Consider the following 144,179-nt stretch of genomic DNA (forward strand, 5'->3'; position numbering starts at 1 on the left):
CATCAACATGCCAAAAACAGCTTAACTAAAGGCCTTTAGTTTTGCAATATCACTTAGTAGTTTGAAACAATGACATTTATTTTCTCATAATTCTGTAAATCAGGAATTTAGGTAAGGTTCCTCTGGGGAGTTCTTCAGTTCCACATAGTATTAACTGAGGCCACTTACGAGGTTACAGTCAGTTGATAGCTGGGGATAAGATCTCCCAAGATGGATTCATTACATGTCTGGTACTTTGAAATGTATGGAAAACTGACATCTCTCACCCTTTTTCTCTCTTTCTCTTTGTCTTTTTCCATGTGACTTTCTGTAAGGCTAGTTTAGATCTTTTTACATGCCTCTAAATCCCATTATAATGTAGTAGATCTGACAGTGTATCTGGGCCAGATAGTGATAAGGTATTCAGCCATCAGCACGCCCCTACAGGTGATCACAGTTCCAAAATTTAGGATTTTGCAGCAAAGTTATGCTATGCACATACTTATTTTCCTTTGAGAAACAGCTTCTGATTTCTACTAAGATTTAGTAAAAACTCAGCACTTGGCTGTGGGCTACCAAGGAGCATTGCAATCTGTTTCCCCTTTCAAATTCAACATTGTCTCTAGTTTGTTGTCTTACAAATTCAGCATTGTGAGTTTCCCCTTACAAACTCAGCTATCTGAGAAAGCACCCCATCACCGAATAGAAGTGTTGTATAGAAGACTGAGCTTTGAGAAAAAGCCCCAAAGTACAAAAAATACATGAGCAAGTGGCTTGGATTTTCACAGTCCCTACCTACTACATGGCTTCTTCTATTTCAACTCTTAGCTATGACTTTATGGAGAAGTATGTATAACCAAGTCACAAAAGACAGAAATATCAGGCCTAGTTTACAGATGACTCTGCAGGATACGCTGGTACTACCTTAAAGTGGATGATCACAGCACCATACTTTGTAGGAGAATGGTGAAAGAAAATTTGCCAATCAGCAGAACTTCAAGCAGTATGCCTGGTTGTTTGTTTGAAAGGAGAGATGGCAAAAGGTGTGGATCTACACTGATTCTTGAGCAATAGCTGAGTGTTCCTAAACTTAGAGGAAACCCATCTGGAAAATTATATGACAAGAACTCTAAGGGAAAGATATGATCATAGATTTCTCTGATTGGTCTCAGTGTATAAAGATATTTATGTCCCACCTGAAGGCTTATCAAAAGCAACCTTAGCAGAGGAAAGGCTGTTTGACTAGCAGTCATCTTTCTTTTCCATCTGACCTTGTTTTTGCCAAAAGGGTTATGAACAAAGAACCCACGGTGACAACGGTGGATGATAGGCGACACATAGGCTCAGATACATGACCTTCCAATTACCAAGGCTATCACCACTGCCAGGCATCTACCTGGCCAACAGCAGAGACCAACCCTAAGACCCTATATGGCAGCAGTCCCCACATGGTAGACATCCTCAAGCTGCTTACCTAATGTTGGCTGATTACATTTGAACACGTCCCTCCTAGAAGGGATAGAACTTTGTTCTCACTGGAATAGATACTTTCTGTGGATACAGATTTGCCTTCTCTGCCTACAATGCTTTTGCCAAGATCACCACTGTGGACTTACAGAATGCTTTATTCACCATCTGGGTATTCCACTCAGCACTGATTCTCCACAGGGAACTCATTTTATAGCAAATGAAGTGTGGCAATGGGCTTGTGTTCAAGGAATCTACTGGTCTTGCCACATTTCCCATTGCCCTGGAGCAGCTAACCTGACAGAATGATAAAATAGCCACTTGAATAATTAGTTACAGCACCAAACAGATGACAACACCTTGCAGAGCTAGGATAATGTTCTCCAGGATGTGGTCTACACTCGGTATCGGTAGCCAAAGGATGAATTTCTCTCATACCTGAGATTCACATGTCCGGAATCAAAGAATAAATATTGGGAGTAAGTCTTTCCACTATTAATCTTAATTACCTACTAATGAATTCTGTACTTTTCATTCTTGCAATTTACAGCTCTATTTGGTTTATAAGTCTTAGTTCCCATGAGTAGTATATTTCCACTAGGAAATACAATTGCAGTTCCATTAAACAGGAAACTTTAGGCTCTTGGTATTAGTGAACCAAGGGCAAAAAGGTCATTAGTGTACTGAATTTTATTATTGGTTCTGACTATTAACAGTAAATTGTGTTGCTTCTACGTAATGAAGACAGGGAGAACTATATCTGAATACAAATCATTTTGGGCACCTCTAAGCACTCCAATGTCCCATGATAAAAGTTAATGTAAAACATCAATAACAGGTAGAAATACAGGTAGGGATACTTATAGCACAGATTTTTCAAAGATGAAGTTTTGAGTCAACAAGCAGTAAAGGGACCGTGACCAGCTGAGTTGCTTGCTAAGGTCAAAAGATTTATGAGGAGTGGAAAAAAGAAGTTTACAAATACCAAAAATGAGAACGGTACTGGTAATGAGTATTTCCTCCTTACTTTCATAGACATTTTTTTAGTATATGGTAAATTCTTCCTTTGCATTCTTTTGTCTCTCCCCTTTCCATTCTTTTTTTCTCTATAGCTTGCTGCTATAGTTTAATATAAAAGAAATTCCTCAGTCTGAAGTAATTTAGGGTGAGATATTATGATAGTAAATAAGGCATTTCAACACTCAATAGATGATGGAATATCAGCAAAATTGTGGGCAGGAAAAGCAAATCCTCACCCAGAACAAGTTTTTATTCAAGTTACATTCAAAGTGTGGCCATTTCCAGGATGTAAAGAGAGCTAATGAAACAACTTCTATCAGGCAAACTGATCCCTCTGGGATTGGGGCTACACAGAGGGCTCTATGTTGACTTTTAGTGTTGGGCTAGTCAGTCTTTGAACAGGGACCATAACCAAATCAGTAGTAGAAAGTCTATGTTAACATCCCTATGTACAACCTGAATTCCTGCCATCATGGCCACTTTATACAAGAGCATCTTGAGCATGAGGCCAGAGAAGAGAAGACACTGCCTCAAAAATTAAGATTATGAAACTCAACAACTTACAAAAACACTGGCAGAATAAAGTGGGGGGGGGGGGAGGAAGGGAGGAAAACAGAGGAAGAACAATGGTTTCTCCTTTCTTTCTGCCTTTTGCTCCTCCACTTTTCTGTCTCTTAATAATAGAACTGAAGAAATGCAGTTTGCAAACACTTGGCCCCAGCATCACATAGCAGTATTGAAGGATAGGTAAGGGGTGGAAAGATAGTAGGAAAATAATTGGCACATTAACCCCATGATATCCTACTGTGAAACCCCCAACAGTAAAGCAGAAATACAAATAAATTGAAATATGGCATAGGAGTCAAGAGAAATTGGCAGTCTTTTAGGATTTAATAATAATATTACTGAAAATTACCAGCTAGCTATATGTGGCCTTTATTGGCATAATCAATATTTTTACCCACCCAATTGTGTATTTTTAGTTCTTTAAAATTAATATTCAAACATTTCACAATACATTTAATGAAGAACAGGATACATTGCCACCAAAGGGCCATAAATCTGAGGTGATATAAACATGTAGGGAATTCTCCTGACAGAAGAAAGGAAAGCATAGTTGCCAATTAGATTGCGACCCATTTTAACCTGAAATTACAAAGAATATCTTGGAGGTAGAGTGGGTGCATTTCAGCCCTACAAAACTACTTTCCTGTCTCTACTTTTCTGTCCACCTAAATAATACTAGGTCTGTAGTCCTCTGAGATATAGCTTGATTCAAGCTTTAACTGTTTCACACATATGTTACAGCTGTGGTTCCAACAGATGTAAACAGAACAGCTTTGCACTGGCAACCAAACAATTCTTGTGAATGAATACTGATTATATGTGCACAGCAGTTTATCTAACACAATGGGCCATTTTGCCCTATTAAGTATAGTACATGAAATTCAAGCTTATCATAACGATAGCAATGTCTTGTGTTTGGACCTAACTCAACAAATTTCCAGACATTCTTGATACTTCAGCTGACTGTCACTGACTCTCTGATCTTGGGCAAGTCATTTAAACTTTAAAAGTTTGATTCTCCATCTGTAAAATGGGATAATTAGATTGCCTTTAAGATGTTCAGATGAAAGGAATGATGTAAGTGCATAATAATCTTCTCATCATTAGGAAGGCAAGATTATCTACTTAGGAAAGTGTGTAGCACTAGAAAACTAGGGTCAAAGGAAAAAGACACTTAAGAAGATTTTTATAATTACACAAAGCTAATTTGACTAACATTCATTAAGACAGGTATCTATTTTATTCCACACATTATCTCTTCTGCAAGATAGAAGATTCTATCTTTGCAGTTCTTTAATGATACTAATGTCCCCCAAAATGAATTCACTGTGATTTATTGTTCCCATGAGAATTTTAAAAGCACTGCTCAATATTTTTTCTAAATGCTTAAAATGCTGTCTACAAAATTAACATTATTTTGTTGCTTTGAGATTAACTATAGATAAAAATTCACATCTAGTTCTTTTAGGTTATAATACAATTGAGTTTCTGAACTTATCAAGTCAAAGAATAGTAGATACTCTATACAAGATTTAGACTCTTGTCTTCCTTTTGGCAAATAGTACCAGTGAGGTTATAATTTCAAAAAAAGCAAAGTGCACCCAATTTTGGTATTATTTTAAGACATTCTCTGAAAGTAAGTTCCAAAGGTTTCCTTTTTTCAAGCTATTCCCCAAAATTAGGCACTGATTTTAGGATTGACTAGAATATATTATGAAAGTGGTATTTTAGATACATAAATACAATAAAATCATTAAATTTCTTTCCACTATCTTTTTTCCTGAGAAATATATTTAAGATTTTTGTTAAATCTATGTATTAGTCAATAACATGCACCTACTTACAAAAGAATAAAAGATACGAGAGAGAGAGAAAGAGTGGGAAAAGGGAGGAAGATGTCGTCTTCAGGGGAAGCTTAAGTTTTACTCTGCTTCTCCAATGCAGCTGATTCAATTGTCTTGTCTCCAAAGACTGAAGCATCTTGCAGGAGTTCTAATTTTTAACTGAAATGTTTATGTATAAATGCTACATCTGTATAGTCATCAATTACTTTTCTACAGATTAATCACAATAAGTTTTGCATGTAAGTAATAATGACATAATTTTTAAACAGTTCCAACCTTAAAACCACGAAGAGATAATGATTTGGGAAAACCAGGTATAAAAAGGAAGCATCTGAGGAGTGGTTTTCTGGGGCAGCTTTTTGGTTTCTTGCTGGAATGAATGGAAGTGTATGACTAAAGAAATCTTAGATTTTTGAAACAAAGTGATTAGCTAGATAATTGCCTTAAGTCTCTTACCCAAAGGGATAAACTTACCAATAGGTTCTCTTTACACTGTCAGAGAAGATCTCCATTCTCAAATGTATTAATATATGGGCATAATTTTAAAATTTTATGGATTAATGCAAACAGGGACAATAAATTAAGCAAACTTAAAAGTGAAATACTTCCTTTTATCCCTCTCCTGAATATCTTCTGAATATCTGGCTATTCTTATGCCTCCTTTAGGTTACATCTATGTGGCATGCTGGCCTTCACTGGCTGTCATGAAAGAACTTGATATATGACCTTTTCCCTGTGGCTGGGGGAAAGGTGGGGAATATTTAAAAACACAAAGTTCAAGCGATATAGCTAACTTCAGAATGAACTGAGTGAACAATGACATATGAGTTCAACACTGTGAAAGGAGTCAAAAGTAGGGATTTAAGGACAGAGAAAAGTCTTGCTAAGTAATGAGGCAGCCCAGGATGATTGAATTAAAAAAGGAGCCAAAGAGTTGGCTGGAGATATATGAGCAAAGTCTAACTTCCTGGGAAGAAGAATGGTAAGGGTCCAATAAGTTATCTGGGGAGGTTTCCCAGGGGATCAAAATGAAAATGAGAAAAAGGGCAGAGCATAGACATATGGGGTGAAAGCTAAAGTTTGACGATCATGTTGGTACTATATATAAATTTTCTTATTCAACTCTTAAACTGAAATGGCCATTAGCATACTTATAAAACTAAGTATTTGTAGTCATACAGCTAGAAAGAGGCAGAAACTGCATCAAAACCTAAATCTTTTTGACTCCACAGCCCATAACCTTTACAAATATCTTTCATTTTGCAGATAAGAAAACTGAAATTAAGTCATCTGCCCAAAGTCACATATACTTAGAAACAGCAATAAAGACAGTCACCCTGATACCAGTGTAAGGTAGCAGACTAATTCCAGAATACACATGCTGTTGGATTAAAGAATCTAATAAAATACCATAGTTTATGCGCAGCAATGCAAAGATTGGTTAAAAGAGAGAATTCAGGCAAAAAGAGACTTCAGGTAGGAAGCAATTAAAGACTGTTACTTTTATCCACCTCTTAGAAAGACATTTAAAAAAACTTCCCTAATCAAGAAAAAGAATAAGACTAAGATTTATTGGACCACCTCTGTACAAGAAGTCAAATAATTAGCAATTCACGATATGCAGAAGGCCAGGAAATTCTAGCAGTTGCTGCCTGTGAGAGCAATCAATACTCCAGGTAGGAGGTCTGGGGCTACATCCAATAAAGAGGTTTCTATCAGCCATATTGATGCCACAGACAAATGACCAGATAGCAAAGGAAACTAGAAAAAAGAGCTAGAGACTAGAATGATAGTCAATCCATAAGTAGAACTCAGAATCACTGATCAGAAATGAGTACAGAATATATAAAAGTAAGCAAAATAATGCTTTTGGGTGTATGAAACAGCACTTTTTCCTAGACAACCTATAAGCTATGCAATCACCAGGGGCAAAATACATTAAACTATCATACTAAGTCTTACAAGAAATTGATATATTAATAAATTAACAAATATATACTAACTATGTTCTAGCTGGTATACAACAATGAATAAGACAATGTTTCTTCCCTCAGAAGGCTTATTTTCTGATGCAGGAGACAGATAATAGAAAAATAAACATGTATAATAATGTTCAGTGGTTGTTAGTGCTAAGAACAAAACTTGAAGATAATGGATGGGAAGTTTAGTGCCTCTGAGAAAGTGAGAGTTTCAGGGTGAAGTTCTCTGAGGCAGTGACATTTGAGCATACACAGAAATGAAATTAAGAAACTAGCCCTGAGAATCTTGAGTGAAAGAAAACAAAAGGTGACAATCCATAAAAGATAAACAAACTTGATGTCTGAGCAAAACCAAGATCAATGTGGCCAGAGCAGAGTGAGCAAGGCAAGGAGTTATAGGTGAGGTCTGTAGGTAAGGAGTCTAGTCAAATATGAGCAAAAAACTGACCCTCGTTTGTCATTTTCAAAAGATCAGTAGTCATGATAGAAAGACTAAAGAAATGAGTAGCCTAGATGCAAGAGGATGGTGACTTGGACAAGAATGGTAATACTGGAGATGGTGGTTTTTGAACACAATGTGTACATTCAAGGTAAGTTAAAGTACCCAGGGATAAGGGAAAGGGAGAAGACAAAAATGAGTTTCTAAATATTTTGGTCTAAACAACTGAATAGATAGAAGTACCATTTATTAAATGGTGAAGACTGGGGAAGGAATAGGTATAGATGGTGAGAGGGAGGAGCAATAAGTGATGAATAAGGTGGATTTGATCAACAGCTCGGTATTAGAAGTGTTCAATTTGAGGTGACCAGTAGACACCCAAACAGAGGTGCTGAGTTGCTACTTTAGATATGTTTAGATAGGTCCAGGCAAAAATTATACACTAAGATTCAGGAATACACACATGGTATTTGATGTTATGGGACCAGAAAAACAAAATAGAGGGAAATATATAAAAAGTAAACACTATCACTAGAAAAAATGAGACCTCAAAGGTTTGACTAGATACTTCACTATCCAAGGTCACCCAACTAGAAAGAAGGGGTGCCAAGATTGGAACCAAGTTGTATCCAAGTCCACATTCTTACTCTGTACTTTTCAAAATCATTTAATGTATCAGTGTTGATTTAATAATTTTCAAATCACCCTTGGAAAACATATTGTATAACTGTGCATATGTGATAAAACACTTCAAAATTACATATAACTAGTAAATTTAAAACTTTCATACCACATGAAGAGTTGAAGCAATTAATATTTAAGAACACAGGCTATAAAGTAAATGGATCCAATTCTGGTCCAGTTCTTGCTATTTGACCTTGAGCAGGTTAGTAAAACTCCGTGCCTCAGTTTATTTGCAGGTCAGAGAGAATAGTCCCTCCTTGTATGTTTGTTGTCATGATCAAGTATGGTGATATTTGTAAAACATTTTGAAGACTACCTGATACATAGCAAGAGTTATAATGCTGCAGCTTTTAAAGGGTTGTCATCTATGTAAGAGGCAGCAGAGTGGAATGGTTAAGAGTGGGGGCACAGACTTCCCTGGTGGTTCAGTGGTTAGGAATCCCTTACCAATGCAGAAGACATGAGTTAGATGCCTGGTTTGGAAAGATTCTACATGCTGCAGGGCAGCTGAGCCTGTTGCCTGCAGCTACTGAAGCCCACACACCCTAAAGTCTGTGCTTCGCAATAAGAAAAGCCACTGCAATGAGAAGGTTGCACATCATAACTAGAGAGTAGCCTCCTCTCACCACAACCAGAGAAAGCCCTCTCACAGCAACAAAGGCCCAGTACAGCCAAAAATAAAAATAAATAGGTAACTAATTAAAAAAAAAAAAAAGTGAAGGCTATACTACCAGATTTCTTGACAGTGCATCCAGGCCCTTGATTTATTGACTACAATCCTGTGGAAGTTAATCTACCTGGGTCTCAATTTCCTGATTTATATATTGGAAATAAGAAAATTATATACCTCATAGGATTACTGTGATGGCCCAAATATACTAAGAGGCCTATAGCATTTAGAACAATGCATGGCATATATTAAGTTCTCAATGAATGCTGAGTACTGATATCCACTTCAGATCCATTCTAACATCCAATGTACCCCAGCTGCACTCTGGGCATCAAACAATAGCTGTTATGAAAAACATAACTATCACACTTACAAGAGCTCAAATTTCACAAAACCCACACTTTGGATACTTTCATGAATCAGATCTATAAATATGTAGAGGCTTCCCTGGCACTAATCACCATCAATGCTTTCATTGCAAGGCAATACTCACCAGGAATTTTCATGAGAGGTATTGTGAAGAGGACAGATGCCTTTGTTCATAAATCAGGTAATGACCTCAGTCATTAATAAACAAATCAGAGCCAGAGCAGCAAGAGTAATTTGGTAAGGAATTCAATAAATTTATTCAACACAAATAATCAAAACAAAGAATTTATCCTTAATCCTGCCATGCTAATGGCTTCTGTTAAAATGAAAATGATTAAATCAAATTTGGCCTTAATTTGTTGTGGCTAGATTCAGTTTTTCCCAATGTGATAAATTACTGTGAGAGCAAGTCAAATAATGTGAAATTTACTATGAGTCTGCTGTTGCATGAAAGTGGAATGAAACAAGAAACAATTGAAGTTATTTAGCATATAGTTCACTGAATTCAAGAAGGAAAAAATATTTTTAAAACCTCACATACCTTTACTACTGTTTCTCTGTTGTTAAAGAAAGAATTACTTTTACATCAAGATGGGTAATCTTCCATGCCATGGCTTGCTGGGAGCTTCTTGGAGCAAACCATATCTGTGATCTGGACAATCTCTCAACTTCACAGCATCACAGATTACTTCTTCTGTGAGACACGCCAAAAATAGCTTGTGCCAACCTTCTCAGTTTGTAAACCAGGAAAATGAGGCCCTGAAAGATCTAATAACCTCTCCAAGTTCCACTTGGGTCAGAGCCAGAAGTTGCTTTATGTTCTCTCTGGTCCACATGGGAAAACTGTGTGTCAGTCACTTAGTTATGTCCAATTCTTTGTGACCCCGTAGACTACAGCCCGCCAGGCTCCTCTGTTCATGGTATTCTCCACGCAAGAATACTGGAATGGGTAGCCATTCCTTTCTCCAGGGGGTCTGCCTGACCCATGGATCGAACCTAGTCTCCTGCATTGCAGGCAGATTCCTTACTGTCTGAGCCACCAGCAGGGAAGCCGCAAATGGGAAAGAGAGATGGAAAGGAGGTGGAGAAACTGAGTAGAGAGGAGCTGGATTATCTAAAGCTCTCTTTTCTCCAATTAAGCAGGTATTAACTTACTCTTCAGCTACCTAAAGACTCTGTCCTAACTTCTATTTCTTTATTACTTTAAAAGTTGTACTAGGATAGAATAATTTGGACTTATGAACTTTATATATTTTTTGAAGAAATTATTTCAGTAAGTTCATCTATTTTTACCCTTTCAAACTTTCAAAGAAATCAGTGGGCAACATCTGTCTCTTTCCATCAGGAACAGCAACAAAAAAGTGGGAGTGTAATTGAAAATTGTGGGAAAAGAACGCTGAAGTACCTATGAACATAGCAGAAGGAAAGGCCACAGGGGGTGATGAAGGGTCGGAGCAGAAAGAAGGAGAAAGATAATCAGAATGACTCAGAAATTTTCACTTGGTATCAAAACAGAATGTGGTAAATTTCATCTGTCATGAGGAAGCTGGCCTACTAGACACTGGCAAAAGGTAATTAAGGAGTCACTCTCCAAAGAAAACTATTTTTATAAGTAGAAATCAATGGGTGCATTCCCCCCACCAATACCGTCTGCCACTGAGTTTGTGGTTTTGCATTTCACCTGAAGCGGCTGATTAAATCACTGACACTTGGAGCAGAATAGGGACTTGTAATCTTTACAGTGTGCTGCCCTAATCAAGTCAGCAACTGCGCAAGGGACAGCAAGGCCTGAATGTCTGTGCTGACAGCACTAAGTGGAGTAGAAAGAGATGTATTCTATATCTGAAGTTACTCTGGTGCCAGGTAAGGGTTATGTCAGCCTAAGAGTTAAGTCAATATGAGAAGACTTGCTGAAGGTCAGGGCTTTAATCGTGAGAAGAAAAGATGATTTGCTCATACTCACCGTGCCAACCCTTGCCAAGAGCCCTTTTTTCCCAGCTCCTACTCAAAATGTGAACTAAAAAGAACTGAAGGAAAGGCTAGAAGAGGAAATAAAGAGTCTAGATTGACAGCTTAGTGTCCTAGATAGTGTAAGCTTTGCTCAAATGTATGAGCTGGTGATACAGGAAAAGCCAATAACAGGTCCTGTGTCTTCATCGGGGTCCCTTTTGATTATGGCAGAAGCTCTAATATTTGCATTGGACATGTAAGCTTAGGTCATAAATGCATCTTTCTTGAACTCATCCAGAAAATCTGTGTTAGGTTAAGTTAACAGTTAAGATCTCCAGACACTAGTTTGTAGAAACTGGGTGAGCAGGCTTATCAACAGCATGCGCACAGCTTTCTTCATCCGAAATAGTTTAGCTCCTCAGATATTCTCAGTTCTTGAAACCTGCTCAAAACTCACTGTCCATCACATTCATTTTGACAGTAACTTGTCTTTACATTATTCAGTGTCAAGCAACATGAATACATCTTTCCTTCCCTATCTTTCTTTCTTTCTACTGTTGTTTACAAGAAACTATAAAAAATACTTTCTTAGTCTGTTCAGACTGCTATAACAAATTATCCCAGACTAGGTGGCTTATAAACAACAGACATTTATTTCTTACACTTCTAGAGGCTGGAAAGTGAAAGATCAAGCGGCCGATAGATGTGACTTCTGGTAAGAACCTACTTCTTGACCCCTAGAGGGCTGTGTAGCTGTATTCTTACTGGGTTCTCACATCGCAGTAAGGGCATTAAATATATTCTTGAGGACTCATGACCTAATTGCCTTTCAAAGGTTCCACCACATTGGGCATTAGGCTTCAGGACATGAATTTGGTGGGACACAAACATTCAGTCTAGTCCATTTGATAGCATTTTATTTTAATTTTCTTTCTATGAACAAATTTCAGACGGATTAGTCTAGATTCTGCTCGCTGTTTTTTAAATGCATTATCAAATTAACTTGGCATGTAGGTTTCTGACAAGTTTTACATTTTATAGAAAGCAAACCAAAACCTTAAATTTTAAATCTCTGGATGACCCATAACAAGTCAGTTCAAAATGTAAGATTTGCAAAGAGTTTATAGTATTTGGTCTCCACATTTGTAACGAGGTAAAGAAGCAGCACATGACTGGGACACCCCTGACCTTGTCCCAAGAGATGCAATTTTCTTATTCATGTTAGTCTTTACAGTGTCAGAATCAGTGTCATGACTACACAAAATAAAGGAGCAATGCTGCTTGCAAGGGCTAACTGCAGATAGCTCAGATGCCTCACTTTTTAACAAATCAGAGGAAATAATAAAATCTCAAGTTGTTGAACTGTGACTTTGAATCATGGTAGAGCTACCATTAAAATCTAGGTTGAGACTTTCAGTAGCACTTTTAATGGATAATACAACTAAAGAAGCAGATTCAGAGCAAATCCTTTTTACACCTTTTCCAGGAGGCTGGCATCTAGTTAATAGTATTAAATAGAATTAAGGAGATGGGACTTGGAAGGCAGAGGAGGTGCAGAAGATGCAAAATATTGCAAGCATGATCTTTCTAAATTGCAAATCTGAAACATGCCACACCTATCTACCTTCACTTAAAGCCCTTTAGAGACTCCTGCTACCCCTTAGATACATATGAAGCTCCTTAACCCTCAGTGTGATCCCTGTTACTTCTCCATCTCATCCCATACCATTTCATTGTCTCCTCTCTTATCTGAGGTTAGCCAGCTCTCAGTCACACTGTGCTCCTTTACGTTTTGCCTTTTCACATTTTCACAGATGCAGCTGCCTGGCTTGTTCAGCTCTGTTGCATCCTCATTTTGATACGTCTTCCTTACTGAGCCAACTAAAATCATGTTTCAGATAGTATTCTAGATGTGCCATAGGTTCTATCAATCCAATGCACTAGTTAATGAAGAGAAGAAACATAGAGGATATAATTTATTCAAATGGATAACATAGTATCCAGTGAAAGTGAAAGTTGCTCAGTTGTGTCTGACTCTTTGCAACCCCATGGACTATACAGTCCATGGAATTCTCCAGGCCAGAATACTGGAGTGGGTAGCCATTCCCTTCTTTAGGAGATGTTCCCAACCCAGGGATCGAACCCAGATCTCCCACATTGCAGGTGGATTTTTACCAACTGAGCCACAAAGGAAGCCCAAGAATACTGGAATGGGTAACCTATCCCTTCCCCAGCAGATCTTCCTGAACCAGGAATCAAATCGGGGTCTCCTGCATTATAGGCAGATTCTTTACTAACTGAGCTATCAGGGAAGGCATGTAGCATCAAATGTTACCCTAAAAACTGACAGACAGGTCAACTCCCATCTTTCTCTAAGGAAGACTTGCTATCTAAAAGAAATATTCTCTTTACAAAATCCTATAATTCTTATAGCAAAAAGTGAAAGTGAAAGTCGCTCAGTCATGTCCAACTCTTTACGACACCATGGACTATACAGTCCATGGAATTCTTCAGGCCAGAATACTGGAGTGGGTACCCTTTCCCTTCTCCAGGGGATCTTCCAAGCCCAGGGATTGAACCCAGGTTTCCCACATTGCAGGCGGATTCCTTATCACCTGAGCCACAAGGAAGCCCAAGATTACTGGAACAAATAATTTATCCCTTCTCCAGTGGATCTTCCTGACTCAGGAATCGAACCAGGGTCTCCTGTGTAGTTCCACATAAAAATATCAAATGCTTTAGTTAAAGTAAATGTTAGAGCAGCTGTGTGTCATCATTCTTTTTTTCTTTCAAATAGGTATTTGTTCCCTTCTGTATATTCAATGAAAGAGCTGTAATCAATTGTATACATATCAGTAACCCAATATCTACCAGGGATTATAGGATGTTATGCTACAGTATCAAACAATGTCTCAGTCAGTGCATTAAAAAAAACAAAGTTTTATTTTACATTTGTACTATAATTCCACCATGACTGAGAACTCTGCTCTATATTTCTTTACCCTGAGATGCAAACTGACAAAATAGAGACCATCTTTAACATTCCTCTTCATTGAGTCAGAGGGCAAAAATGTGTTCAGAAGCATCTCCACTCTATTGGAGTGATATATGACGTATGACTCTGTCATTCACAACTGATTGGCCAGGATTAGTCACATGGCCCAATGCAACCACAAGGGAGCCAGGATGGATTCAGAAGGAAAGAGAATCTGAAATATTTAACAACTATTACCAATGTCTACTACAATCTGCCTTTTTGTATCACCAAATGTTTGGTTTATCCTACTTTCCGCATGAAAAATACTCTCATGTTTATCCTAAGGGAGAAAATTCCATAAGTCCATACAGTTCTAACATCAAGCTCTGGACTCTACATGGCAGTTTCTACATTGTTTCATGCAATAGTTTGTACATATCCTGGTGTTTTTTTTTTTTTCCTTTATCCAGAGAATTATAAAGTCAAAAGAACACAAGTTATCTGCTTCTTACACAACCAATATGAAATGGTGAAATAGGAACAAGATAGCAATAAATGCTCCCATTCAGAAAAGGAGAGTAAGAAAGACACAGAGTTGACAGTGATCCATAGTCCCCTGCCCTGGATTAGGAGCATGTTTCTTGGTTAGGCTTCAATTCTATTTCCTGGGAAGGTTCTCTAGTTTAGTGTTCTCTGTGGCCCTTAGATCTGATCTTTTTTCATTTTATTCTCTTGCTGTTTTAAAGTAAGCATTGATAAACAGGACACCTTTGCAGGCTGAGCAACTTCCTCAGTCCATTTCCTGATATGTAAACCCAGGTTCTGGTTTCTTCTTAATAGATCTTTTCATTTTTGTTCAATAGCTCAATGTGCCAACAGTTGCACAAAAAAAAAAACAAATAAATAAATCTCTTCAAGACATTTCTCTCATTCTCTCTTGACTCAGTGGAACACATCTGGAATCTATATGGTTTCAGTGATAGAACCATATTCTTATTCTCCTTTCCTGCAGCCATTTTTATTCAAACAAAAAAATTTATTGGGCGTATCTTAATCCAGGTAGAAGTTTTAGCAATAGGTATGACAACAATGCTCTTGATTTTATCTTTGTTTGTAGGCTGAATTTTAATAAGTCTACAAAGACTTAAAACATATCTCAATTTCAGCTTTTACTGTTTGGGGTTTAGAAAGAGTTGCCTTTTAAAGTCTGCACTCCATATGTACTCTTTCACTACTACTTGCAAACTGACCAATTATTTTCTAAGATTGTCTCTTTTATATTTTGCCTTGTCACATGCTACCATAAGCAATCAATATATTCTATTTACATTCTAATAACTGTTTTTTCCTCTTTATGCTACAAACTCATTAGGTATGTTTTCCTTCTTCCCTGCTATCCCAAACAAGTCTTAGCAAAATTCTGTCACCACCCAAATGGATTGCTTTTCTTCTAGACCTAATATGTTTCCTTGAAACCTGAGAATTGTCTCCCCCATCAAGCTAATCCCATATATTTTAACTTTTCAAATTGCTTCTGTAGCCTCATACATCTATTAACAATTTCTGAAAACTTCAAGTTTTGCTAGTTTAAACTGAGTAACAAGTTACCATTAAAATCTCACTAACTGAGAACATAGAGACCTTTATGTTCTTTATAGGAAAGGGGGAAATCTAGCATCTCCTCTTTATATTTTGTCACTGCCTTAGTGCACAAGACTCACATGATGTTTCCCTTAGATTGTTTCCAAAGTCTCACCTTCTCTAGTCTTGAATTCATGTACCACAAACTGCCATGAGACACACCTCAATATGATGCAAATCTGATTACAATTCTTGAATTCACATTTCTCAATCCTTCATAAGAATACTGAGAATAAAAACCCTTGTTTTTAAGTACATAAATTCTTTCATGATATAACCACTGACTACCTTTCTAGTTCATCTTTGGCCATCATAAACATATACCTAGGTTCCAGTTACACAAAAATACTGCGGTCATTCTTGTTTCCATTAGGAAGACTTTTCCCCTTTTTCTTTCTTTTCATTAACTCTTATACATTATTTTAAGATTCAACTCAAACACTCAGAAATTCTTTCAAACACTCCCTTTAAGTTGGGTTACTTGAATTTCCTCTTCTATAGTATCTTGTGAATAACTTCATCAAATTGCTTATTGCATTACGTCTTATTGTTTATTTTTGTTCCTTAGAATGGACTATTAGCTCTTTGAAGTCAATGACTTTCTCATTTGTTTCAGTTCTTACAATAGTGACAGACCTGTGATTGGTGTTCATTATTCATGAATTAAATTAGTCCATATTTATGGAGTACTTACTCTGTCAGAGGGCACTGAATCAGACTCAGAAAAGAGAGAATAATTTGAACAGCTTTTTATTTCATTAGCTCAAGACCCCTGGATACTGATCATAGTTGATGCCATTTCCTGAGAGTGCCATGAAATTCTGATCCCCAAAGGCATAGATGAAAATGTCTGATTATGAGAAAGAAATCTGATTTAGGCATGTGGACTGTTGCTTCATAATTTTATGCTGTCAAAATCCTGACCTTGATCTCCAAACACATCAAAGCTAGCCTGATTCCATTATACAGAATTTCATAATTTGTCTTACTAAATCCAGTGTAAGTCACAGGACAGTTTCAATTCTTTCTCCCCATCACTATTATTAAAAAATTAATGTAATAAATGTAAAGGTATTTATTTAAGGAAGTTTCAATATCCTATGCATAATGATCATACAGATTTAGGTTTTGAATATCTGGAATCAAGATCATAGACTTTTAAGTCTAGTTATCCTTATTTAATATATGGGTATTTTAATTTCCTGTGGATTACTCCAATACCTATTATCTTTTCATTTTCTTTATATGGGAAATTTAAAAATGTTTGCTACATGATTTTATGCTACTTTCAGGGCTGTACCTTTTTATTCATAATTTTACAAAAAAATTTATTTTTTAGAAAATAACTTCTCATAGCCTGGGGAAGCTTTCCCTTGCCATATGCTCACCAAATCAGTTCAAATTCCAAATTCCCTGTCTACAAAATTTGTTATTAATTTGGAACTGTTAAATACTTTAAAAAGAAAGGAGAGAAAGTCCAAATAAGTGAGAAAGAAGTCTTAATCGTTTGTGTTTGTTAATGGTAATGGTACAAACAGTAGGAAAAATCATACATAGTCAACATGTCCATAATCCAGAGCTCAACTTGTAGGGGTCAGTACTGCTGAAGTCTTTTCCATAACATGAGCTATGTGGAGGCTGTATGCCATAATGAAGAGAGAACAAAATTTGGAGTTAGGCATAGCTGAGAATAAATTGAGATTCTGGCAGATGACAGCTCTATTCCTTAACCCCTTGCAAACCATTAAGCTCTCAGTCTGAGTTCCTTTTCTCTCTGTTGCAAGGATTAGGTGACAAACGGTAGACACCGACAGGTATTATTATTTTTGTATTGTCTTTTGAGAAACAAAGAAATTATTCTATCCATATTCTTATTTTCTACTTGGGCACTTTCTCTTATTTTTCTTTCATAGATTATTATTTCTTTGTAAACTGAAAGAAGAGAAATTATAATTATATTATTTTGCAACCATCCATATTTATGGGTAATATTACTATAAAAATAATTTCCATGGGAATATTGAGGGTTAAATTTTAAATAGCAAATAAAGGGAAATATAGTATGCCAAATATTTAGGGAACATAAACTGAACAGTTAGAGTGCTCATATGATCTAGCAACATGGAGTGGAAAGGATAGTGCCCTCCTGCTATACATTGTACCCTAAACATAAGTCTCAGATAATCAGAGAATTTTGGAAAATATGAATCATGGAGTAACACACGCTAGTAACCTGACAATTCAGCCTAGCAGGGAAGGTAACAGTGATGGCAGTTGATCAGTGCATACTGAGACTTGGCATACAAATAAGACACAATAAAACTGACATACATGCACACACTGTACTTAACTTCTGTCACAGGAGAGAGATTTTTAATGAACAATCAAAAATCCAATAAAGTGAATTCTTGATTAACTGCAAATGCAGAGCAAGAAATACGTGGATATTTTAAATAAAATAAACAACATTAAAACATGCCACATGACTTTGAAACCCAGACATCTGTAATAGCATTACACATCCTCAAATTCTTAAACACACAGCTCTGGGATTTGAAACCTGAGGCAATCATATTACTAGTTGCTCAGATTGTATATACATATGAGAAAAATAGCCTAAAATTATCATCCACAGAATATGATTTCCATTTGTATCATTCTTCTCTCTGGTTTTCAATCTAGCAATTCATGGATTCATCAATGTTCAATTCATATTTCCTCTGTGAAATGAATTACCAATTTCAAGTTTAGTTGTCACCAATTACCAATAACTGAAGCTCTTTGGGCCCCCCAAAGTTAAAGACATTGGTCAGAAGACAAGGTATGACCCTCATCCTGCCTCAACATACCCTCTTTGGACTTCACTTTTATCATTAGTGAAATGAAAATGTTAAGACTTTTCATACAGTTCAAAAATTTTTGATTTAATAACAAGTATTATGAGAGGTAATATTAAAAGGTATTAATAATGATGTCTAACATACAAGCATTGTCTATCACATTCAAAGCCTTGTTCAGTTCACTTCACCTTACTAAGTCATTTAATCTGCACATGTCTCTGTGGTATTTACCATTAGCTGTTTTATTGGTATGGAAATTGAAGCACTTGTAGGTTCAGTAACCTATTCAAGTCACTCGGTTAATAAGACATACAGTTAGAATTTGAATCCACATCTCTCTCTACAAAGGCCATTTCTAAATATAATTACACCGCCCAAGGAGCAGGACAGAAGTCACAGAATAGATGGCCTTGAATGCCAGAGAAAAGAACTTACATGAATTTGTGAAGAAATAAGAAGCTATTGAAAGGTGTTAAATAACAGAATATATTTTTATCTAATCTGGATCTCAGGAAACAGTCTGCAAAGAATATGCCAAATGCAAAAATGTAGAAAAACAAGGGCAGAAAAAACAGGAGCCAGATGAGTAAAAACTGTAATCCAACCAAAATAAAGAACATGGAGATGAAAATAAGGAGTAAAACTTGCCAGGCATTGAAGATGTAGCATATTCATCTAAATCATAGTAGTAGTCTAAATCATAGTCCACGTTTTCTAGCCTAGGTAGTGGGAAAACAGCCGTATCGTTAAGAGATATAAAGTCATTTTAAAGAGAAATAAGATTGAAGAAGAAGGTGTCGAGGCAGCTTTAGTAAGAAGTTGGGAGTTAGTTGAGTGAAATATATTAGCAAAGAAGATGAAAGGAACTGAGGGGTCAGAATGTAGCAATATAGGAATAAGTAGGAATGATGGTGGTAATGTGACATCGTCCTGCTTCCAAGAGGCTGTGACGTCATGTAGTTGGCCTGGGTTAATCACAGTTTCACAGCTTCAACAGGATGGTTGGTACCAGAATTGAGGAAAACATGAACACAATAAAAATGTCTATGTTTTGCTCTGCCTTCACTATATTGTAGTCCTCTGGTCTGAAAAGAACATGTCAGATACCTAACAAAACAACATATCAGATGGACCTCAGTTTACATTTATAAAACACAAAAGCAAGCTCTATAGGCATTTGTAGTTTATAGGTAATCCACAAGTCTATTTACCAAGTGGGCAGAATTAAGGTACTTGGTTAGCCTTCTCTATGAGTTTCCTAACCTTTAGAATTTCAGAAGTTTAAAATTACAGCATTCCAGTAATAGAAATGTTAATATAACATTCCCATATTTAAGAAAATCCTGAATGTGTCATGCTCTTTCAATATGCCAGTCCCAGTAACTTAAATTTCTGCGTAACTTTTAAATTTCCTGTACTGAAAAATCAAAAGCTCTATGTAAAAATACACAGAACAGGATTCTGATCTGCCCTTTTAAGGGGAAAAAAAAATTCCATCAAAAACGTCTACCTTTCTTTGTATGAAGTTTGTTTATAATTTCACAATTTTGTTTGAGTGACATAGTGTCCCTGGAAAGGTCAGTTTTTTCAAGGTTTCCTCAGTTTAGGGGACTAGCAGGAAAAACCAAACCTGGGAACAAGAACTAATACACTCAGTCTAGGGTTCTTTTATTCACTCAATTAATATTTATCACATATAGAACATCTACTAAGTGTACTCTACTGTGCTGAGAAGAAAAACATGTACAATGACATAATCCCTGTATTTTATGAGAGTTAGACAGAAACAGACAAAGCCAAAAATGCAAGGAACACATTAAAAATGTTTTCTGTGTAGTATGAATAATATTTTGGAGAGAGAAAAGATTATTTCTACCTAGAGCAAACTTCTTAATATACTCTCAGAATTCTGGTCTTCTTTATACAACTCATGTGTTCTGTTAGACCTGCTCTCTCTTCGAATGGAAAAGTCTCCAACCCCCAGTTACTATTTTTCTTTCTTAACCTGGTAGACTTTTCCTTCTCCTGCAGTAAACAGCTTATGATTAACCCTTGCAGAGAGCCTGCCCCAGGCTGGATTAGGATGTGTGTTACTAGAGGTCTTAATCAAAATATAAAACATATTATAGTGTATAATTATATATACTACACATTACAGAGTATACTTCTATTTTAGTAAGAGAGATGACATTTGTTCGTTTTCTGAGATTGTTTCACAAAGTCTGAAACATGTTTCACATAAAAAGTTTGTGGAATGAATGTGAAATCTGTTTTAACTGGATCTTCAGAAAGAGTAGGACTTCTACAACCAGAGATGTAGACAGAAGACTCCAAGGAAACGGAATGTGTATTAAAATATAAGACATATTAGAGGAATGAATAAAGGAGATAACATTTCTAAAACAGGAGATAGTAAAGGACAATAGGAGATAAAATTTAAAGGTAGGTAAAGAAAGATGTTGAAAGTCTTTAAATTCAAAAGTGAGATACTGGATATTTTTGGCCATAGTCAATGAGAGACTTCAAAATATTTCTGAGGGGATGAGCACAGTGACCAAGCTGTTATAAACTAGCAATGTGAGTTGTGAGGTATGCTTGATGGACTATCTAGAGTGGGGGACCCAATATACAGAACACAGATGATTTAGATGATTTATCTACTGAAAAGGTATTCAAGTTTTTAAAAATAAGGTGGTCAGTACCTAAACAAGGAACACAGCAGAAAAAAGTGAATTGAGAGAACTGGTGAAGAAAGACTCAACTGGATATAAACATAAAAAGTAAACGAGAAGAAAAAATGAAATATAAGTTTTACAGTGATCAATTCCACTATCAATACTTATAGGGAACTCCAATGAGTGAAAACACATAGAATAAACAGAAATTAAAGCCAACCAGAACAGTACATAAGTTGGCAGAACTTTGGATTTGTGGGTATAGCTTTTGTGTGTGTGTGTGTGTGTGTTTAAATTCTAGGCTTTATCTACACTTCTTGACTTTATGATTCTCCTAGTTTTATTCTACTTTATTTACTTGTTTTGTATTCCATTCTTCGGTTATTCATCTTTGACTTTCTTATGTCTAGTTCTAGTTTTACTTCTTTAAAGGAACCATATAACACAAATTTGATGAGCTCCAACATTCACTTGCTATTGATTTTGAACTTCTTAGATCTACAAACTTTACTTAGTCTGTGGATCACAATTAGAGGACTAGGAAATGAAAGAAACTACTGAGAGAAATTTATAAACCTAGAAGAGAAACATTTGAGAGGTGAACAGAAAATAATAATTTTAGATTTATACATGTAACTTAGATGTCAGTTAAGCCTCTTTGGTCATTTATACCTGGATAGGTTTTACTCTGCATTCAAATGGGAATATCTTTCCTTTTCTCCTTTGCTTTTCACTTCTCTTCTTTTCACAGCTATTTGTAAGGCCTTCTCAGACAACCATTTTGCCTTTTGCATCTCTTTTCCATGGGGATGGTCTTGATCCCTGTCTCCTGTACAATGCCACTAACTTCTGTCCATAGTTCATCAGGCTTTCTGTCTATCAGATCTAGTCCCTTAAATTTATTTCTCACTTTCACTGTATAGTCATAAGGGATTTGATTTAGGTCATACCTGAATGGTCTAGTGGTTTTCCCTACTTTCTTCAGTTTAAGTCTGAATTTGGCAATAAAGAGTTCATGATCTGAGCCACAGTCAGCTCCTGGTCTTGTGTTGACTGCCTGTATAGAGCTTCTCCATTTTTGGCTGCAAAGAATATAATCAATCTGATTTTGGTGTTGGCCATCTGGTGATGCCCATGTGTAGAGTCTTCTCTTGTGTTGTTGGAAGAGGGTGTTGCTATGACCAGTGCATTCTCTTGGCAAAACTCTATTAGCCTTTGCCCTGCTTCATTCCATACTCCAGGGCCAAATTTGCTGTTACTCTATGTGTTTTTCGACTTCCTCCTTTTGCATTCCAGTCCCCTATAATGAAAAGGATATCTGTTTTGGGTGTTAGTTCTAAAAGGTCTTGTAGGTCTTCACAGAACCATTCAACTTCAGCTTCTTCAGCACTACTGGTTGGGGCATAGGCTTGGATTACCATGATATTGAATGATTTGCCTTGGAAATGAACAGAGATCATTCTGTCATTTTTGAGATTGCATCCAAGTACTGCATTTTAGACTCTTTTGTTGACTATGATGGCTACTCCATTTCTTCTAAGGGATTCCTGCCCACAGTAGTAGATATAATGGTCATCTGAGTTAAATTCACCCATTCCAGTCCATTTTAGTTCGCTGATTCCTAGAATGTCGACATTTACTCTTGCCATCTCCTGTTTGACCACTTCCAATTTGCCTTGATTCATGGACCTAACATTCCAGGTTCCTATGCAATATTGCTCTTTACAGCATTGGACCTTCCTTTTATCACCAGTCCCATCCACAACTGGGTATTGTTTTTGCTTTGGCCCCATCCCTTCATTCTTTCTGGAGTTATTTCTCCACTGATTTCCAGTAGCATATTGGGCACCTACCAACCTGGGGAGTTCCTCTTTCAGTATCCTATCATTTTGCCTTCTCATACTGTTCATGGTTTTCTCAAGGCAAGAACACTGAAGTGGTTTGCCTTTCCCTTCTCCAGTGGACCACATTCTGTCAGACCTCTCCACCATAACCCGACCATCTTGGGTGGCCCCACACGGCATAGCTTAGTTTCATTGAGTTAGACAAGACTGTGGTCCTGTGATCAGATTGGCTAGTTTTCTGTGGTTATGGTTTTAGTGTGTCTGCCCTCTGATGCCCTCTCGCAACACCTACCGTCTTACTTGGGTTTCTCTTAACCTTGGACATGGGGTATCTCTTCACAGCTGCTCCAGCAAAGCGCAGCTGCTGCTCCTTACCTTGGACGAGGCGTATCTTCTCACCGCCGCCCCTCCTGACCTTGAACGTGGAGTAGTTCCTCTTGGCACCCCCGCGAGCGCTGCGGAGCTGCCGCTACTTGGAGGTGGGGTTGCTCCTCTCGGCCGCCTCCCTTAACCTCAGGCATGGGGTAGCTCCTCTCAACCGCTGCCCCTGACCTCCGACATGGGGAAGCTCCTCTGCGCCACTCCTGTGCTGTCGCAACCTGGCGCTCTCGGTCACGACCCCTGACCTTGGGCGAGGGGTAGCTCCTCACGGCCACGTTTCTGCGCGGTCCGTCACAGCCGGCGTGCTGGTTTTAGAAAAGGCAGAGGAACCAGAGATCAAATTGCCAACATCCGCTGGATCATCGAGAGAGCAAGAGAGTTCCAGAAAAACATCTATTTCTGCTTTATTGACTATGCCAAAGCATTCGACTGTGTGGATCACAATAAACTGTGGAAAATTCTGAAAGAGATGGGAATACCAGACCACCTGACCTGCCTCTTGAGAAACCTATATGCAGGCCAGGAAGCAACAGTTAGAACTGGACATGAAACAACAGACTGGTTCCAAATAGGAAAAGGAGCATGTCAAGGCTGTATGTTGTCACCCTGCTTATTTAACTTATATGCGGAGTACATCATGAGAAATGCTGGGCTGGAAGAAGCATGTCAATGGACATGGATTTGAGTAAACTCTGGGAGTTGGTGATGGACACGGAGGCCTGTTGTGCTGGGATTCATGGGGTCGCAAAGAGTTGGACACGACTGAGCGACTGAACTGAACTGAGGTTTTACTCAAACAACAAATATCTTTGTATTTCCTGGGGAAGTCAAAAGCCTCTAAAAAGATGTGTGAAAATTCTCTGGAGACTTAATATATTAACAGGCACTCTTTCTGTGGTTATTGGCCTCCATATTTACTATCAGAACTATACAGTATTTACCTAAATATTGAAAGGTAAGTTTTGTTCAATTTTATTAAAAAACAAAATAAATTAAAACAACCTACACACAAAAAAGATTCATGTAATATGGACTATTGAACAATATTTAATTTTATTAATTTACCTCAGTTATACCATATCAAACAACTTACAAACAGGTTAAACATTCTGCCTCTAAAATCTCTTTCACTTTTCCCTTGCACCTCCAGTCTCCTCCACATTTCACTGAATGATAATTTAAGATAAATCACAGAAGTTGATGAAACAATAAAAGACTTTAATAGAGAGGGGGAAAGAACAAGGGAAAACTTTTAGGGGTAGACATATTTAAGAGGAGACAAGAGGAAGAAGAATCAATAAAAACAGAAAAGACGAGTAGTCAGGATTAATTGGATAATGAAATTGCAATGAGGTATAAAGTGGGATAAAACAGTTCTAAAAAGGAAAAGTTGCAAATCTACCCAGACAGCAAAAGTGGTGGGTAGAATGTGATCTTCAGAAATGTTACTAAATATGGTAATTCACATATTTATCACTGATTGAAAAAACAAGATAATTTAGTAGAATAGTCAAAGCAAAAGTCAGATAGGAAGGGCCTCAGGCAGAGGAAGGGAAAGGAAACTAGACAGAGACGTACCCCACTGGGAAATTATCTCTGTATGCAAGAAAAGGGAATTTTATGGTATGTGGTATGTATTATGTAAGGAATTTTATGCTGTTACAGCCCCACATATATGATGATGAGTATGTATCTTATATGTTCTCAGGAGCCTAGTTTTGGAGATGGGAACTTTTCACTCCTTTGACAATCTCTTTGTTCTCTACCTTTTATAAATAAAAATGAGAAAAGCTCCTGTATTCACATTCCTTCATTCTATACGCATATCATGAGCCAGGGTGGAAAAAGAATTAAAGAAGAAAGGAAAGCAGGGAAAGATGGAGCCAGATAGACTGATTTATTTCAGTTCATTCTATTTCTTCAAGGAGCAAAAAGCCCAAATCAATTTACAGTTAACCTTTCAATTTTCCTGCTATCTGGAAGAAGAAATGTTGTTTTGGCACAGTTCTGATTCTGGAAGCTCTCCAGGCAGATTCTCAATACAAACCCACTGTCTGCTTACATAATCAGTTTACTACTTGATTTGATAATGAGAAACCCACAAAGTAAAACTGCCACTTTGGGGACCTCCTGATTGACTTCCGTACGTAGTTTTGGACTGTGAAATAGTGCTTCCACTTTAAGACTTGGACATTCACCCTGTGTGAACTGGTTTATTCTCTCCTCAAGCAACCATATTCATATTTACATTTTCTAGAATATTACTTCTTATACTCACTTTACTTTGTGTTTGGAGACATAGCTTAGAATCATAATATTTTTAGAGTTAGAACAAACCGGAGAGAACATATATCCTTCTGTTAGGTAGTTAGAATAGAAAATGGAGTCCAAAATCAGTTCAGTTCAGTTCAGTCACTCAGTCATGTCTGACTCTTTGCGATTCCACGGACTGGAGCATGCCAGGCTTCCCTGTCCATCACCAACTCCTGGAGCTTACTCAAACTCATGTCCATTGAGTCAGTGATGCCATCAAACCATCTCATCCTCCGTCATCCCCTTCTCCTCCTGCCTTCAGTCACTCCCAGAATCAGAGAGTTCAAAATGGTGCCAGCTAAAATACAGACAAAGGGAAAAAAAGCCCTCAAAAAGGGAACAAATGAAAAATCTGTAGACTGGAGTAGGAACCTCAGGTGAAAAAAATATTCACACTTCCTGATGTTAGCCCCAATTTGCATAGTGCAGCCTGGCAGTCAAGGGGGACAAAAAGTATAAGAAGAGGGAGACAACACGGATTAAGTCTTCTCCTTTGGGATTGGCCTGTCCTCACACCTTACTATTCTTTGTGTACGAAATAAAACTCTGAACTGTAACAAAGCTGTAACCCTGATCCTCTGTTTCAAATCTTTGTTGTAGCAAGACTGAACTGAGGAAATTACACACTCTCCTGACACTTCCTCATTAACAAAAACAAAAGTCTACAGAAACATACTCCAGGTTGCACACCTAGTAAGTCTCTAAGAAAGGGCTAGTGTTTCCCTCTTCTGACCAGTTGCAGGGCTCTGCCCCAATGATGCTTTTCAGTGTATGCTGGAGATTGCCAGTGCTTCTTACCACTCATCTGTACTTTAGTCTTAGTTTTGCCATTAATTATTTTTTTCAACCATAAGTACATTACTCTACTCATTGGCCCCAGTTCTCTCATGTGTAAAATGAATTAGTTGAATTAGATATCTGTAGTTCAGTCTAGCCAAGAGATAGCATGATTCCATGACCACCATGAAACCAGCTATCTCATTCATAGGTCTTCCATTTCACAAAACAGAAACCCAATCAAGCAAGTATAATCAAAAAAGGTAGATTTATTGTAGGGACACAGGGCTTTCACACAGATCCCAAGATAAAGAAGCAAAGGGGGCTTCACCAGGAACTAAGATGATAAACTGGAACTATAAGAAAGTTATAATTGATTTCTTCTGTGTCTCTCAGGAGCCGCTAGACTTTTATGACTGCTGGTCTCTGAATATTAGCCTTATTTTTCTATCCCTTCAGATCAATTCTCTGTTTTGCTACACTCAGAACATGGCTGTCCAGAGGGGCAGCCTTCACACTCAGTGCAATTAATACTAGAGCCTGACTAGTACCCCTCAGTCCCAATTCCAAGTGTCTTTGCAATCAAATATGATTGGTCAGCCTGGGTCAGATGAATACCAAGCTCAATAAATGGAGGCCAGGATGGCAAGGCCAGAATCCACCTCACTTCAGAGTGGGGCCGTTTGGTCTAGGCAGAGTTTCAAAAGGAATATTCAGAGCTCCTTGAATCATTTGCTACTTTATAGACACTGAGATGACTACAATTCTATAGATAAAATAAATAATACCAGTAGGAAGGTCTTAATCTCTCTGGGACTGATGACAATCTACACAGATAATATAGATATTTATCCTACTTAGCTCTCTCACGTGTTCCACATCTGAAAGAGTCCATGTTTGGGTCTTAAAAAAGCCCACATAAGAAATTCAAGCTAACAGTTTAGAATGAAAATAAAACATAGAGCCAGGAAGCAAGTAAGCAACCAAACCATCTCTAGAGAGACGAGTAAACCTATAGCAACAATTAAAAGAATCCCACTAAAGAAAGTAGTCTCCAGATACAGAAAGAAGCGCAGCTATTCCTTGGAGAGAACCTTGGTTTAAAGGGATTAAGGTAAACATTTAGGATAAAAAAAAAAGAATCAACTAGGACAAGACAACAAGGAATTCAGTGTGATTTCTCTTTGAACAGGAGCTGGTTTGTTATTATAATGAAACAAGCCCCCCGCTGGCACCTTTTCCGTGACTTGTTTCCAATCCTATTGAGATTTCTACCCTTCAAAAGAAAGGATGTGGATTATTAGACTCTTGGCAGGGGGTACAGAAAAATCTATCCTGCTATAGGTCCAACCCAGCAGTGATGGATTAAGGTGTGATTGAACGGATTGGCAATCATATGCCTCACACTTGGAGGAGAACCTTCAGATTCTCTGTCCGGATTCTCAACAAGGCAGTTTTCCCAGTATAATTCCTTTTGCTGCCCCTATTTCCTCTTTAAATTTTTTTTATTCACCTCCTTGAATGTCACTGGTGAGTTCTATATATCTGCCACCAGGCTATGAGTCTTCAAATATCATTTTTCAAAAGTTATTGAGATGGGGAAAATAGTACCAGTCGTTATTACTTCTTAAGAAAACAAAATGTCAGGGCACCTTTTTTTAATCATTATATATCTTGAATTGTCTGAGTCAATCTGCCTAAATCAGTTTGAATCAGGCTGTGCCAGAGAGCTTTTCTTAGGACAATTTAATTTGATATTCCTTAAAATAGGAAGATATCATGTTTCCATTCTGTTGCTTTACCCTAGAGACTTGTCAAATATTATTTTATAAATAAAGAAAACACAAAATCTTGAATTCTATCTTCAGTTGGGAAAGATTAAGAACACATCTTCAATATTATCTATATTCATATGCAAATGTATCTGTCAGAGAGGAAGAAATTTCCTTTACCCTTCTATAGACTCTCTTGGCTGGTCCGAGTATTAAATTGATATGAGATGGATTAGTGGTAGAAAATCAAATAAAAGTTGAGTAGCATGTACACAGGGAAGAGACCCAGAAAAACTGATTAACTTGCCAAAAGGCAAGAAGTCCTTACCTTAAATGCCTTCTTTAGCTAAAGACAAAAGAAAAGGATGAGGTTGGGGAGAGCCCCTTGTATGATTTTACCAGGAAAAGCACAGTAAAGAAGGGTGACTACAAATCTAAGTCAAAGCCTTCTCCATTGTGAAGAGTTTCTAAAGATTTGGTCGTTCCTTTCCAACTATAGACATTCTTACAAACGGAGATTTCTCTCACAAATGTAAATGTCTCTTACAAAAGTGCAACTGCTACTTGGTTTTTGGAGTTTCTCCCTCTGTTGTTTCTAAGGGAAATTTCCTTTAAAAAGTTTAGAATAATTAACATACTAAAGGGATATATTTTAGGATGGAAAATTCCATTCCCTACATATCATAATAATATATGCTGTCTATTACTATATCTGTGCTATATCAGACATAATATAAATTTATGCTGTATCAGAGATGAAGTCAAATGATTTGAATAATTATTAAATTCACGAACCATAACTAATTTAACTTTCATATACATGTATATACTAAGTATATTCAAGGCAAAGTCTCTCATGTAAACTTCTGAGGGCTTCTTAACTTATAAAGGCTTTGTCTGCCTTTTTTATATCGTTTTTTGCATATTTTTACTAAAGGAGATCAGTCCTGGGTGTTCATTTGGAAGGACTGATGCTGAAGCTGAAACTCCAATACTTTGGCCACCTCATGCGAAGAGTTGATTCATTGGAAAAGACCCTGACGCTGGGAGGGATAGGGGGCAGGATGAGAAGGGGACGACAGAGGATGAGATGGCTGGATGGTATCACCGACTCGATGGACATGAGTTTGAGTAAACTCCGGGATTTGGTAATGGACAGGGAGGCCTGGCGTGCTGTGATTCATGGGGTCGCAAAGAGTTGGACACGACTGAGCGAAAAAACTGGACTGAACTAAGCCATCAATAAGTAAATGTTGTTTTGTTTGTAAATGGGTACTTTCACTTGTGAAAGGCACTTTTGAAAAAGTGAAGACCCTTCTTAAATACTTTAACTTTAGAAATGCAAGTAAAAGTATAACTCTGGTTTGTCACTTTAATGATAGTATCTCCTTAATATGATAGACATTAACCATTTTTACTCTTCCATGTCGGGGATATTATGTAGAATTGAACCCACTTGTTAATTAGCACATTAATCAGTGCAATAACTTGGAAATGCTTACCAAAATGTGGATTATTCTAAAACTCTTAGGATCAGTTACTTAAGCATTAGCTAAGAAGGACCAGGAACCCATGTTTGAATTGTCAGGGGACTCTGTAATATCCTCGGTTCTGTCTCACCACAGAAAAAATTTGAAGCTACGGATGGACCAGTGTTAGAGCTCAGTTTATGTCTGGGGAGTGTGTAATTTCCCTAGTTCTGTCTCGCCACAGCAAAAATTTGAAGTGATGGATGGACCAGTGTTACAACTCAGTTTTATTTGGCAAGCAAAGGGAAAGACATCCTCAAGGCGTGAGGGTGGGCTGACCCAAAAGATAGGAAGAGAGACCCACAGCTCAATTTTGGCACCTCTTTCAATATTTTATTTCTCCTCCCCCTGAGGCTGACCTGTGTAAATTTGGCTGGCCAGGAGAGCTGTTTGTTTCACCTGAGGTTCTCACTCTGGTCCTCAGACCTTCAGTTGTTCTATTTTCACAGGCCTTTCCCTTCTTTGTCTTTTAGCCACCACCATTCTGGACTCTTTTTTCCTATGCTAACTCTCTAAAATTCCCCCCTCAAGAGATGGGAGGCCCAATTCTTTGAGAATAGGGACATCAAGGTCTCTATGGCTACTTTCTGCTGAACTGGGATGGCGAGGGGCATTGGGCCTCACCCTCTTGCTAGTCTCAAGACTCAGAGTCCTTATAGTGGTGTGAATGGTATTTTCCATGGTCAGCTGTAGTTTTATAGATCCTTGTTGGGCTGGCACTGCATGTTGTAGCTTGTTGACCTTGGCAGAGACAAAACAAGTTAGTCAATTGATAATACATGGAGCAGTCATAAGCAGCATCAATATGATAACAAGGATTAGTAGGGGAATTAGCCAACTCCAAATTCCCCATAGCCAGGAGAAGGATCCCCCAAAAAGAGATTGTAATCACCCTGAGAATACTTCAGTTCATTCTTTAAGATCCTCTAGGATCTAAACACTTCTTGAAGACTGTGAAACGTTCTTAGCTGGAGGTATTTACCCAGAAACAATACGTCTCATTCAAGATGGCTCAAGTCCCTCCTTGTTCAGGGATCAGGAGATCTATCTCCTGTTTATTTTTGAGTACAACACCTGCCAAGCTGTATTGACTCTTTAGAACTATCCTAAGAAATCTGAGCCCCGGAAACTTGATTTTGGGGTGTTCATTAGAATGGCACTCATTTGTAGCCCTGAATAGGTATCTCAGATTTCCCAGGGGCTCACAGGTGTATTGAGTGTGCTCTTCTGTTTTCTTCCATGGTTTGACTTGTGAATAGTGAATCCAGTCGTGTCCTGGTATCTTGACTGCTGTGGAGGTAGAAAGTATTACAGGGTAGGGGCCCTTCCATGTGGGCTAGAGTTGAGGCTTTGGGAACCCATCTTTCCAGACTTTAATTAAGACTTGAGTCTATGGACCATATAGTGGTGGCTCTTTAGAATCTTTTGGGTCCTGGTTGACACCCCACAAGTGTATATCCTGTCAGAATTGCCCAATGGCCATGGTATAAGACTGGAGCATCTGAGCCTCTGGATCTAGGAAGAGGTCATTGACATAAACAAAAGGTCTCCCATAGAGAATCTCATAAGGACTAAGACCAACCTGTTCCTTGGGGGCAATACAGGTGTGGAGGCAAGCTATTGGTAGCCTTCTTCCACTCAAGGGAAGCCTCCTTCCATCTAAGGAAAGTCTCCTGGATTATCTTTCTTATCTATGATTTTAAGAATTGGTTAGTTCTTTATAATTTTCCTGAAGACTGAGGCCTCCAGGCATAATGGAGATAATAAGTAACGCACAAAGTTTCTCGGGTAACTCAGTCAGTAAAGAAACTGCCTGCAATTCTGGAGACCTGGGTTCGATTCCTGGGTCAAGAAGATCCCCTGGAGAAGGAAATGGCAACCCACCCCAGTATTCTTGCTTGAAAAATCCCATGGGCAGAGGAGCCTGGCAGGCTACAGTCCATAGGTCGCAAGAATTGGACACAAATTAGTGCTATCTTTCTTTCTTTTTTTCAATGCTTTAGAGACTCTTTGGGTGACCTTAGAAGTAAATGATGTCCTATTGTCACCTTGTAATTACCTGGGCAGAGCAAATCTCAGAATGATTTCATGGAGCAGGTTTTTGGTGTTTTTTGTTTTTGTTTTTGTTTTTTAACACCTCCTGAGCCTTTTCAGGGGCTTCCCTTGTGGCTCAGCTGGTAAAAAATCTGCCTGCAATATGGGAGACCTGGGTTCTATCCCTGGGTTGGGAAGATCCCCTGGAAAAGGGAAAGGCTACCCACTCCAGCATTCTGGCCTGGAGAATGCCATAGACAATCCATGGGGTCACAAAAATCCAGACATGATTGAGTGACTTTCACTTTCACAGACTTCTCAGTCCAGGTAGAAAAATCTTCAACCCACCTTGTGAATGTATCTATCATGACTAATAGGTATTTATACCCTTGAGAAACTGGCATCTGGGTGAAGTCCATCTGCCAGTCCTCTCCTGGGTAGGTCTCATGTTGTTGGATGGATTGGACCAGCTGGGGTCTTCGAGCTCCTTGGGGGTTGTTTAATTGGCAAGTGTGAGGAGAGGAGACCACTTGCCTTATTGTCGTTTGGAGGCCTGATTCCCCTGAAGGAACTTTCTAGTAATCTTTGGAGGACCTTCTCCCCTAAATGAATGGTGGCATGTAAGGAGTTGACCAACTTCCACTGGAGATTCCCAGGCAGAAAAAGTAGTGCCTCCTTTTGGAACTGCCCCATATGATCTTTTTAAAAACCCTCACTCTTACCTTTAAGTCTCACCTTCAGTGTATAAAAGAGTTTCTGGCAAATTAGTCTGTGGGACTAAGGTGGAAACCCCTATTAGGTCATTGTTCTATAATACTGCTCTGTTAGCTTCCTGATTGACTGCTTGGTTGCCTCATGCCATTTCTGTGCTCTTTTTATGGTGGTCTTTACAATGGGAGACTGAAACCTCAATGGGCTGTCTCCAAGACCCTAAGGATTTGATCATCATTCTTGATTGGGGACCCTCCAGTGGTCAAGTGGCCTCTTTCTTTCAAATAGCAGCATGTACATGTAGCACCAGAAAGGCATACTTGGAGTCAGTGTAAATGGCCATGCTTTTTCCTAAATCTCGAGTTAGGGCTATGAGCTCAGCTAATTAGGCTGAAGTACCTGGTGGCATAGATCTAGCCTCTATGGTCTCAAAACTGGAGACTACTGCATATCCACCCCTTCTGTTTCCACCCAGGATAAAGCTGCTTCCATCAGTGTCCCATATTTCCTCAGGATTGGTCAGAAGATCTTCTGACAATCCCTCTCAGGGTTTATTCCAATGGTCCAAAGTTTCTAGGCAAGAGTGGAAGGGGAGAGAGACCTCAGGGGTAGGCGGGAGGGTAGCTGGGGTAAGAAACTCACAAGGGGATATAGTCAAGCCTGGATTTTCCATCAGCACTGCTTGATATTTGAGGATCCTCTGATCAGACATCCATAAATGGCCTCTCCCATTCAGGAGTTGCTTCACTCGGTGGCTGGTCAAAATAGTTTGCCCCCAAAAGGGAGTTTTAAAGAATCTTCTATCAGGACTGCAATAGCCGCAAGATTTTGAAGGCAAGGAAATATCTCTTACCAATAAGGGAATAGGTCACACAGGGGCCACCAGAAACTGGTGGGAAAATATTTGTCCATCCCAGCAACAAAGAAGTGCTCAGGTGAATCTTTTTGTAATTGTTTTTCCTGTAGAACCCAAAATGGTACAGGTTTGGGACAAGAAGGCTCTGGAGTAGGGGTCAGGACAGAGTAGTTAGCCCCTGTATCAACCAAGAAATTCTCAGACCTACCTGAAATATCCAGTTGCAACCTTGACTCCAGTCCCATGATAGTTATCTGTGACAGGTGGGCTGGCTGGAGTGGGCCACTTTAGTCCTATTGAACCGTCATGAGGGAAAGCTTGGTGCTTAACCTTGAGGCTCTTGGATTCCAAGGGCAGAGTGCTGTCCAACTGATGGCTTTTGAAACAAGTCTTTTTAGGAGACTTGCCACAGGTTAGACATTCTTTGGCCTCATGTCCCACCTGTCTACAGATTAGGCATTTGCCTCATTCCTTGTCCTTCAAGGACTCAGGATTTGCCATAGGGCTTCCCTGGAGGGAGGCCAGCATTTGGGCATGGCTTGTCTCTCTCCTTTTCTCCCTTTCCTGGGCCTTGGCTTCCCTCTCCTGTTCTCTTATGAAAGGTTTTGGTGGCTGTCTGGACCATCTCATCTAAAAAGGCAGCAGGGTCCTGCTGCTGTAGCTGTTGTAACTTCATCCTGACGTCTGATGCACATTGGGACAGGACTTTGTCCTTTAAAATCACCTGTCTCTCATAAGAGTCTAACTCCCAATTGGTAAACTTTTGGAGGGCCTCGTTTAACTTTTCCAGAAAGTCAATGGTGTTCTCGTTGGACTCCTGAGTTATTGCTGAGACCAGGCACAATTCCTCAAGTAATGGGCTTCCTTCTATTTCCATGGGTGGACTTCTTTAGCTTTGAGTCTTTCTGAAGCTTATCCTACCCAGTACTGTTGCAACCTGAGACGAAGGTGTCCCTAGGTCAGGGTGCAGATCCCCATGCAGGTTGATGCATGACAACCTCATGGAGATCAAATCCCTGGGTAGGTTGAGGCATCTTGGCTTCCTGAGAATTGGGTCCCTGGGCAGGTCAAGGCATGTCGATCTCCTGGGCCCCCTGGACTGGAGGATCCCCAAGCAGGTCAAGGCATGACAACATTTTGAGGGCCAGATCCCTAGGTATGTTGAGGCAGGTCAACCTTCTGGGACCCCGGACTGGAGTTGGACATCCCCAAGATCTCTAGCATGACCAGTGCTAGGTAGGATTCAGGGGTTTTAATCTTAACTCATTGCTGATTTGTTCACCACAGATGGGAATAGATATCATGACGTAAAGCGATCCAAGCTTGTGCCCTGAGACAGAACCTGGTGAAACAGTCATAAGACTTAACCTCTTATCGCTCTGAGGGAATGTAAGTCACTGATTTCTTCCCCTAGTCCTCCATAAGAGCAGTTTACAGTGCTTCCAATGATAAATATTTCATTGTTATAGACCCACTTAGATAATAACAGAAGCAATGACACAGGAGTGGGTTATCCGGTCCTGTTAGGGGCATTGTGAAGTGAAGTCACTAAGTCGTGTCCAACTCTTTGTGACTCCATGGACTGTAGCCCACCAGGCTTCTCCATCCATGGGGTTTTCTAGGCAAGAATACTAGAATGGGTTGCCATTTCCTTCTCCGGGGGATTTTCCCCACCCAGGGATTAAACCCAGGTCTCCTGCATTGAAGGCATATGCTTTACCCTCTGAGCCACCAGGGAAGTCAAGAGTTTTTTAATAATAAACTGGATGAAGCAGTGTTGCCTACAAGGAGCAGGGTCCTGGTTGCAGGAGTTAGTAAGTGGCTTAAGAACAAATTGATAAGACAAAAAACCAGATGTTCCATAAAAATGGAGTGGAGATTTGATCCAGGGGTATGCTTGTAACTTTAGGAGAAGGGTGGTAAGGGTTTGAACCCAAATGGCCTGCAGGGCTAACTCCCAAGGTGGCAGATATTGTCCCTGGAAGCCCAGTTGCCCTTGAAGGGATGCCACCAACAGATGGATGCCTGTAATCTACCCTAGCGAGTTCACTGAGAAATGCTGTTGTTGCACATGTTATAGGAAACATGTAAGATGAAGGCCTGAATATCTAGAGAGATTGCATATTACACAGTATTTCTCTCCCAAGGGCCAGCTATTTTCTGGCTGTCCCTCCAGAAGATTGTAGAGGCAACATTGTGGGCCCAGAAGGGGCTCAGGAAAAGAGCATGAAATAGGAAGGAAGGGGGCAGGGCACAACTTTCGAAAGAATGACATAGCCCAAGGGCATCACGTGAACTGATTAAAATCAAATGGGTCCAAGATGGCAAGTAAATTCAACTAAACCTTGATCCTCAATCTGCAAGCTAAATGACACACCCAGAGGTGCCAGGACAGTTCCAAGTCACTGTCAAAATATCATGGAGTGGGCGTTTCCCCAATTGTTGGAATGATCCTCCTACTCATTAGCATATGAAATCACCCAGCTTGCAAAAACTAACCACACCACATTCCAAGGCCACCACACCCACATGCCCTCTGAGATGGCCCACACCCTGTGGAGTGTGCTTCTCTCTAAATCTGAACAAATCCACCTCTTACCTATCACTGTCTCTCACTGAATTTTTTTGCAATGAGACATCAAGAGCCTGACCTTCATTAGGTCCTGAAGCCAGCACCATGGGTTTTGCATCCCAGTTGGATGCAACTGGTTGACTAAGCATAGCACAGAGTCCCTGCCAAGTGTGTTTGAGCAGTTTTAAACACAACTTTTAAAAAAGGAAAGATGATGACCTGTGCAATATTTTTTCAGCCATGGCATAGATGGAGAGAGGAGCTGAACGACTGAAGGAAAAAACAGTGGGGAAAACGTGCTGATGAATCCCCTTCATAACCTGCCAGAAAATCTGCTAAATACCTGACCTATGCTCAGTTTTCATTGGCCTGATCCTTGGCACAAAGAAGATTAAGGACAGAAGAACTCCCACCCACTTGGACAACAGCTACTAAGCAGCACCTGCCAGAGTCCCTCAATTGCACCCACTGCTGCTCACCTGTTCATGTGGGTGGGGTTCGAGGAAACAAGAAATGAAAGATTATAAAGGAATTAAAATTTTGTTAGCCATATGTCCTTCCAGCCATAGGAGCGAGGACCTCCTACCTTAATTGGAGGTCTTCTGCAATCTGAGACTGAGCCGCGTGAGCTTTCTGCCAAGTTGGCTTTTGCTGTCCCAGTTTCCAGCACACTGGACTTATTGCTTTCCCTGTGCTGCATTTTCTTCATGTTCTGCTTCCATCGCATGAGATTTCCTGAGTTGGGCTTCTGCTGTGCTTCGCCTTCGCCTTGTGGGGGCCAACCCAAGGTTGTTTTAGCCAGGTTAAATCTGAGAAATGGCACCATATATGTTGGGGGAGGGGTGGGATGACCCAAAAGACGGTTAGAGAAGAGAGGCCCACAGCTCAATTTTGGCTCCTCTTTTTATATTTTATTCCTCCTCCCCCTGGGCCTGCCCTGTGTAAATTGGGCTAGCCAGGAGAGCTGTTTGTTTCACCTGAGATTCTCACTCCAGTCCTCAGACCTTCCTTTGTTCTATTTTCATGGGCTTTTCCCTTCTTTATCTTTTAGCCACCACCATTCTGGACTCCTTTTTCCTATCCTAACTACCTAACATAATGAATAGCAGTCTGCAGCTTTTTTCCACATTCTGGAATTATGAAGACCATGTTTCCAAGCAAATACTACCAGAGTCTAACTGATATCACTGAATATCAGCTCCAAGTGTCTTCTCAATCAAATTTGATTGGTCTATGGTGGGCAGATTTCTAACCAGCTCACTAAGGTAAGGCCATTAGGGCAAGCCCAGAATCCCTCCTTCTTCAGAGAAGAGAGATCTAGTCTAAGGAGATTTGGTTAGTGATTAGCTCTCTAGAGAGTCTGGTAACTTGGAAATGATTTATTTCAGTCTATACTGCAAAATGTTTCTTTCCTATAACAGTAAAAAGAAAAAGGAAGCAAGTTTAGAGCAGTGGTTTTCAAAATCTTTCTTGCATTCCGACATCCCAGTACCCAGAAATTTGGGGAATGCAGAGGGTTCTTTGTTTTAAGAAAGAATTACACAGGAATGAAATAAAATTCAAATCAACAGCAAAACAACAAAATAAATCAAAGTGTTAAAAGACACACTTAATAGTAATTCAACCTATATATAGCTACCAGCAAGGATTGTATAGCAGCCATACTTCTTATAGAAACACTGGACTGGGGTCTTTCATGTATTAGTAACATGGGGCTTTTGCTTAAAGATATCAAAATTTGGTAATCCTTAAAAGCTCAATGCTTTATTAACATATAGCTCAATTTCCATTGTAACAAAAGTATATAGAATTACAAGTCATTTAGTTTTAAAAAAAAGCTAACTATAAAACTTACTGTTCTTATTTTATTTTTTCATGAATTTGGGAAAATAATCATGGACTACCAGGACATTAAAGATGGTATGTAGGAAAACACTGCTCCTGATATGTAGTTCTGTAATTAATTTCATTTCTGACAATTAAGAACTGAGTCAAGTCTTGGCTAGATTCCTTGGGTGATAGACTCTGTGAGACCATGCTATCTATGAAAGTGAAAGTGAAAATCACTCAGTTGTGTCTGACTCTTTGCAACCCCATGGACTGTATAGTCCATGGAATTCTCCAGGCCAGAATACTGGAGTGGGTAGACTTTCCCTTATCCAAGGGATCTTCCCAACCCAGGGATCAAACCCAGGTCTCCTGCATTGCAGGTGGATTCTTAACCAGTTGATCCACAAGGGAGCCCAACAGTATCTATGGATAAGAAAATTGGAAAAGCAAAAAAGTATATTTATATATTTTGGCTGTCTCTCTTTTAAAACCTCTCCTTACTCGTCAGATTTCTTCCTTCCCCTTACCTAACATAGTGAATATAAAAGGAAAAGAAAAGTTGCAAATGCTTCTTAATTGATTATCTGTGTATATCTACCTATCATATCATATGAAAGTTCTTAGGTATGGCTTTTGTCTTTACATGGAGTCCAGTATCCAATTTGTATGACTTTGTTGTTTGCTTTTGTTTTGTTTTTCTTTTATATCCTCAATACCATGTATGTCAGAAAGTGTCTTTGTCTCAGAGTGCAGAATTACACAGCTTTTGAATTTTCTAGATATTTTGCTTCTAATCAGAGATAAAATCTGCAGTTTAAAGATCTTGATATTTAAAGATCTTTGAAGATCATGATATTAGTCCTCACATAAAGCTTCCTGAAATTTGATCAATTATCAAAAAAAAAAAAAAAACCTACTCCAAAAACTTAAGACACAGAGAGTATAGGCTTCTGACTATCAAACCTAAAATAATGACAATGTTTCAGAGCAGTATTTTTTTTTTAAGTAGTTTGACTGTGGTCTCAATTCTTGGTGGAGAATGGAGAAACATGTAGACTTACAAATCTGCTTGGGGAACAATAATTCCTAGGTATTTAAAAAAATGTTAATCAGTGATTAACTACTCATAGAAATGACTATTACTTGCATTAAATAGCTACTTTACATGGTATTTCATCCAATATATTTATCTTTTTGTTTTTATCACTTACCATGAGAGTTAGGAAATGTTCTTCAGAATCTCACCACTTAATAATCAATGACATATATTTAGATGGAACCACAAAAAACCCTAAATAACCAAAACAAACTTGAGAAAGAAGAACAAACCTCAAGGTATTACGCTCCCAGATTTCAAACTATACTACAAAGCTACAGTAATTAAAGTTCTATTTTATTGGCACAAAAACAACCACACAGAGCAATGGAACAGAATAGAGAGCCCAGAAATAAACCTATACTTATACAGTCAATTAATCTATAGCAAAGACAGCAAGAATTTACAGTGAGGGGAAAGATAGGTTCTTAAATGAATGGTGCTGAGAAAACTGGACAGCTACATGTAAAAGAATCAAACTGAATTGTTTTCTCACATCATATACAAACATTAACTCAAGTGGATTAAAGACAAATGCAAGACCTGAAACCATAAAAGTCATAGAAGAAAACATAGGCAGTATGCTTTTGGAGATAGGGCTTAGTAATACTTTTTTGGATTTGTCCCTTTTAGGCAAGCTTGACAAATGCAAAATAAAAAAACGGGACTGCTTCAAACTAAGAAAAGCAAAAACTTTTACATTGCAAAGGAAGTGAGTGAAGTCACTCAGTCATGTCCAATTCTTTGTGACCCCATGGACTGTAGCCTACCAGGCTCCTCTGTCCATGGGATTGTCCAGGCAAGGGTACTGCAGTGGGTTGCCGTTTCCTTCTACAGGGGATCTTCCCAACCCAAGAATTGAACCTGGGTCTCCTGCATTGCAGGCAGATGCTTTACCACCTGAGCCACCAGGGAAGCCATAGCAAAGCAAATCACCAACAAAATGAAAAGGCAAACTACTGACTGGGAGAAGATATGTAGGAAATGTAAGTTGGCATAGTCACCATGTAAAATAGTATGAAGGTTCTCAGAAAATTAAAAATACAATTAACATATAATACAATAATCTCATTTCTGGTTATTTACCAGGAGGAAATAAAGATACTAATGCAACAAGATATCTGCACCTCCCTGTTCACTGTAGCATTATTTACAATAACCAAGACATGGAAGCAACCTAAGTGTCCATGGATAAATGATTGGATAAAGAATATTGGAATATTACTTTGTAATGGAATATTAGTCAGACCAAAAAAAAAAAAGAATGAAATTTTGCCATTTGCAACAACATGTTTGGACCTAGAAGGTATTATGCTAGGTAAAATAAGTCAGACAAAGAAATACAAATATCATATGATTTTACTTATATATGGAATCTAAAAAACAAAGCAAACACAGCAAAACAGGAAATACAGCCATAGATAAAGTGAACAAACCAGTGGTCACAGGGTGGCAGCGGAAGTTAGGAGAACTGGAGAAACAGATAAAGGGGATTAAGAGGTACAAACTTCCAGTTATAAAATAAATGTTACAAGAGCATATGTACAACATAGAGAATATAGTCAATAACACTGTAATAACTTTGTATGGTGACAGATGATAGTTGACAGATGACCACTAGACTTATCATGGTGACCATATTATAATGTAAAACATAAAATAAAATCACTATATTGTGTATCTTAAACTAATTTACTATTGTAAGTCAATTATACTTTAATAAAAAACAGATAAGCAATAGATAATGATCAGTCTTCAATTACAGAGTTGTTGAATTTAAACTATTACATTAAACCAGTATTAAACTAGAATTTTATTTAGAAACAATTTTACATGCAATGCTTCAAAAAAACAATCCACCACTTCTGCTTAAAATAGACCATATCTTCAGAATAATGCTTATTCAAAAAATTGCTTTCAAACCAGAAGTAAACTACTTCCTCTCTCGCGCGCGCTCTCTCTCTCTCTCTCTCTGTTTCTCTCTCTTAGCTACCTGAGTGTTTACTGTTGGCAAGATATTGCATTTCATAGGTAGCATACTATCTAGTGTAATTCTTACAGTACCTCCTCAAGTAATTATTATCATCCTCATAAAAAAAAAAGAAAATCAATACATAAACAGGTAAGATCACAGTCCTATACCATATGGAAAAATTCGAATCAAATTCTTTGCCTGTCTGGCTCTAAAATGGTGTTCTTAACTACAGAGAAGCTTTCCTCAAGAGTGACAAAAGTGAATCCCTTGCCTTTGCCTGCAGAAAAATAAAGTACTAAAGGCTAAAGACCTATGCTTTAAATTTATGTAGGGAGGAGAACCTACATTTCTTTTCTTTCCTTTAAAGGAGGTTTGGGGCATGACTCAAAACTGACAACCAAAGGAGAAGTAAATATTGATAATATCCCGGGTGGTTGAATGGGCTTCTAATTTTTTATTGCTATTCAGGAGGTGTCACTCAAACTAGATTCCTTTATTGCAGCAGTGCTGTGGATCACTGTCATAAATTTTCTGTTTGTACAGTTTTCCCTCTCATATTGTCAAGTATCTCATGGTTTTATTAGTGGCTTGCCTGTAATTAGATTCCAGGTACAGACTTACACTCATCTTTCCAGTCAGGAAATCAGAAAAGCTATCACTTGTCTTCTGCTATTCTGCTGAATTCAGTTTGGGATATAAGACATGTTAGTGGTAATTTCGTTTGTGGTTCACACACTACCCAGTGACAATGGACTCTGCTCTCTGATGTTTCTATAACTTCCCCTCATTTGGGATTTTGTTCCACTTGAACTTTTATGCTTTTAAGTGATAACCTCTCATGTTTTGGGAACTATATAAATTAAAATCAGAAAGAACTTTAAAAATGTGTGATCATCTGTGTATATCTATCATTTGAGCCTTCAGTATTCTCAAATATCTCAAAGTGTTTATCTTGATAACATTTTTGTAATTTCTGGCATCAGAAGAAGGATTTAATTTTTAAATAAAGAAGCCTTTCTGTGAACAAAATACCCAGAGATAATTTATTAGTTTTCTTTTCCTGAAATCCACAAAGTAATGTCATATATTTCTTTTTATTTATAATTCTATTGTCTAAGTACAACTGTAAAGTACAGCTCTTGGTGATGCATGCTTACTTTCTTCTTTACACCCAGATGAAACTCAAATGACATAACTTTGGTTTAGATAACTTTGAAAAATCTGTCAGTGAATCTGATATGGTCACATTTATGAACACCTTGTTCCCAGGGACTGTCAAGCAGAAATAGTAAAGAAGCCTAGATAAACATATTTTACCACAAGAAAAGCCAACAACACCGTTACAATCTATCAGATCTTGAAGTGGCCGTCTTTTACCTCTGTAAGAAAACATGGCGGTTCTTTTTTCCCCTTATCTGTCCAGGGACTCACAATTCACGACACATATGCACTTCAGAACAAATTAAGGTAAAAAGATGCTCAGATATGAATGAAAATCCCTCATTTTCTTTTGATTAATTAAAAGGATTTTAGGCGAAAACTAATAATGGTCCACAGGGAAGAAAAGGCCATTAAAGTCATGGAATATATATTAGCAATTATCCTACTTTATTTACAACCCATTTTTCTTCTGAAAACAGGAATGCATAAAATATATAAGTTGTCATAAAATAATAAATATATGGTAAATTCATGAAAATCTTAAAACAGGTTTTGAATATAATGATATTATTAAGAACTAAAATAATTCAGTAATTTTCAGCAACTAAAATATATGAGATGAGCTTTCAAATAATGTTAAATAAGTAAAGTAGGATTGTAATTGAATGCAGTCCTAATTAGACTTTTCACATTTTGATCTTCATTTAAACATCTTCTAATTCTCTTTTACAGAGAAACATAGATTAGAAATTGGTATACGGCTATGAACAATGAGGCAAATTTATGGAGTATGAAATACCAAGATGGTTCTCTTCAGGTAAAAGTGGGAACTTTAAACTTCAACAAATGTTAACAGTGTAGTTCTGGTTCTAGATTTGCTCTGGGTGTTTACAGATCCATTTACTTAGAAATGGAATAATCCCCCCAAAATTGGATTTTTCAGTCTGTGGCGCGGAATTTGGGTTATAATCTAGGAGAATGTCTGGTTGGAGTCCCAGGCTTTCAACTAATGCTGTGACTGCACATTTGAATGCTGAAGTTGACTTTAGTTGACTTTAGACACATGGGTTAAGCACAGGGTTAAACCTAGTACATTTTCCTGAAATAAAGATCTGCTCTGAAATGAACCCAAATGTAGATAATAGTTATTAAATATTTATTTAGCAACTTCACTAAATAGCACATTTTCTTACTGGGCTTCCCAGGTGGCTCAGAGGTAAAGACTCTGACTACATCTGCAAGAGACTTCGGTTTTGATCCAATGGTCAGGAAGATCCCCTAGAGTAGGAAATGGCAACCCACTTCAGTATTCTTGCTTGGAAAACTCCATGGACAGAGGATCCTCCATGCACAATCCATGAGGTTGAGTGACTAAGCAACAAGAACAACAATAATTTATTTATTTATTGGTTGTGATGGGTCTTCATTGCTATGCACAGACTTTCTCTGGTTGTGGAGAGTGGGGGCTACTATTCATTACAGTGTTGTAAGCTTATCACTGCAGTGACATCTCTTGTTGCAAACCACGGGTTCTATGTGCATGGACTTTAGTACTTGCAGCATGCAAGTTAAATTGTGGTCCACAGGCTTAGTTGCTCCAGGGCATGTGGAATCTTCCCAGACCATGGGTCAAACCTATGTCCCCTGGACTGGCAGAAGGATTCTTATCCACTGTACCACCAGGAAAATCCAACTATATATATATTTTTTTTAAGTTTTTCAACAATGAAAGTTACATGAGTTACATCAAGTAGTGCTTTGACTACCTGCACCATTTGTTAAGAAAATATCTGCTGCTATGACAAGCAAGACCTTAAATCTCAGTAATTAATACCATAATGTTTGCTTTTCATTCACATCTATTACATATTCCTGATCAGTGAACAGCCTTCCATATTGTCAATCATGGAGTCAGACTACTTCTATCTTATAGTTTTGTCCTTTTCTGTATCCATAAGGCATTCTCTACTCAGCAAAAGGAAAGAAAAAGAAAGAGAGGAGGATGATGATAGGAGTTTTTAATTGGTTAGGTCTGGAAGTTGTGTCCACATTTTTGTCTAAACTCAATTGGCCAGAATTTAATCACATGGGCCTTAACCAATTGAAAGAGAAGTGAAAAAGAAAGAAGCATATTTTATTTTTTAAAAGGTCCTAGTATTCTGCCATATCATCTAAGAAGTTTACTCATGCTGGAATTTATGCACTCAACTTTTGATAAACATAATACATGAGCAAGAGAGATTAAAATTGCTAATTATATTAGTAATTATTGTATCACTTCTATTTAGAATTGACTTATCCACTTCATGAGAAAACACTAAAGTTTTCTTTTTCTTTTCTTTTCTTTTTTTTTATCATATAGACCTAAATCAAGAGGGGTGATTAGTTGGATTGTAAAGTATCTATGCCAACAAAGGTCCGTCTAGTCAAGCTATGGTTTTTCCGGGAGTCAGGTATGGATGTGAGAGTTGGATCATAAAGAAAGCTGAGCACCAAAGAACTGATGCTTTTGAACTGTGGTGTTGGAGAAGACTCTTGAGAGTACCTTGGACTGCAAGGAGATCCAACCAGTCCATCCTAAAGGAAATAAGTCCTGAATATTCATTGGAAGGACTGATGCTGAAGCTGAAACTCCAATACTTTGGCCACCTGATACAAAGAACTGACTCATTTGAAAAGACCCTAATGCTGGGAAAGATTGAAGGTGGACAGAGGAGGGGAAAACAGAGGATGAGATGGTTGGATGGCATCACTGGCTCAATGGACATGGGTTTGGGTGAACTCCGGGAGTTGGTGATGGACAGGGAGGCCTGGTGTGCTACAGTCTGTGGGGTCGCAAAGAGTTGGACACAACTGAGCTACTGAACTGAACTGAATTGAAAGTATCTAAACTTTAAGAAATATTCAAATTAACTAGGTCTGTCTGAATGTTTTGATACAGGGAACTATTTCAATATTTCATTGTGTTGTGTGTAACCTTTCCAAATAGTGATACTATCTTTGTGAATTTCATGTGTTAATTACTGAAAGAATATTTGTTGCTAAATATTAAAGAGCACATATCATGAGATAGCTAGATGTAAGATATTGAAAAAAAATTTAAATGTACCTGAAATACTGGAGGACATTTCTTAATTGCACAAAAGTATTATATAAGAAAGGATGTCATATAAACCAGTTTATAAGAAATATAACTACCAAGAAAATATGTAATGCAATTTATTTCTAGTAATTTAAGTAGTGGATGTATTATCCAGAGACATGACTAGGAACTGAGTTATGCTCTCCCAGGTTCTTATAGGAGAAAAGGAAAGATAAACCCATCTGGATGTAGGTTCCAAAGAATAGCAAGGAGAGATAAGAAAGTCTTTCTTTTTTTTTTCCATTTATTTTTATTAGTTGGAGGCTAATTACTTTACAACATTGCAGTGGTTTTTGTCATACATTGAAATGAATTAGCCATGGATTTACATGTATTCCCCATCCCGGTCCCCCCTCCCACCTCCCTCTCCACCCCATCCCTCTGGGTCTTCCCAGTGCACCAGGCCTGAGCACTTGTCTCATGCACCCAACCTGGGCTGGTGATCATTTCACCCTAGATAATATACATGTTTCAATGCTGTTCTCTTGAAACATCCCACCCTTGCCTTCTCCCACAGAGTCCACAAGTCTGTTCTATACATCTGAGTCTCTTTTTCTTTTTTTCCATATAGGGTTATCGTTACCATCTTTCTAAATTCCATATATATGTGTTAGTATACTGTAATGGTCTTTATCTTTCTGGCTTACTTCGCTCTGTATAATGGGCTCCAGTTTCATCCATCTCATTAGAACTGATTCAAATGAATTCTTTTTAATGGCTGAGTAATATTCCATGGTGTATATGTACCACAGCTTCCTCATCCATTCGTCTGCTGATGGGCATCTAGGTTGCTTCCATGTCCTGGCTATTATAAACAGTGCTGTGATGAACATTGGGGTGCACGGGTCTCTTTCGGATCTGGTTTCCTCAGTGTGTATGCCTAGAAGTGTTATTGCTGGGTCATATGGCAGATCTATTTCCAGCTTTTTAAGGAATCTCCACACTGTTTTCCATAGTGGCTGTACTAATTTGCATTCCCACCAACAGTGTAAGAGGGTTCCCTTTTCTCCACACCCTCTCCAGCATTTATTGCTTGTAGACTTTTGGATAGCAGCCATCCTGACTGGCGTGTAATGGTACCTCATTGTGGTTTTGATTTGCATTTCTCTGATATTGAGTGATGTTGAGCATCTTTTCATGTGTTTTTTTGCCATCAGTATGACTTCCTTGGAGAAATGTCTGTTGAGTTCTTTGGCCCATTTTTTGATTGGGTCATTTATTTTTCTGGAATTGAGCTGCAGGAGTTGCTTGTATATTTTTGAGATTAATCCTTTGTCTGTTGCTTCATTTGCTATTATTTTCTCCCAATCTGAGGGCTGTCTTTTCACCTTGCTTATAGTTTCCTTTGCTGTGCAAAAGCTTTTAAGTTTCATTAGGTCCCATTTGTTTATTTTTGCTTTTGTTTCTAAAATTCTGGGATGTGGGTCATAGAGGATCCTGCTGTGATTTATGTCAGAGAGTGTTTTGCCTATGTTCTCCTCTAGGAGTTTTATAGTTTCTGGTCTTACATTTAGATCTTTAATCCATTTTGAGTTTATTTTTGTGTATGGTGTTAGAAAGTGTTCTAGTTTCATTCTTTTACAAGTGGTTGACCAGTTTTCCCAGCACCACTTGTTAAAGAGGTTGTCTTTTTTCCATTGTATATCCTTGCCTCCTTTGTCGAAGATAAGGTGACCATAGGTTCGTGGATTTATCTCTGGCCTAAGAAAGCCTTTTTAAGTGAACAATGCAAAGAAATAGAGGAAAACAATAGAATAGGAAAGATTAGAGATCTCCTCAAGAAAATTAGAGATACCCAGGGAATGTTTCATGCAAAGAAGAGCACAGAAAAAGACAGAAACAGCATGGACCTAACAGAAGCAGAAGATATTAAGAAGAGCTGGCAAGAATACACAGAAGAATTATACAAAAAAGATCTTAATGACACAGATAACCATGATGGTGTGATCACTTACCTAGAGCTAGACATCCTATAGTGCGAAGTTAAGCAGGCCTCAGGAAGCATTACTACAAACAAAGCTACTGGAGGTGATGGAACTCCAGGTGAGCGATTTCAAATCCTAAAAGATGATGCTGTGAAACTTCTGCCCTCAATATGCCAGAAAATTTAAAAACTCAGCAGTGGCCATAGGACTAGAAAATGTCAGTTTTCATTCTAATCCCAAAGAAGGGCAATGCCAAAGAATATCCAGATTACTGAACAATAGCCCTCATTTCACACTAGCAATTACTAGCAAAGTAATGCTCAAAATTCTCCAAACTAGACTTCAACAGTACATGAACTGAGAACTTCCATATGTTCAAACTGGACTTAGGAAAGGCAGAGGAAACAGAGATCAAATTGTTAACATCTGTTGGATCATAGGAAAAGCAAGAGAGTTCTAGAAAAATATCTACTTCTGCTCCGCTGACTATGCTAAAGCCTTTGTGTAGAGCGCAATAACCTGTGGGAAATTCTTCAAGACATGGGAATACCAGACCACCTTACCTGCCTCCTGAAAAACCTGTTTGAAGGTCAAGAGGCAACAGTTAGAACCAGACATGGAACAACTGACTGGTTCCAAATTGGGAAAGGAGAACATCAAGACTATGTATTGGCATCTTGCTTATTTAACGTATATGCAGAGTACATCATGAGAAATGCTGGGCTGGATGAAGCACAAGCTGGAATCAAGATTGCCAGGAGAAATAGCATAACCTCACATATGCAGATGACACTACCCTTATGGCAGAAAGCAGAGAGGAACTAAAGAGCCTCTTGATGAAGGTCTAAGAAGAGAGTGAAAAGGCTGGCTTATAACTCAACATTCAAAAAATGAAGATCATGAAATCCAGTCCCATCATTTGATGGCAAATAGATGGGGAAACAGTGAAAGCAGTGAGAGACTTTATTTTCTTGGGTCCCAACATCAGTGCAGATGGTGACCTCAGTCATGAAATTAAAAGACACTTGCTTCTTGGAAGAAAAGTTATGACAAACCTGTTGTGTGTTAGCTGCTCAGTTGTGTCCAATTCTTTGTGACCCCTTAGACTGTAGCCTGCCAGACTCCTCTGTCCATGGGATTTTCCAGCAGGAATACTGGAGTGAGTTGCCATTTCCTCCTCCAGGGGATCTTCCCAACACAGGGGTTGAACATGGGTCTCCTGCATTTCAGGCATATTCTTTACTGTCTGAGCCACCAGGAAAGCCCATTACAAACCTAGAAAGCATATAAAAATCAGAGACACTGCTTTGCCAGCAAATGTCTATCTAGTCAAATCTATGGTTTTTCTGGTAGTTATGTATGGATGTGAGAACTGAACCATAAATAAGGCTGAGCTCCGAAGAATTCACTTTTGAACTGCAGTGTTGGAGAATACTCTTGAGAGTTCCTTGGACTGTAAGGAGATCAAACCAATCAATACTAAATGAAATCAATGCTGATTATTCTTTGGAGGGACTGATGCTGAGGTTGAAGCTCCAATACTTCAGCCACCTGATATGAAGAGCCAACTGATTGGAAAAGACCCTGATGCTGGGAAATACTGAAGATAGGAGCAGAAGGGGATGGCAGAGGATGAGATGGTTGGATAGTATCACGGACTCAATGGACATGAGTTTGAGCAAGCTCTGGGAGATGGTGAAGGATAGGGAAGTCTGGCATTCTGTAGCCCATGGGTTTGCAAGAAGTTAGACATGACTTAGTGACCGAACAACAACAAAATTTCTTATGTTGAAACTTTAACCCCCAGTACCTCAGAATGTGACTATAGTTGGAAATGGGTCCTTTAAAGATTTAATTATGCCAAAATGAGCCATTAGGATGAGCCCTAACCCAATCTGACTGGTTTCCTTGTAAGTGGAAATTTGGACACACAAAGAAAGTTCAGGGACACATTCACACCAAAGAAAGATCATTTGAGGCTACAGTGAGAAGACATTAAAAATATATAATCATAAAAGATTATACCTTTTTCACTTTTAATTAGATAAACTGACAAAAATCAGTGAGAATATAGACATCTGCACAGCATGATTCACAAATTACAAACTGTTGTATGAGGAATATTGCATCCTACAACATCAGAGCATTTCCAATACTGACCTTATGTAGGAACATAAAGCAAGCTCAATTTCAAAGGGCTGAAAGTACACATTGTTTGGTTTGGGAATACAATGGCATTATGCTAGAAATCAATAACAGAAGGATAACTAGAGTATTACCAAATATTTGATGACTACACTTCTAAATAATTCATGAATAAAGAAGAAATTACAATAAAAATTAGAAATATTTTGAACTAAAAATGAAAACTAATTAAAACCTTAAAATATATATTGAAAAAGAAGAAAAAAACATTGCCAATAAATTATATATGTATCCATCTCAAGAAATTAGGGGGAAAGCAATTAAACTCAAAAATAGTAAAAAGAAAAAAAATAAGGAAAAGCAACTGAAAATTAACCAAGTGGAAAAAATATCTCAAAATCAATGAGACCAAATTATGTTCTTTGAAAGGAGAAATAAAATTAGCAAAATCTTAGCAAAATAAAGTAGCAAAAGCAAAAAAGTAAACAAACTAATAAATACTAGAAATGAAAAATGGACACCAATACAGAATTTCCACAGATTAAAAAGATAATACAAAGCTCTTATAATCATGAGCCAACATATATAAAAATTTTGATGAAAAGACTTATATCTCCAAAAACAAAATTGAATAAAACTTATAAGAATAAACAAAAATCTGAATATTCATGTATATTAAAGACATTAAACATGGAATGAAACCTTTGCCTCATTAGTCACCAGAGAAAAGCAAAACAAAACCCAAATTATCTCTTGATATACTCACCAGAACTGCTAAGTTTCAAAAGATAGAAAACGATAAGTTTTGCCCTGATATGAATCCACTGGAACTTCCATATATTACTGGGGATATAATTTTGTGCAACCACTTTCCACATGAAAAAATAAGAAATCATCTCACACATAAGATTGAACAAAAGAAGCATGACATGAAACAGTTCATACTCTATATGTGATTCCATTTATATTACATTCAAAAATATAAGTATATGCCCCCTATGGTGTAGAAGAGAGGGGATGCTGGTAAGAAAGGTATACATAAGGGACTCAGGACTTATGTAATATTCAATTGATTGAACTGATAGGTGGCTTAATGAGTATACTCATTTTTATCAAGTTAATTATTTTTTGTTTGTGTACTTTAACAAATGTCCATAAAATAATATTAGATATAATAGTTATTTCACATACATTAATCACCATTATAAAATTTTCTGGACCCTTTGTTATAAAACAAACAAACTGTAATTACCTGAAGTGAACAGCCCACTGTGAATTAATCAAGAACAAATGAAGCTGTGAAATATCTAAAACATAACAAAAAGGGCAGTTGAGAATTTAAGCTGGAGAAAGATTATTCCAAATTTATTTCAGAATCTGAAGAAAATATTATTTGTTACAGAAACAGAGAAGAAAAATAAAAATTATGGGCATTTTATACAACTATAGCATAAAACCTGTGTGGAGTTTGATTTCCCTATCAGACATGAAGAATAGAACTTGTGAATTTAAAAGAATCAATTGAGACATTGTTATTCTTGCTAATTAACAAGGAAGTGTTAATGTGCTATTTAACACTTAGGTTTTAACTAGTGAACAGACGAAAATAAACTGGGAAAGCCTGGGCCCAAACTGTAAAAAGGCCTCAGGAAATCTGTACAAACAATAATTTATAGTGCTGCTACTTTCCCCACTTTAGGCAACTTAACTTCCACCAGTTTCAGTCCAAAGCGTTGGTCTCCCTCACCTACCTAAATGGGGGCCAGTTCCAGGAGCTAAGTCTTCATTAGTTCAGTCTAATATGAAAGTAGTTGTAGCCTCCTTGTTAGTAAATAAGAATAAAAAAGAATGTGTTGCTTTTTTATATAGATATATACCAATGAGAATACTTCATGAAAAGGTAGCTCTGAAAGAGATAGGAAAAATCAGGCCTTTATTTTTCCCCCTGACTTTGAACACTGTTGTGCCCAGAGGTGCTATGACCAATATACTCCATGAAGAGAGAAAATCTACACTTCTGAGAAGAAAAAACAGTTATTGCTGAAGTGTGACATTAACCAGTCACTAAGGCATCCTACCATTTTTTACTACAAAATAATTCATCTTCTATTTGTTTAACTCAGTGATTTTCAAAGTATGATCCCCAGATCAGCAACATCCATATCACCTGGGAACTTGTCAGAAATTTCTAGACACCACCCATAACCTACTGAATCAGAAACACTGGGCAAGTGATCTTGATGGCCCTGTAAAGTTTGAGAGCCACTGGTTTAAGTCTTTTTGATTTGGATTTTCTGTTACTTGTGGTCAAAACTTCCTACTTTTACAACCTATGTTAGTAAGTAAAATAAAAGTAAATGGTAATTGGGCTTCCGTGGTAGCTCAGCTGGTAAAGAATCCACTTGCAATGTAGGACACCCCAGTTCAATTCCTGGATGGGGAAGATCCCCTGCAGAAGGGATAGGCCACCCACTCCAGTATTCTTGGGCTTCCCTGGTGGCTCAGATGGTAAAAAATCCACCTGCAATGCGGGAGACCTGGGTTTGATCCCAGGGTAGGGAAGATCCCCTGGAGGAGGGCATGGCAACCCACTCCAGTATTCCTTCCTGAGAATCCCCATGGACAGAGGAGCCTGCCTAATTATGAGAAAACAGACATAAAAGATAACTATGAAGAGCAAAGGTACAAATAGAACTTCATGAATTTTCTTCTATGTTAATTATACCTCACCTACAAAAGGCCAAGATTGAGTGTATTCCTCAAAGTCTATGCTACATAGCTTAAGCACCTCTGAATCTAACAGTAGATTCATAAGCAAATATCTCAGGGTCTCAGCATCATCCTTGTTGTTGACTATTTGTATTAGTTAAGATTCATTACATTTATGATTGCCCTCCAGTATTAAAGGTAAAGGAACAAAGTACTCAATAGCCTTGTTTCTAACTTTTTTTAGAAATCACTGAAAAATGATGAGCATAATGAAGAAATGAAATTACAAATACTTTATCTTTCCAAAGTGATAAGACACTCTTAATACCTAACCTCATTATTTTCCAAAGAACTGTCGAACGGAGCAAAATAGCAGAGAGATGCAGGGAAAGATCAAATGAGAAAACTTACAGTCCCTTGAACTTCAGGGAGATCAAATCTGTCAATTCTAAAGGAAATCAATCCTGAATATTCATTGGAAGGACTGATGCTGAAGCTAAAAAGGTTCAATAATTTGGCCACCTGATGCAAAGGATTTACTCATTGGAAAAGACTCTGATGCTGGGAAAGATATAGGGCAGGAGGAGAAGGGGGTGACAGAGGATGAGATGATTGGATGGCATCACCGACTCAATGGATATGAGTTTGAGCAAACACCAGGAGATAGTGAAGGATAGAGAAGGACTGCATGCTGCAGTCCATGGGGTCACAAAGAGGCAGACACCACTTAGTGATTGAACAACAGATTTCAAACAAAATCAGCAGAACACAGTTATCCTGCATCCAAGGAGCAAAACCAACAACCTTTTTTTTTTTTTAATATTTTGTTTAAAACAGAGGAAATGGGACACCCTGGCTAGTGGGAAAATACCATATGGCATCAAGGTGTACCAATGATTCTGCAAGGAAATACATAAATATACTTGGCATGATTAGAGAGACTGGAGACAAACTAAATGAGAGAAACATGGGATTTTGAAGCATTCAAAGCTGTTGCTTTTATTGGCTATGGAAAAGTCGTGATTAAAATTAACCTCTCATATAGCCAACATGAGAGCTTCCCAGGTGGCGCTAGTAGTAAAGAACCCTCCTGCCAATGCAGGAGTTCTTAAGAGATGTGGGCTCAGTCCCTGGGTCAGGAAGATTCCCTGGAGATGGGCAGGGAAGTCCACTCCAGAATTCTTGCCTGGGAAATGCCATGGGCAGAGGATCCTGGCAGGCTACAGCTCATAGGGTCACAAAGAGTTGGGCACAACTGAAGCGACTTAGCATGAACATAGCCAGCTTGGCCTCTTGGGTATCTTAGTGTACCAAGATGAATTCCTTCTAGCCAAAGGACTGCTGTGATGCTTGTCTTACAAAATTTGCTGCAAAAAGCCAGGCCAGAAAAAACTTATTCAAACAATGAAACTGAACCAGCATAGGATCTTTTCCAAAATATTAGAAAGTAAGAGATGAAGGCCAGAAACAACATCTAAGAAACCAAAATAATTAAAATGCCGAACAGTTTTTTTTACTAATAAACAAACAGTTTAAAACAAATATATAAGACTTAGGCAAAACATATTATTGGTACAGAGAAATAGGAGCAGTGAATGCTTAGGAGAGAAGCTGAGTTGGAAAACAAAGCAATTGCTGAAGCTTTACTGATCACAACACAAAGAAAAGCATATCTTCAAAAAAGACAAAACAAGTAAATGAAGGTCAAGGTGTTTTTCTGACTTTTTTTTTAATGAACACTATACATAGAAACAACAACTTTTAAAGAAGTACCAATAATTGGAATGGAAAAATATTCAAATATGCAATTCCAGTCTTTTCTAGAAATATAAAACTAACTTACAAAGTAAAAGGGATACACTTTTTAGGAAAAAAAAAAATGGATTCAGGCTGAACTTGGGCTAGTAGAATCTTTGGTCTTCTAAAACCCAACAAAACAAAACAAAAAATCTCTGTAGGGCCTCAAGTCAAAAAGATAAATGCACCAACAGAATGAAGAATCAGGCTAGCCTTGGGGTTTTCTGTTCAGTCTTCAATGGTAAAAGAGGTTGGCAAATGCCTACAATGTTTCCAAGGAAAGAAAGTATATCACAAGACTTTATCATCAGGAAACAGTGGATACAAACAAAGGCAGAAGATAGGTATTTTTATATGTGCAGGAATTCCAATTTCCATGAGCTTTTCTTATAGGAGAACAGTGGAGACAGTGAAAAGATTAAAAGAGAAACAATTGGTTAGGACACTGAATTTATTCAACTGATAAATAACATCAAACATATGATGAAATTATGAATGTAAAATGAAAAGAAAGTGCCCCAAACCATAAAACAAAGAAAAATACATTAACAAAAAATTGGAGGCAAAAGTTGGAATAAAAAAAGACAAAGCAATACAAGTACTTTATTTCATCATATTTAGTAGGTAAAGAATAAAATAAAATATATATTGACTGTGTGGATGACAACAAACTGTGGAAAATTCTGAAAGGGATGGGGATACCAGACCACCTTATCTGCCTCCTGAGAAACCTGTATGCAGGTCAAAAAGCAACACTTAGAACCAGACATGGAACAACAGACTGGTTCCAAATTGGGAAAGGAGTACATCAAGGCTGTATATTGTCACCCTGCTTACTTAACTTTTATGCAAAGTACATCATGAGAAACACTGGGCTGGAGGAAGCACAAGCTGGAATCAAGATTGCCAGGAGAAATATAAATAACCTCAGATATGCAGATGACACCACCCTTATGGCAGAAAGTGAAGAGGAACTAAAGAGATTTTTGACAAAAGTGAAAGAGGAGAGTGAAAAACATTCACATTCAGCACTCAAAAAATGAAGATCATGGAATCCAGCCCCATCACTTTATGGCAAATAGATGGGAAAACCATAGAAAAAATGACAGACTTTATTTTCTTGGACTCTAAAACCACTGCAGATGGTGACTACAGCCATGAAATTAAAGATGCTTGCTCCCTGGAAGAAAAGCCATGATAAACTTAGACAGCATATTAAAAAGCTGAGACATTATTTTGCTGACAAAGGTCCATCTAGTGAAAGCTATAGTTTTTCCAGTAGTTATGTATGGATGTGAGAGTTGGACCATAAAAAAAGCTGAGCACAGAAGAATTGATGCTTTTGAACTGTGGTGCTGGAGAAAACTCTTGAGAATCCCTTGGACTGCAAGGAGATCCAACCAATCAATCCTGAAGGAAATTAATCCTGAATATTCATTGGAAGGACAGATACTGAAGCTGGAACTCCAATACTTTGGCCACCTGATGTGAAGAATTGACTCCTTAGAAAAGACCCTGGTGCTGGGAAAGATTGCAGGCAGGAGGAGAAGGGGACAATAGAGGATGAGATGGCCAGATGGCATCACCAAGTTGATGGACATGAGTTTGAACAAATTCTGGGCGTTGGTGATGGACAGGGAAGCCAGGCATGCTGCAGTCCATGCGGTCATAAAGAGCTGGACACGACTGAGTGACAAAACTGAACTGAAGTGAAAATATATATTAAAAGTGATAAAAACATAGAAACACACTTATATTTAAATATACAAAGGTATATAGTAGACAAAATAAGAAAAATATTATGTTCATCTCCAATTTCAAAATGAAAATAAAGCAAAGAGGTTGAGGAATTATAACAATTTTGTTATTGCACAAAATGGGGATTTATTCGTTACTGCCTAATGATTCAGAGTAGTAAAGGTATTATATATAATTATGGTGTAAATGTTATCACTAAAAGAACTGACAATAAATGTGCAATTTACAATTTATCAGAAAAAATCTACAAACAAGACAAAGCCAGTGGGAGGGTAGAATACTGTATTATAATAAAGAAAACAAAGCCATAAAAAGTGAGAGCATAATATAAAGGACTATGAAAAAAAAAGCCCAAACAAATCTGTCACATCAATAAAGGTAGATAGGCTGAATACTCCTAAAAAGAGCTTCAGATTGAACAAAAGTTATAAAAAACTAAGTGCCTCAAAAGATTAAAAACATGATAGGGAAACTCACAAGATAAATGCAAATAAAAAGGAAGCAGGGTTAGCAATATCAATATCAAATAAGGTTACATTCAGGGTCAAAAAAAAAGGAGCCAGTGCAATCAGAAAAGTGAACATCATTAGGAACCATAAGACTTAAGGGAAAAAACTTAAAATTATCTCTATTTATAAATGATAGTAAATCAATGATAAAACGCTCACACAAGAGAAGACTTCATTAAAGTGGGAGGATTAAACTTGGTATGTAAATATACACTAATATGTATTTAATTATTTATTTATATAAAACTACATAAACATATCTGCAGCACCTTGTTGTTTAGTTACTAAGTCATGTCCAACTCTTTTGTGACCCCATGAAGTGTAATCGGCCAGAGTCCTCTGTCCATGGGATTTCCCCGGCAAGAATACTGGAGTGGGTTACTATTTCCTTCTCCTGGGGATCATCCCAACAGAGGGGTGCTGGAACTCCAGCACCTCCTAAATTTGCAGGCAGATTCTTTACCTTTGAGGAATCAGAGATTAAATTACTAACATTCACTGGATCATGAAGAAAGCAAGGGAGTTCCCAAAAATATCTACTTCTGCTTCATTGACTACATAAAAGCCTTTGACTGTGTAGATCATCACAAACTGTGGAAAATTCTTAAAGAGATAAGACTATCAGGCCAGTATGCTGTAATATTCTTTATCTTTCTGGCTTACTACACTCTGTATAATGGGCTCCAGTTTCATCCATCTCATTAATACTGATTCAAATGAATTCTTTTTAACAGCTGAGTAATATTCCATGGTGTATATGTACCACGGCTTCCTTATCCATGTAACTACATGGCTGATTATGTCAACGTATGACAAAACCCACTGCAATGTTGTGAAGCAATTAGGCTCCAACTAATAAAAATAAATGAAAAAAAAATAAAAATAAAATAAAAAAAGACTATCAGGCCAGCTTAATAGTCTCCTGAGAAACCTGTATGTGGTTCAAAAAGCAACAGAATCCAACATGGAACAACTTACAGATCCAAAATTGAGAAAGGAGTGTGACAAGGCTGTAATTTTAACTTAAAATCAGAGTATGTCATGCAAAATGCCAGGCTGGATGAATCATGAGCTAGAATCAAGATTGCTGGGAGAACAACCTCAGATATGCAGATGATATCACCCTTATGGAAGAAAGTAAAGAGAAATTAAAGAGCCTCTTGATAAGGTTGAAAGAGGAAAGTGAAAAAGCTGGTTTGAAACTCAATATTAAAACAACTAAGATCATGGCATCCAGTCCCATCACTTCATAGCAAATAAAAATGGAAAAAGTAAAAGCAGTGATAGATTTTATTTTCTTGGGCTTGAAAATCACTGTGGATGGTGACTGCAGCCATAAAATTAAATGACACTTGCTCCTTGGAAGACAAGCTATGGCAAACCTAGACAGCATATTAAAAGGCAGACATCAATTTGCCAACAAAGTTCCAAACAGTGAAAGCTATGGCTTGTACAATAGTACTGTACACATGTGAGAGTTGGACCATAAAGAAGACTGAGTGCCAAAGAATTCATGCTTTCAAACTGTGGCGGTGGAGGAAACTCTTGAAAGTCCCTTGGAGTGCAAGGAGATCAAAGCAGTCAATCCTAAAGGAAAGCAATCCTGAATATTCACTGGAAGGACAGATACTAAAGCTGAAATTCCAATACTTTAGCCACATGATGTGAAGAGCTGACTTATTGGAAAAGACCCTAATGCTTGGAAAGACTGAGGGCAGGAAGAGAAGGGATGAAATGGTTAGACAGCATCACTGACTCAATGGACATGAATTTGAGCAATCTCTGGGAGACAGTAGAGGAAAGAGGAGCCTGGCATGCTACAGTCTAGGGGTTGCAAAGAGTCAGAATAGTGACTGAATAACAACAACAATATAAATATATAGATATAGAATAACAGATTGAAGATAAACTTGAAAAGAAAACCCAACTACCTTAACAACACAAAAATCAAATATTTTAGACCAAACATATTAAGAAATTTGGGAGAAAAAAAGAAAATTTAACAACATTCCTGAGTGACACAAAAGTAGACTTCACAAAAAAAAAAAAAGGAAAGCATTCCTGATTACTGAACAGTATCACTCTCCAAAATTTATTTTCCTCAAATAACATAGCTTTTAAATGATCTTTAAAAATACATTAATAATCTTTCTTGTATTTAGACAAATTTGTTTTAATGTTCATTTGGGGAGAAATGCAAAAAAAAAAAAAAAAACTAGTAAAAATAAAACCTAAAAAAGAACCCTACTGTTACTGTACTTCTAGTAGATTACCTATATTTTTAAAATCTGATAACACCAAAGGTTTAGCAACTAGAAATCACACACACAAAATAAAAAATGGCTGTTCCTTATACAACTAACATTCACTTACCCATACCTCCAAAATTTTACTCCTAGGCATTTACTCAAGAGAAAAGAAAACATTAAGTCCACTAACAATTATTCAAGTGTTTATAACAGCTAATGCAAAATCGTCATAAACTAAAAATAGTCTAAGTGCCCATATCTACCAAAAGGTAGATAAACAAAGTATGGTATATTTATACAGTGGAATACTATTCAACAATTAACAGAATAATATTTACTCACATGCACAATGTGGATGACTATCAAAACATTGCTGAACGAAAGAAAGTTTACACAAAAATTTGCCAAGTGTATGATTCTATTCTATGAAGTCCTAGGACAAGAAAACTAATTTGTGATGGAAAAAATCAAAATAGTGATTGCTTTTGGGTAAGACTATGAGTGGGTATTAACTAGAAAAGAGAATGGGAGAACTTTATTGGATTACAAGGTGTATGGATTTATGAGAACTTTGTTGTTGTTTAATCACTTAGTTGTGTCTGACTCTTTACGACCCCATGGACTATAGCCCACTAGGCTCCTCTGTCCACGGGATTCTCCAGGCAAGAATACTGGGGTAGGTTGCAATTTCCTTCTCCATATGAGAACTTATTGGATACATTTAAGATTTGGCCATTTCATTTTACAAAATTTACTTCAAAAACAGACAACTCAAATATTTAACCATATATGAATGCTGAAGTATTTGGAGCCTCCTGATGTCTGTAATTTACCTTGGGACACATCAAAAAATAAGATGGGCTGATGGTTAGAGAGAAGATGGACAGATGGATAAATAAGTAATTAAGTTTATAACAAAATGTTGGAATATAGGCAATGATATATGGGTAAAATTAAAATTTTAAATTTTTAAAACATTTCTGCAAAGTTCTTAAAACATTTCTGAATATTTGAAATTTTTTCATGATAAGATGAAAAAAAAATGGGGTTGGGGGAAAAAAAAGCAGTAAAATGACAATAGATTTACCAGAAATGAAAATATATTATGATGCTTTTTAATTTAAGACATAATGTGTTATTGTTGCAAGAATATATATTCTAGTGGTATGGAATAAATGCCTAGAAATTGACTCAAGTAGAGATGAAAGTTTGTATATGAAAAGGTGAACTCTCAAATCACTGAAAGATTATAGACATTTTAATAAATGGTGTTGACACAACTGGATATCCATCTGGATAACAGATAAAATTGGATCCATACCACCAAACATCTTAATAAATTCCAAATGTATAAGGTACATTTATTAGTCAAGGTTCTCAAGAGAAACAGAGCCAATAGAGGTTATATATACACATAGAGAGAAATTTATATTAGGGAGTTTACTTATGTAGCTGGGGCTTGGTGAGCCTGAACTCTAATGTGGGCTGGCAGACTGGAGACTCAGGGAAGAATTTCAGTTTGAGCCTAACAGTAGTCTGCTGGCAGAATTCCTTCTTGTTTGGGGGACATCAGTGTTTCTTCTATTGATATTAAGACCTTCAACTGCTTAGATAAAGCCCGTTCACAGTTTGGAGGGCAGTTTGTTTTACTCAAGGTCCACTGATTGAAATATTAGTCTCATCTAAAAACACCTTCACAGAAATAGCCAGGATAATGTTTGATCGAATATCTGGGTACCATGGCCCAGCGAAGTTAACACATAAATTAATCATCACAATATATAAATGTACAAAAAACTTGAAACTGTATAATTATTTGAATAAAACATGATTTAATTCCTTTATACTCAAAATTTAGTTGCAATAAAGTAAATCATTAATGATTTTGATTATTTAAAATATTTTTCATGGCAAAAAATTATAGGCAAATTCAAAAGGCAAATGATGAAGAAGGAATCAACATTTGCAATATATATAGTAAATAAGTCATAAGCTTTCTGACACATAAAGAATTCCTAAAACCTGAAGAGGAAAAAAAAATGTAAAACCAAAAATAATGGTAAAAGAAAGAAATAAATATTTCATGCATGCATGCATGTTCTGTCACTCAGTCATATCCAACTCTTTGCAACTCATGGACTGTAGCCCACCAGACTCCTCTGTCCATAGCATTTTTCCAAGCAAGAATACTGGAGTGGGTTACCATTTTCTTCTTCAAAGGATCTTCCCAACCCAGGGATCAAACCTGCGTCTCCTGCATTGGCAGGGGGACTCATTCTTTACCACTGAACCGGCTGAGAAGTCCCTAAATAGTTTATAAGAAATGGTATAAAAATTATCTTTAATGTATAAAATATATTTAAGCATAATGAAAGGAATTCAAATTAAAACTAAACTGTAAAGATACAGTTTCTTGAATTTAAAAAACAGTATTCAAAAGCTTGAGAATACACTATTTCCACAAACTCTAGGGAAACAGATTTTCTTTATACTGTTCCTGAGTGTACAAAATGAGACAATCAGTATAAAAATGAATTTAGCAATATCTAACAATATACATATATCTTTTAATTTAGTAAATCAAGTTTAGAATTTTCCATGAAGATATAGCTCCAGAAATGTGGAGGGGGAAAAGAAGCTATAAAAGATTTTTCATAAAGCATTATTTGTAACAAAAATATTGGAAACAACCCAAATATCCAATTATAGGAGAATGATTGAACAATTATCATAATTCACAAGACAGAGTACTCTACAGAAGTTTACTTTTAAAAAAGAACCTCATGACGAGAAGACATTTTCTACATGTAGGTTTAAATTTAGTTATATACATCTTTATTTATTCAAAATAAAATATAAGAAGAATAAATCAAAATATTGGTTACCTCCCATATGTGAGAATATAGAAAGGCTACACAATGACTAAAAATATTTAATATACCTGTATGTTAGTATCCAATCAGGAAAACAGAAACCACATAAATTATATTGACAATATAATTTAGGAGCTTTTGTACATTAATACTGGAAGAATGAAAAGGCAACCATGACACAGCGAGGTAACAGAGACAGCAATTGCCTAAAATATCTCCCAACCCAAAGGCTAGGAATACAAAGAAGGGGAATGGAGGAAGCAATCTGTAGAGTAGGAATACATTTTTCTGAAGACAGCGGACTGATTCCCTGGTAAGAGCTAGAACTTTGGGAGCTCTGAGAAAGAACACCATGAAGCTGAGACTCAGATGCCTGAAAATAGTGTTCTTACTGGCTAGTCTAACAGTACTATAAGAAGCTGTAATCTGGAAACAAGTGTTACTAGAAAGATCGTTCACTGTCTGGATAAAGGGATGTCGCAGGAGACATTCAGAAAGGGGAAACAAATAAACAGGAAGAAAACTCTTTCTCTATCCCCCACTTTTCCAGTTCCCTTTGGCAATCTGTGGTGGAATCAAACAGGACAATAGGTGTTGAGGGTGAAATACAGTTCATAGTGTCAGAATGATAGAAAGAAATATGCAGCAGGGGTTTGGGAGCTGAGAGAAAAAAGCTTATTAACCAACATAGCCCATTCTTTTAGTGACCAAATAGCCATACACACATTTCTACATATATGCGAGGTTCTTTGTAACAGAATAAAAATATATGCCTTAATAAATTTGCTAAAATGTACAAAATGATATGCACCTATCCTTCACTTAAATATGAATACTCTCATCTTCCTCAAAAGGTAACGTAAAATCCTCATTGTAGGAATATACATTATTGGACAATGTTAATTATTCATCAAAGGCAATCATAGTCAAACAAATATCACGTAACCAAAAGAAAAAAGAAACTGAAAATGAACCACCAGCTATTCTTATATAAAATAATGAAAGGAGGAGGAAATAAGAAAAAATAAATTTTGAACAATGGAAAGATTTTATATATTCAAAAATGAACCGAAGATGCAAAAAAGCAGTACAATTAACTACATATAGAAATGAATGGATGTATCAAATGGACAATGTAATTACATGGAGATAATAGAATTAATATAAATATCTTTGACTATAGTATTTCAGCTATACACCCTGGAAATAGTCTAACTACAAAGGAAGCAAAAATAACTAGAATTTTACTCAGTAGGGATGTTGTTTGGTGGATATTGTCTAAGTCTTTCAATAATTAGGTAAAGTAATGATGATGATGGAGGAAGAGAAGGCAGACAAGAGATGATAGACAGATGGATGGATGATAGAGACAATGAGTAAACAGACTGTACTTAGGAAATAGAGTTCATTTTGAGAGAAGAAAGTAGGTAAGCCAGAAGAGAAGGAACCTGAGATCTCTGTAAGAACACATGATTTTTGTCCTGGATCTCTTCCCCACAAAGGCCTAGAAATGTAATATCAGTAACAATGAGCAGAGTGGCATCAGATCATAGTCTGTAAATACCATTTGGAGAAATAACTGATCACAAACGTGGGCAAAGAAATAGAATACCCTTTTGTGACTGAAAGTGAGGAAGTATCCCCAAACCATTAATGGAATTAAGGGATTTTCATTGTCTAAATCAGGGAATTTGAGCATATAAGAATAATTTTAATGAATTATAATACATTAAATTTTTAGTAGTCATGAGTCCTTCCTCCCACCAAAAAGAAAAAGAAAAAAAAAAAAAAAACTAGGAAAGGAAAGGAAAAAATTCCAGCTACTAAATGTAGAAGAAAAAATAGAAAATCACTATTTTGAAGTCTTTCCATGTGTGTGTGAACGCTCTATCACTCAATCATTTCCAACTCTATGTGACCCCATGAACTGTAGCCCACAAGTCTCCTCTGTGCTTGGGATTTTTTAGACAAGAATACTGGAGTGGGTTGCCATTTCCACCTCCAGAGGGTCTTCTCAACCCAGGCATCAAACCCCTGTCTCCTATGTCTCTTGCATTAGCAGGCAGGTTCTTTATCATTGAGCCACCTGGGAAGCCTTGAAGGCTTTCCAGTGGATGCTAAAACCGTTAGAGAAGGTTGTTGGAAATAAAATCCAAAGTCTTAAAGTTTTGGTGAAACAGAGTTCCCTAGAGGTTACCTATTAATTGTAAAGAGTAATAGATACATTCAAGTGAAGAAGTCTAACAGACACTAACTTTAAGTCATTGATCTAACAAAACCTAAAAAGGTGCAAAATTACCTTATGTGCCTTCTGATGCAATGCACTGAGGACACAGTATCACCTACAATGTTATTCCCAAAAATATTGAATATGAACTTACTCATGAGGAAATAGACAAACCCAGATTAGGTGACATCCAAACATTTTTTGCATCACATGCCTGAAATATACTTCTAAATGTTTAGCAACTTGCACAAGATAAAGCAACCATGGCAAATGAACCTAGGACTGTTCATTGTATTTTCTTTTAACCTTTCTCAGGAAACTCTAGGAATAGAACAACAGCTCTTGAAAATTGCCCCAAGCTAGGCTGAGGTGATCAGACCTTTATTATCAATCATCTGATGGGGGCTTCCCTAGAAAAGATGCGGTATGGGCAGGGCCACTCTCCAGCAAAGACAATAATCCCAAAAGGGGATTCCTGAAAGCTTTCTCTCTATAGTGCTCCCAGCAGTAGAGCAAACAAATACACCTTTCAGGTGCATCTGGGCAGCACATCACAATGTCCCCTATGGATACTTCAAAATGCATAAAGTAACTTCAGAAGCTACTGCTAGAAGGTTATTATTTCCCAGCTTAAGGAAAACAAAGGGGAAGGCAGATCTTCTGCACCAATGTGACTCTTGATAACACATCACATTCGCTCCTAGTATTGTTATTGCTGCCAGAGATTTATTTTTGTAGCTATCCATTTAAACCTACTTTTGTTTAGGTAACTCTAAAGAAAACAGCTCTTTTCACCCTGAAATTATGTGCCTAGTTTAGCTGAAAGAAATATGATAATACATGATTTTAACTGAAATATAGTACAGCAATTTTCCTCTGAGAGGGTCAGGGTTAACATTCAATGCCCTTATTCATATAAAGAAACATCTTTAACTTGTATCAGCATATTTTCATTAAGTTCACTTTGCCGTTCAAGGTGCAAAGGGGCTTTCATCTATAAGAAGGCAACAACTAATTAGAAATAAAATTGCAAGAAAGGCATAGATTAAGCTTAAAAAATGGCACAGCCATTGTAGACAAGACTTTCCAAAGGATCTAGAAAACACTCAACTGCAAAATAGAAACCAGAAACTGGGCTCTTTCAGGAAATATTTAAAGTTGCAATGGCCTTTTTGTTACAAATCTAACACTCAGAAAATGTGCGTGTGCTCACTGAGTGCACCTGGAGTCATGCGCATGCACGCACATGCATGTGCGCTCACACACACACACACACACACACACACACACACGCTAATTTAAAGAGCATTCTTCCTAGTGGCTCACAGGGATGAGGTTTATAAATTTGTCCCCTGGTGGCTCAGCAATAAAGAATCCACCTGCAGTGCAAGAGACATTGGTTTAATCCCTAGGTTGGAAAGATCCCCTGGAGATAGAAAGGGCAACCCACTCCAATATTGTTGCTGAGAAATCACATGGACAGAGGAGCCTGACGGGCTACAGTTCATGGGGTTGCAAGAGTCAGACATGACTTAGCTACTAAATCACCACCAACTACCACAGGACAGTCACAGTTGCAAATGTTTTATCCTTTGTATCAATAGCATGAACTATTATTTCACCCTGGAAATTTCAAATTTGACATTCATATAGACTATACTAGATAGCATATTAAAAAGCAGAGACATTACTTTGCCAACAAAGGTCCATCTAGTCAAGGCTATGGTTTTTCCAGTGGTCATGTATGGATGTGAGAGTTGGACTACAAAGAAAGCTGAGCACCAAAGAATTGATGCTTTTGAACTGTGGTGTTGGAGAAGACTCTTGAGAGTCCCTTGGACTGCAAGGAGATCCAACCAGTCCATGCTAAAGGAGATCAGTCCTGGGTGTTCATTGGAAGGACTGATGCTGAAGCTGAAACTCCAATACTTTGGCCACCTGATATGAAGAACTGACTTATATTGGAAAAGACCCTGATGCTGGGAGAGATTGAAAATGGGAAGAGAAGGGGATGACAGAGAATGAGATGGTTGGATGGCATCACCGACTCAATGGACATGAGTTTGAGTAAACTCTGGGAGTCGGTGATGGACTGGGAGGCCTGGCATGCCTCAGTCCATGGGGTCACAAAGAGTTGGACACAACTGGGCGACTGAACTGAACTGAACTGATGGACTATCAGACAGTATTTGTAAACTGAAATTTACTTATTATTTATGGTATATGTGGAGGCTGGAGATTTCAGGGTATAGACAGAAAATGGTAAGATTATAGAAAAGTGCACAAAAATCCAGTGTTAGGATGTATCCTTTTTTCATTTTTATTTATAAAATAGCATAATGTCTAACACATAATAGGCATGCAATATGTATTCAATGTATAAGTCTTATTGTCTCTCCAACAGAGAAAAGCCTGTCAATTTTAGGAAGTATAAAAATAATGTTACTGATTAAAATGTTTTATGTTTTGAGCAATTTTAATGAGCAGAACCTCATAATGATTTAACTATTTAATTATTAATATTTTGTTCTTTATAAGCTCAGCCAAATAAAAATTTGCCTAGTTCTTTTGAAAATATTGCCCATCTTTGTTTAACAAAATATTATTCCTAAAAATCAGTGAGCACATTGAGTATCTACTTCTTATCTTGTCTAGTGAGTTTGAATGGCTTCTATGTGAGCCATTTAGAAAGTGTAGTATCTATAAATATTTTTTTTCTCTTTTTTGAAAATTCCATGGGGATAGAAGGAAAGATTTATGATTATTTTTCAGCCTGATATCAAATGCACATAAGATCATACTTAAGAGTGGTCAAACCAAATGAATTCTCCCAGTTTATCTTAAAGTGGCTCCTATATAAATAGAGTAAATTTGTCCACGTAGGGATAGAAAATAGAAAAAAATCAACAGGCAGGGAAAATTCCTGGACATGCATATCTTAAAACAGGTTGCAAAAGCTATTGAAAGGTTAATATTTGTGAGGTAGTTATAGTTTTAATCATAAATACTAGAACTACAGAGTTAACAAAACAGTTCTAGGGCAATTTGAGTTATAACTATTAACTTTATAAATTTATTTTGTTACTGCTTTGACAGGACAGAAAACATGAGTTGTTTGAATTTGAGTATGATAGTCTCTTTTCAATCAATTAAATCTGCTCTGCCCCCCGCCTCCCCACCTTCCATCCTCCACCTTTTAAAATGTTTCCTGATATAGTACTTGTTCTGGCATATTTGATTTTATTTTGAAATTAGTTTTTTGTAGTTATTGCTTGGCTTTTTCTTCTTTCTGAGACATTCATTTTGAATCTCTGTCAAGAAATAAAACTGTTATCTCTAAATGGGAAGTGTATGCAATAAGCTCAGTCAATGTTGAATTTCAATGAACTTCATAGTTCTAATGTCATGAAACTCTGTCAAATGTTAAAATAAATTATAGATAGAATTCTTAGGAAAGCTTTCAAATCACAGCCTTTTCTGTCAACATTTGATAATGACCTAAAATCTATGATCTATCAAGGTACTGAGGTGTGATAGTGATCCTCTGAGGAAAAATTATGACATTCTTAAGCCAGCATAACAACAATTTGTATTTTCAGTTTTGAGCATTTCTACTTTTTTCTAATTGTGTTTTTTTCAATCTAGTGCATGGAAAATATGAAAAATAATAGACAATGAAAATAGTCATTCATTTGATTCTTGGAAGGATTTCTCATTAACATGACTGCATGTTTACTTAGCAGTTCTCTCTTTCCACATTTCAAGAAAAACTAATATGAAAATTTTATGGGATTTTTAATCTAAATGTTCTAAATGACACAATAAATGTTATTTAATAGCTCAACCACAGCATTAAACACATATTTTAAAAGGTATTTTCCATTTTATTTGTAACAGCATTACATTTCCTTAAAGTACATAATATAGGTCATGTACAATAGTGTTGCTTACCCTAAGTTAGTCAGATTTTTTTAAAACAATGATGAAAAATCTGTGGAAATTAACATTCAAGTTGAGTATCAGATACCTTGTAATTCTTTACCATAGTTAATATGGTTCAAGGGGCCGTCACATCACTTATTAACTAAAACCAATCTCAAACCTGCTTTCTGCTTCAACTAATACAGCCTATTTTCTTGAACATTCAAGACTGGAATTGTAGGGCCTCAAACAGACATTTAGAAAGCAGCAACTATTCAAAGAAAACCCTAGGACTATTGTTGATTCTTACCCTGTTGGGTCCAGTCACAAATGATTTCATCGCTACTGATCTTGATCCAAGCCATTGTGAGTGAAGATCTATAGCACAAAATAGCTGCCTTCAATAAGCCTTCATGGAGATGATGGGATTAAAAAGGCAAGTTACAAAGGCCTGCTTCATAGAGAGCTGCAAGTAAAAGGGCTACATCATCCCAGTCTTACACTAACAGGAAAAGATTTGTACAACCATATTTTCAGGTGTGCTCACATAGTATATAGGCTGTAAACTCAAAGAACAGAGTACATGAAAATTCTGTTCATTGATTTTTGTTTGTTTGTTTTTCATGATACCTAGTACAATGACTGAAGCAGTAAAAAGATGCTCAAGGAATGAATGGGTCAAGTCTCAAGAATCACTGTAACCAGCTGTGCAGAACTCTTCCTTCCTTCCTAGTAGTCTCACCAATTTCCTGAGAACAACCATACAACTGTAGGGGAGAAAAACTTTTTCTTTCTTCCTGGCTAGGTTCTTTGGTTTGGTCTAATGATTTAATTTACATGAGACAGATTGCGTGCTATGTTTGCTAAGTCACTTCAGTCATGTCTGACTCCTTGCAACTCCATGGGCTGTAGCCTGCTAGGCTCCTCTGTCCATTGGATTCTCCAGGCAAGAGTACTGGAGTAGGTGGTCATTTCCTTCTCCAGGGGATTTTCGGAACCCAGGGATCAAACTAACACCTCTTGCATTTCCTGAATTGACAGATGGATTCTTTACCACTTGGACCACCAGAGAAGCCCAAATTTTGTAGGTACAGAGCTCATAAAAATATGAGACTCAAAGAGGTGACCAAAGTAGGCAGCTTTATACCTTTTAGACAAAGAAATACTACATTTGTGAAAAACTGACTAAACAGAAGTCTTTGGCTTTGGGGTAGTTAATTAGTGAAGAAGTAACAAGGTTTTGATCAGCTGTGAAGAGATACCCCACATCCAAGGTAAGAGAAACCCAAGCAAACAGTAGGTATTGTGAGAGGGCATCAGAGAGCAGGCACACTAAAACCATAATCACAGAAAACTAGTCAATCTGATCACAGGACCACAGACTTGTCTAACTCAATGAAACTAAGCCATGCCATGTGGGGCCTCCCAAGACAGTCGGGTCATGGTGGAGAGGTTTAACAGGATGTGGTCCACTAGAGAACGGAATGGCAAACCACTTCAGTATTTTTGCCTTGAGAACCCCATGAACAGTATGAAAAGGAAAAATTATAGGATACTGAAAGAGGAACTCCCCAAGTTGGTAGGTGCCCAATATGCTACTGGAAATCAGTGGAGAAATAACTCCAGAAAGAATGAAGGGATGGACCCAAAGCAAAAACAATACCCAGTTGTGGATGTAACTTGTGATAGAAGCAAGGTCCGATGCTGTAAAGAGCAATATTGCATAGGAACCTGGAATGTTAGGTCCATGAATCAAGGCAAATTGGAAGTGGTCAAGCAGGAGATGGCAAGAGTGAATGTCAACATTCTAGGAATCAGGGAACTAAAATGGACTGGAATGGCTGAATTTAACTCAGATGACCTTTATATCTACTACTGTGGGCAGGAATCCCTTAGAAGAAATAGAGTAGCCATCATGGTCAATAAAAGAGCCTTAAACGCAGTACTTGGATGCAGTCTCAAAAATGACAGAATGATCTCTGTTCATTTCCAAGGCAAACCATTCAATGTCACAGTAATCTCAGCCTATGCCCCAACCAGTAATGCTGAAGAAGCTGAAGTTGAATGGTTCTATGAAGACCTACAAGACCTTTTAGAACTAACACCCAAAACAGATGTCCTTTTCATTATAGGGGACTGGAATGCAAAAGTAGGAAGTCAAGAAACACCTGGAGTAACAGGCAAATTTGGCCTTGGAGTACACAATGAAGCAGAGCAAAGGCTAAGAGTTCTGCCAAGAAAAAGCACTGGTCATAGCAAACACTCTCTTGCAACAACACAAGAGAAGACTCTACACATGGACATCACCAGATGGTCAACACTGAAATCAGATTGATTATATTCCTTGCAGTCAAAGATGGAGAAGCTCTATACAGTCAGCAAAAACAAGACTGGGAGCTGACTGTGGCTCAGATCATGAATGCCTTATTGCCAAATTCAGACTTAAACTGAAGAAAGTAGAGAAAACCACTAGACCATTCAGGTATGACCTAAATCAAATCCCTTATGACTATACAGTGGAAGTGAGAAATAGATTTAAGGGACTAGATCTGATAGGCAGAGAGCCTGATGAACTATGGATGGAGGTTCGTGACATTGTACAGGTGACAGGGATTAAGACCACCCCAGTGGAAAAGAAATGCAAAAAGGCAAAATGGTTGTCTGAGGAGGCCTTACAAATAGCTGTGAAAAGAAGAGAAGCAAAAAGCAAAGGAGAAAAGGAAAGATATTCCCATTTGAATGCAGAGCTCCAAAGAATAGGCAGGAGAGATAAGAAAGCCTTCCTCAGTGATCAATGCAAAGAAATAGAAGAAACCAACAGAATGGGAAAGACTAGAGATCTCTACAAGAAAATTAGAGATAACAAGGGAACATTTCATGCAAGGATGGGTTCGATAAAGGACAGAAATGGTATGGACCTAACAGAAGATATTAAGAGGTGGCAAGAATACACAGAAGAACTGTACAAAAAAGATGTTCACGACCAAGATAATCACAACGGTGTGATCACTCACCTAGAGCCAGACATCCTGGAATGTGAAGTCAAGTGGGCCTTAGAAAGCATTACTACCAACAAAGCTAGTGGATGTGATGGAATTCCAGTTGAGCTATTTCAAATCCTGAAATATAATGCTGTGAAAGTACAGCACTCAATATGCCAGCAAATTTGGAAAACTCAGCAGTGGCCACAGGACTAGAAAAGGTCAGTTTTCATTCCAATCCCTAAGAAAGGCAATCCCAAAGAATGCTCAACTACCGCACAATTGACTCATCTCATACGCTAGCAAAGTAATGCTCAAAATTCTCCAAGCCATGCCTTAGCAATACGTGAACCGTGAACTTTCAGATGTCAAGCTGGTTTTAGAAAAGGCAGAGGAACCAGAAATCAAATTGCCAACATCCGCTGGATCATCAAAAAAGCAAGAAAGTTCCAGAAAAACATCCATTTCTGCTTTATTGACTATGCCAAAATCTTTGACTGTGTGGATAACAATAAACTGTGGAAAATTCTGAAAGAGATGAGAATACCAGACCACCTGACCTGCCTCTTGAGAAACCTGTATGCAGGTCAGGAAGCAACAGTTAGAACTGGACATGGAACAACAGACTGGTTCCAATTAGGAGAAGGAGTACATCAAGGCTGTATCTTGTCACTGTGCTTATTTAATTTATATGCAGGGTACATCATGAGAAACGCCTGGCTGGAAGAAGCAGAAGCTGGAATCAAGATTGCCAGGAGAAATATCAAAAACCTCAGATATGCAGATGACACCACCCTTATGGCAGAAGGTGAAAAGGAACTAAAGAGCCTCTTGATGAAAGTGAAAGAGGAGAGTGAAAAAATTGGCTTAAAGCTTAACATTCAGAAAACTAAGACCATAGCATCTGGTCCCATCACCTCATGGGAAATAGATGGGGATACAGTGGAAACACTGTCAGACTTTGTTTTGGGTTGGCTCCAAAATCACTGCAGACGGTAACTGCAGCCATGAAATTAAAAGATGCTTACTCCTTGGAAGGAAAGTTATGACCAAACTAGATAGCATATTGTAAAGCAGAGACATTACTTTGCCAACAAAGGTCCATCTGGTCAAGGCTATGGGTTTTCCAGTGGTCACGTATGGATGTAAAAGTTGGACTGGGAAGAAAGGTGAGCGCCAAAAAATTGACACTTTTGAACTATAGTGTTGGAGAAGACTCTTGAGAGTCCCCTGGACTGCAAGGAGATCCAACTAGTCCATCCTAAAGGAGATCAGTCCTGGGGTTCATTGGAAGGACTGATGCTGAAGCTGAAACTCCAGTACTTTGGCCACCTCATGTGAAAAGTTGACTCATTGGAAAAGACCCTGATGCTGGGAGGGATTGGGGGCAGAGGAGAAGGGGACGACAGAGGATGAGATGGCTGGATGGCATCACCAACTCGATGGGCATGAGTTTGGGTAGACTCCGGGAGTTGGTGATGGACAGGGAGGCCTGGTGTGCTGCAATTCATGGGGTCGCAAAGAGTCAGACACGACTGAGTGACTGAACTGAACTGAACTGAACAAGGTTTATTTACACAGTCTTCTTGGGCTGAATTCCCTATCTCTGTCTCTCTTCCTCCCAGTATAAGGAGGGTAACTTTCCCTTGGGATATTTATTTCCTGCCTTCAGAGGGACAGAAGAAGGTCAGAGTATCCTTCCTGTGTCTACTGTTTCTTAAGTAATCTTAATGCAAAATAACCAATATGCCAATGTGGCATATTGGGGGTGGCATACATTGCTCTTCTCCACAACCATAGTAAATACCCTCAGGTAGATATGCCCGTGAATGTGTTTGTGTGATGAGTATGAATATGACACAGCAGTGATGAATATCCCCCACAAGAATAGGAATTAGCATCTCCAGACAGCGCTTTAAGATGCAGCTATTAAAGTTATGCAATTTGAAATCAAAAGCACACAGAAATGCAATGTTCAGAAAATTAAATTTTCCCATATTTGAGAGTATTATTAGAGTTATTCAAAATTTTAAAGCTCCATTATTAGTTAATAGGGATTTAGGTTTTAATCTTAGCACTAATTGGAAGACTTGGAAATTTATTGCAACCAAAATAATGATTAGTATTTTAAAAGAACTTAAGCTGAAAATCAAATCATAGATTAAATTTAAATCAAAGAGAATAAGAATATTTAAGTACAGCAAAAATAAGTCCTTATAATGCAATTTCTTTGGTAAATCACAAAAAAACATAATTTGCTGTTTATTTGGAGCACTGAATCAAATTCAAAATCAGGGTATTATTAAATTTTATATCTTATGCTTACCAATAAGAAAGGAATCCTTGTCTTCTTCTACTTATAACTCAAATGACAGTGTCTTCTATCTTTATATTTGCAGGACACTTTTTTTGCTCTCCTCTCATTTTACATTGGAGAAGGCAATGGCACTCCACTCAGTACTCTTGCTTGGAAAATCCCTTGGATGGAGCAGCCTGGTAGGCTGCAGTCCATGGAGTCACTAAGAATCGCACATGACTGAGCGACTTCACTTTCACTTTTCACTTTCACGCGTTGGAGAAGGAAATGGCAACCCACTCCAGTGTTCTTGACTGGAGAATCCCAGGGATGGGGGAGCCTGCTGGGCTGCTGTCTGTGGGGTCCCACAGAGTCGTACACGACTGAAGTGATTTAGCAGTAGCAGCAACATTTTACATTAATCTAGGTAATTTAATTTATTCTCTTAATTCTAACTCTTAACTTGGCCTGTTTCTAAAAATTTCCAACTGATCTCATATAAGATCTCTTTCCTGGAATTCAAGCTTACAAATCTATCTAGGCATCTTCATCTAGATGTTCTACAGACCTTAAACTCACCATGTTGAAGCAGGTTACATCATCTCCTGCCTGATTCCTAAATCCAAGTACTTTTCCTACATTACTTAATTCATTATGTATGAAGTTCCCCCCATAGTACAAAGTCAACATCAATCAGATATCCTCCTTCACTTTCCATACCCAGTTAATCATTATTTCATATCAATTCTATCTCCCAATGTTCTCCCTAATCTATCCACTTCTAATGCAGCCACAATTGCCGTTCTCTGTCAACCAGTCTTTCTGAATCTGATCTTGCCTCTGACACAGACTCCCAATGCCATTCATCCTTTACCCTGAAGCCAGGTGATCCTTAGGGCAGATCTGACTACTATAGCACATCAGATAGAATTCAGTGGTTCCCCACTGCCCTATGATTTATTAACTTAGATGCACAGTCTGACTTTCAGCATTTTATGATCTTTCACATTCCTTTACCTCATTGACTAAACTTCTGTGAAGCTGAACTGCTAAACTTAAGTCTATACCTTCTGTGAGACTGAGCTGTGTTCCCTTCAAATTAATACATAGAAGTTCTAACACCTAAGATGCCTGAAGGAGATAATAAAGGTAAAATGAGGTCATAAGGGTGGGGTCTTAATTCAAAAGGACCACTGTCCTTATAAGATAAGGAGACAGCAAGAGTATACTCACTCAGAGGTAAGATTGTAGTGAGGACACATTAAGAAGGCAGCTATCTGCAAGATGAAGAGAGAGACCTTATAGAAATAAACTTAAGGGCATTTAGATCTTAGACTTCTAAGAAAGTTTTATAGAACAGTGAAAAATAAATTTCTGTTTTTAGGTAATTCAGCCCATAATATTCTATTATGTCCCCCCCCCCCCCCCAGCACAATAATAAACCCTTCTTCTATTCTGAGCCTAGAAATACCTCACTTCCCCTTTTTCTGCATCACTTCAAGACTCCTCAAAATGGGCAGGCTAACTCCTGCTGGTCTTTCATGTCTCAGCCAAACTATTATTACATCTAAAAATCTTGACCCCCTACTTTATGCAACACTGGACACTGCAGCCCCTTTTATTGTATTTAAATGGCCTACATTGTAAATGGCATTTAACTGCAAATTATTTGCAACCAGGGGATATATTTTATACATTCTTTTATCCCCAGGACGTGGGACAGGCACTGAAGTCAAATTTTTTGAACAAATGAATAAACAATAGTACACAGTAACTGTGTACTAATTGATAAGTAAGAGAAGGGCCAGTTACATCAAACGCTTTCACCAAATTTAAGGAGAACTTGAATGGGGTATGATTAAAGTGTTAGGAGTAACTCCAAAAGTTCAATAAATGAGTAAGTCAAGGTAAAACCATACACTTAGGTTTGATGTTCAAACTAAGGGTAAGCACCTGATCCATAAACAAAAACAAGAAACATGGCAAAGCACAGATCAGACAGCATATTAGGAATAGATTTAGACATCAGTAATTATTCTACATCAAATAGACTCATGCATTTGTACAAAAGTGTAAATTTCATCTCTTTGGTTTCTTTTCCTTCCACATACACCTTTAGGAAAATGATTGTAAAATAAACCTTTTAAGATTTCATGAGATACTTCATGTTTGGTCCTTCTAATGGTTCTATTAAGTCTCTTCAAAGAGGCACTTTTCTACCAGAGCAGACTTGAAAGAACAGAACATTTATTCCAAAAGCAATTTCCTTCCCCAGTTATTTTCTGTATTCCCCTGGCAGTGTTTTTCAACAGTTTACTTGAATAAGAGCTTATTCAGTCCCAAAGCAGTTTCTACTGCTGCTTGAACCTGTAGTCAAGTCTCAGACCTTTGTAACTCACCCCCCTGCTACCCACCACTGGTCTGCTACTATGGAAATGATTATAATTACACAGTACCTATTTTATTGCAGGTTAAATTTGGATATTTTTAAATAATAAGTTAGAGCAAAATCTTACAAAAGGTATTAAAAAATGCATTTTGCTTTTTCTTTTAATCCATTCAAGAAATCAAACAACTTCTGAATGGTTAATGTTTATAGGAAAATATTAAAAACAAAGATATAATAGTGATGATGATGATACTAATAAAAATGATTCCTTATACTTATATATCTTGGAGGAGGGCATGGTAACCACTCCAGTAATCTTGCCTGGAGAATCCCCATGGATAGAGAAGACTGGTGGGCTGCAGTCCATGGGGTCGCAAAGAGTTGGACACAATTGAGTGACTAAACACATACTTATATATATTATAAAGTTTGCAACAGGCAGGTTTACAACAGCCCTGGAAAAAAAGAAGGATTAATTTTAACATCTCCATTTCAAAGATAGGAAAACAGATTAAGAGAAGTTAATTTACTTAAAATTGTTAAGTTTTTCATCCAGAAGAGGCATTATAGATATATCTGGTGTCAGTTCCTTTGTTTTGAGAATGACAGGTCTGAAGACCCAACATGTGGTAAGTGGTGCACATTTCACCAGTCTGCTGTGTAGACAGAACTGTGTAGACACCCAGGCTCTTCTTATGCCTGAGCTCCATGCAGAGTAAAGCCAGTTTCAGGAAAAGTCTGTTTATTATTTTTGACCAGTATTTATGAGTTGAAAGTAATTAAGTGGCTCCAAGAAGCCCTGAGTGTCAGTAAAAGGAGCCTTCCTGAGAAGTTTAGACACAAATTAACAAAAACAATTTGCAGAAGATTGATAACCTTGAGGGTCTGCTGAGACCTATCTGATATCCCTCCTACCTGCTTGTCACCACAGTGTATTCTGCTTTTTAGTCTTCTAGGATATTCCTACTGTGAGAGAGTATCTGTACTATAAGGGGATTTTCAATTTCCTCCACTTTTGCTTCTTTACTCTCATTATTTCATCACCACTACTACTAGAGATGTCAAATAAGATTGGAGGAGAGGAAAACAAGCTCTTCATCAGAAAGTGATCCTGGATTTACAGTGTTAGGCTATTTGCATACAACTAAATTCACACCAAACAGCCGCAGAATGCTTTTATGTGTTAGCAGAAGTATTTTAAACGATGGCACTGGTATCCTGGCCAAAAAAAAAAAAAAAATGTGATTTTTAAAAAAAAATTGTGATATATTTTCCATAAGAAGCTAATGTAGTTTGTTTCTTTTTTAACCATACTCCAGATCTGTTCTTTGGTTAGCCCCTGAGTTTTCTGTACTCTCTTCACTCAAAACCTGATTACAACTTCAGAATGTATCTCTATTGTTAGAAGTCTACCTTACAATCAGACAGTTTTCCAGGCAAGGCAGCAAAAGCAGTCACTGTGACCCCTTCTTGGCACCTCCCTAGGTATTTAGGTTAATCTCTGAAGTTTACAGATTGTGTCCCTTTCTAATCAACCACTCCTGCCAAAAGAGGTGGATCTCATCAGGTAAGGAATACTTACCATTTTATTCTCTAAACACACATGTCACATGTCACTCAGCAGTTTCCACCTGCCCCATAGTTGTGGATCCTGGGGAGGAAATGGGACACTTTCCATACTTCTGGCTCTCTGAATACTATCTTTATGAAAGGACAATACAGGTGTTATTCAGATCAAGATTCCAGATCTTCTATTAGGGTTCCTCAAAGTCGACCTCAGCCTTTGAATCTCCTTCCTCAATTCACCACACCTCCCTCCTCATCTTCCCCCCACCCTTTCTTCAAAGTTTTCAAACAGGGCTGTCAGTGTTTGTGCTCTGAATGCTGTTTTAAGGTTGCAGTTCCCAGGTGTCTCAAGCTAAAATTCCTGAGGCAGAGAACATTTATAGCTCAGCACATGTTTTCATAGTCAATGGGAAAAAATCCTTCCTCTGCTCCTAACGGACTTTCTTCAGTAATATGCTTCATGGCACCCCTGGATGTGTGGGGAGACTGACGTTGCCAGAATATTTCTTTTTTATGGCTTTTGTTGCTTTGACAGCTTTGATTTTATGGGAACTTTAATCATGTGTGTCCTATTTCTTCACCTCTGGCATTTTGCAAATATTCCATTTCTCTATCGCTACTACCATAACTTCCTTCAACAAATTGTGATTCATCAAACTGTTTCCCCCATGTCCTTCTACAATATCCACAGGGGAAACCCCAAAGGGAACTATGTCAGGCAAACAAGGCAATGCTAAATGCTCACAAGTGAGAAAATCTATTAATTAAAAAGGGGAGGAGAGAGAGAAATGAAAGGAAGAAAAAGTGCATGTATAAGTTAATGCAGCCCCAAGACACCACCCAGCAGTAACTTATACACTGACACTTTAAACAGGCTTTATGAGTCTGTTTACTCACGACTATTCATGAAAAAATGCACTATCAAGTATCAGAACACAATGTTACATGTATTATCTTAAAGATACAGTAAGCCAATAAATCATACCTGAGGTTTAGCAATATTATGTTCCTCTTTCTTATATATTCACAGAATAATGGAAGTGGAAATAAAAAAAGAGCTAGAGATGGAAAAGACCAAATAGGTTATCCATTCAATCCTGCTCTGACAAAAAGATCGGTCTGAGGCAATATATCTTCGTCTTTGTCATCTGGAAATTAGTGCATTATCTGTGTCATAGCTTTCAAACACTTTTTGTAGTAGTCTATTTTTGAATATTCTGAAGGAGATGGGAATACCAGACCACCTGACCTGCCTCTTGAGAAACCTCTATGCAGGTCAGGAAGCAACAGTTAGAACTGGACATGGAACAACAGACTGGTTCCAAATAGGAAAAAGAGTACATCAAGGCTTTATATTGTCACCCTGCTTATTTAACTTATATGCAGAGTACATCATGAGAAATGCTGAACTGGAAGAAGCACAAACTGAAATCAAGATTGCCAGGAGAGAAATATCAATAACCTCAGATATGCAGATGACACCACCTTTATGGCAGAAAGTGAAGAGGAACTAAAAAGCCTCTTGATGAAAGTGAAAGAGGAGAGTGAAAAAGTTGGCTTAAAGCTCAACATTCAGAATACTAAGATCATGGCATCTGGTCCCATCACTTCATGGGAAATAGATGGGGATACAGTGGAAACAGTGTCAGACTTTATTTCTGGGGGCTCCAAAATCACTGCAGATGGTGATTGCAGCCATGAAATTAAAAGATGCTTACTTCTTGGAAGGAAAGTTATGACCAACCTAGATAGCATATTAAAAAGCAGAGACATTACTTTGTCAACAAAGGTCCGTCTAGTCAAGGCTATGGTTTTTCCAGTGGTCATGCATGGATGTGAAAGTTGGACTGTGAAGAAAGCTGAGCACCGAAAAATTGATGCTTTTGAACTGTGGTGTTGGAGAAGACTCTTGAGCGTCCCTTGGACTGCAAGGAGATCCAACCAGTCCATGCTAAAGGAGATCAGTCCTGGGTGTTCATTGGAAGGACTGATGCTGAAGCTGAAACTCCAGTACTTTGGCCACCTCATGTGAAGAGTTGACTCATTGGAAAAGACCCTGATGCTGGGAGGGATTGGGGCAGGGGAAGGGGACGACAGAGGATGAGATGGTTGGATGGCATCACCGACTCGATGGGCATGAGTTTGAATAAACTCCAGGAGTTTGTAATGGACAGGGAGGCCTGGCGTAGTGTGATTCATGGGGTCACAAATAGTCGGACATGACTGACCGACTGAACTGAACTGAACTGATTTTTGAATAGCAGAGTTGTTGGACTCTAGCTGTTTTTTTCTTAAAACCGGAACTAAGTTTTTTCTTAACTAATTTTCTGACCTTTTTTCTCATTTTAATTTCTTGACCCTGTGTAATATTTCTCTCTGCTCTTGGATATTTATACTATTCTGATATTCCTTGGATTATTCCCCAGTTTCTATTACTCATGTAAGATAGAGCCAGCAGCTGGCTCTTTTTTCCTGAGAGGCTACCCTAGGAAATATATATCACCTACTATGCCAACTGTTTTGTGTGTACTATTTTCCCAAGAGAGTGAGATTTGGGCAATGTTTTGAAAATCTTTAGAAAAGGAAATGCTTCTCTTCAGCCACTCTCCTATTGAGCACTTCCTAAGCCACAGAGAGATTTGCCCATGAGCCCCTGCAGCTATCTTGCTTCATTCTAGCAGGCTTTTCTGCCTATTGAGCATGTATATTTCTGATTAATTTGTCCCACTTTGCACTTAAATCTTACTTAGCTATAAGCTCTATTTTTGTTCCAAGACAGTATGGTCCATTTTTTCGTGATTCCGCTTTTCTTGCAAATACTGGCATTATTTTTAAATTTCATTCAACTGCTATTTACTCTCTTTAATAGATCATTACTTTTTAAAAAAATTTTGAGTGAACTTAATGCTATATAATCTTATCCTTCCAAATTGATCAATCCATGACCATTTTAAAGCATTATGATGCTTTTACTTACAAAAGTTAACCCAGTTTTCAAGTTTTTGGCATTTCAGTTCAGTTCAGTTCAGTTGCTCAGTCGTGTCTGACTCTATGCAACCCCATGAATCACAGCATGCCAGGCCTCCCTGTCCATCATCAAATCCCAGAGTTTACTCAAACTCATGTCCATCGAATCGGTGATGCCATCCAGCCATCTCATCCTCTGTCGTCCCCTTTTCCTCCTGCCCCCAATCCCTCCCAGCATCAGGGTCTTTTCCAATGAGTCAACTCTTCACATGAGGTGGCCAAAGTATTGGAGTTTCAGCTTCAGCATCAGTCCTTCCAATGAACACCCAATACTTATCTCCTTTAGGATGGACTGGTTGGATCTCCTTGCAGTCCAAGGGACGCTCAAGAGTCTTCTCCAACACCACAGTTCAAAAGCATCAATTTTTTGGTGCTCAGCTTTCTTCACAGTCCAACTCTCACATCCACATATGACCACTGGAAAAACCATGGCCTTGACTAGACAAACCTTTGTTGGCAAAGTAATATCTCTGCTTTTTAATATGCTGTCTAGGTTGGTCATAACTTTCCTTTCAAGCAGTAAGCGTCTTTTAATTTCATGGCTGCAGTCACCATTGCAGTGATTTTGGAGCCCCCAGAAATAAAGTCTGACACTGTTTCCACTGTCTCCCCATCTATTTCCCATGAAGTGATGGGACCAGATGCCATGATCTTAGTTTTCTGAATGTTGCAATTTAAGCCGACTTTTTCACTCTCCTCTTTCACTTTCATCAAGAGGCTTTTTAGTTCCTCTTCACTTTCTGCCATAAAGGTGGTGTCATCTGCATATCTGAGTTTATTGATATTTATCCCGGCAATCTTGATTCCAGCTGTGCTTCTTCCAGCCCAACGTTTCTCATGATGTACTCTGCATAAAAGTTAAATAAGCAGGGTGACAATATAAAGCCTTGATGTACTCCTTCTCCTATTTAGAACCAGTCTGTTGTTTTGGCATTTAGGCTACCCCCCAGAAAGGAAAAGTGATATAATGCTACAAAATATTTTACAGAAGTTATTATCATTATTAGAAGTATGTAAATGCCTTAAAAATGTTTTAGAATTTCTGATGTTGATGAAAAAAAGGATGTAAGTACAGAGTTTATTTACTTTTTACCTCCAGATCTAGCAAAATGTAGAGATTTGATAAAACTACACAGAATTAAATTGTATTTTTAGATAACGTATCATTTGCTCAAAGCCAAATCTAAGTGTGTCAACTTCATTATGTAAAACACTTAGGTGTAACTTTATAAACATGGGTTTGTAAAACCAAGGATTAGAAGACCTCTCTGTAGATGTCCAGAAATTGTGATGTGCAATGTCCATGTTTTAAGTTTAGACCTTGCAAAATCCTCTCAAGATAAAAGGGCAAACTAAGGTACAGGGTGATAATTTGCCTAAGATCACACATACACACAAATAACAAAGAATTAGAGTAGATGGTATCTCTCCAACAACTGCCAGGTGTGCAAAACATGGGTTGAAAGAAGATAAGACCAAAGACAGGGGTCAAATGAGGAAGCTCTGTCAGGAGTCCAGGTATGTACAATGCTACAGAAATATGAAAATGCATGGTCATGGTGGACATATAATAAAGCAAAGATAAGCAAGCATGAAGGGCAGTTGCAGTGATTACAGTAGGAGAGGTAAACAGAAGTCTGGTCATGAAAACCTTGCTATTTGTTTGATGCTCAAAATAGTTCTGAGTTTACCCTATTGAGAAACAGAGTCATTGAAGAGCTTTAAGCAAAGATACTGGGGATTCTTCTAAACTACAGCAGCAGAAACTGATTTAAAAAGAATAAGGAGAGATAGGGAAATCAGCTAAGAGGGATAATGCAATACACTAGGTAAAGAATGAGGAGATCTTGAACTAAAGCAAGGGGAGTAAAAGCAGAAATAGTAAGTAATGCTAATTCATTTCTTTATGGAGGATAGATGAGTAAAAGAGAGACTAGCTCACTGGTAACTGAGTATATGGTAACATCTTTCATCAACGCAGAAATGTAAAACCCAGAGACTATGACAGAAGAATATAAGTATATATGAGATTGGGAACACTGAAGTGAAAGGGAGGGTTAAGTTGGATGATTTTGTTTGGAGATTCTAAGTTTAATTTGGTACCTGTTGAGTTTGATGGATACATCTAGTACTGTCGAATATTAACAATGAGAAGATCATGTGATTAGACACTAAATCACAAAAAATATTAAAAGTTGAATTCTCAACTGTGAAGATTTTTCAAATATGTAAATTAGGCCCTACCTTAGATATTATGATTCAGAATTCCAAGATGAAGCTTACGCTAATAAATGCCAACCAACGAATCAACCATAAAACAAACAAACAAAAATCCACTGATTAGTCCTAAAAAAACACACCTCTAGGACCTCTGCTGGATGAATGTGCTTTGCTAAGTCACTTCAGTCATGTCTGAGTCTTTGTGACCCTATGGACTGTAGCCTGTTAGGCTCCTCTGTCCTTGGGATTCTTCAGGCAAGAATACTAGAGTGGGTTGCCATGTCCTCCTCCAGGGGATCTTCCTGACCCAGTGATCAAACCCCTGTCTTATGTGTCTCCTGCATTGGCAGGTGGGTTCTTTACCACTAGTGGCACCTGGGAAGCCCATAGAGCCCCCGAATCTCTAGATTAACATTGTTTCACTGTTTATGCAGACACAAACACTGGGTCAAGACGTTCTCATTGCACATTAAATCAGTTCAGTAAATTGCAATAAATATTTTGGTGAAATTTAATACAAAAGAAAACATATCATAGTTAATTGCACAAAGAACAATATGTATTTTAATACATATATATTTGTATGAATACATTGTAGTATGTATTTATGTTTATGTTCACACATGTACTGGTTTATAATACAAAACTAATATTTTCTTTAACATACAAAAATTTTAAAGTTGTAGATGACAATAGAAATTAAGACAAAGTGTTAAAATTTATTTTTAAAGTCAAAGTGGTCAAATCCTGTAAAGAAAAATGAGCCAGATATGAAGACAATGATTCTACTTCTAGCTTCATTACCTATACATTGTTGGTTCCTGTACAAGTCAAGATATCCAAATACCTTTTTTTCCTAACATGTAACACAATAACGCTTGTAAACTGCCTCATTGGCAGCAATTTAGTAAGACTATTTTTGTCAAGTGCTTTGAAATCTGAGAGAAACAGACTCTAAACAAAAATATCACATGAATTTGCTTAACTTGTGGAAAAACATTTCAAATATATTTGAAACAACTCTTCTTTGACTCATGTATTTCATTGCATAGCTTCCTCCTTCCTGTTAAGTAACAACTTTTGAATTATGTCTTATCATTTACAATGAACCTTCACTTATATAATTATTTGGCTTCCAAGTTAAGTCTGTGAAATAGGCAGGGCAAGTTGCTTTAACTACATTTTAAAATGACGAAATCAGTCTCAGAGGTTAAATTAGTTTACCCAATGTAATCACAATACTTTCCAAATATTGACATATATTTCCAATAAAACTAAGTGGTTGCTTCCATTTATACTCAACAAGCATGTTACTTAACTAATATGAAGCTAACTATCTTGATATTTTTCATCTGACCATCACTCAATGAAGTCAATGTAGATATATTCTCTAAATCACCCTACTTTGATAAGAAAATGTTTTCTGTCATATTTTTGCCCAACTCTTACAAGAGAGATTAGTGGTTGCCTACTATAATTTTCCTCCCTTCCTTGCTAAAGGAACCTCCCCCCTTTTAATCCATGAACATATACCTCAGAAAATACAATTCTATACTTCAGGGGATATAATGTTATATTATATTATATTATTATATATAAAAAGTTGTGTTCCCAAATGTTAAGATTTTCCAAATATCACAAATGCTGTCTTAGACATTACAATTCAGCAGTTCTGAGGTGAGGCTTAGGCTAACATACAGTAAGCAACCAATCAAAAATCAACCAACCTCCCAAAAATCACTGACCAGGCTTAACAAAATGCCCCTATAGATCCTATCCTGGATGGATAGAGCCCCAGTTCAGTTCAGCCACTCAGTTGTGTCCAACTCTTTGAAACCCCAAGAACCGCAGCATGCCAGGCCTCCCTGTCCATCACCAACTGGCAGAGTCTACACAAACCCATGTCCATTGAGTCAGTGATGCCATCCAACCATCTGATCCTCGGTCATTCCCTTCTTGTTCTACCTTCAATCTTTCCCAGCATCAGGGTCTTTTTTTTTTTTTTTTTTTTTTTTTTTTGCTACCATTTATTTTATTTTTTTAATTTATTTATTTTTTTCCATTTACTTTTATTAGTTGAGGCTAATTACTTTACAACATTGCAGTGGTTTTTGTCATACATTGAAATGAATTAGCCATGGATTTACATGTATTCCCCATCCCGGTCCCCCCTCCCACCTCTCTCTCCACCCCATCCCTCTGGGTCTTCCCAGTGCACCAGGCCCGAGCACTTGTCTCATGCATCCAACCTGGGCTGGTGATCTGTTTCACCCTAGATATACATGTTTCGATGCTGTTCTCTTGAAACATCCCACCCTCACCTTCTCCCACAGAGTCCACAAGTCTGTTCTATACATCTGAGTCTCTTTTTCTTTTTTTGCGTATAGGGTTATCGTTAAATGAGTCAGCTCTTCACATTAGGTGGCCAAAGTATTGGAGTTTCAGCTTCAACATCTGTCCTTCTAATGAACTCCCAGGACTGATCTCCTTTAGGATGGACTGGTTGGATCTCCTTGCAGTCCAAGGGACTCTCAAGAGTCTTCTCCAACACCACAGTTCAAAAACATTAATTCTTCAGCACTCAGCTTTCTTCACAGTCCAACTCTCACATCCATACATGACCACTGGAAAAACCATAACCTTGATTAGACGGACTTTGCTGGCAAAGTAATGTTTCTGCCTTTTAATATGCTGTCTAGGTTGGTCATGACTTTTCTTCCAAGGAGTAGGAGTCTTTTTGTCATGGCTGCAGTCACCCTCTGCAGTGATTTTGGAGCCCCCCAAAATAAAGTCATACACTGTTTCCATTGTTTATCCCTCTATTTGCCATGAATTGTTGGGACCGGATGCCATGGTCTTAATTTTCTGAATGTTGAGCTTTAAGCCAATGTTTTCACTCTTCTCTTTCACTTTCATCAAGAGGCTTTTTAGTTCCTCTTCACTTTCTGCCATAAGGGTGGTATCATCTGCATATCTGAGGTTATTGATATTTCTCCTGGCAATCTTGATTCCAGCTTGTGCTTCCTCCAGCCCAGCATTTCTCATGATGTACTCTGCATAGAGGTTAAATAAGCACAGTGACAATATACAACCTTGATCTACTCCTTTACCTATTTAGAACCAGTCTATTGTTCCATGTCCAGTTCTAACTTTTGCTTCCTGACCTGTATACAGGTTTCTCAAGAGGCAGGTCAGGTGGTCTGGTATTCCCATCTCTTTCAGAATTTTCCACAGTTTATTGTTATCCACACAGTCAAAGATTTTGGCATAGTCAATAAAGCAGAAATAGATGTTTTTCTGGAACTCTCTTGCTTTGTTGATGATCCAGCAGATGTTGACAATTTGATCTCTGGTTCCTCTGCCTTTTCTAAAAGCAGCTTGAACATCTGGAAGTTCACAGTTCACGTATTGCTGAAGCCTGGCTTGGAGAATTTTAAGCATTACTTTACTAGTGTGTGAGATGTGTGCAATTTTGCAGCAGTCTGTGCAATTGTGTGGAGTGCAATTGTACAGTAGTGCAATTGTGGATAGAGCCCCAAAGATATATATATATATATATATATATATATATATACTATAATTTCTCAGCTCAGGAGCAAATCTTGAACAATTTAACCCTATTAAGGATACTCCATTCTCCCTAACAATGATTAGTTTACAAATGGACATATGACCCATTCTAGACAATTCAATCTAACAAGGGTTCTCCTAAGTCTGAGAGACTTTAGAAAGAAACATGAAGAAGAGACTGCCATTTTATTCCTCTGGATGTTGACATATCTGAATATGACTGCTGGAACTGTGATAACTGTAACTGCCACCATAGGACAGTTGGCCTGAGGACCAAGACAGTTCCATGAAGTTGTGGCAGTAGGAAAGTGAGAAGAACTTTAATCTGATGATGTTGCTGAACTGCTGAACTAGTCAACTTTGGAGTCATCTTATATAAAAACTATTTACATGTGTAACAGTAAACTTTCTCTAGAATTAAACAACTTTGAGTTATAGTTTTTGATAATTGTAGTCAAAACTAACCAATATCCTATCCAATAAAATTCTCATTACATTTGGTCTGTTGGTCAAATTTTTGAGACTAAATATCTTAACTGCCTTTTGTTTTACCATTTCATCAGTAATATAGAAATATTCTAATTTTGTCTATGTTTTTTAAAATTCTGTTAATCAAATACTATTTTCTGTCTCTTATTTTTTCTTTAAATTGAAAGACTAATATCCAAGACTTATTGTATATTTAGAGAACCAAAGGTTTTTAAAAATCATTCAAGAACACACTGGATGAATAATGACATCAAAAATATTAAAAATATTCATATGTCAATAATCTCAGGTCCTTAACTTTAAAAATGTCTCATTCCATACATTTTCAGCTTACTATATGTGTAATAAACAACTGTTAGAAAGGGGAATACTAATCTAGCCACTGGACATAAGGAAAGTATGAATGGCCTTGGAGTGGCATCTAAAATCTTCTAAAATTTTGTTCAGAACTTCTCATATTTGTTTAGCATATTTTTCTAGTTAGCCTATCCACAGCTTTTATCAGTCTCAGAAGGTTAAGGACCACTGTCTATGACAAAAAGAATCATTTTCCTTTGTTATTCTTGAATCAGATTAATGCAAGACAACACTGTTCATTCAAATAGTGATTGAATCTCTGATTTGTCACTTCATATAAACGTAGTTCATATGCATAATTTATATAGAATGCTATTTAGTGGAGGCTGAAAAATATGAGAAGCATTAGATTTTTTTCAGAAAGGAAGACATAAATTAGTCAATTGGATTTTTAGTTCTGCACCATTTTCAGAAATACAGAATGGTTCAATTTTCTTTCCACTACTCAACAAAATAATCCTATGAACAATGTAGAAAAACATCTTTGGAATGGTACAGGATTCATAAAGTTATACCACTAAACTTTGGAAGACTAAGCCTAACACATTTATCATAGGGTCTACCATTCTGAGTTTATCTCTGAAAACTCCATCCCAGCCCCCCAATCTCACTCATGCCACACTGGTTCCATTTATTCCTACACTCAATCTATAAAGAAAATATCCATCTCTCTAGAATGAAAACTTACATTTCTCTGTGTTTCCAACCATACTATTAATACCATTAACTCTTCAATGACAATAGCCTCTCCTCTCTCTTTCAGTTGTTGGCATATGTCTCATTACTCAATACTTGCTCCAAAGTCACCTCCTCTGAAGCACCTCTTAAGAAGAGTATGATACTCACTCCTCTTTGCTTTTGTAGGACCCCGGGTACTCATTCAACAAACTCATTCATTATTTATTCAGTGCCACTAAGCACTGGAAATGTAGCAACGATCATAACAAGATTCTTGCTCTCATGGGGATAATATTCTACTGGCAGTGAGTTGATAATAAACAAATAATTGCAAAATATATGTCAGAAAATGAGGTGTTAGGTGCTTGGTCATGTCCAACTCTTCGGGACACCATGGCCTATAGCCTCGTTGCTCCTCTTTCCATGGAATTCTCCAGGCAAGAATACTGGAGTGGGTTGCCATGCCCTTCTCCAGGGGATCTTACTGAACCAGGAATTGAACCCAGGTCTCCTGCATTTCAGGCAGATTCTTTACCATCTGAGTCACCAGGGAATCTCTATATGTCAGAAGTAATAAGTCATTTGAAGAAAAAGAAATCAGGATAAACAAAGAGCAATCAGGAGATATCTACATCCATATCTATAGATAGATAGATAGATAGATAGATAGATAGATAGATAGATAGATAGATAGATAGAATGAGGAGAAAAATTTTCCATTGAGCTGTAATATGTGAACAAAATTTTGAATTAAGAGAGACAGTAACTGGGCCTTCCCAGGTGGCACTAGTGGTAAAGAATCCACGTGCCAATTCAGGTAGATATAGGAGACACAGTTTCTATCTCTGGGTTGGGAAGATCCCCTGGAGGATGATATGACAACCCACTCCAGTATTCTTCCCTGGAGACTTCCATGGACAGAGAAGCCTGGTAGGCTGCAGTCCATGGGGTCACACAGAGTTGGACAGGACTGAAGCAACTTAGCATGCATGCAAGCACATAGACAGTTACCACTTACAGGAAGAGTATTCAAGGGAAAAGAAACAGCAAATTCACTAGCTCATCGATAAGAGCATTTTTAGAATGTTTTAACAAAAGAGGAGGAACAAAGGAGGGGGGAGGGTTAAAGAAATGGGAGATGAGGTAGGAAAAGTAACCCTGATGTTAGTTCAGTCTCTTATAGGCTCTGGCAAGGCCTTGTGACTTTTATTTCAGTAAGATGAAAGCAGTGGGAAATTTCATAAGCTGTGACTTGACCTTATTTTTATTTCTAAAAGCTCATTCTAGTGGCTCTAGAGTATAGGTCGGTGGAGTGAGGAAGCAAGGAGACACAGAAGAGGCTACTACAGTGGTCCAGGCTGAAAGCTGGTTGTGGCAGCTTGTCCTGAGGTGACTGTAGATACGAGCAAGTGAAAACTAAGAAACAACTCCTTTGAGAAAGTTTGCTATAAAGGAGAGCAGAGAAATGCTTAGCTCACTGGAGAATGTAATGAGGTCAATGTATAATTATTTGTAGAATATTTTACAGTTTATGCTACACTGATGGAAACAATCTGGTTAAGAAAATGTGGGAAAATGTGGGAATTTCCTAGGCGGTCCAGGGGTTAATCTGCCTTGCAATGAAGGAGATGTGGGTTTGATCCCTGGTCAGGGAGCTGGTCAGGGAGCCAAGATTTCACATGCTGCATAGCAACCAAGACCACATGCTACATCTACCAAGCCCACGAGCTCTGGAGCCTGTGTGTCACAACTAGAGTCTGTGTGCCACAACGAAAGATCCCACATGATGCAACAAAGATCCTGCATGCTGAAACTAAAGCCTGATGCAACCAAATAAATAAAGACAAGAAAAAGAAAATGTCAATGATCTGAATTGAGAGGGGCTAATTGCCAGTTCCTTTAGCAGGTAGGATGAAGCAATTCAGGATGAGAAAAATAAAGGGTAGTCTCCGTGGACCAAAGAGAGTTCAAGTACCATAGTGGACTGAGATGCACAGTACTTGGGTGCAGACACAAATGACGTGGTAAATTAGGTGGTATAAATTACAGGGACAGTCAATTTGGCATCCTATAGATGGGAATAAGAGAGAAGGATGTTGTAAGAAATTGTCTTCAGATATGTAAGAGGAGACTGACTGAGCAGAGACATACAAGGCTATCTGGACAGCTCTAAAGGGCATTTTGATATTCTGAAGGTTGAGTGTAAAGTGACACCAGTCAGAATTAACATGTGTGAAATAATTATTATAATAACATATCACTCAATAACCAACTGAGGAAGGAAGTGAGGACATGAATGGTAACAATAGACAGTGAAAAGGGTAGAATCAAATGTTCAATGAATTACTGAGGCAGGAAAGCTTGAAGGAGTGGCCTGGAGAAAAAAGATAGTGATTAAGGAATGGACACCTAAAACTGAAGTTTGGTGGTAGCAATATTTGGCATGCAATGGGATTGGGTGACTGTGGTAAGGTAGAATACAAGATGATAGGAAATGTTGTGTTGAGTTTTCTATTCTTAGAAAGGGAAACATGGTGGGACGATTTTAGGCAATTCAAAGAATTCTTGTAAAGGCCAAAGAATCACTGGAGGCTATCCAACCAGGATGAAATACAAATTACAGTGAAAATATTGATAACAAGACAGTTTCCCACTGTTGCTGGGAGTCCCAGGTTTTCCTGTCTACTGAAACCTGGGTTTCAACCCCAAGGTGCAGTAATTGAAACCCATACAATACAATAGCTCTCCCATACAATACAATAGCTCTCATCCAGTTACCATCACCAGAAAAATGAATTCCACATTGTGCTTTCTTCTTCCTGAAATATATCCCCTAACCAAAATTTTGCATGGAAATGTGTGATGGAGTAAATCTAGATCAAATTCTTGGGCCCTAGTTGTAATAGAAATTTGAAAATTAAGTATCTGGAATTTATCTGGTGACTGAGAAATTCCCCAATTATTAGTGAATTTAGGAGATGCTGTGAGACTAACACTACAACAAATATAAACTATAATTTGCTGCTAAAGTCTCAGCACTTTATACAATTTTTGTTGAATAAATAGGTAAACAAATAACTACTTTTTATACACTTCATTTGTTATCTCTTTGTTTTGATACCTGGTCTCCACCTTAAAGGGCTTCCCTTGTGGCTCAGCTGGTATAGAATCTGTCTGCAATGCGGGAGACCTGAGTCTGATCCCTGGTTTGGGAAGATCCCCTGGCGAAGGGAAAGGCTAGCCACTCCAGTATTCTGGCCTAGAGAATTCCATGGACTGTATAGTCCATGGGGTCGCAATGAGTGGGATACGACTGAGTCTCTTTCACTTTATTTCACTCCACCTTAAAATCCAAAAATAAAATGAACTAAACTGTGGGTATTTTTAAAGCATTAACAATATTACCTTAAGTCTCTAAGATTTTTCTGTATATTCTCTTTGGGGAACTGGGACATCTGAGCTCCTTTTTATTTCAACATAACTATTCTAAGAAGTTGCTAGATCTCTGATAGTGTTTGAAAAGAAAAGAATAGAATAAGTACTCATACACTAAACAGTTACTAATTGAGTCCCTACTGTGGTTAGTTATTCTTCTAAAGTGTTGAGCATACAGCAATGAACAAAGATTTTTAAAATACCTACTGATGGCATTTATAATTCTAGAAAACAGACATGCTTTCAATATTGCAATTATCTTTAAGTGATTACAAAATGAAAGCATGCTTATTGTACGATAGAAAAGCATAAGAAGAAAATGAGATCACCTTTAACAGTACTAATGCAACTCTTGTGCCTTTTGAAACACATTTCTGCAGTTTTTATCTAGTATATAAACATAAATATTTTATCACAAATGTCACATAACTATACAGTTTAATATATTGCTTTTATTCACCTAACTTTATTTTATATTTTCTTATAGCTTTATGTATTTTTTACATTTTTAAAAGAGTATGTATTATTCTGTCAGATAAAAATACCATAACCCTTTTGTTGACTATTTAGTAAAAATTTAAATTTAGAAAAATTTAATAATTTTTCATTATTATAAACAATGCTGCAATGAACATCCTTGTACATACCCATCTATACAGTTAACTGTTTCTTTATAATAATTTCATAAATGTGAAATTACTAAATCAAAGAGTAACCATATTTTAAGAATGTTAATATATGTACCAAACTCTCCTCCAGAAAAAGATTGTATTGGTTTCATTTTCAGCTGCAGTATGTATGACAATGCCTATTTGTTATACCCTAGCAGACTCTTTTTCTTTTTTTTCACTGTTAATCAACTTATGATTCAGTCAGTGACTCTCACAGTAGGGAGAAAGGTAGTTGGGAGGCTGTCACTAGATGATAAGCCAACAGATTTTTCTATATGGACCATTTATCCACAAAAATTACCCTGTGCCCAGTGGGATACTTACCTGCTTCATGCTGAGAGGAATGCCTAAGAAACTTCTGAAGGAAGAAAGGAAAAGAGGAGAGCAAACATGTCAGTAAAGCTCACCCTTCAAGTTATTACCAACCCATCTTTTCATTAAAAAACAATATTAACTTCAATGAAAAATCTATTCAAATAAAGCTGGTAATAACAAGTAGAACTTAGCTCTATAAACAAGTTTGTACCTGGTACACAAAGTGATCAAAGGCACCTGGAAATGCAGTTGAGATTACATATTATACATCATTAAATAATAAACACTGAACAACAGAGAATACATGTTCCATATCTTGGATATAATCTGTAGAATCTAAACAAGAAATGATATTTAAGTAGATGGTCATTTTTTCTTATATATTTATTCACTTCCAAAATCATAATAGGCAATGCTTACTAATATGTTAAATATCAGAAACATCACAAGCAAATAAAAATATTAGGATTAATCTCCCCATTTTACTGTTAAGATCCAATAAATTGACTAGAGTTATAACTAATAAGTTGTATATCTTGGACTCGAAATCTAGGTCTTCCAAATCCAGTGTTTTTCTACCTTATAACACTAAGATGAAACCACTCAGGTCTAAATGCCGTTTGAAACAGAGGTGGTTCTTTTCCATAGCTAATAATAGTAATTTGTAGCTGAACAAAAAATTTCCATGCCCAGCCCTTGTGGGCACCAGTCCAAAAAAATAGACCCATGAATAAGATTGATAGCCACCTTTCGCCTGATCTGTAATGTCAGATATGAAGTATGATTAACAAATAGAAGCAGGTCAAGCCAATGCTTAACAACAGTTGACCTATACAAAACTTAAAACGCAAAGACAAATTACAAAAGTATAAAAACTATCTTGCTGCCTTTTCACACCCCACAGGGTCACCTCAGCTCAGTGTCATCCCAACATGAGTCCCACACAAAGATATTCCAATTAGTAAGAGACCTTAGCCATCTCAACGTGTAAAACAGCATTCAAAAGGAATGTGGTTATATAACATGTCCTAACCCCTCCTCAAAAAAGAAAAATTCTGCTCTACAGCTCGCACTTAATTGCTCTCATAGACTAATCAGGAAAGAAAATGATACTATCTCCTCTCTCTAACATTTTGATCTCTCTGCCAAGGTTTATTTCATTTTCTCAAAACCACAAAAAGAATAAAACAAGGTGATCAAGACTGAAGTCACCCCCTTTGCAGTTTTCCCTGACTTTTTATTGCTAAGCCAAATCATGTAAGATTCCTATTTAATGTTATAGGGTTACTACTGATGATTTTTTTGAATTTTGTAACAAAAAGCTCCTTTATTTAGGTTAAATAATATCTTTCTTAAATGCATTTCATCAATTATATTAACTTTTACAATTATAATTTTAGTTTGCACTGAGATAATATGACCATAAGACTATATCAAGATATCAACACATACAAGTCTTGGTTTTGGAATAGCTAGTTTACAGCAAAAGATAAATCAGTTTCTGAGTCAGTCCTTGGGTCATACAGACAGTTACTGGAAATTCTATTAGCATTTAAGTAGACACTGTGCTGTGTTATAAATACCAATACTATTTAGTCCTCAAGTTTGTACAAACTGGTGACAGCACGGCACAGGGGTGGCCAAGAGGAGCTACCCCACATCCAAGATCAGGAGCAGCGGCTGCGCTTTGCTGGAGCAGATGTGAAGAGATATCCCACAGCCAAGGTAAGAGAAACCCAAGTAATACTGAAGGCACTGGGAAGAGGGCATCAGAGGGCAGACAGACTGAAACCACAATCACAGACAACTAGCCAACCTGATCACATGGACCACAGCCTTGTCTAACTCAGTGAAACTAAGCCATGCTGTGTGGAGCAACACAAGACAGACGGGTCATGGTGGAGAGTTCTGACAAAATATGGTCCACTGGAAAAGGGAACAGCAAACCACTTCAGTATCCTTGCCTTGAGAACCCCATGAACAGTATGAAAAGGCAAAAAAAGGACACTGAAAGATGAACTCCCCAGGTCAGTAGGTGTCCAATATGCTACTGGAGATCAATGGAGAAATAACTTCAGAAAGAATGAAGGGATGGAGCCAAAGCAAAACCAACACCCAATTGTGAATGTGACTGGTGATAGAAGCAAGGTCCGATGCTGTAAAGAGCAATATTGCATAAGAACCTGGAATGTTAGGTCCATGAATCAAGGCAAAATGGAAGTGGTCAAACAGGAGATGCAAGAGTGAACATTGACATTCGAGGAATCAGCAAACTGAGATGGGTTGTAATGGGTGAATTTAACTCAGATGACCATTATATCTACTATTGTGGGAAAGAATCCCTTAGAAGAAATGGAGTAGCTATCAGAGTCAACAAAAGAGTCTGAAATGCAGTACTTGGATGCAATCTCAAAAATGACAGAATGATCTCTGTTCCTTTCCAAGACAAGCCATTCAATATCACGGTAATCCAAATCTATGCCCCAACCAGTATCGCTGAAGAAGCTGAAGTTGAATGGTTCTGTGAAGACCTACAGACCTTTCAGAACTAAAACACAAAAAAGATGTCCTTTTCATTATAGGGGACTGGAATGCAAAAGGAGGAAGTCAAGAAACACCTAGAGTAATGGGCAAATTTGGCCTTGGAGTACAGAATGAAGCAGGGCAAAGGCTAATAGAGTTTTACCAAAAGAACACACTGGTCATAGCAAACACCCTCTTCCAACAACACAAGAGAAGACACTACACATGGACATCACCAGATGGCCAACACCAAAATCAGAGTGATTATATTCTTTGCAGCCAAAGATGAAGAAGGTCTATATAGTCAGCAAAAACAAGACTGGGAGCTGACTGTGGCTCAGATCATGAACTGCTTATTGCCAAATTCAGACTTAAATTGAAGAAAGTAGGGGAAACCACTAGACCATTCAGGTATGACCTAACCCTTTTGCTTATATAGTGGAAATGACAAATAGATTCAAGGCATTAGATCCGATAGACAGAAGGCCTGATGAACTATGGATGGAGGTTCGTGACATTGTACAGGAGACAGGGATCAAGATTGTCCCCCAGAAAAAGAAATGAAAAAGGCAAAATGGCTCTCTGAGGAGGCCTTACAAATAGCTTTGAAATAAAGAGAAGCAAAAAGCAAAGAATAAAAGGAAAGATATACCCATTTGAATGCAGAGTGCCAAAGAATAGCAAGGAGAGATAAGAAACCCTTCCTCAGTGATCAATGCAAAGAAATGGAGGAAAACAATAGAATGAGAATAGAGATCTCTTCAAGAAAATTAGAGATACCAAGGGAACATTTCATACAAAGATGGGCTCAATAAAGGACAGAAATGGAATGGATCTAACAGAAGCAGAAAATATTAAGAAGAGGTGGCAAGAATACACAGAAGAACAGTACAAAAAAGATATTCATGACCGGGATAATCACGATGGTGTGATCACTCACCTAGAGCCAGACTTCCTGGAATGTGAAGTCAAGTGGGCCTTAGAAAGAATCACTATGAAAAAAGCTAGTGGAGATGATGGAATCCCAGTTGAGCTATTTCAAATCCTGAAAGATGACACTATGAAAGTGCCACACTCAGTATGTCAGCAAACTTGGAAAACTCTGCAATGGCCACAGGACTGTAAAAGTCAGTTTTCATTCCAGTCCCAAAGAAGGGAAATGCCAAAGACTGATCAAACTCCCACACTATTGCACTCATCTCACACACTAGTAAAGTAATGCTCAAAATTCTCCAAACCAGACTTCAGCAATACATGAGCCGTGAACTTCCAGATGTTCAAACTGGTTTTATAAAAGACAGAGGAACCAGAGATCAAATTGCCAACATCCACTTGATCTTTGAAAAAGCAAGAGAGTTCCAGAAAAACATCAATTTCTGCTTTATGGACTATGCCAAAGCCTTTGACTGTGTGGATAACAATAAACTCTGGAAAATTCTGAAGGAGATGGGAATACCAGACCACCTGACCTGCCTCTTGAGAAACCTGTATACAGGTCAGGAAGCAACAGTTAGAACTGGACATGGAACAACAGACTGGTTAAATAGGAAAAGGAGTACTTCAAGGCTGTATATTGTTACTCTGCTTGTTTAACTTATGCAGAGTACATCATGAGAAATGCTGGGCTGGAAGAAGCACAAGCTGGAATCAAGATTGCCAGGAGAAATATCAATAATCTCAGATATGCAGATGACACCACCCTTATGACAGAAAGTGAAGAGGAACTAAAGAGCTTCTTGATGAAAGTGAAAGAGGAGAGTGAAAAAGTTGGCTTAAAGCTCAACATTCAGAAAACTAAGATCATGGCATCTGGTCCCATCACTTCATGGGAAATAGATGGGGGAAACAATGGAAACAGTGTCTGACTTTATTTTTTGGGCTCCAAAATCACTGCAGATGGTGATTTCAGCCATGAAATTAAAAGATGCTTACTCCTTGGAAGAAAAGTCATGACCAACCTAGACAGCATATTAAAAAGCAGAGACATTACTGTGCCAACAAAGGTCCATCTAGTCAAGGCCATGGTTTTTCCAGTAGTCATGTATGGATGTGAGAGTTGGACTATAAAGAAAGCTTAGTGCCAAAGAATTGATGCTTCAACTATGGTGTTGGAGAAGACTCTTGAGAGTCCCTTGGACTGCAACGAGATCCAACCAGTCCATCCTAAATGAGATCAGTCCTGAATATTTATTGGAAGGACTGATGTTGAAGCTGAAACTCCAATACTTTGGCCACCTGATGGGAAGAGCTGACTCATTTGAAAAGACCCTGCTCCTGGGAAAGATTGAGGGCAGGAGGAGATGGGGACGACAGAGGATGAGATGGTTGGATGGCATCACCGACTCAGTGGACATGGGTTTAGGTAAACTCCAGGAGTTGGTGATGGACAGGGAGGCCTGGTGTGCCTCAGTTCAGGGGGTAGCAAAGAGTTGGACCCAACTGAGTGACTGAACTGAACTGAACTTGCCCAAACTATATCATCACTGGAGCTACTGCAAGGGTTGCTTAGAAAATGAATGTGGCAGCATATTGATCCTTGTCTACAAATAATGAGCTTGTATCTTTTTCCTTTAGAGCATTTTCTTAAATGTCATTCAGTATTAAGCAAAGAAACATAATAATAACATTTTCAGAATTGGGATTAGCATTTAAGTTGCTGCTAGACATTTTAAAATGTGAAGAAAGTAGCATTTAGACCTTGTCTGGAGAACTAGAGAAAGAGACTTTACCAATGTTCAAGCTTATATTAGTCTAGAAAATATGCTATACTTCCTTTCTCTAATATCAGAAAATGGGCACTTACTTACCTGTTTTAATCTGACTGAGTGATCTTTTCTCCATTGGAATCAGTTGGAAAGTGCTGCACCCCTAGAATTAGAATTTTTTATAACTTGACTGAACCTTGGTGATTAATAAATATGCATGTGGTAAATTAAGGCCCAGAGAGGTCAAATGTTACTGATTCTACCTTTCTTTTGCTAAGTTATTTTTCCTGATCTTATTAGCAGCCTATTAAATATGTCTTCTAAGAAGAAAAGTAGAATAAACCATGAACATGATCAGTTATTGTTCACTAACTGTGCTTGGATAAGAGGACATTAGATTAAGAATTGTTTTTGTCAACAATGTCATTTGTTGGACATTTCACTTTATCAAAGAGAAAATGTCTCTTGTGCTATTTGTTCAAAATTCTTCACACCAGTATATCTACCCAAGTCAAATTAGTTGCCTAATTAGCATTGGAAGAGATGGATGTGTTTTAAATGGCCCCAAAATACATTATGCTGCATGTAAATTTTTCTTCTTCCCTGATTCTACATTTTTATTTATAATTGGAAACTGCCAGGGGTTACATCAAGAAGATTTTAGAATTATTTCATGATTCTTTTACAGCTTGGCTCCAATACATAGTAACCAATGTAAGTGTTGTTTTTTATTCCCAGTTTCAGTCAGAGCACTGCTTCTTTACAGAAATGAAACAAAAAACACGTTTTGTGTCAGAATTGCTCTCTGTTCTCTTATCTTTCCCTTCAAAGAAAATTTTTTGCCTCCTCTCTAAATTTACTCCATTTGCTTGTACTATAAAAATAATTCCTTCCTACTTTCTATAATAATTTGAATTCCATGAGCTTCTCCTTAGTATCTCCGTATTATAGGCTCTTATGCTTCTTCAAAAAAGTTTCAGATTACTCTCATTTTAAATAAACTTTTATTGATTATGTTCCATTAATTTAGTAACAACCTCTTCCTAGTAACTCTAAATGGCATTTTCTGACTGATCTTGACCTATTTTTTCCTGAAGATTCTTTTCTACTTTGATTTCAGGGTTGAGGTATCTTAAATTTTTCTTCCTACTCTTCACTCTGTTGGTTTTTCTTTTACATGCTTCAGTTTTGTTTCTCAGGACTCTGTCCTTAGTTCTTTATTCTTCAATCTTTCTTCTGAGTCTTTCAATGATTAAAATAACTATCTTCAACTATCCTTTCTATATGGATGATTTTTGTGTTATTCATAGAAGGCAAACATGTAAAATTTTGGTTCATTCAATGATCCCACCAACACGTTCTTGATCAGTACCTCTTTAGGCAGCTCTTCTACAATTGGCTTTTTCCTCCCTTGAGAGCTCAGGATCCTTCACTAGATACTCTGTGTTCTGGATAATAGATGAGGGGGGAAAAAAGAGCATGAAGTATTAAGCGGGAATGTTGTGTTTTCTCTTGGTTCTATTTTGAACTCAGCTTGGAAGTTGCAGCCATCACTTTGAGCCCATATTGCATTAGTCAAAATTCAGTGACAGCATTACACTTAACTGAAAGGAAGGCTGAAGGGTGGAGTCAAAGTGTACCAAGGAGCAAATGGAAAAGTGTTCTAGTGAATACATGGGATCTCCACCATGACTCCCAATTCTCAGTCTCCAGCTCTTACTTACCCTGAGCAAGCTGTCTATTCACTGATGTTACAGAATATCCAGACATGGTTTTATTACATTCTCTTCTGGCCCAACAAGTTTAAAATTGACTTAATTATAAGTCTCAGATCATTGTATAGGTGAGGAAAATAAGCACTCAAGTTGTTAAATGAAGTACTAATGGTTATCCAAATAGTTAAGGTAGGTACAAAAACATAGATCAAGTCTCCTGATTTCCATTTTTCATCTGTGTCCAGCACAAAGTATGGGCTCACTGCCCTGTGTTTACCTCATTACCTTTCTCATTTTCCCCCTGTGAACACACTTTATCTTTACAATTGTTTATATGTAAAGTGTACAACATGATGCTGTTATATACATATAATAGTGAAATTATTACTATAGTAAAGCTGATTAATATATTTATGTCCTTACATAGTTACCATTTTTGTTAGTCTGTGGTAAAAACCACCTGAAATCTATTCTCTTAGCAAATTTTCAGTATACATGCAATATTATTAACTACTACCATCATGCTATACATTAGATCTCTAGAACATATCCCACATAACTGCAATTTTGTACCCTATGACCAGCATCTCCCATTTTCCCTAATTCCCTGCCACTGATAACAACCATCTTGCTCTCAGCTTCTGTGAATTCAACTTTTTTAGATTCTAAGTGAGATCATGTAGCAATGTAGCATTTTGCTTTCTCTGGCTCATTTCACTTAGCATGATGCCTTCCAGGATCATCCATGTTGTTGCAAATGGCAAGATGTTCTTCTTTTTTTAAGCCAATAATATTCCATTATACATATAGAATGGAAGTGGCACAGTGGTAAAGACTCTACTTGTCAATACAGGAGATGCAAGAGACTTGGGTTCAATCCCTGGGTCAGGAAGATCCCCTGGAGTAGGAAATAGCAACCCACTATAGTATTCTTGCCTGAGAAATCTCATGGACAGAGGAGACTGGTGGGCTACAGTCCATAGGCTCACAAAGAATCAGACATGACTGAGTGACTAAGAAAACACACATATACATATAAAATGGAAGAGATCTTACCATTTGCAACAACATGTGAAGTGAAGTCGCTCAGTCGTGTTGGACTCTTTGTGACCCCATGGACTGCAGCCTCCCAGGCTCCTCTGTCCATGAGATTTTCCAGGCAAGAGTACTGGAGTGGGTTAGATATATCATAATTTCTTTATCCATTTATCAATCAGTGGACATCTAGGTTGTTTCTGTATCTTGACTACTGTGAATACAGCTGCGATAAGCATGGGAGTACAGATATCTCTTTGAGATACTGATTTCAATCCCTTTAGTTGTAAACCCAGAAGAGGGATCAATGGATCTTGCAGTAGTTCTATTTTTAAATTTTTGAGGAATTTCCATTCTGTTGTCCTTAACAGCTTTATAACCCACATTCCCACCAACAGTGTACAAGGGTTCCCTTTTCCCTTGTGGTATTAGGCTCACTTTGATCAATTGGTCCATCTTGATTCATTTATCTAACTACTCTACGACTCCTTGGATAATCACTTCAATTGTACCAATGTTTCCATTAGCTTAAGTTCTCTTTTCTCCCTTGTTGTTCTGCCAGTGTTAATTCCAGCACTTCATCTGCAATTAGGCCCATTATGAAGGTTGTCATCTTAGCTGAAATTTACTATCAGTCAAAAATCATTTTAATTTTACTTACAGTCACTGCTCAAATCTCTCAAGTTCTTATTTGCAAGTCTCTCTCTTAACTGGTTTATTCATCATACCTTTACTGAGGTACTGCTACACGCTTAACCTTGTACCTAGCACATATACGAAGGTCCTTGACTTCAAGGATTTTATTATCTTACAAAAGAAACTGTAGGATTAAAACAATGTCAGAGAACAATAATGGAGCAGAGAAGTAAATATAGAAAATCAAACAAAAACAACCTCTAATACCATTTGGTTCATGTTTTAATAGAGGGATTAAATAAATTTAATTAATACAAAATGAAATAACCCTGCAAGGAAGAGTCGGGAAAATTCTGACAGAAGAGGTGGTGTTTGATTTGGAAGTTTAAAGATAACCAGAAATTTTACAAGTTACATAAGAAGAAGTTGGAAGAAGTTAATTCTAAGGAAAGGGGATTCTAAAGCAAGAAAATGAGGCATAAAACCCAGGCTTTCTCATGGAATAATCATTAAATCCAATGTTCCTGGAATGTATAGTATAAGATAAAGAATTCAATCCCCTTTGTTAGGAATTTGGGGATTATGAATAGTCTTTGCAAAGAATAGGTGGAGACATATATATGTCCATGTAAGAAATATAACCCGAAGTTATATGAAACACAGACTGGAGGAGGAGAGAGACGAAATATAGTTAAGTGGAAACTATGAAATCATCCAGAAAATAAACGGTCAAGAGTTCCCTGATGGTCCAGTGTTTGGGGCTCTGTGCTTTTGCTGTTGCCGAGAGCCAGTTCCATCCCTGGTCTGGGAGCTAGGATCCCCACCAGTTGTAAGGCAAAACCAAAGAAAAAAAGAAAGAGAAGAAGAAAGAAAGAAAAAGGAACAAAAGAAGAAAATAACCAATACATGTCTCTAGAGCAATGCTGTCTAAAAAAAGAGTGGACTTGGTAAAATTTTTATGAAAATATTATTGACAAAAATGCCCTCTGGATGGGATTTAGGGAGCTACACAGAGAAAGTAGTTAGATTTGACTCTAATACTTCAAGCTTGGGTAATTTTGTATATAGTGGTGCATCGACTAAGAGAATGAATGCAGGAAGTTTTGAAATGGAATTGGAGAGCAACAAATAGGTTGAGTTTGAGATGCTCAAATATTTGGGTACCTATGTCCAAGAAACACCTGAAAATTCATATCTGGAGATTCTGAGAGATATTGGGGTTGAAGACATTTATTTAAATGTCATCAGGTTGTAAGTGCAAGTTAAACTTGGAACAGTGAACTAAATCCTCTGTGAGAGTGTCAAGAAAGAAAAAAGGAATTCCATAAAAAAGATATACACTTTAAAGGGTGTTTGGGTTGTATCCAGTCTTTTTACCATCATCTATACTTGCCATCTATTTCCTCAATCTTATTAACCAATAAAAAGTGACAAGTCTTAGCTCCTAAACCTAAATCTTAAAAAGTACTAGTCCCCAGCTTTTTTTCCTCCTAGTTTTCTTCTTCATTTTTCCTTCTCTAAAATTTATTTATCTTTCCAAAAAGTGCTAGATGATTTCTACAAGTTTCTCTTCTGTAATAGCTGGTAGAAATGTCTAAGTAGTTTCACTTTAGAAAATTCTTTCATCATTTGCTCATAGTAAAACTGTCTAATTGGAAGATTCCATGATTTTAGTCCATTATCACCCACTTTGTTTTTCTAATGAATACAATTCGTTACTCCCAGAGGTTAACTCTGGCATGTGGTGGGTGTTGCAGGGCTCACATGCACAAAGTTATTTTTCTACATTCCAGCACATTTCACACTGCATGTTACCTCCTGTCTCTTTTAGCTGTCCAATGCCTTGTACAGCTTTTTTATTATAAATTTTCTCAAAAAATTCACCTATGTCACAAGGAATATAATCACAAAAAAAAAAAAACAACTTTTTTCAAGAAGGCATACAAAGGTTATAGTCCTTGGATAAAGTACACTAGTAGGTTACAGTTAGTTACAGTATGGTGTGATTTCAGCAATAAATTTTGAGTTGAAGTAAAGAGGCAAAATAAGAAACCACTGCAGTCTTGAATTGGGATATTTTTAGACTTTCATTTAAGCACATTCAGGTGAGAACCCATACTTATTAATGGATTAGAAAGTTAATTGATCTGTATTATGCCTGAGCGTGGCCAGAGAAAATGAAAAATAAGGATATTCATTTTGTGCCCCCCTCATATATTTAAGCTCTCCCTATGTACTTTTAACCTACATCATCAGCACTTAATACACAGATAATTCATTCTAAAATTGAAAGGGTCATAGTGTTATAATTTTTATAATTTCTCCTCACTAATGTTTTATATATTACATTTGAAGCACCTAATAAAAGGCATCTGAAAGATTTCTGCCCCTCACAAACTTTATAGAAATTTTTGGCCAGTGACTAAAATGCTGGCTTATTTGAGATTGAATATAATAACTACTGAATAAAGTAAGCAATAAAATTAATTTCATGTGTATGAACCTTCAAAGATTTTTAAACTCCTTACATGTTTTAAGGACTTCAAAAATACTTTTTAAATCTGAAATTGGGTTCTGGGTGTTTACCAATCCTTAATCTGAATAATTTATTATTACTGGCAGATCTAGCAATGTATCCCTCCCCTCCCCCTCCTCTTCTCTGTCCTCAGGTCATAAATATACTGAACCACTCCACTCACAGTAGTCTTCAGGGTATCCATTTACCTTTCATCATACAGAAAATGGCCCATAGATTCTTATTCTTTGTTTTTTCTTCAATATGAAGTCTAATCCATAACAATACTTTCAATCTCTGATCATCTTTTACAATATAATCTTTTAGAGTCTTTATGAAAATTCTACTAAAGGTTTCAGCAATTTGCTGTAACATTTTTTTTTTTTTTTTTGCATTTAAAGTTTTTCCAAATAGTCTTTCAGGTTAGTGATATAAAATTACTTTAGAGGAGGTCTATTCTTCCTTCCCTCTGAATGGTTTTGCAGTCATGTTTCATAACCAGATTCCACAAGCAGCACTGTCATTTCACAAACATACCCATGTGAGATGGGAAGAACAACCCCTGGGTTGATTATTCCAAAACATAGACTCTGAATACTCAAGACTACTTCTGTACTATTTTCAGGATCAGTGATTTCAATATTATGTGATCTGTAATTCCTTCCTGCCGGAATCTTACTTTCCCTTTCAGAAGATTCTATTTCTCCACCCACACTAAACGACATTTCCTTCCTTCACCAACAGCTGCACAGCTTTCAATTCTTGTGTTAGATGTCGTGGGCCTCTAGCATTTGCCTCCCACCCTTCCTGTGGTTACCTGGTGAATGTGGAGAAGAACGTAATTCTCTTAGTCATTCACAAGGGCTCAAATGACAAATGAATTTTTCTATCCCTGCTGCTCTCTAAACTTTGGAAGTATCAAGTGAACCATTAGCCATTTCATGATATTCAACTTGGGTAACCAGACTGGGAGCAGTTGTGATTTTTAATGCCTTTTTAAATATATAGTTATAGGTTACACTGTTTCTAGTTATATTACAGTTTTCTACCATAGTTTCATTTCATTGTGCCATTAATAATTCATTTTATATTAATCACATTATAACTGTTATATTTCCATTATTGTTTTTTATTTCTTTTTATAATGGTTGTAAAGTTAATGAGATCTTTGACACTGTCTTGGGAAGTCAGTAAGGTTCTTGAATTGCCCTCTGCAAACTTGTCATTATGCATACCTTGCCCAAGTCTTATTTGAACATTTCCTGAATACATAAGAGTGGACAATGAGTTACTCAGTCACTTCATCATGTTTTTTTTATCTTTAAATTATATAGAATATATAAATCTAGCAATCAGGTAATAGTGTTTAGAAAATGAAACCATTTTTCATGATGACATAAAAAGGCCATCATTTCTAGGAAAAACATAGATATGTGTGAGAAACTAAATACCTCAAAGATACTATTTATTGACATTTAAATAAGGTCAAACTATATAGTACAAATAGGTGGTAATAACATTAACAATGCAACTGAAATCTATTTTTTAAAATGCAAATCAAAACCACAATGAGGTACCATTACATGCCAGTCAGGATGGCGGCTATCCAAAAGTCTACAAGCAATAAATGCTGGAAAGGGTGTGGAGAAAAGGGAACCCTCTTACAACTGTTGGTGGGAATGCAAACTAGTACAGCCGCTATGGAGAACAGTATGGAGATTCCTTAAAAAACTGGAAATAGAACTGCCATATAACCCAGCAATCCCACTTCTGGGCATACACACCGAGGAAACCAGATCTGAAAGAGACACGTGCACCCCAGTGTTCATCGCAGCACTGTTTATAATAACCAGGACATGGAAGCAACCTAGATGCTCATCAACAGATGAATGGATAGGGAAGCTGTGGTACATATACACCATGGAATATTACTCAGCCATTAAAAAGAATTCATTTGAATCAGTTCTAATGAGATGGATGAAACTGGAGCCCATTATACAGAGTGAAGTAAGCCAGAAAGATAAAGACCAATACAGTATACTAACACATATATATGGAATTTAGAAAGATGGTAATGATAACCCTATATGAAAAACAGAAAAAGAGACACAGATGTACAGAACAGATTTTTGGACCCTGTGGGAGAAGGTGAGGGTGGGATGTTTCGAGCGAACAGCATCGAAACATACATATTATCTAGGGTGAAACAGATCACCAGCCCAGGCTGGATGCATGAGACAAGTGCTCAGGCCTGGTGCACTGGGAAGACCCAGAGGAATCGGGTGGAGAGGGAAGTGGGAGGGGGGATCAGGATGGGGAATACATGTAAATCCATGGCTGATTCATGTCAATGTATGACAAAAACCACTACAATATTATAAAGTAATTAGCCTCCAACTAATAAAAATAAATGGAGAAAAAAAAGTATAAACTAAGGATCCACGGAAAGAAGATGTTTAACTTTGATTGACAGACAAGAGCCATATTGATTCAAAATAAGAGTAAGAAAAAGGTACTCTGAGACCTGGTATTTAAATTTGCTTGAGAGTAGCTAAGCAGCAATTCATTGTTTTCAAGAAGGCTTGAATAACAGTATATTTAAATTTTTTTTCTTTTTCTGTCTTTGTGCATGCATGCTAAGTCACTTCAGTTATGTCTGACTGTGCGACCCTATGGACTTCAGTTTACCAGGCTCCTCTATTCATGGGATTTTCCAGGCAACAGTAGTAGAGCAGGGTGCCATCCCCTCCTCCAGGGGATCTTCACAACCCAGGGATCTTTTATGTCTTTTATGTCTCCTGCATTGGCAAGTGGGTTCTTTACCACTAATGCCACCTGGGCATCCCAATTCTGTCTTTAGGTTGTCCTAAATGGTTATATTCTTTATGGGTAAGTGTGCTCATATCTACAGCAAATGGCTAATGATATGTAATGGGTCTAAGGGCAGAGACCGTGTTGAGCTTCCTTCTGTATTTCTGTTGCCCAGAATATCAGAGATGCTCAATAAATATTTGCTGAATAAATCAATAAATAGGATACACATATATATATATTTGATAATAGGATATATTTTGTTATTTTACATTAACATATAGCTGACTGAAACACATATATTACAAATGCAATGCTACACTTGGAAAAAAGATAGCATTTGGACAACTTTTGCTAATTTTACCTAAGCTTGCTTTATTGAAGTTATCTGATATTGTACAAGCAAGGATATACAGTTCTTTGTACACCAGAATGTCAAATTCTGTCTTAAAATGTATCTTTCCCAGGGAATACATATGAATCAAAGAAAGTCTTTTCAAAAATCTTCTATAACATAGAAAATACAATAAATTTAGTTTTTGGTTCTTAATAGTACATGTCAGTCCACATCAAATATCTTTCTGATGCAATGCCTAGAGCCCTACTGGCTACAAGTTGAGGAACTACCAACATTAATTAGCAAATAAAATACACATCTAATAGAGTTCCTAAAAGATATGCTATACTATAATACAGCACCTTGAATTTTAGCAGAGCAGGCTAAGATAAAAGGAAATAGTATGTCAGTCTCATAACTGATCATTATGTCATTTACCTTTGCTTATATAAAAACCATGCTTGTAAAGTATTTGCTAAAGGCCATTTGATTTTCCTCAGATGTGAAAACCAACTCTAATTAAAGAGGACATTTAATTTCTAACAAACCTTTCTCTGTGTATTTTATGCTCTTGAATACATTTCTACTCAGGTGTTGATTTCAGATCTTTAAGGTTTCAAGTGATAAAAAATAAAAAACAGTCACTAATTCAATTTAGAATTTGCTAAAATAATCTATCATTTTATCTAACATTTTGGTTAGTCATATAAATGTATAATGAAACAAATACACTTAGAACATGAAACCTCCTTATAATTCTATCCTGAAGGTCCATATGTCAGAGCTTCTTATTTGTGAAGCCCATTGACAACCAGCTACTACTTTCCAAACAAGAGCTCTTGAAAGGAAACCATTATGTATTAAATTCTAAAATATGTATTATATTGTTATCCAGGTTCTCAGTTCACATTAAGCCATGAAAAATGTATTTACAGATTAGAAACTCACCCACTCAGGCATCTAATAATTAGACCAGTGAAACCTGGAAACCAGAGTGACCTATACTGACATATGTATTATTTAAATGTGCTTTGATTTTCTTATAAATATCAAACATTCTAGATGTAAGGTAGGTGCACATATGAATATAGAGAAATAAGATCAAGAGTGGTAGAATCCCAGTGCAGAGGTAGTATATCCTTCCCTGCATCCCAACTGGATAGAAAGAGCACGCTCAAATGGGGTAATTAGAGAAGAGTTTAAAAGGGAGATATTTATAGAGATCTTGACCTACTAACACTGAGGAGATACCCTCAGGTCTGATGGGAAGCAGAGAGCAGGTGTTAATCCGAATGAGACAAGAGCTGTGTGGAAAGGTCCACCTAACCTGCTGCAACTGGTCCTGGTGATCCCATAAGAAGGGAGCTGAGGAAATAAATCCCTCATACTCACTGTTTTTTTTCATGATCTATTGGTCAAATTCACCCAGAAGCAAGAAAGAATGGAGGCCACTGATATAGTCCATTAAAGCAGAGCAGAGTAGAGAGTGTGGGGACAAATGAATCTAGAGGAGCTGAAGGAAAATATCGAGCACAGAAGGGAACCAATGAGAACATGTGTCAGAGGACCAAGAAAGTAGAGGAAGGAATTATAAAATGTCTTACAAAACGCAATATGTTATTGACTAGGTAGGCAAGAAAAATAAACGAGAAATCATCACACTTTCAATCAGATGTCACAATAGGGTATAAGGAAGAAAGCCTCTGAAGAGTGGAAGAAATTCTAAACAAGTGAACAGAAGAAAAGTAACAGATGTAGCACAACTACTATGTACCAAGCATTGTTCTAGGTAGTTTTTTTTTATACATGATATTTTTTTTTAATTTTTAAACTGCCACTGAAAAAAATGTTTATAACCATTTTTATAATATAGAAACTGCCACCCATAAGGAAACCTGCCCATTTATCCCCATCATAGTGTACCTGTACATTACTACTTCAGTCTCTGCCAGACAGTTAACCAACAAAGCAGAGGAGAGGGTTTTCTTTAGGTTAAACCTAGTCTAGTGATGAATTACAGCCTGAAGATTTTGCTAACCTAAGAAGAATGGTAGAAACGTGTGTCCCCTTTCCAGCAGTTTTCACTTATCCTTGTCTCACTGGGTCTCCAGGGAAAATGAGTATAAAATTGTGCTGCTCCAAATGCCAAGTCACCTTCTGCTAGATTTCTCATTTTCCCCATTCAGATGGAGCCAGGGAAAGTAAGTCAGGCATACAATTCTACATTAGGTATGGAATCCATTAGGCAATTCTTGGATCTAAAAAATAATAACTCTACTTGTCTTCCAACTTAAAATTGACTGTTGCAATCCTACACTCTTTGAAAGTTATTTACAGCAAGTTTACATTGTAGCCATGGTAGCATATATTTGTTGTATCAAATCCCTTTTATCAACAAAAATAATTTGTGTTCTTTTGCTCTGGCTTTACAGCTTTCTGTAGAGCTTCCCTAATCATAACCGCAGCACACTCTTGAGATTTAGTGATAATAAGAGTCAACATTTATAGAGGATCATGCCCTGGACTAAAGATCAAGACACAGTTTATTTTGTGGAACCTTCCCAATGGATCTGTGAGGTAAGTATTATTATCAGCCCTATTTTGGAGCTAAGTAACTGAGACCTAGGTTAAGCAACTTGCCACTGTTCCCACAGCAGGAAGTGTTAAAGATAAACTTTAAGACAAGGGATTCTGCTCCCCACTTTCATGTTTCACCAACATCCTCTGTTGCCTCTCGATGCTGTAAATATGACTCTATTCCCTACTGTCCCTCCTTCTGCCTCCCAAGCAATGGACAGGGAGATGCGCGATAGTCACCTTTTCTTGTTTCTCCTGATTTATTTTTTTGCTCTCTCTTCATTCCCTTTTATGGTTACAATCAGCACTTGATTCTCTTTCAGCACAACCAAATTGTCCACAACTTTCTCAGCAATGCCAGCAAGGGAAAGGACATTATTAGGCCATCAAGTTGTGTTCCCATTTGTCAATGTAGCAAAACCATATTCAGCAAAATTATACATTCATGCAGATGGTTTATAAGCGCTATGTCATGAAGTACTTACCACTTCTGGTCAGGTAATTGCCAATCAAGGAAATAATGAAAAACAAAATATACCATCTCTGATGACATTAGTAACATGAAATTAAAACCAGAAATATTTGTGTCTTAGTCCTGAAGCATTAAAGAAACTGGCTTCAATATGGAAAAAATCAAGTCTTCTTCACTAATAATTGGAGAATACTGTGTGGAATCTGAGACGAAAGCAAAATCATTTCATTTGAATTTTCAGTGTAATAGTGTTTTCAATATAATAATGTTTGAAATAGTAACTAACCAAACTCACATGTGAGAAAAGATGGTTTCAGAAATATCAAACACAAGAAAATGAAAGATTTTCAGCATTCTTCAGGGAAGATATCAAAATTTAATAGTTTCACTTTGGCATGTGTAGCAACATAAAGCTTCTATATGTATATACTTTCTTTACATCCATGATAATATACCCAGTTGTTTTACTCTCTGACACTGATTAGAACAATTATTTTAATTCTGCATTTTCATCTCTCTTCTCAAACATAGTTATCAGAAAATAATCTTTTCTGTTCATTTCTTATTTTAACATATGTAACTGGCATATGTACTCACAGGACTATGAGTCCTGGACATACAGAGTTAATATATGGACAGCTAGAGTTACTATGAAGTTGGCGATATAAATTTTGCAACCAGCCTGATGTTTATTTTAAATGCATTTCAGACTGATGAAAGTTAGTGGGTTCACAGTGTCTGAGAAAGAGGTTCTCTTGTTCTCTACCAAGTAAAGAACACCCAGGGAAACGCAGTGCCCCATAAACTAGTTTCAGCTGTAAGGTGACATTCACGATAAAGAGGCATATTGGGTAGGTAAGCTGAAAGAACTTGATTATCAGGAAGACCTACATCACTTAGGTTTGAAAAGAGTAGTTAGATTGTTCCTATTGTCAGATGAGTCAAATTAGAGCATCTTGTTCATTGAAGAATAATTTTAGGATCTTTTTTATCAGGACTTTCTCAAAATTTCCCAGGTTTTTCTAATATATAAAACTCCCTGGAAAATTATTCAGAACTTTTCACTAATTTACTTTGCAAAATTAATAATTTACTGTTTCCATATATGATTCCATTAACATATCCATTAAATGAGGGTTAAACTCAATAGTTTATAATACACTTTCCAGCTCTAAAATCCAGATGTGTGGTGATAGTTTATCATCAGAGAGAAATATTCCCTATAATTCCATAAAGGTATCTTTAAAAAGTATTTTATTCTCCTCTGTCAGATATTTTGAATTCGAAAATTTGAGGGGTATCTAGAATCAGGAATAAAGACAATCTCCTGTGGTCTTCACAATTTGCAGAGGTACATCTCAAAATATTTTATTTGTTCCCATTTACATGGTGAATAGATATTCCCCCTCTTTCTTCCTTAATACAATTTTATTTAGAGAGAGAGAGAAACAAGTAGCCCTGTTTCCTTGGCAAGCTGGACATCATCTTTAAGGCTCCACTGTGAGGACCCATCCCAAGAAGAATGGCTGTTGGAATCTGCTTTAACAAATCTGGTTCTCTGTCATCAAAAATATTCTTATACTCTGGGTCATGCTATTTGCCTCAAAACAGATTTTTCCATTTATACAGACCTCATATCAAAATTAAACTGGAGGGAAAAATGTAACTCACCAGAGTTGTCTTATAACCCAACAGATTTAAACCAGATATAATGGAATAGAAGGGGAATGACAAGTAAGGGGAGAGAATACACAACAAGAAGCATATAAAATGTGTGTTCCCTTGGATTCTGACCCAAATCAGGATTTGGGGTTTTGGAGTATTTGGATTCTTTGTGTGTTTCATTTTATCTTGATTTTATTCTCTCTCCCATTTTTAATTCCATCTTGTTCAATTTAATTTTCTCTCTCTCTCCCTTACACACACCACATAAAACACTCAAATACAAGCACATTTAATTCAATCTACAGGCATATTATGTGATACAAGACAACATACTCAGGTTGTAGGAAACTATAGCTATTTCCTTTGTCACTCAAAAATATTGCTTCTGCTGCTGCTGCTGCTGCTAAGTCGCTTCAGTTGTGTCTGACTCTGTGCGACCCTATAGACAGCAACCTACCAGGCTCCGCCATCCCTGGGATTCTCCAGGCAAGAACACTGGAGTGGGGTGCCATTGCCTTCTCCGCAAAAATAATGCTAGCTCTTTTTAAGTGTTGTAAAAGTTATAGAAGGAAACTTTATTTAAAAATCACATATAATTCCTTTAATTTAAACTTTTTTTTTTTTTTTTTAGAAAATAATGTTTCCTTTGACCAATCCTGGGTAATCTCTACATCAAGGGAGAAAAATTCAAATGTCTTATTTGGCATTTTAGTTAAATACCTGATGGTGGCTATTTTAGTGCCAGTGTGGCAAAAATCATCTAAACTTCCACTTCTAAAGCTCGTTATTGAATTTTTCTCAGTCACTAAAATAAGCACACAGAGGAAATAATACATTTATCTACTAGAGAGCTCAGACTCAACTGTTTATCTTCCAGTGAAATCTGTTCAATGAAAAAAAAAAAGGAAAGGGATAATGGACAATGAAAAGTGATTTTTTTGTCCTAAAGTTCAAGTAGAGGAGGAAGCCAGCTTTGATACCAAGTCCTTATTATCTAAGAGAATGAATGTTATCAGCAACCTTATATTTATGGTGACCTCAACTCTATGACTATGCTTTTGAGTCAACTCTGGGCCAAGAAGGACTTATGAACCAAACAGTAGGAGAGACCTCATGTCTACTGAACAGGAAGTGCATAGAGCAATTACGTTTCTCTGTTTCCTCCAGTAGCCTTAGCAAATGATAAGGACTGAGCATCTTCAAATCAAGAAGATACTCTAATAAATTATGTCTCCTTCATATCTAAATGGACAATTGCATGGCTGAGAAGCATCAGCGAGTGTTGGAAATCACTGTGGATATTCCATCACATTAAAAAATCTCCAACTAATTCTAAAGCTCAGTTTCTTCCACTGTGAGATGATAACTCCTTCCTTGCCTATTTCACAGATTTGCTATGAGCATCAAGTAAAATAAATAATATGATAGCAAAAATAGCATCTTAGATAATAAACATAGGCAAAGGATGTCACAAGCATTATTTTCAATTAGTCATTTAAACAAACCTATGAAATGAGTAATATTGACTCACTTTTGCAGTTGAGAACAGTGAGGCTCAGGGAACTAAAATTCCACTTGTAAATGGGAATGAAGAAAGATTCCAATTCTGAGTTTTAGGTGACATTTTATATAAAAGATATCAATGAGGCTTTATTCATTAAATACCAACTTGGAGAGTGCTCTATTTTCCTGGCCTCTAGGTTTTCAAACAATAATAATGTTTTGTGATAATAACTGCAGTTCTGCTGATAAGAAAACATTTTCCATGGTGCAGTTCTAAATTGATAATACACAAAATCACCAAAGTTACATTTAATAGAAAACTCAATGAAAATTTAGAGAAAGGAAGTTTTTCCTTTTCCAGTTGTCATTTTTTCTTTATTTCTTTTATTTTAACTTGGCACTAAAAATCTAAGGTGAGAGTCTTGCTACATTTTTTTCTTCCTTGCCCTTGAATGCCACTAATTGCCTTCAGCCCATGATACTGCCCACTCATTTACCTAAAGATGGAAATTTTTAAAAACTGAAATCTGTAGTGAAAAATGCTATATGAGGCCATCTAAGGTCCCCCTCTGCCTTTCAAAATCCAGTTAAGGGCATTTAATCTCTCTCATTCATGCAAAGATGCAAATAACCTCTTTGACCAAACTGCTGTCTAATTAGACCAAGAGCTCTAAAAAGTCACTCACTCGCCACTTATTCAAGTCAGCTGTGAAAGACACAAAGTTCTGTTTGTTTTGGATGGCTTTTCCCTTAGGTAGATAACTGAAATGATTCTAGTTTGGCAGCTTGAGCACTAAATGTCACAGTGACGAGTGTCATAAGATAAATATACGGATAGTTTCTTACAAATATTTTTTTTTTTTGCAATCTGGTGTTGCATATGGATATCTGGAATAAGTAATGTAAATTGGTCTCATCTAATTTACATTTAAACAGGGACTTAAGAAGGATCAGGGAGCATCATTCTGCCTCTAAAAGCTAGAGCCTAAAAAGAGTGACAGGGATTGTCATCTGTATTATAATCATTACCAAGTTCCAAAAAAAAAGACCCTTGTTAGGAATGGATCCATCTCTTCAGGGGATATCTAAGACTGTCGTGCTTGGATAAAATATGAATCAAGGACTAATGCCAAAAATCCAAATTACATTTTTTAAAAGAGAGTGTTACATTAAAATAGTGATAAGCTGGGTAATTATAGAGAATTTATTCATCTTTTAAAATAATTAATGACATAAAACACTAAAGTTTTACATTTAAAATCCATGTATTTTAAATTATACTTCTGAATTTACATATACCATTAGAATAAAAATAAAATAGTCTAAATTTAGATTAATCAATATAAACTAAACATGGATTTGAAATTTGTCCATGTGAATATTATAAAAGAAAGCAAGAATTTCTTCTCATATTAAGTAGATTCTAGTTAACTGTAGGGCACCCTTTAAAACTAATATTAATATTATCTTAGCTAACTTTTCATATATAACAAAGTGTTAGGTAAATAAACCCTGTATGAAATCTGGAATGTAATTTATAATAAATTTGTGCTAATGATATTTAATGTGCCTAGTTAAAATGGAAGCTTTATTGAGAATAAATGTTGCTCATTTACTTCAAAGGGAGTTACCAAACATATGTAATCTGATGGTAATTTAAGATATAAAACAATGTTAGCTAATATAAGTATGATTTACAAATTTCCTTATAAAAATGCAGTACATATGCTATATGATTTTTTTTAATTGCTTATTAGTAAAAAACTTCTCAGACTCTATGTTCACTCTAAAAATTGAAACAACTATTTCAGAATACACACTTAAGGTGGCAGAATAATGGACCACCCCACCCCACCAAAGACTTCTACACTTTAGTTCTTAGAACCCTAAGTATATAAAACTGTTACATGGCAAAGAGTCTTTGCAGATGTAATTAAGTTTAGGGACCTTAAAATTAGGGAGATTTTCATTATTCTAGATTATCCCTGGGTGTCCAACCACATGAGTCTTTTAAAACAGAGAACTTTCTCCAGATGAAGTCAAAGAGATGTAGAAGAAATAGGAGAGATGAGACCAAGGAGGAGGTCAGAAAAAAGTCTGAAAATGGCTTACCTTTGCTAGCACTGAAGATGAAGGGAACTGGTCAGCATACAGAACCTGAAAATGACTCCTGGTGAAAAGTCAGCAAGGAGATGGGGACCTCAGTCCTACAACTGTGTGCAACTGAATTCTACCAAGATCCTGAAGGAGGCTGGAAGCAGGTATCCTGTATGGAATGCAACTGTAGTGCCACCTTGATTTTAGCCCCATGAGACCATGTCCACCTTCCAGGCTGAAAAAAACTGAGATGAGAAATGTGTTAAACCACAAAGTGTGTGGTAATTTTTAAGGTATCAACAGAAAACTAATACTATGTTGCATCTATATATGTGTGTGTGTGTGTGTGTGTGTGTGTGTGTGTAGCATCTATAAAATCAACACATTTTCTCTTGAAAACTATATATTTATATATATAAGACTTCCCTGGCTCAGACGGTAAAGCTCTGCCTATAGTGTGGGAGACCTGGGTTCAATCCCTGGGTCAGGAAGATCCCCTGGAGAAGGAAATGGCAACCCACTGCAGTACTCTTGCCTGGAAAATTCCATGGACGGAGGAGCCTAGTAGGCTACAGTCCATGGAGTCTCAAAGAGTCGGACATGACTGAGCAACTTCACTACACTTCATACATATATAAACATTTAAGTGAAATTTAAGAAGAGCAAAATTCATTTTCACAATAGAACATCATGGTATAAAAATAAAAAAGAATTTTGAAATTCTAAATTTTTTTTAGAATAAATTCTTTAAGAATTGACATCTTTAGTCATGACATAAAATAATTAAAAAGACATAGCATTCAAAACATGAAATCAGGTGTTTGCATATCCAACATAAACAATGGAGCTCACAGTTTAGGATTTTTGGTTAATTTTCCTAAGTAAGGACTGTTGTGATCTTGCTCCCCACTTTTTTGTTTCCTCCAAAGAATTTTATCATTTTAATAAAGCTATAGTTCTTACAACAGCTAGTCTTTATTCATCAATGATACATATTTTTGAATCAATTTAGGAAACATAAATTTGTTTTCATTTTAGAAATTTGATTATTGATTATCGATTTTTGTTTGCACATACTCCAAATTATCACAAAAGAAAATATTCTTATATCAAATGTCTTTGTTGTTTTATTAAAACTAAAATATGGCACCAACACATTCAGAAGTTCGATTTCCTGAAACTTCAATTAATTATTTAGTTTTAACTTGCTCTGTCTTTCTGCTGTGAGGGATTTGTTAATCCCTTTTCCTCAAGTTTCCATAGGCAGGAAAAGAAATATACTTCTCCCAGAAGAGAACAAAGATCATGGAGTGAGCACTTCCCTTCCTTTCCCCTCTTTCAGCTTTTTTCCTTCACAAAAGATGAGACTTTTCTGCTTGGGAAGATTCAAGGGTCCAATAACTATTATCTACTCTGTCTATCAAAAATGCTCACTTTTCCTAATTACGTTTTGTATTTAGAGATCAGTGTTGAAGAATGCATTTTGAAGTATAACACTGTGATGAAACAATGAAATATAAACCACTCAAAAAGATATTTAAATGTTATGTTTTGTGCACATTGTTGTTCTTTAGTCACTAATTTGTGTCCCGACTATCTACGATCCCACGGACTGCAGCACACCAGGCTTCCCTGTCCTTTACTGTCTCCCAGAGTTTGGTCAAACTCATGTCCAATGAGTCGGTTACGCCATCTGACGATCTCATCATCTGCTGCCCTCTTTTCCTCCTGCCCTCAATCTTTCCCAGCATTAGGAGTTTTTCCAGTGAGTCACCTCTTTGCAGCAGATGGCCAACGTATTGGAGCTTCAGCTTCAGCATCAGTCCTTCCAATGAATATTCAGGGTTGATTCCCTTTAGGATTGACGGGTTTGATCTCTTTGCAGACCAAGAGAGTCTTCTCCAGCAGCACAATTCAAAAACATCAATTCTTCGGCACTCAGTCTTCTTCATGGCCCAACTCGCTACATGATTTTTTAGGGGGAAGCATAAGAAAATAATCCTAACACGATTTTCTCCATATTTTAAAAGTTTAAAAAAAGCAGCAAATTTCCAAACTGTATAATGGAAATTCCCGGTGGTCCTGATTGTTTACAAACCAAACATGTTCCATGCTCTGTGCTCATTTCCATCTTCTGTGCTCATTTAGCAGTGTTCCTACATTGGTGAAAAAACTCATTATTTTGCATTACATCTTTTTGTACTTATGTGTATTTTCTGTCCCTCCACTTCATAATTGTTTAGAATTTCCTTTGTCTGCCTGATACCTTTTTCCCTTTACATGTATTTCCAATCCATCTCAGAGTCCTCTAGAATTTACTTCCCTAACACTCTAATATCTGTCCCCCGAATTGCACCATCAATATCAAAGCTGTTATCACCTCTCCCTGTATCATAGCACCTGTCTCCCTACATTTAATCTCTTTTTTTTCTTTTCCTTCATAGGATCTTAGCTCCCTGACCAGGGATCAAACCCATACTGCCTGCAGTGGAAGCATTGCATCCTAATTCCTGGACTACCAGGGAATTCCCTCTTTTAAATCTAATCTTGTCTTCACCAAATCTCTTTTCTTCTCTGCAGACTTAGAGATCTTTCCATAATGGAAATCAGGTAAAATTGCTTGCTCTTGGCTACCTCTCAGCCTCTTCTTGCATCACTCACCCTCTGAGATGCAAATATATGTTGAACTCAGTGTATGCTGAACACATTGTGCTGAGTGCTTTACTTAAATGATTTCACTTCGTCCTCATAGGCCACTCTGAGGTTGCTATGCAACCTGTGTCATCCTCTTAAGCATTTGATGCAGCTGAGCAGAACATGATTAAGCAGTTTACCTAAAAGTCCATGGCTAGTTACTGAATGCTCTGTTTGAAATGAAGCATTTTTAGCCCATAGTCTACATTCTGAGGGCTTCCCTGGTGGCTCAGTAGTAAAGAACCTACCTGCCACTGCAGAAGACAAGGGTTTGATCTCTGGGTTGGGAAGCTCCCTGGAGAAGGAAATGGCAACCCACTCAAGTGCTCTTGCCTGGAAAAACCCATAGACGGAGGAACCAGGTGGGCTACAGTCCATAGAGTCCCAAAAGAGTCGGACACCACTTAGCGACTAAACGACACTCCATTCTGAACCATTCCATCATTTAACTTTCTTTAGTTTCAGTCTGCCTGCTCCTCATTACATTATTTACACAACCTTTTTTATCAGGCTGAGCCACACTTCTCTCTACCTTTGCCACTTCTGAATCAGATAGCCACTTCCAATTCTTTACATCAGCTCATGTATAACTTTCTTACAGAAGACTTTTTTGACACTCTAGTCAATGCTGTCATTGGACCCTTATCCCTTCCTTCATAGCATTTAGTGTGAAATCAGCCACTCTTGTTTGTGGTTATTTCACCAGTGCCTATCTCCAACACAAGACATTTCATTAGCTGATGCGCTCTAGGAAACAGGAGGAGCCTTGTGGAGTTCTACTCACCATTGTGTCTTTAGTGATTATCAGTATCTAGCAAGTAATTGTTCAAAAAACAAAATAAATGACTCCATGATTTTTTTATGCTTTTAACCATATTCTCCCTAATTAACTACCTAATTCCTTCATGTGGTTCTGTACATGTTGCCAATAGTTTCTGATCCTCATCTTTTAGCTCCATTCTCAGAGATAGGTTCAAAAAGCTTTTTCTCCTGCTTTAATTTAAAAATATCTAGGGAAGGGCTTTGACTGGCATGACTTGAATCAGGTTCTGATCAAAGAAATCACATCTTTCTTTTTTTTCTTCTTTTTTGAAGTATAGTTGATTTACAATGGCAAACGGAAGAGTGAATCCCAAATTGTCTAATTTCAAAGTTTGTGAACAGAATTGCTGTAACTCCTGCCTTCTTAATAGCAAAACCTGTTGAGTATATAGAATAACCCAAAATCTACTAGATGATTAGTTGTATCAGTATACAACTACAAAGAACATAATCCATCCAGTAATTAAGCAAAGTCTATGATACAAAGGTGGCATGGTGGGAGAAAGAAAAAAAGATACTGTATACAAAATACAACAGGGGCTATCTCCGACAAAGGGTAGTGTAGTAGCAGATGTAAATAAACAAGACTAGAGAAGTTGTAGTAAAGATAGCTATGCACACACAAACATACACAAGAAAACTCATAACAAGTAAACAAGGAATTTTAGGCCATTTCAATAGTTTGTTGTACACTTTTGGTCCTGCAGATGGAATAAAGTCCTTCTACCAAAAGGCCACAATAGGATAAATCCATGTGTTTATCACATGGAAATCATGATTAAGTATGCACACTTTAATTTTCAAAGGTGAAAATTTTATTGGATTCTCCAAAAGTATTATATTTTAAATCTACTAGAGGGAAACCTCTATAAGAGAAAATAGAAATTGAATTCACACACTGATACTCTTGATTTTAGAGGTTCAGAAATAAAAGATAAAAGAAACCAATTTTCTATAAATCCTGGTACATTATCAAAATGGTACATTAAATTTTCATATTAAATTATTTAACTATTTAGCACAGTATAACATTTAAAATGACATTTCTGATTAAATGATTATAAAGTATTGGATTTGAATATAATTTAATAATAATATGTAAAAGGCATCAGATGAAGTCAGTCTGATCAAATTTTTAATATTATATATTATGATGTATAATACTAAATATAGTAATGTAGTTCCCTTTAAAGCACTTTTTCCTCTACTATTGGGCATATGACTAAAAACTTCAATTTATTTTCTAAACATTATCTTGACAATATTGATTTCTATAATTGTTTTTGGGATTATTCAACTGTGAAACATTTCAAAATTTCAGTGTTGTGACCTATGTGATGCACAATTGAATTGTATTGTATGACTGTTAGATATCCTAGAATGTTTCTGTAATTAAACCAGAGAAGTACTCAGGAATTAGATCCTATTCTAATTGTCATTTATTCTAAATCTGATCTGTTTAAAAAGTGAATTGAAAGTAGATTTAAAAATCTAAGAAACTTAAAGGGAATGGTATATTATAAACCAAGTTTTACACATCTATAGTGCAACATTCACAGAGGAGCCCTTTATTTTCAAATAAAATGACAATACATAGATTTTTAATATAGCAGACTGCTAATGACATCTTTTTGGTGGTGGTGTAGTTGCCAAGTTGTGTCTGACTCTTGCCACCACATGGACTATAGCCAGACAAGTTCCTCTGTCCGTGGGACTTTTCAGACAAGAATACTGGAGTAGGTTGCCATTTCCTTCTCCAGGGTATCTTCCTGACCCAGTGACTGAACCTAGGTCTCCTGCATTGCAGGCAGATACTTGATCGATTGAGCCACCAGGGAAGCTCATGACATCTTTGTACTTTTAATCAATAATTTTAATTAGCATATATAAGTATCTCATATGCAATATGAAATATTTCTATATATATTGAAATCTGGAAAAATGCTCAGCTTTATATTTACTCAATTGATATCTGACTCCATTAAAATTTTTTCTGAATGAATTAATATAGGGCTTTTTAGTTAAAAAAATAGTAATAAACATTGGGGAAATCAAAGCTATATAAGTCTAGAGTAGCTGTCAGATCAGTGGATCTACTCAGTACCACTGTGCCCCCAGTCCAACACTCTGGCACAACTCATCAGCAGTACACAAACCTCTGAGTTTCTGTCTTCCATGGCAGAGATCCCTTTGCCCTCCTCCCTCCCCACCCACAAATTCCTTAATATCTCTCCTTAATAACCCAGCCCCCACAAATATCTTACAATCGACAAACATCACAGTCAGACTCATTCTAAGCACTATATCTGATGTTAGTCACTCAGGCGTGTCCGACTCTTTGTGACCCCATGGACTGTAACCTGCCAGGCTCCTCTGTCCATGGCATTCTCCAGGCAAGATTACTGGAGTGGGTTGTCATTCCCTTCACCAGGAAATCTTCCTGTCCCAGGGATTGAACATGCATCTCTGGCATTGCAGGCAGATTCTTTACTATCTGAGCCACCAGTGAAATCTCACCTGATGAAGGGCATTTTATTCATGTTTATATGAGTTGGTGATGTTCCTTTGCTTTCCAGAACTTACATATTTAAATTCTGGCTGAATAGCATCCACTTGAATATCCTCAAGGCTTTTTTTAATTAACATCTCAAAAACTGAATTCATACCAACTCTGCTCCCTAATCCATATTTGTGTCTCTACCTGCATGCCCTGATTCAACAGCACTAATATCTAACCATTACTCAAGTCAAGAACTTGGGAGCTACTCTAGGTGCTTTTCTTCCCTGAAGAATATTCCTCATCTCCTGCATGTAGTCAGTTACCACATACTGACTGACTTGACTTTAGACTCAGGACCACTAAACTCCTGTGTGTTCTCAGCAATCCTACTGCATCTTTCCAGTCAGCTCACTGTCTCTCCAAATAACTAATAACATAATTTCTTTCCCTCTTCAAGTGACTCCCAGTACCCAACTCTGATCTTCCTTCTCAGCTGATGATTTTACATGTTTATTCACTGAGAAATAGAAGTAATGCAGAAGCCTTCTATACTTTCTGCCTCCATATCCATCACCTCCACATTAGGACCCACCTACCCACCCCATTGAGTCCCCTGAAGTCAGCCACTACATACTGCATTTAGTCTCCATTCCCTTCCCAAGAGGAGGGCTCAATCTCTTTTTTTTGATTATTTCCATAAATATACACACTTTCTATTAAAAAAGTAACAATAAATTCTCTCAACATAGCTCTCCATTTACTGCTATTTCCTTTATAGTCATAGCTCCCAAAAGGATAATCTATTTACTGTCTCCAATTTTTTTCCTCTTGAAGCTGAGCAAAACCCTGCACCCCACCCCTATCTCAAGTATAAAGGCCCTTGTATGTCCCCTGCCTCTTGTTTATAGAAAAGCTGAAACCTCCTATGCCTTCCTGAGTCACAAAAGAATCAGTTCCAGCAGTTGATGATTAGGACAGTAGAGTCACAGACTCTGTGTCTGAAGCAATTTCCTAAGTTATTTTACAGATATAATAACTGCCTCAAGAGGGAAAAGCTAACTTCATGATGACAGACTATAGCCATAACATAAGCGCCTCCATCTTGAGCAACATTCAATCTGTGGCTAGCACAACTCCAAAAACTGGCCTCAGGAGATTGTTAATACAATTGCTCATAATAATCTATGTCTTTGTGGATATCACAGCAATTATAGCTTATTCTACCCATTTATGTAAACAAGCAACTAAAATTACCAGCAAAGAGACACTACAGACCCATGTTGACATCTTCCACTCTGAGAATATGCTGCCCTACATCCAATATGAAGGAGTTACAGAAGATGGACCTTTGCCCATGATCCCATAGAATTGGAATGATGTTTGACAAGTGGGGATTTATAAGCAGCTCTTTGCAGGAAACCACCCTCAGAAGGAGACCCCTTTGGTCTTGTCACTCTAATAAAGCTATATTGAAAACTAAATTTTAAACCAGGCTCCTCCATTGCTCTACCTATCCTGGGGCGAAGCACACCTTTCAAATCTTTTGAACATGCAATTCCTTACCTAACTTGTTGGCTCTTTCCTTAGAACAAAGTAAAAATGAAGAGTAAATAATTAACAAATCACCAGATCGCTTTCCCAGCTCCCCCTTCGGTAATCTCATGAGTGACGTGTATGAATGAGATAGCATCTAAAGAAAGGTCATGTGACATCGACAAGCCTTCACTCAGTAGGATATAAACATGAGTCTGATTCCCTACCTCAGAGTTAGCTGAGATTAATTTCCCTTTCCCTTTTACAATATTTCATGGCTGAACAAAATCTTGGGAGTTGGTTTTGGGACCCAAGTCCACCTTCTCCCCAGAATGCCAGCTTTCTGATTAAAGCAACCCTTCTGTTTCTATCACCATTTGCCTCTTGAGTTTTTAATTTTGAGTGGCAAGAAGCTGGACCTGAGTTTGGTAACACTCAATTATCTTTGCCCTGCTTTTTAAAATTTTTTTGCATTTTTTTGAAAATCAAGGTTGCATGTGATAGGTAAAATATTGTTTGGATAACAACAGTTAACTCATATTATCCTCTTCAATTAAAAAAGTTTTAAATCATTTAGGTGAATTGTTAGATATGGAATTGTGTCCCCTTCAAAATTCATATGCTGAAGCCTTAACTCTCTGTACCTCAGAACGTAATTGTATTTGGAGACAGGGTCATTGAAAAGGTAATTAAGTTAAAATGAGTTCATTAGTGTAGGCCTTAACCCAATATGACTGGTATCTTTATAAGAAAATAAAATTTGATACAGATAAGCACACAGAGAAGACCATGTAAAGAAAAAGGGAGAAGGCAAGAGCCAAGAAAAGTGGCCTCAGAAGAAACCAATCCTGCTGACTCTTTGATCTTGATCTTCTAGCCTCCAGAACTATTAGAAAATAAATTTTTGTTCAGCTACTCACTTGGTCAAACTTTGTTATGGCAGCTTTAACAAACAAAATAATCTTATTTATCTCCAAATAATAAACCTGCATAGTTGTTTCTTTGTTTTTCAGATTTAAGCAACATACATTGACTTCCTACTAGAAAAAGATAAGTTACATCATTTTCATCATTCTTTTATCAATATCCTCATACATGAGCAGCCATGCCACCCATTTTTCAAATATAGTTATTGTATTTGATCAATCTATGGGGCCATTGATTTCTAAGATGCACTATCATTTTATGTACCACTAAGAAAGGATACTGCCAATTAAACTAAAACACCAAAAACGTTTTTATCACTTTGAGTTTTTACTGAAAGAAGTATTTTAGAATTAACCAAAGATAGGTTTTATCATGTATCATTTACTCTACTTGAAAACATAAGCAAAATAAATTATTAAAGCAAGCCTAAAGGATTTCAAATTCAGAATCTGCCTTGCAAATCACTTGTTTGACTTACAATCTTTCCACACTATCATCCTTTGTAGTACCAACAATGTTGATAGTGCCATTTTCATAAAATAATGCTTAAAATACTAAAAGACCAGGATGTTAATCTTTTAATTCAATTTTGCATTAGGTATAGTTACCTAGATTTTCCATCCCCTTTTGGGGAATATTACTAAACAATTATAGTTCATCATATTACTTTATTCCCACCATTTGGTTCCTTACATATGTACATACTCATGAAGCCATTATCAAGTAAATTATAGAACACCTCCAGTACACCAAGAGGCAGGCATTTGCTGATGTGCATTTTTGCATAAGTAATGACAATCTTATTATTAATTTCTGTCTGACCAAAAAAAAAATTGTAAGATATCATTTACTATAAGATGAACCCAATTTTTAGATATGTTACAATGTTCAGAGTAATTAATAAAATTCAAAATATCATATTGATTAGATCAATATTCTGTGTTTACTAGAACCACATAGATGCTAGTAATTGCAGAGATGACTTTACCATGAAATTAAGGAAAGTCCTTCCCTAGGATGGGAATCTTCAAAGACCCTGGGATAGGACCTCACAATGGGCTCATATAATCATAATTTTGGTAAAAACTATATAAGATATTTTAATCAGCACTAGTTAACTTGCTCTTTTTACTAATTTCACATGTATTATTTGTCACATTTCCTCTCATGATTTGTTAAACATAATCATGTTATTAGGGGAAGCTGATATGAAGATATATTGAGTTTGGGTTTAGCGTGTATGTGTGCTCAGTTGTGTTCAAATCTTTGCAACCCCATGGGCTGTAGCCTGTAGCCTGCCAGGGTCCTCTGCCCAAGGGATTTCCCAGGCAAGAATACTGGAGTGGTTTATCACTGATTCACCTGGGAGTAACCTTTGGGTTTAGAGGAATATCTTTATTCCTCCAGTAGTTTGCTGTTACATCCATGTACTGTTAAGTGCTAGCCACCCTTTTAATTTGTTACTGCTACTGTTAACTGCCAGCTCGCTGGGCATCATGATCTGAAGTGCAGCATTTATGTTATATGCAGGGGTGCCAAGGCGCCAAGCACTGGGAATGCAAAGGACAAAGAGAGTTCTAAATGTATGGAGCCTGAATCTAGTCTATGTAATGTTATACATGGATGACTTAGTTCTCCTCAAAGCCTACTTAAAATACTACTCTTCTTTTAGAAATATACTCCATGCTGCAGTAGAATCCAGACATTGACAAATACAAAATGTATAATACACTACCACAGTAAAGACACCATCAACAAACTGCTAGAGTTGATTCAAAAACTACTGAAGATAGACCTCTGCCTCAGAAAATTTGAAATATCCTGAACTCTTACTGGGCTTCCCTAGTGGCACAGACAGTAAAAAAAAAAAAAAAAAATCTGCCTGCAGTGCCAGAGACCAGGGTTTGATCACTGGTGAGAAAGTTTTGATAGTTTTTTTTCTCCAAAAATTTGACAAAAATCTGCAACTTTACTTGACATGATCATTATTTAGTTAAAGGAAAATTTCTCAATTATCAACGATAAGCATAAATTTTGATCAACTATGCTAAAGAAAAGACTGAATTTCTTTCTTTCCTCTCTCTACAGAAAGTGATATTACAAGATTACTTGAATAAGAAGAGAAGATTAAAACACACATAGCCAAAATTTTAGGTAAAACATTACTAAGGTGTGTGTCAGGAAGTTAATAAAAGTAACATTTTATTTCTCTGGATTTTGTGATGTTTGCAGTATTTTGCATGTTCTTAATTTTTTAATTTCCTATAAATTATCTCATTCTAAATATTTACTCACTTGAAATTTTTGTAACTTCATATTTCTTTTTTAGAAAGAGAATCCCCATAATTGTATTCATATCTGTCCCTAGTAAATCTTGAATTTTCCCTATGATTATCTTTTCTTTCCTGCACACCGGCCTCCTTGAAATCTTTAAAGCATATCAAGCTCCTGGTTCAGGCCTTTGCCTTGTCAGCATGTTCTTTTCAGACAAAGCAACATGGTTTGTTCTGCACTTCCTTCTGGGCAATAGTCAAAGACCATATATTAGGGAGAACTCACCTACCATCCTCTATAAATAGCACCTCCTAACCTCACTAGAGTTATTAGATAAAATACATGACACCTAGTTACATTTAAATTTCAGATCAGCAGTAAATTTTTAGTCTATCTCCTATAATGTATGGAATATACTCACAGAAAGATATATACATTGTTCATCTGAAATTCAAATTTAACCAGGTATCATGCCTTTTTTTTTTTTTTTTTTGCTAAACCTGGTAATACTGCTCCCACAGTTTCTACTTCCTTACTCCACTTGGCAGTACTTATCACCATGTAATATACTAGATATTTACTTCTTGTTACTTCCCATCTTCTTCATTAAAATGTCACTCACCTTATTCCACTCCTCTACACAATTTTTTCATCTGACTAGATTGTCCCAAAAGTCAGGAAACTATTTCCATTTTTCAAAAGTTCCTAAATTAAAATAACTTCACAGTAAAATACAACCCAAAAAGGTATATCAAATATAAAATGTTGAGTAGAAAAAGAAAACTGCAGTGACCCAAAGGAGTCTGAGAATAAGATTTGAGCACTCTAAGGTGAGAGGGCTTCCCTGGTAGCTCAAATGGTAAAGAATCTGCCTGCAATGCAGGAGACCTGGGTTTGATCCCTGGGTTGGGAAGATCTGGAGAAGGGAATGGCAACCCACTCCAATATTCTTGCCTCGAGAATTCCATGGACAGATCATGAACTCACAAAGAATTGAACACAATTGAGTGACTAACGTGAACAAATTGTAAGGTGGAAACTTACATCAGATTGCTGTTCAACTTAATTATGGTTTAAGATATGCAAATATGAAGTTAATATTCAGGATCCTGGTGATTTAAAAAGAAGCAATTGACCACTATTTGAATTCATAGTATTACAAACTATCTTTACCCATGAAACAACATGATATCAGTGCTCAGATTTCTGGAGAGAGACAGCAGTGGGCCTATTTTTTATAAAAGAATAATGTGTGTAATTTGAATACAAAAGGGAGAGATTATGTTAATAGTGAGGTGGGGGGAACTACAGAGCTTCTATCTTTTCATTCCCAAACCAAGTAGAAATTCCCGCTTAGCTCTTTAGGTCTATTAGGAATGTCATTGCACACAGACCAATGTCATGTTCTTAAAACATTCTCTGAGCCTCAGGCTATGCTCATGTCTGTCATAACTTTGCATGGTCAGAAATGGAGATACGAAATTAAGGATGAGACCTAGACTAGTTTGATTGAAGCTACACTGATAATAACCCATTTCTACCTGCCATTCCTCCCCATGGTTGCTAATAAACACTATCCAGGGACATATGCCCCAGGGAAATAAGAGAAATAATTATCCTCTCCAAGCCTCCATTCTGGTCCAAAGAAGCTCTGACCTCTGCTTCCTATGTCTCAGCAGCTGCTTTCCATAAATGTCTAATTCAGGCTCCACCTCCCTAGGGTTAAATAAATTTATGTTAGGCAAGTATCACTTCCTCCTGGAACTTCCCTATCGTCTATGGTCATGTGACCTTGGATAAGTTACTTAACTACTCTGGATCTTTTCTTTGTTGTTTCTTTACTCAGGTAAATATAGATGTATTTTACTTATAGGATTCTAAGCATGAAATGAGAAAAAAATGTAAAGTATGTAGTGCTGGGACCACTATACAAGCTGTGGTCTTTAGTTCCCACCACAGCCATGGAACACACTTCACTGAGAACAAAGGTAATGCCCCTGAGGTTGTGTTGTGCTGGTAGACTTCATCAGGGCAGCTGACAGAGCTCTGAGTCAAACTGCCTCTACCACCGTGGCAAGATCTGGATGCTTCTCATCTTGAGCCTCATCTCAGATGTATATAACCCATGTTCATTGTCATGATCAAGCCAACTGGCCTTCCCTAGTTTGTAACATTCTGGGTTCTTGCTTTCTCCATTTTGCTGATACCTTTCCGTGACTTTTCACTGAACTATTCTTTCTCCTTAGGGGTCATTTGAAATATGTCATCTTCTCAGAGAATTTTTTTCTGACTATCTGTATCTAAAGGAAGCCTTTCTTTGTATCTTTTTATCCCAGCATCTACTCTTTTCTGAACACACACCGCAATCTATAGCAATCTTATTTATTTGGCTGTGTCATATAATCTCCCTGTTGTTGTTGTTTTTCACGTGCTAAATTGTGTCTGACTCTGCAACCCCATGGACTGCAGCATACCAGGCTTTCCTGTCCTTCACTATCTCCCAGAGTTTGCTCAAACTCATGTCCATTGAGTCAAAGATATTGATCCAACCATCTCATCCCATGTTCCCCCCTTCTCCTCTTGACCTCAGTCTTTCCTGGCATCAGGGTCTTTTCCAATGAGTTGTCTCTTGGCATCTGGTGCCAAAGTATTGGAGCTTCAGCATCAGTCCTTCCAGTGAATATTAGGGGTTGATTTCCTTTAGGATTGACTGGTTTCATCTCCTTGCTATCCAAGGGGTTCTCAAGAGTCTCCTCCAGTACCACAACTTGAAAACATCAACTCTTTAGTGTTCAGTTTTCTTTGGTCCAGTTCTCGCATCTATACGTTACTACTGGAAAAACCACAGCTTTGACTATACAGATCTTTGTCAGCAAAGTGCTAATCTCCCTGAGGATCTTTGTAACCTTTTGCATTCTTAATGCCCAGGAAGTGACTGATATGAGTAAAAAGTACAGTATCTGTTGAATGAATAAATGAGTGAACAATTATAGTCATTTCCTACTGCCTCAGTTTTAAAGAAGCTCTTTTGCTGCATTTCCATTTAGATAAACCATGGGAGGAACTGAATATTTACTTATGTGTTGAAGAAAGAATTTGTGAAAACATAAATGAAATGTTGGTACTATGATGGTCTCTTTTTTTATTTTCATTTATTTTTATTAGTTGGAGGCTAATTACTTTATAATATTGTAGTGGTTTTTGTCATACATTGACATGAATTAGCCATGGATTTACATGTATTCCCCATCCCGATCCCCCCTCCCACCTCCCTCTCCACCCGATCCCTTTGGCTCTTCCCAGTACACCAGGTCCGAGCATTTGTCTCATGCATCCAACCTGGGCTGGTGATCTGTTTCACCCTAGATAATATACATGCTTTGATGCTGTTCTCTTGAAACATCCCACCCTCGCCTTCTCCCACAGAGTCCAAAAGTCTGTTCTATACATCTGTGTCTCTTTTTCTGTTTTGCATATAGGGTTATCATTACCATCTTTCTAAATTCCATATATATGTGTTAGTATACTGTAATTGTCTTTATCTTTCTGGCTTACTTCACTCTGTATAATGGGCTCCAGTTTCATCCATCTCATTAGAACTGATTCAAATGAATTCTTTTTAATGGCTGAGTAATATTCCATGGTGTATATGTACCATAGCTTCCTTATCCATTCGTCTGCTAATGGGCATCTAGGTTGCTTCCATGTCCTGGCGATTATAAACAGTGCTGCGATGAACACTGGGGTGCACGTGTCTCTTTCAGATCTGGTTTCCTCAGTGTGTATGCCCAGGAGTGGGATTGCTGGGTCATATGGGAGTTCTATTTCCAGTTTTTTAAGAAATCTCCACACTGTTTTCCATAGTGGCTGTACTAATTTGCATTCCCACCAACAGTGTAAGAGGGTTCCCTTTTCTCCACACCCTCTCCAGCATTTATTGCTTGTAGACTTTTGGATAACAGCCATCCTGACTGGAGTGTAATGGTACCTCATTGTGGTTTTGATTTGCATTTCTCTGATAATGAGTGATGTTGAGCATCTTTTCATGTGTTTTTTTAGCCATATGATGGTCTCTTAATGAACACTCAATATATATTAATTATTTGTGGTTGATATTTTCATTAATTAAAAAAAGAGTAGCCTCAATGCTATAATAGCACACAGTACCTTCACCTCCCTTTGCCTTGGTTTTCTCAACTATGAAATGGGAAAACTAATCAAATATTCATCATGTGTGTTACAAAATTAAATGAGTTTACATATGCAAAGTGCCTCAAATGGTACCTGGAACACAGTGCTAAAAGTGCTAAATCATTTCTAGAATTGATATTTACTTCAGTCTAGGGCACAGACACTTTCAGATTAATGGATTTATTCTTCTCACTGAAACTGCAGATGTAAGGAAAGGCAGAATATATGCAACATGGATCAAGATCCCTGCTGTCATACACAGGTGTTAAAGAAAAGTCTGTAATTCCTATTCAGTGAGAATTAATATAATTTGATACTGATATTATCTGACAAAATCAAAACATTGTTCCACTAAAATCCCTGGAGAGATTATATCCTCAAAAAGTTTTGGAGGAAACTGTATTTTCACTAGCAGCAAGTGAGTATCAAAAGGCATTTTAAATCCATGCTGACCAAATTGATCAGAGATAATCATATATTTAAGAATCTTGTGGTCAAATGGATACCAAAGCTTATTGAATAAAATCCATGCCAGTTGCATTTACAGTAATATGTAAGTCAGCAAGTCCCTGGATTTGTCTGTTATACTTTCTGCTATGTATTATCATGACCATCAAATAAAGATTCATTTCAGTACCACAACTAGTAAGATGTTTTTATATTATTCCACTACAATTTCAGAGTTTTGAACTGACAATAAACTCAATGTGTCAGTTCATAAAGACAAAAAGTTTAAAAAATCCATGTTAGTAGAAAACAAAAAATAGCAAACAGTCCCATATTTATATCTCAGTAGTCAGAATACAAATAAACATCCTCGGTGAAAACACATCAGTGCTTCCAATTAAGGCAATATAATTGCATGCTTTGAAGTGGAACAATGGAAAAATCTGACAATCCATTGTATTAATATGAGACACAGACTTTAGAGACATATAAAAAAATAACATTTAATCTTTGTAAGGCATCTGCTTCTATATACTTTTTGCCTAACATTTATGTATTGTGTATAAACACACACATTAGATAGATAAATAGATAGCAGGATAGATAAACATATGTTAAAGAGCTTGATGAAATCTGGTGCAGCCCACTAATTCACTTCAGTAAGCCATTTCACTGCTATTGCTACAAGTTGTATTGTCTTCTGCAGTTTCATTGTTTTCAAGAGGGTGTAGAAAAGCTTTAAACATTTGTACTCAGTCAGTTAATTTACTTACCTGACACATATCTCAAAAGACCAATGTGAAGGTAGAGGACAAAGTCTCAAATAGACTAGACAGTGGTGTGAAAGCTGGAGAGCAATGCTTTTTATCCTGTTTATCTTCAAGTGTTTTATTCATTTATCAAGTGGAGTGCAGTGTATAACCATTGAAGAAAAAATAATAGGTCAACTAATAATGTTTTGTAAATAACTATTTGGAGGACACAGATTCTTTCCCAACCTTTCATGAGATTCCACTATTATTTCATCATTAGTTTTCAAGTATCACAGTTACTCCTTTTTGCTCTCTAAACAACCTAAACAAAACAACATTATTTGCAAGTTTCTTTGTTAAGAATTCTGGTTTCCGGGCTACTGACTCTGCCTACTGCAGTATTTGAATGCAAAAGATTTCAGTAAAGTTATCACTTATATTTCATTATCAAAAAAGACAGAGACATAGAGTTCAAGGTAACTGGAAAAGGGCTTTTAAGATAACCAATTTGATGAATGAATAATTAATATACCAGTGTTGATGGTTGTGAGGTTTCCCTCGTGGCTCAGTCAGTAAAGAAACCACCCTCAATGCAGGAGACCTGGGCTCAATCCCTGGGTCAGAAAGATCCCTGGTGAAGGAAATGGCAACCCACTCCAGTATTCTTGCCTGGGAGAGTTATTGACAGAGGAGCCTGCCTGGCTATAGTCCATGGGGTTGCAAGAGTCAGACACAACTTAGCGACTAAACCACCATACTGGTGGTTGTAATCTATATGCCTTTAGAAAATCCTTTATATGATGGATTATAGCCAATGGTTATATACTATAAAAAGAAGCTTCATTAGAACATTTGATCTATATCTAAAAATCAAGAAGTGAGGATGGCAATAGTTCTAGAAGAGAACAAAAAATTAATCACAGTTGCCTTGCACCCATCACCAATAGATATAAGTAGGGAAGTTTTAATTTCCACCTCTCAGCTTCTGCCACAATAAAAACATTGTCTTCCTACTTTTATCTGCAGGTTTTTTTAGCATTAAACATATACATTAACATAAGTAAAATAGATAGTAATTGGTAATTTGCTGTGTGACACAGGGAGCTCAACCTAGTGCTCTGTGACAACCTAGGGGGGTGGGATAAGATGTGAGATGGGAGGGGGGGTTCAAGAGGTAGGACACACATATGTGTCTGTGGCGGATTCATACTGATATACGGCAGAAGCCAACACAATATTGTAAAGCAATTATCCTCCAATTAAAAAATCGGGGAAAAAAGCACACAAAAAAAGAGAAAAGTTCAGCCACTTTATGGTATATAAAATTAATTGTCCATGATATCTTCCATTAGAATCAAAAGTCCCATAATCCAAACATGCTACAGTATTCCAAATCAGAGTAACTTTCTGTAATGTAAAATGTTATGACATGAAATGGACTTATTCATAATCTACACTGCTTATGTTGTGAACTCTTCAATTTTGCGGATGCAGATTCTTTAGTAAAATGCACTATGTGGAACTCAAAGATGTATTTCATCTAATAGTTCCTGAGGATTTTATGAATATACCTTGGAAAGACCTCTTGGTACTCATGATCAAAGTGACAGTTTGACAGTCCTGATAATGAAACCAAAATATCCATCAGTGTAACTGGTATGCAAAAGGCAAACTCTCGGTGCATGGTCAGGAGTGCAGCTCCTGCCTTGCCAGAATCACTGTGGTAACTGGACACTCTGGGTCTCATTGGCTCTTTTTGAATCAATCTATAACACCACAGAATAAATCCATCAAAAGAATTTTGGACATAGGTTTTAAAAATTGTGTCAACAATGAAATTGATCAGTAGCAAGTATGCACCATCAAAGAAACTGAGTCAGGATTTAGCATTACTAAAGGCTCTAATTTAACTTGGCAATAAATTTTTTTTAAATCATACAAATAATTTCGGGTTGAGCTATTCTGTTTCTGCTCTGTGTCTAAAGTACCAAGTCACATTGAGCTTATGTCTCTCCAACAGAGATATTTTGGCTATTAAGTATAGATAAATCTAGAAGGGAAATAATAATCATTCTTTCTTATAACTTTTTTTTTAATGATCTTTCTTTAGAGTCACATGTCGGTGATGATAAATATTAAATAAGGAATTATTTTTAAGGAAAGAAGGTGAGAAAGTTAAAGTTTAGTAAAATAAAAAATGAGAGGAGTGTACAAGTAATTTGGGAGTAGGCCTCACTTATCAAATTGCATTTTTGTGCCAGGAAAATTCAAATTTACCATTCTGCCTATGTTTCCCCTGTACAACATCAGTGGTTAAAAACTTTGTGTTCAAACTCTGAAACATCGGAAAATCAATCTGTTGGTTCATTTAGGGGTCTTTGTAAATTCTGAGACATTTGAAGTGTTGTGGCAGGTTTAGAGTCAGGCATTTGAAAGTTTTGCCACTCCTGGGTGAAGCCGTCTAAGATGGAAATACAGCAAGGAAAAATAATAACACATCAACTTCTAATTCATTGTTATCCTAGAGCCTGAAGCCTCTGAAAAGTTTAACAAAAGACCACTAAGAATAGCCTGCTTGAAATACACTCCAAAGAAGAAAAAAATAAACAATGAACCTCAAATAGTTCAAGGCAAAGCAAACTAACAGTATGTAGAACCAAAATAAAAGTCTAAAGAGAAACTGAAAAGCTTTAAGACTGGCCTTAAAGGATAGTATCTATAAGGGGAAGGATTTCTAGTTACAGCCTTTTAAGTTCCAACAGATTACACTTTTTGATGGCCGATAGTATCTTTTGACCTTGACTGTTACTGTAGGAAATAGCTGGGCATTCAAATATGGCCATGCATTTGCTCCTCGTCAGTCAGACACTGAGGATAATGATGGCCCAAGAATACAGATCCTTTTGCTGTATTCTTTATTCTCTGCAGGAGAAAAATCTGAGAAAGATTTTCTATTATACCCCAAATAGCATTCTTTCTGGCAGTCCATAATAGTGGGGAAAGGGAAAGGATTAATAAGTGAGGGAAATATATACATAAAGAAAGATCAGTTTATCACATACCAATATAGTCTAGAATTCTACAAGGTACTTTGTATGAATATATAAAATTCTAAAAAATTTGGAGGTAGGAATTATTAACCCTATTTGTAGACATGAAAATGGAGAGAGCAATCAGATATTTGTCCAGGGCCATTTAGTGATGGAACAAAAGAGGCAAGATCTGCACAAAAATCAGTTGAGTCAAAAGCTCCCGTCATTAATTATGATGTTTTCTACCCATTTGCCTGGAGTAAAAGGCAAATTTGGCCTTGGAGTACAGAATGAAGCAGGGCAATGGCTAATAGAGTTCTGCCAAGAGAACACACTGGTCATAGCAACCACCCTCTTCCAACAACACAAGAGAAGACTCTACACATGGACATCTGTGCAGCCAAAAATGGAGATGCTCTACACAGTCAGCAAAAACAAGACCAGGAGCTGACTGTGGATAAGATCATGAACTCCTTATTGCCAAATTCAGACTTAAATTGAAGAGAGTAGGGGAAACCACTAGACCATTCAGGTATGACCTAAATCAGATCCCTAACAATTATACAGTGGAAGTGAGAAATAGATTTAAGGGACTAGATCTGATAGACAGAGTGCCTGATGAACTATGGATGCAGGTTCATGACATTGTATAGGAGACCATCCCCAAGAAAAAGGGAGGGATCAAGACCACCCCCAAGAAAAAGAAATGCAAAAAATCAACATGGCTGTCTGAGGAGGCCTTACAAATAACCTGTGAAAAGAAGAGAAGTGAAAAGCAAAGGAGAAAAGGACAGATGTATCCATTTGAATGCAGAGTTCCAAAGAAAAACAAGGAGAGATAAGAAAGCCTTCCTCAGTGATAAGTGCAAAGAAATAGAGGAAGACAAAAGATTGGGAGACTAGAGATTTCTTCAAGAAAATTACAGATACCAAGGGAACATTTCATGCAAAGATGGGCTCAATAAAGGACAGAAATGGGATGGACCTAACAGAAGAAGATATTAAGAAGAGGTGGCAAGAAGACAAAGAACTGTATAATAAAGATCTTCATGACCTAGATATTCATGATGGTGTGATCACTCACCTAGAGCCAGACATCCTGGAATGTGAATTCAAGTGGGCCTGAGGAAGCATCACTATGAACAAAGCTAGGGGAGGTGATGGAACTCCAGTTGAGCTTTTTCAAATCCTAAAAGATGATGCTGTGAAAGTGCTGCACTCAATATGCCAGCAAATTTGGAAAACTCAGCAGTGGCCACAGGACTGGAAAAGGTCAGTTTTCATCCCAATACCAAAGAAAGACAACGCCAAAGAATTCTCAAACTACTACCCAATTGCACTCATCTCACATGCTAGCAAAGTAATGCTCAAAATTCTCAAAGACAGGCTTCAGCAATATGTGAACTGTGAACTTCCAGATGTTCAGGCTGGTTTTAGAAAAGGCAGAGGAACCTAAGATCAAACTGCTAACATCCGCTGGATCAACAGCAAAGCAAGGGGGTTCCAGAAAAAATCTATTTCTGCTTTATTGACTATGCCAAAGCCTTTGACTCTGTGGATCACAATAAACTGTGGAAAATTCTGAAAGAAATGGGAATACCAGACCACCTGACCTGCCTCTTGAGAAACCTGTATGCAGGTCAGGAAGCAACAGTTAGAAATGGACTTGGAACAACAGACTGGTTCCAAATAGGAAAATGAGTATGTCAAGGCTGTATATCATCACCCTGCTTATTTAACTTCTATGCAGAATACATCATGAGAAACGGTGGGCTGAAGGAAGCACAAGCTGGAATCAAGATTGCTGGGAGAAATATCAATAACCTCAGATATGCAGATGATACCACCCTTATGGCAGAAAGTGAAGAAGAACTAAAGAGCCTCTTGATGAAAGTGAAAGAGGAGAAGGAAAAAGTTGGCTTAAAAGTCAACATTCAGAAATCTAAGGCCATGGCACCTGGTCCCATCACTGCATAGCAAATAGATGAGGAAACAGTGGATACAGTGTCAGACTTTATTTTTGGGGGCTCCAAAGTCACTGCAGATGGTGAATGCAGCCATGAAATTAAAAGACTCTTACTCCTTGGAAGAAAAGTTATGACCAACCTAGACAGCATATTAAAAAGCAGAGACATTACTTTGCCAACAAATGTCTGTCTAGTCAAGGATATGGTTTTTCTAGTAGTCATGTATGGATGTGAGAGTTGGACTATAAAGAAAGCTGAGTCTGAAGAATTGATGCTTTTGAACTGTGGTGTTGGAGAAGACTCTTGAGGGTCCCCTGGACTGCAAGGAGATCCAACCAGTCCATCCTAAAGGAGATCAGTCCTGAATATTCATTGGAAGGACTGATGCTGAAGTTGAAACTCTAATCCTTTGGCAACCTGACATGAAGAGCTGACTCATTTAGAAGACCCTGTGCTGGGACAGACTGAAGGCGGGAGGAGAAGTAGACAACAGAAAATGAGGTTGTTGGATGGCATCACCGACTCAAAGGACATGAGTTTGAGCAAACTCTAAGAGTTGGCAATGAATAGGGTGGCCTGATGTGCTGCAGTCCATGTGGTCACAAATAGTTGTACAAAACTAAGTGACTGAACTACACTGAACTAACCCATTATTAAATATCAAGAGTTGTGAGATCATCTCTAGTACATCCTATCTTTTCATCCACATACTTTAGGCAAAAATTATCTAGAGCATTCTAGGATCTTTTGTATGCTATATTGAAATAGCAGGTCATTCACTCCCAAAGCTCTCCCAACACTTCTACCAATTAGGCTTCAAAGGACCCAAATGGTGAACTCATTTCATTCAGATGACAAAGATGGAAATCCATCAACCTGGTGAAGAGAATCAGACCACAATTAATCCAGTATCTGAAAAGTTTCACAGTCTTTAAACCATAACAACAACAGAAAAACTCCACAGTCCTGTGTGAGAAATATTCCACTGATGAAATTTGAAATGAAGACCATCTCCCTGAAAGACTGAACTCTTTGCATACATTGTTTTAATGTCAAACAGTTGACCAAAACAATTAAGACACCCTCCCCTAAAATGATCAAGTAAAATGCAATATTAAATTTCAACTTATTTGGGGCATTATTTCCACTGTTGATAGTAAAATAATTCTGTCCTCAAAAAGGATTAGATTCTGTCCTCAAAGAGCTGTTAAAAAGCCCTCACCAAAAATCACATTATTAATTGCTATATTTTTCTTCAAATTAAGAAAATACACACACCTTCCATAATAGTATAAAAAGTATGATTTGCAAAATTGAGTCCTAAATATCTTAGCCATAGTTGGATTAACTTTCAAAACTGAAATGTATGTGAATTCTGAGAAAGTTTCAATTTGAACTCAATAAGATTAACTATTCACAACAGAAAGCCATTTCAAATGCAGCATTGGGGAAGGATCATCCATCACAGAGACTAGCACATTCTCCATGCTAGACTGAAGCTTGAAACTTAATGGGAAGTTACTGACAGCTTTCATCTTCACAGCTACCCCTGGAATTTGTTAACAAGTCTGTTCTCCTGACAGGCAGATACTAGAAGAAACTCACCACATCACCAAAATACAATACAAGAAATGCAACCCCATAAAACCTATTCCTTCAAGCCTTCGAAATAAGTAAATATAACCTTTTAGAGGTCATCAACCAAGTACACTTTAATAAATCTAGGCTTATGGTTTTTATCACCTTTGATTTAACTGTTTCTAGCACACAAATAGTGAAAAGGAATTCAATGTGTCAGAATCTAAATTTCTTTTCTTTTTTAAATTACAATTCTCGTATTCCAGTTCTTCAATCAGTTATGTTATCAGTAGCTTATTACAATGTATATAGTGTAATAAAATGCACTATCTTAATTCATTCTAAAAACAATCCTCTATAAGTACTATTGATCCTTTTTCTTTTTTCAGATAAGTAAACTGAGGGTCCGAGAAGTTAAGGAACATGACTAGATGACACTGCTAGGTACTGGCAGAATGACCAACTTTTTTTTCTCTTCAGCAAAATTTATTTTCCATAAAGATAGAAAAGTTAGCCTTAGAATTGAAGTGAGAATAAATAGATTTTTCTTTTTTAATCTGAATTAATAACAGAATCCTTAAAATTTTACATGTGTTAGAGTAAAATGAGTTCAAACTAAATTATCTTATTGGCATTTTTAGCTGAAGCCCTGCATAAACTGTGTCTGTGTGTGAAAGAGAGAGAGAGATAGGGAAATTCTGAGAAAGTCTATATGTTATATAGACTATACACACACACACACACACACACACACACACACACACACATACTTACATGGCATTTCTCCATAGATAATGTAGATGGCCTCCTTTGTGGAAAATGTTAAAGACTAATATCAATTCTCTGTAAAAATTCTGATCAGATTGCCACCACCACTACACTTACCAGCAGCATTTCATAGTTCCTTAAACTTCTACCATGAGTCATATTTTTTAATTGAAGCATCAAAGACTCTTGTTAAAACTACCATGTTATTGAGTGAGTCTAGGATGTATCTCATTAAATCATCATAAGCTATTAATATCATTCTACAGTCTTATTTAACTAATTAACTATAATCATCTAGGATGTGCTTGACAAAGATCACCCAGAACAAAAACAGGTAAGTTTGATATTAGATGAAGGAGAAGGGAAAGGTTAGGAATCTTCATAGAATTGATATTCCTAAAATATGCATTTGAATTTATTCTGCTAGGTTCCTCTCAGAACTGATGGAAATAACTATTGAATGCATTAATGCACTCAGCTTTGTAATAAGACAGATATTTTCACATCCTGCAGCATATGGACAGCTTATCCACAGTAAAGCCTTACCTCCTATCGTCACAACAGACTTTTCAGACCCATGGGGCTATTTGTTATAGTGCCAAACATACATGGCTCTTCAGAGAATATTTTCTGTCACTTTTCCTTCTTTCTTTCCTATTCTATTGTTTTCCTCTATTTCTTTGCAATGATCACTGAGGAAGGCTTTCTTATCTCTCCTTGCTATTCTTTGTAACTATGCATTCAAATGGATATATCTTTCCTTTTCTCCTTTGCTTCTGACTTCTCTTCTTTTCTCAGCTATTTGTAAGGCCTCCTCAGACAACCATGTTGATTTTTTGCATTTCTTTTTCTTGGGGATGGTCTTGCTGCCTGTCTCCCATACAATGTCACAAACCTCTGTCCATAGTTCTTCAGGCACTCTGTCTATCAGATCTAGTCCCTTAAATCTATTTCTCACTTCCACTGTATAGTTATAAAGGATTTGATTAGGTCATAGCTGAATGGTCTAGTGGTTTTCCCCCCTTTCTTCAATATAAGTCTAAATTTGGCAATAAGGAGTTCATGATCTGAGCCACAGTCAGCTCCCGGTCTTGTTTTTGCTGACTGTATAGAGCTTCTCCATCTTTGGCTGCAAAGAATATAATCACTCTAAATTTTGGTGTTAACATCTGGTGATGTCAATGTGTAGAGTCTTCTCTTGTGTTGTTGGAAAAGGGTGTTTGCTACGACCAGTGCGTTCTCTTGGCAGACTCTATTAGCCTTTGCCCTGCTTCATTCTGTACTCCAAGGCCAAATTTCCCTGTTACTCCAGGTGTTTCTTGACTTCCTCCTTTTGCATTCCATTCCCCTATAATGAAAAGCACATCCTTTTTGGGTGTTAATTCTAGAAGGTGTTGTAGGTCTTCATAGAACCATTCAACTTCAGCTTCTTCAGTGTAAGTGGTTGGGGCATAGACTTGGATTACTCTGTTATTGAATGGTTTGCCTTGGAAACAGAGATCATTCTGTCATTTTTGAGACTGCATCAAAGTACTGCATTTCGGACTCTTGTTGACTATGATGGCTACTCCATTTCTTCTAAGGGATTCTTGCCCACAGTAGTAGATACAGTGGTCTTCAGAGTTAAATTCACCCATCCCAGTCCATTTTAGTTTGCTGATTCCTAGAATGTCTACATTCACTCTTGCCATCTCCTGTTTGACCACTTCCAATTTGCCTTGATTCATGGACCTAACATTCCAGTTTCCTATGCAATATTGCTCTTTGCAGCATCAGACCTTGCTTCCATCATCAGTCACATCCACAACTGGGTGTTGTTTTTGTTTTGGCTTTGTCTCTTCATTCTTTCTGGAGTTATTTCTCCACTGATCATATTGGGCACCTACTGACCTGGGGAGTTCATCTTTCAGTGTCCTATCTTTTTGCCTTTTCAAACTGTTCATGAGGTTCTCAAGGCAAAATACTAAATGGTTTGCCATTCCCTTTTCCAGTGGACCATATTCTGGCAGAACTCTCCACCATGACCCATCCATCTTGGGTGGCCCTACATGGCAAGGCTTATAGTTTTATTCAGTTAGACAAGGCTGTCATACCAAGGGAACATTTCATGCAAAGATGGTCTCAATAAAGGACAGAAATGGTATGGACCTAACAGAAGCAGAAGATATTGAGAACAGGTGGCAAGAATACACAGAAGAACTATACAAAAAAGATCTTCATGACCCAGGTAATCACGATGGTGTGATAACTCACCTAGAGACAGACATCCTGGAATATGAAGTCAAGTTGGGCGTTAGGAAGCATCACTATGAACAAAGCTAATGGAAGTGATTGAATTCCAGTTGAGCTATTTCAAATCCTAAAAGATGATGCTGCAAAAGTCCTGCACTCATTATGCCGGCAAATTTGGGAAACTCAGCAGTGGCCTTGGGACTAAAAAAGGTCAGTTTTCATTCCAATCCCTAAGAAAGGCAATGCCAAAGAATGCTCAGACTACCACACAATTGCACTCATCTCACACGCTAGCAAAGTTATGGTGAAAATAATCCAAGCCAGGCTTCAACAATACATGAACCATGAGCTTCCAGATGTTCAATCTGGTTTTAGAAAAGTCAGAGGAACCAGAGTTCAAATTGCCAACATCCATTGGATCATAGAAAAAGCAAGAGAGTTCCAGAAAAACATCTATTTCTGCTTTATGGACTATGTCAAAGCCTTTGACTGTGTGGGTAACAACAAACTGTGGAAAATTCTTCAATAGATGGGAATACCAGACCACCTGACCTGCCTCTTGAGAAACCTGTATGCAGGTCGGAAGGAACAGTTAGAACTAGACATGGAACAACAGACTGGTTCCAAATAGGAAAAGTAGTACATCAAGTCGGTATACTGTCACCGTGTTTATTTAACTTATATGCAGAGTACATCATAAGAAATGCTGGGCTGGATGAAGCCAAGCTGTAATCAAGATTTCCGGAAGAAATATCAATAACCTCAGATATGCAGATGACACCACCCTTATGGCAGAAAGTGAAGAGGAATTAAAGAGCCTCTTGATGAATGTGAATGAGGAGAGTGGAAATTTTGGCTTAAAGCTCAACATTCAGAAAACTAAGATCATGGCATCTGGTCCCATCACTTCATGCACATAGAGGGAGAAACAGTGGAAACAGTGGCAGACTTTATTTTGAGAGGGGGGGCTCCAAAATCACTTCAGATGGTGACTGCAGTCATGAAATTAAAAGACACCTACTCCTTGGAATAAAAGCTATGACCAACCTAGACAGTATATTAAAAGGCAGAGACATTACTTGGCCAACAAATGTCTGTCTAGTCGAGGCTATGGTTTTTCCAGTAGTCATTGTATGGATGTTAGAGTTGGACTATAAAGAAAACTGAGTGCCAAAGAATTTATTCTTTTGAACTGTGGTGTTGGAGAAGACTCTTGAGAGTCTGTTGGACTGCAAGGAGAACCAACCAGTCCGTCCTAAAGGAGATCAGTCCTGAGTGTTCATTGGAAGGACTGAAGTTGAAGCTGAAATTCCAATAATTTGGCCACCTGATGCAAAGAGCTGACTCTTTTGAAAAGACCCTGATGCTGGGAAGGATTGAAGGCGAGAGGAGAAGGGGACGACAGAGGATGAGATGGTTGAATGGCATCACTGACTCAATGGACATGAGTTTGAGTAAGCTCCGGGAGTTGTTGATGGACAGGGAGGCCTGGTGTGCTGCAGTCCATGGGGTTGCAGAGTTGGACATGACTGAGCGACTGAACTGAGCTTCCATCTTTCAAATTCTACATTCTGTTATCTCTTTTCTAATCATCAGGGGGCGAGTGAAGAGGAAATGGCAGCATTTTTCATTTATAAACAGTAATTGCATATCTGAAGGTAAACAGTCACCAAAATATCAAAGGGAGGTCTAGGACTGGTGCCAGACAAACTAGCATAGCTCTTACAGAAACAGGTCTGGGAATCAAAAACCATCTATCACAGACTCTTTGAAAACCCCTAATCTGACCCAACCTATATTTAAATGGGATATGAAAAAATAGAGGTTAGCTATTTAGGAGATGCATTATTTTAAAATGCATTTTAATAATTCCAAGATTGAGGGGTTAAAATTCTCTACATAGTTTTCTTTCAGTTTGTCCACATATCCTCATATATCCGCATTCCAGTGTCAAGAAATAAAAGATTTGTCAATGTTCCTAGAGGAGATTTCCCCTAAAGAAGACTACTGAAGCCATGGCACTAACCACTATCCACTGCACTCACCCAGGTATGCTCAAACTCTGACAAGTCAAGTCTCCTCAGATTTAAAATGTCTTAACATCATTTTTTCACTTAAAAAGATTGTCTAGTTTTATCTTTTAAAAATTGTCCCTCACAAATGGTTAATAGGCTCCCTGGTGGCTCGGAGGGTAAATAATCTGCCTGCAATGCAGGAGACCTGGTTTCGATCCCTGGGCTGGGAAGATCCCCTGAGGATGGAAACAGCTACCCACTCCAGTATTCTAGTCTTGAGAATTCCATGGACAGAGGAGCCTGGCAGACTAAGGACTATAGTCCATAACTACAAGTATGGACTATAGTCCATAGTAACTAGGCTATAGTTCATGGGGTCACAAAGAGTCGGACACATCTGAGCGACTTTCACTTTTACAAATGGTTAATATCCTTAGTATATAGAGATGTCATATAGAAAATATATGACTTAAAAATTTTGAAAATGCTATAAGTAGATAAGCAAAGTGCAAGGACAGCTCATAAATAAGAAAGCCCAATTAGAATGAAAACTAATGAAAGCCCTTCAAAACTGTTCAGGGTTTCCAGTATTAAAAGAAAAACCAAGTAAACCAAATACAAACAATCTTTAACCTATAACATTTTAATTACATAAAATAAAATTGTGGTTGAAAGCAAAAATTGCTCAAGGCTATTAGGAAGTAATTTAGCAATACAAGTCAAGAGTATGAAAAGTAGCCTGTGAACTCAAGGAAATAACCTAAACGTGAGGAGGCAAAGAATGTAAAAAAAAAAAAAAAATCAGTTTAATCACTGCATTTGCCTTCAGAATGGAAAACTAAAACTAGTCTAATATCAACAGGGAAAGAGTTATATAAATGCATGATAGCTATTACATTGTAACAGAAAATTTTAAAATGAAGAAGTGAAAAACGATTGGCCAAATGAGGATAACTGTTGAAGCAGAGTCATAGGTACATGAGTTCTTTATACTCTCCTTTCAAAAACATAGGAAAATTCTTAGACTACAGTATTGAAGGAAAGGAAATACATATATTCTGGGAGAAAAAAATAGTAAGAAATATAACATACTAGTAATGAAAAAATTTTAAATAATTCTTAAAAAGCAGTTTTAGGTTAACAAAATTGAGAAGAAAGTACAGAGATTTACCATATATCTCCTCCCCTTATATATGTATAGTGTCCTTCATTCTTAAAATCATTCACAATAATGATTACTTTTTACCAAAGGTGACTACACTGATACATTATAATCACCTGAAGTCCATATTATACGTAAGGGCTCACTCGTTGTAAATCCAGTGTGCTTAGTTGTATATTGCTGTGCTTAGTGGCTCAGTCATGTGTGACTCTTTGCAACTCCCTGGACTGTAGCCCGCCAGGCTCCTTTGTCCATGGGGATTCTCCAGGCGAGAATACTAGAGTGGGTTGCCATATCCTCCTTCAGGCGATCTTACTGACCCAAAGATCAAACCCAGGTGTCCTGCATTGCAGGTGGGTTCTTTACCATCTGAGCCACCAGGGAAGCCCAGCAGGCTTGGACAAATGGACAAATACATAATGACAGACACCCATCACTATAACATCATGCAGAATATTTGAACTGCCCTGAAAACCCTCTGTGCTCTGTCATCTCCCCCCCAACTCCCCACTCTGGCAACCACAGATCTTTTTCACTGTCTCCATGTTTTTGTTTTTTCCAAGATGTCATAGAGTTGGAATCATATGGAATGAATGTTTGAGAAGACAATTTAGAACCCATATTTATAATGAAAAAGTATTTACTTGCAAATAAATATTACCTTCTTTATGAAACCCATGGAAAGCATGAGGATTCCTCTGTGAAAATAAAGAAGGTATTGATAAAACCGTCCCCAGAAAGGTAAAGCTCTTATATTGATCACAGTTCAACTACAGAACAGTAAAACAGAAAATAATTTTTAAAGAAATTATATGTGAAGAAGCAGTTTGTTTCCCTTGGGAAACAAAGTCTGCCCTTGGCAATGAAACACCTTGGCAGACTGACTCAGAATCAAGACTGGACAAGGAAGAGAAAGAGAAAAGTGAAGGAGAGGTATAACCAGATAGTAATTCATTAAGTGAATCTTTCTGGAAAAAAAGAATGCTTTCTAAACAGTTAAGCAAAATAAAGAAACAAGAGACAAATCTAGGTCTGTAAGACTTTGCAGAGATGACTTTATTACATTTTCAATTTGAAGAAATATTTCAGTTGCTTCTAATCTGAAAGGAGTTCTTTTGTTTTCCAGCCCTTCAGTATATTTTGGAAAGGAACCATGACCTGAGGTACTGTTGTTTTTGGAGATTAAGAGAAATGCAGTCCTCTGCTATTGTTCTTCTGACCCTCTCCAACTATAACCAGTTGCAGGCAGTTATGTGTGGGCTTTGTAGCTTGATGTCTACTACATAATTGGAGCTGAGATGTCAAGTATTTCCCTAACGAGCTCAAGGTCTGAAGTAAACCTTGAACTGCAATCACAATAGTGGGGCATTTCAATGTATCTGCTACTGAACAGGTTAGAGCTGTTATGCCTCCAAAAATATGTACATGGTTGCTTGGAGAGAGGGAGAGAGATAAATTGAGCATACAGAAGAAGGAAATCTCTTTTTATAATA

Source organism: Odocoileus virginianus, chromosome 5 (assembly GCF_023699985.2).
Source record: "Odocoileus virginianus isolate 20LAN1187 ecotype Illinois chromosome 5, Ovbor_1.2, whole genome shotgun sequence".
In the NCBI taxonomy this organism is placed as follows: Eukaryota; Metazoa; Chordata; class Mammalia; order Artiodactyla; family Cervidae; genus Odocoileus; species Odocoileus virginianus.